Below are 144179 nucleotides of genomic sequence, written 5' to 3'. Positions count from 1 at the left end.
AGACTCCACAGAAATACAAAGGGTCCTAAGAGACTACTGTGAACAGCAGTACGCCAGTAAAGTGGACAACTTAGAAAAGGTAGAAAAGGTGGACAAATTCTTAGAAAGATACAAGCTCCTGAGACTGAAACAGGAAGAAACAGAAAATATGAACAAACCAGTTATCAGTACTGAAACTGAATCAGTAATTAAAATAAACAAGTCCAGGATCAGATGGCTTCACCAGTGAATTCTGCTAAACATTTAGGGAAGAGTTAACATCTGTTCTTCTCAAAGTCTTTCAAAAAATTGCAGAGGAAGGAACATTTCTGAAGTCATTTTATGAGGCCGCCATCACCCTTATACTCAAAGCAGACACATTTATCACACAAAAAAACAGAATTCCAGACTAATATCACTGATGAGCATAGATGCAAAATAGTCCTCAACAAAATACTTGCAAACTGAATCCAACAATATATATGAGAGATCATACACACTGATCAAGTGGGATTTTTCTCATGGATATAAGCATTTTTCAATATCCAGAAATCAATCAATGTAATATACCACATTAACAAATTGAAGAATAAAAACCATGGCGTATTTTTCAGAATCCCCTGAAGGAATTCACCCTCCTCCCCTCTTTACAATACACAAATAGTCATCCAGTTTCTGTCTGTCCCAGACCTTTTGAAGTAGAATATGGGGGAGAAAGTGGAAGATTGCAGAATAGGAACCATTGGCAGTAAAATTTGCCCCTGGTCCTTAGCAGTAACAACAGTTTGTGTTTCCTTATGGATAAAATGGAAAGAAAGACAGTCTAACTCTGTTAGTAGGTTTCAGTAGGTTAGTGCACATGAAGTACATTAGGTGGTGATTTCTAAAAGCAAAGGGAAAGAGTAAGAGCAAAGATCTTGTCATGGAAGGCTTTCAAATCATTGCCAGAAACTAGTAGTGAATATTACTCTTTTCCTTTCCATTTCTGTGTGGTGCTTGAATTATTTAAGAAGCAAATGTTTGTTTTAGTTTTTCTCTGGTTCAGTCCATTTATTCTCCTGAAATTGATTATGATGTTTTCAGAAGTTCTTGAATTCCAATATAACATAGTAAATTTTTTGCTTTTTTATATACTCTTCATATGAGTTTTGATGAATTTATGTCAAAGTTGAAATGCTCCACTAAAGATACTTTAAAAAAACTATGCGTGTTTACTGACCTTCAGTTATTCTTCATGCTTGATGTTCTAACATACGTATTGGAGAAGTAAATACTTTTCTTACTGTAATTTTTATATATGAAAAATAATTTCACTTTAATTGAAAGAGTATTCAACCATGATAAAAAGGAAGAAAGGGTCCTCTGCCTATTACCAAAAGAAGATGTGCTTTGTTTTGTTGCCATTTGTTGGATGAAAGGAATAACGAAAGGCCCCCAAATAGTTATTTTTCAGTTCAGTTCATTTCAGTGGCTCAGTCGTGTCCGACTCTTTGTGACCCTGTGGACTGCAGCACGCCAGGCTTTGCTGTCCATCACCAATTCCCGGAGCCTGTTCAAACTCATGTCCATCAGGTCCTCCAACCATCTCATCCTCTGTTGTCCCCTTCTCCTCCTGCCTTCAGTCTTTCCCAGCATCAGGGTCTTTCCATTGAGTCACTTCTTCGCATCAGGTGGCCAAAGTATTGGAGTTTCAGCTTCTGCATCAGCCCTTCCAATGAATATTCAGGACTGGTTTCCTTCAGGATGGATGGTTGGCTCTCCTTGTAGTCCAAGGGACTCTTAAAAGTCTTTTCCAACACCACAGATCAAAAGCATTAATTCTTTGGCGCTCAGTTTTCTTTATAGTCCAACTCTCACATCCATACATGACCACTGGAAAAACCATAGCTTTGCCTAGACAGACCTTTGTTGGCAAAGTAATGTCTCTGCTTTTTAATATGCTGCTGAGGTTGGTCATCGCTTTTCTTCCAATGAGCAAGCATCTTTTAATTTCATTGCTGCAGTCACAATCTGCTGTGATTTTAGAGCCAAAATAGTAAAGTCTCACTGTTTCCATTGTTTCCCCATCTATTTGCCATGAAGTGATGGGACCAGATGCCATGATCTTAGTTTTCTAAATGTTCAGTTTTAAGCCAACTTTTTCACTCTCCTCTTTCACTTTCATAAAGAGGCTTTGTAGTTCTTATTCGCTTTGTACCATAAGGGTGGTGTCATCTACATATCTGAGGTTACTGATATTTCTCCCACAGTCTTGATTGCAGCTTGGGCTTCTCCCAGCCCAGCGTTTCTCATGATGTACTCTGCATATAAGATAAATAAGCAAGGTGACAGTATACAGCCTTGACATACTCCTTTCCCGATCTGCAACCAGTCTGTTGTTCCATGTTGGGTTCTAACTGTTACTTCTTGACCTGCATACAGATTTCTCAGGAGGCAGTAAGGTGGTCTGGTATTCCCATCTCTTTAAGAATTTTCCACAGATTGTTGTGACCCACACAGTCAAAGGCTTTGGCGTAATCAGTGAAGCAGAAGTAGATGTTTTTCTGGAACTCTCTTGCTTTTTTGATGATCCAGTGGATGTTGGCAATTTGATCTCTGGTTCCTCTGCCTTTCTAAATCCAGCTTGAACATCTGGAAGTTCATGGTTCACGTACTGTTGAAGCCTGGCTTGGAGAATTTTGAGCATTACTTTTCTAGTGTATGAAATGAGTGCATTTGTGTGGTAGTTTGAGCATTCTTTGGCATTGCCTTTCTTTGGGATGGGAATGATAAGAAACCTTTTCCAGTCCTGTGGCCGCTGTTGAGTTTTCCAAATTTGCTGCCATATTGAGTGCAGCACTTTGACAGTATCATCTTTTAGGATATGAAATTGCTCAACTGGAATTCCTTCACCTCCACTAATTTTTATTTGTAGTGATGTTTCCTAAGGCCCATTTGACTTCACACACCAGGATGCCTGGTTCTAGGTGAGCAATCATGCCATCCTGGTTATCTGGGTCATGAAGATATATTATTGTATAGTTCTTCTGTGTATTCTTGCTACCTTGTCTTAATATCTTCTGCTTCTGTTAGGTCCATACCATTTCTGTCCTTTATCGAGCCCATCTTTGGATGAAATGTTCCTTGGTATCTCTAATTTTCTTGAAGAGATCTCTAGTCTTTCCCGTTCTATTGTTTTCCTGTATTTCTTTGCATTGATGGCTGAGGAAGGTTTTCTTATCTCTCCTTGCTGTTGTTTGGAACTCTGCATTCAGATGAGTATATCTTTCCTTTTCTCCTTTGCCTTTTGTGTCTTGTCTTTTCTCACTATTTGTAAGGCCTCCTCAGACAACCATTTTGTCTTTGCATTTTTTTCTCTTGGGGATGTTCTTGATCACTGCCTCCTGTACAAATAGTTTGTTAAAAGAAAAAATGGCTTGTTTAGTGTGAGTGTTAAAAGAAAAAATGGCTTGTTTAGCGTGAGGAATACAACTTTTAAGAGATTTCTACTTGATTACTACTTTGCTTAACCTTTGTTATGAAAATTTTCGAACATAAATGTGAGTAGATAAACTAATGCTCATGTATTCATCATTCATCTTTTTAAAGATTCATCAGCTTTTTGCCTTATTTTTCATGTATTCCTCCCACATTTTTTTCCCTATAATTTACATGTGTGTAAATGTGTGTGTATATATATATATAAAGTAGTTGGTTACACCGGGTCTTAGTTGCAGCACACAGGATCTTTGATCTTCATTGTGGGCATGTGGAATCGAATTACCCAACCAGGGATCAAACCTGAGCCTCCTGCATTCAGAGCACGGAGTCTTAGACACTGGACCACCAGGGAAGCCCCTCCCTGTCACGTTTTAAAGCAAATCCTGGACATACTTCTTTTTACCTATTAATACATAAAATATGTATCTCTGAAAGATGAGTCTCTTTTTTACAGAAAATAAGCCAGAAATACCATTATTGCACTTAACAAAATCATTAGTAATTTTTCAGTTTCACTTAATACCCGGTTCAACTGTTGAAACTGTTTCAGAAAGTTAGTAGCTAAAATAAGATTTGTGTGTTGCTAAAACAAAGTCTGTGGGTTGTTGTGTCTTTTCAGCCTCTTTTCATCAGTAAATTTTCTCAGTTAAAAAAAAAGCCATTTATTTTTAGAAGATACTGTTTGATTTGTTCTACGGCATTTCCTACATTCTGTGTTTTGCTGGTTATATCCTGGTGTCATTGAACACATTCCTCCATCCCTTATGTTCCTTGTAAGCTGTTAGAAGTATGATTAGATTCAGGCTTAATTTTTTTTTTGCAAAGACTTCTTCATAGGTGGTACTGTGTTCTTTCTATGACACCAGTAATGGTAGCACTTCACTATTCATGATGTTCATCCTAGGTCAGGTGATACCAGCCTAATCCAGATATTAAAAAGTTCTCCTTCAGTTTTGACCTAATGGTTTTATCATTCATTGATTAGTTCTTGATTCACTATTCAATTAGTAGTTATAAAATGATAGTTTCCTGATTCTTTTATTTCTGTAGTATCTGTTAACTGTAATAGTTCCTTGTCAGTTAACTCTCTTGTTTTCTTATTGCTTTGAAATATTGTTAATGCAGGAAAGACAAGATAAATGCTTAATTCTTTTTTTTTTTTGTCATTTAAAAAAATAAGTTGATACCCTCACAGGCTCTACAGATGACAAGTAAAGGTTGTTTTTTGGGTGGGTGGGGGAATGAGGGAGCTATCCTGGTAAGTCATCAAAAATGGATTTCTGTATTGTTTATTGTACTGTATTATACTTCATGGCAAATAGATGGGGGAACAATGGAAACATTGATGGACTTTGTTTCTTTGGGCTCCAGAGTCACTGAAGATGGTGACTGCAGCCATGAAATTAATAGACACCTGCTCCTTGGAAGAAAAACTATGACAAACCTAGACAGCATTATTAAAAAGCAGAGACATTACTTTGCCAGGAAAGGTCCATATAGTCAAAGCTGTAAAGCTATGGTTTTTCCAGTATTTATGTATGGATGTGTGAGTTGGACCATAAAGAAGGCTGAGCTCTGAAGAATTGATACTTTTGAATTGTGGTGTTGGAGAAAACTCTTTGAGAGTCCCTTGGACAGCAAGGAGATCAAACTAGTCAATCCTGTAAGAAATTAGCCCTGAATATTCATTGGAAGGACTGATGCTGAAGCTGAAGCTCCAATACTTTGGCCACCTGATGTGAAGAACTGACTCATTAGAAAAGACACTGATGCTGGGAAAGATTGAAGGCAGGCAGAGAAGGGGACGACAGAGGTTGAGATGGTTGGATGGCATCACTGACTCGACAGACGTGAGTTTGGGCAAGCGCTGGGAGTTGGTGATGGACAGGGAAGCCTGGCATGTTGCAGTCCATGGGGTTACAAAGAGTTGGACACGATTGGGCGACTGAAATGAACTGAGAAGAGCTGGCGTACGTCAGTTGTACCATCTTTGGTCAGTAAAATCCTCAGTTAGCCCTTGAGTCATTCTGTCATAACTTCAGTAGTCTTTGGTAATTTACTTGCTTTTTGATGCAACATGAAGCACCTTGATGCTGGGAATGATTTAAGGCAAAAGGAGAGGAGAATAGCAGAGAATGAGAGGATGAGATGGTTAGATAGCATTATCGACTCAATGGACATGAACTTGAGCTAAGTCTGGGAGATGGTGAAGAACAGGGAAGCTTGGCATGGAAGGAGTCAGACATGACTTTGTGGCTGAACATTGAAGCAGCATCATGTTGAAATCAACCATTTCTGCCTGGAGTCCTGATCCCTCTTAGTGGGAAATAGTATTTAGAGAACATAACACTTGATAATCTTTTTTTTTGACTCTGCTTGCGAGATGTTAGTTCTCTGACCACAGGTTGAACCCATGCCTTTGGCAGTGAAAGTGTGGAGTCCTAACCACTGGGCTCTCAGGGAATTCCTAGAACTTTTTAAAGTTACATCATCTTAGTTTGTAGATTTAGGAGAGTTCTCTGAAGTTTCTACCGAGTGTGGGAATCTGTGTCCTAAGCATTTTGCACATTCATGGTTGGACTCCTTTGGAGACCATTTAAAAAGGTTAGGTGATAAAGATTCTCTTGTTCAGTATGAGCTCTACTTGATGTTGCTCATAAGAAATCTAAAAAATTTTAAAATAAAACTGTATATAAAGCATATGCAGCAAAATCAGAATTTTAATATTAAAGGAAAACTGTAAAAAATGATTATCTGCCACAGATTTCTGACTTTATTCATAACAGATATAATTCACTTTGAGAATGTAATTGCCATGAATTTTTATGTATCAAAAAGCCTTGAAGTATATGAAACAAGAATTTAAATGGTTTAGAGGCTTATAATTTAGAGGTTTGTAGTTTAATTGAACCTGGTACAGAATGGGGAGACATTGCCTTCTTTTTACACTCTCATGGAACATTTACAGAAATCAATCATAATTTATACTTTGAAAAAGATTGCAAATTTTAAAACCTTAAAATTTAGAGGTTACATTCTTTGACCATAATGCATTAAAACTGAGATGAGTAGAGTGTCAATTAAAACAGTCCAACTGTTTGGAAATTTTAAAACTTTTAAACAACTCTTGGGTTAAATAAGTTATAACTAACTTCAGTTGTTTAGAGAGTATAATAATGGTGTTATATGTTAATTACACCTTAGTAACAAAAAGAATATAGCAGTGAGAACATGCCACATCACAGCTTGGGATATGAGCAGAGCTATACTGTAAAGACGGAGAAGGCAATGGCACCCCACTCCAGTACTCTTGCCTGGGAAATCCCATGGACAGAGGAGCCTCGTAGGCTACAGTCCACGGGGTCGCTAAAAGTCAGACACGACTGAGCGACTTCACCTTCCCTTTTCACTTTCATGCATTGGAGAAGGAAATGGCAACCCACTCCAGTGTTCTTGCCTGGAGAATCCCAGGGAGAGAGGAGCCTGGAGGGCTTCTGTCTATGGGGTCGCGCAGAGTTGGACACGACTGACATGACTTAGCAGCAGCAGCAGCATACTGTAAAGAAAATATTCAGAGCAATTCCTTGGCAATCCAGTAGTTAGGAGTTTGTGATCTCACTGCCAAGGGCCCACGTTCAGTCCCTGATTGGGGAACTAGGATCCTATAAGCCCCAAGATGGGGCCAAAAAAAAGAAAAAAAGGAGTGGGCAGTCCTGACTACTGGACTGCCAGGGAGGTCCCTGTAACCACTGTGCTTTGATGCCTCTTGGAAAAAATAGAGTAATATATCATGTTCCTGGATGGGAAAGCTCAGTGTTATTAAAATGGGACACAGTGTGCTGTAGTGGAAGGGGCATTACAGTTTTAAACAGGGGCATCTAAGCAAAAATCTGAAGTAAATGAGAAACCCATGCAGATCTCTGAGAGGAAGAACATTATGGGAGAGGGAAAGCGAACGAGGGCAGTCGCTCTGAGGCAGAGGAGTACTGTGCGTGTTTTATGAACATCAGACAGGCAGTTGGAGGTGAGAGAGCTAGGTGGTGAACAGTCAGAGAAGAGAGCAGGGAGAGAACTGTCTAGATCGTGTAGGGTCTTTTAAGCCCAGGTAATTCTTTGTTGTGGTGGCTGTTGTATACATTGTTGATGTTTTGCAGCATCCTTGACCTGTACCCACTAGGTGTCAGTTGAACTCCCTAGTTGTGATAACCAAAAATGCCTCCAGACACTGCCATATTTTCTAGATTTGGGAAGGGAAATTGCCCCTGATTGAAAACCACTCCTTTACTAAGTGGCTGTGCATCTGTCTGGGGGGAGGCTTGGAGGAAGATTTATGGTTGTGTTAGGGGCTTCCCAGGTGGTTCAGTAAAGAATCCACCTGCCAAGCAGGACACATGGATTTGATCCCTGGGTTGGGAAGATCCCGTGGATTAGGAAATGGCAACCCACTCGAGTATTCATGATGGGGAAATCCCATGGACAGAGGAGCCTGCTGGGGCTTTAGTCAGTGGGGTTGCAAAGAGTTGGATATGACTTAGCCACTAAACCACCACCATCACCACTTGTGGTAATGGTGCCGAGTCCTTCCTCAAGAGAACCAAATCTCCCCACAATTAAGAGGCAGTGGGGGACTTCCCTAGTTTTCCAGTGGTTAAGGATCCGTCTTACAATGCAAGGTTTACCAGTTCAACCCCTGGTCTGGGAAGATCCCACTTGTGTTGGAGCAATTAAGCCTGTGTGCCACAACGACTGAGCTTGCGCTTTGGAGTCTGTGAGCCACAGGTTCTGAGCCCATGTGCTGCAGCTAGTGAAACCCCATGCCCTAGAGCCCGCACTCCACGAGAGAGAGTGTGTGTGTTCAGTTGCGTCCAACTCTGTGAGACCCTGTGGACTGTAGCCTGCTGGGCTCCTCTGTCCATGGAATTTTTCCGGGCAAGAATACTGGAGGGATTTGCCATTTCCTAATCCAGAGGATATTCCCAACCCAGGGATTGAGCCTGCATCTCTTGTGTCTCTACGTTGGCAGGTGGATTCTTTAGCACTGTGCCATCCGGGAAGCCACAATAAGAGAAGCTGCCAGGTTGAGAAGGCACAGTGAAGAGTAGCTCCTGCTCTTCACAACTGGAGAAAGCTTGCCTGCAGCAACAGAGCCCCACTGTAGCCAAAAATCAATCAATAAGTCTTAATAAAAAAGAGCCAATGAGTCTGTTAACTAACTTGGTCTGGAAACTGGACACATGTCCTTAACTTCCACTCTGATGCCTTAAGTCAGTTTCTGGCCACCAGATTTAGATATTTTTCTGGTAGATAGATTACACTGCCAGTGTATTTCATTGCTAGAATCATTGTGACCAGTTAGCCACTGCCAGGCTCCTGCAGGCCAGGCACTCTGATTACTGGTGCCTCACTGCTGCCCTTCTCTTGGGGTTGAGTGCTGCCACGTGGCCTTCGCTGCCTGGGGCCCCATCTCAGTGGGCTGACTTCCATATCTGACTTCCAAAGGAGAGCCGCCATGCAGCTTCTCCAGGTGCTGAGCTCCTCTCACTGGTGTGGTGTCCTCTGGGCCTCCTCAGAGAATGTAGTTGGGTAATAGGTGTGTAGGTTGCAGAGGATAAATGCATGATGTTCCTGCCTTCCTGAGCCTTTGGATTTCCTCTCCTACATAATGCCAGTGGAACTTTGATATCTCAGTCTCTTTAAATGTTATTACATCTTCATTGTTAGTGTAGTTTTGATTTGTATTTCCCTAATGATTATCAGCTATTGTTGAGTATAAGTTTAAACCAACAACTAAGCCAGTAGAGCCACCTCCAGCTGCACAGCTAGCACATTACATTCTGAATCTGTAGCCATCTCACTCATTTTAATGAATTATATAATCTCCTTGGTCTAATACCTTTAGCATCTATTTTCACACAGTCCCAGGTTTTTGCCTTTATATGTTAGCAAAGTCTTGGCATTTTGGACATGTAATTTCTTCCCTGTTGGGTCATAGTGTGTATGTGTCTTACTGTAACCAACTTGTGGGTCAAGTGACAACAGGGTTGGTTGTGGTTGATCTTGAAGAGAATTAACATCTCGCAAGTCATTTGTGTCACATAAGGATGTCACAGATATTCAAGAAAAGGAAGGCTGTTCTTACATACAGGATGGTAAGTTATTTCTACTAGAGGTTTGAAATTTGTCTTTTTCATTCTGGTTCAATCACATGTTCCCATTCCAGGTTTAAGGATCCATTCTTTTCCTAGTCATTGCCCTTACTTTCACATTAGAATTGGTTTGACTGTGAACTTATGTGATAATTGTAGTTCAGCTGTTTGCACAGTTATATTTTGCATTTTATTTTTAGCAATACCAAGCTAGGAAAGTGAAAGTCACTCAGTTGTGTCTGACTCTTTGGGACCCCATGGACCATACAGTCCATGGAATTCTCCAGGCCAGAATTGTGGGGTGGGTAGCCTTTCCCTTCTCCAGGGAATCTTCCCAACCCAGATATCAGACCCATGTCTCTCAACTTGAACATGGATTATTTACCAGCTGAGCCATCAGGGAAGCCCTTCAACCTATGGTTATAAGAATTAAGACTTTTTTAAAAATAACATCATGAAAGTGCTCTGTTTCTCAGACTGATTTGCTTTGAGAGTTAATGGACCTGAACTTGTTATTCTGTAACTGCTGAAGAGCACTTGGAGAATCCATCTCATAAATCTGTTACATGAGATGGATCTAACTCATCATTACTGCCTTAACAGTTAACTACAACAACTCTAATGGCACTGTGTGCCAGGGATTACTAGCCTCCACAATCAAGCCAGTCTCCAGATCTCATCTTTGTGGATCTGTCTACGGTGAACACTGCCATTACCTGCCCTGTATTAGTCAGAGATCAGAAACCAAAAAGTAAGTTGAATAGGAAAAGTTTAGTGTAAAGAATTATTAACCAGTAGCAGAGAATTAACTCTTAAGGGCAAAAGAGAATATTAAAGTTTATAGACTAGCAGGTAACAGGAGCAGCCACTCAGTGCAGGACTGAGGCAAAGTAGCAGTGATGGAAAAATTTGAAGATGCCTTCAGGGCTGAGATTCAGATTTTGGAGAGGGTTGTGTGCTGCTAGATGCTAAAAAAGTTTTAGGTGCTGCAGATTTTTGCTGGCAGGGAGGAAGCCTTCCTCAGGTGCTGACAGAAGTTGCTAGAAAACCAATTTCTGAACCTGAGAAGAAGCCGCCTGGAGTATTGGCATAATTCTCTGGGAAACCTGCTCCCTGGACTACTGCTGAAATGTGCTCACTATGCTACCCTCTAGGGAGCTGACCAAATCTGATAGGCAACTGCCTGCGGGGGTGTGTGTGTGTCTGAGCAGGAAACCACCAGTGGAGTGGTGTGTGTGTCGCTGAGCCTGGCGGGGAGTTGGCACCTGGGGAGAGGGCCATCAACTGTCTCATGGACCACTGGCCTCCACTGGGGCAAGCAGAGCACAGTGCAATGAGAAGAGGACCCGTTCTTTCCAGAGTATTCTTTGGGTGCCATCTGTTGTCAAAAGTTAACACTGCCAGATGACAAAGGAGAAGTATTTATAGATAACAAAAACAAGGCAGAGAAAATCAGATTTGAAGTTGAAAGACAGTATGTATATAGTTGGTAACTCAGATATTTACATTTCTTGTGCTCTTCATTGCTTTGAAAGTGAAAGTGAAGTCACTCATTCGTGTCTGACTCTTTGGGACCCCATGGACTGTAGCCTGCCAGGCGCCTCCACCCATGGGATTTTCCAGGCAAGAATACTGGAGTGGGTTGCCATTTCCTTCTCCAAGGGATCTTCTCGACCCAGGGATCAAACCTGGGTCTCCCACAATGCAGGTAGACTCTTTACCATCTGAGCCACCAGGGAAGCCCTCATTTCTTTGGGTTTACCTTGATTTCCACGTGGTGTAATTTTTCTTCTTTCTGAAAAGTGAAAGTGAAAGTCACTAGTCGTGTCTGACTCTTTGTGACCACATGAACTATACAGTCCAAGAAATTCTCCAGGCCAGAATACTGGAGAATAATACTGGCCAGAATAAAGGTAGCCTTTGCCTTCTCCAGGGGATCTTGACAATCCAGAGATCGAATCCAGGTCTCCCGCATTGCAAGTGGATTCTGTAGCAGCTGAGCCACCGGGGAAACCCAAGAAGACTGTAGTGGGTAGCCTGTCCCTTTTCCAGAGGATCTTTTGGACCCAGCAATCAAACCAGAGTCTCCTGCATTGCCGGTGAATTCATTACCAGCTGAACTACCAGGAAAGCCTTCTTTGTGTAGGACACGCCATCTTTAATATTCTTGTTGTGCTGGTCTGGTGGAGATGAATTCTTTAGCTTTTGTATATCTGAAAAGCTCTGTTTTGCCTTAAAAAATAGTGGCAAAATATACATAAAATGTACCATCTTACATATTTTTAAGTGTACAGGTCAGCAGTGTTAAATACATTTAAAATGTTGTGCAACCGTTATCCATCTTCATAGCTCTTTTCATCTTGTAAAACTGAAACTATATCCATTAAACTGATTTTCTTCTCTCCTAACCCCAACCCTTGGCAACTATCATTCTATTTTCTGTCTCTATTTAGTTTACTTAGTATAATGTGTTAAGGTTTCATATGTGTTGTTACCATGTGTCAAAATTTCCTTTCTTCTAATGGGTGAGCAATACTCCATTGTATGTAAACACCATGTTTTGCTTATTTATCTGTCTGTGGTTACTTGGGTTACTCTCATGCTTTAGCCTTTGTAATGTTATTACGAACGTGGGTATACAAGTATCTCTTCAAGACCTTGTTTTCAGTTCTTTTGAGTATATACTCAGAAGTGGAATTGCTGGATCACTTGGTAATTCTATTTTTATTTTTTGAGGCACCAATATAGTGTTTTTCATAACAGTTATACCGTTTTTCAGTTCAGTTCAGTTCAGTCACTCAGTCGTGTCTGACTCTTTGCCACCCCATGAATCGCAGCACGCCAGGCCTCCCTGTCCATCACCAACTCCTGGAGTTCACTCAAACTCATGTCCATTGAGTCAGTGATGCCATCCAGCCATCTCATCCTCTGTTGTCCCCTTCTCCTTCTGCCCCCAATCCCTCCCAGCATCAGAGTTTTTTCCAATGAGTCAACTCTTTGCATGAGGTGGCCAAAGTATTAAGAGTTTCAGCTTTAGCATCAGTCCTTCCAGTGAACACCCAGGACTGATCTCCTTTAGAATGGACTGGTTGGATCTCCTTGCAGTCCAGGGGACTCTGAAGGGTCTTCTCCAACACCACAGTTCAAAAGCATCAGTTCTTCGGTGCTCAGCCTTCTTCACAGTCCAACTCTCACATCCATACATGACCACTGGAAAAACCATAGCCTTGACTAGACGGACCTTTGTTGGCAAAGTAATGTCTCTGCTTTTTAATATGCTGTCTAGGTTGGTCATAACTTCCCTTCCAAGGAGTAAGCGTCTTTTAGTTTCATGGCTGCAATCACCGTTTTTACATTCCCACAATTTCAATTTCTCCACATCTTTGACAACACCTGTCTTCTGTTTTTTTGATAAGAAAGAAAGTGAAGTTGCTCAGTTGTGTCCGACTCTTTGCGACCCCATGCTGCCAGGCTTCTCCATCCGTGGGATTTTCTAGGCAAGAATACTGGAGTGGTTTGCGATTTCCTTCCTAATGAGCTTGAGGTCATATCTCATTGTAGTTTTGATTAGCATTTTTCAAATAATAAGGGGCATTGAGTATCTTTTCTCATGCTTATTGGCCATCTATATATTTTCTTGGGAGAAATGTCTGTTCAAGTCCTTTGCCCCTGTTTTTTTAAATCTAGTTTTTGGTGACACCAAAAATGTGGGCATGTGGGATCTTAGTTCTCCAACCAGGAATTGAACCCACACCCCTTGCAGTTGAAGCATGGTGTCTTAACCACTGGACTGCTAGGGAAGTCCTGTTTTTGAATTGGGGTGGTTTTCTTATAGGTTTTAGGAATTTTCTATATATCCTCAGTATCCTTTATCAAATAGATTTGTAAATATAGTTGACCTTTGAACAGCATCGGGGTTAGGGGCACCAGCCCTCCATGCAGTGGAGCACCCACATGGAATTTATAGCTGGCCCTCTGTATCTGTGGTTTTTCCATATCTGTGTAGTACTGTAGTATGTACTGTTGAAAAAATGCAGGTATAAGTGGACCCATACAGATATTATCTTTATACATCATTTACCTAAAAACAGAAAGAATTTAAAAAGTTTCATTAATGTCTTAAATTATGTAGAAAGATGACTTGAGCTATAAACCAAAGTTACAGTAATTCTAACTTTTATAATTGCCCATATATTTACCTTTATTAAGATCTTTATTTTTTTATATGGCTGTGAATGACTATATTATTTTTTAAATTTATTTATTTATTTTTAATTGGAGGATAATTGCTTTACAATATTGTGTTGGTTTCTGCCATAAATCAACATGAATCAGCCATAGGTTATGTATGGCCCCTCCCTCTTGAACCTCCCTCCCACCCCATTGCCACCCCTCTAAGGTATCACACACAGCATTGGATTTGAGCTCCCTGCTTCACACAGTAACCTTCCGCTGACTGTCTAGCTTCACATATGGCAGTGTATACGTGTCAGTGCAACTCTCTTCATCTGCCCCACCCTCTCCTTTCCTGCTGTTTCCACAGTCTGTTCTCTATGTCTGCATCTCCATTGCTGCCCTGCAGATAGCTTCATCAGCACTGTCTTTCTAGACTCCATATGTATTCATTAATATATAATATTTGTCTTTCTCTTTCTGACTTACTTCACTCTGTATAGGTTCATCCATCTTGTTCGAACTGAGTCAAATGTGTTCCTTTTTATGGCTGAGTAATATTCCATTGTGTACATGTATCAGAACTTTTATTTTTTCAAATGAACGAGAGATTATTTAATTTTTGAAAATGACACACAAGAAGGACAGAAGCATGAATTCACTACAATTACTTTTATCATCTCTTCTATCATCAACATTACTGCTAAGTAAGCTCACTTTTCCAAAACAGTCCTAATTCCTATTCCATTGCATCCTGTTCTTCTTTATCCATTCATCTGATGATGGACATCTAGGTTGCTTCCATGTCCTAGCAATTTGAAATAATGCTGCGATGAACATTGAGGTACATGAGTTTTTTTCAGTTATGGTTTCCTCAAAGTATATGCCCAGTATGTGAATTACTTTCTGTTGCCCTTTCATTTCATTGTGCTGAACTTCCTGCAGTAGTATGAACTTTCTCAGGCTTTATTTATTTGATAATGTCTTAATTTCTCCTTGAAGGAGAGTTTTACCAAATATAATAATCTTGGTTATCTGCTTTTTCTTTTTTAACATTTTGAATATATCAGCATGCTGGTGTACAGTCTTTCTAATGAGTTAAGTTCAGTTCTTTTACTCAGTCGTGTCCCACTCTTTGTGTCCCCAGCAGACTGCAGCATGCCAGACCTCCCTGTCCATCACCAACCCCTGAAGTTTACTCAAACTCATGTCCATTGAGTCAGTGATGCCATCCAACCCTGCTTATATACTTACTGAGGACACCTTGTGTGTGATAAGTCAGTTGTGTCTTGCTGCTTTCAAGATTTTCTCTTTATCTTTGGCTGTTCAAAGTGTCTTTATGTGGATCTCTTTGAGCTTATCTTTACATGGTGTTTGTAGAGCTTCTTGGACATTTATGTTCATGTTTTTCATCAGATTTGGTCAAGTTTTCAGTTACTAATTTTTCAGATACTCTGTCTGCCTCATTTTGCTCTTTTCCTCCTCCTGGGACTCCCACAGTGCATATGTTGGTACACTGGTTTGTGTCCTATAGGTACCTTACTGTGTTTATTTTTCTATCAGTTTTCTGCTTTTCCTCAGACTTGATAATTTCCCTTGTTCTGTCTTCAAGCTTGATGATTCTTTCTTTTGTTTGCCTAAATCTGCCTTTGAATCCATTTAGTGAATTCATTTTAGATATTGAACTTTTTGTCTCTAGAATTTCTCTTTTGGTTTCTTTATGTATTTTCTCTTTATTGATATTTCTGTTTTGTCTATATAACATTTTATTGATTTTCTTCATATTTCCATATCAGTTTTTCTTGCTAAGTGTTGACCACTCATCATTCTGGTTTGTGAACCATTGACTCAGGTCATTTAAAAAATTCTGAAATCAGACAGTTGATAGAAATGATAATCACAGATAGTTAATAACTATATGGAAAGAGTCTTCAAAAATGAAAATGAAAACAACTGAATGTAAATAAAACAGTGAAATACAAACTTAAATGAAATAACATCTTTTTCCTACCAAATGGAGGATGATGAATAAAACTTTATGCCAAGTAGTGGAAGAGTTCTATAATACTATATTTGGAAAGAGTATCTGATCACAGAACTCTTTTTTTCACTTAGGGCCTCTTGCAGGTTTTCTATAACAAATATTGAGAGATGCAGCGTTACGGTATCAGTTAATAAAAAAGATACAGAGAGGAGATACAACACAATATGCTAGGGCCTGTAGGTATCCCAAGATGAAAAAGATTTATCTAGAAAGTGATACTGACACATATATGTTAACTGTGCCACAAGTAACTGTAAGTGAAATATAAATGTAGTGCTACAGTGGAATCAAGACTTCTAAATGGTTTATCAGAAAAGGCCTTATCAAAGAGCTTTATTTTAAATAAACATTGGAGAGAATTCCCTGGCAGTCTAGTGGTTAGGACTCTGGGCTTCCACTATTGGTGACTTGGATTCAGTCCCTGGTTGGGGAAGTAAGATCCTGAAAGCTGAGTGGCACCTCACGCGCCCCCCCCCCCACGCCCCCGCCCCCCCCCCACGCCCCCGCCCCCCCCCCCCCCCGCAAAAAAAGTAAGCATTGGAATTTCATCAGGTAGAACTCATTCCCAGTTGGAAGACAGTAGTATGAGAATAGTATGATGAGAACTTTAGTGAGGAATAATAAATAACCTTACTCCATAACCAGAGTAATTGTTTTCAGAACTTAGATCTCCTTTCTAATATCTCCTTCAGTGTTTTTGCTTAGGATAAAGTCCAGCGTCTAAACATGACTAATACTTAGGGTGACAAACTGAGACAGTTTTGAGAGGAAACAGAGCATGTTAATGATTACATGGGGATAGTAGGCATAAGCTGAGATGCTTTGGGCTAACTGGAATATGTGGTCACCCTTTCCATAAAGAATGTCCATTGTTTGGCCCATGATTTGCCATCAGCTTTGTCTTACAGTGCTGACTTGCTTTAGTCCCAGAATTCTTACCCACCTAGCCTTTCTGTTGTTTGAATTCTCTGTTTTTTCCTGCTAAGAACCTTTACATTTGCTGTTCTTTTCTTGAATCTTTTCTTCTGTCTTTTCATTTAATTCTTAGTTATCCTTCAGAAATTAAATTATGGAACAATTTCCATTTCTTTCTTGACCTCCTCTATAAGTTAGCTAATCATGGAAAGTTAAGATTTATTTAAAACTGAAGATGTGTTAGAAATAGAAACGATAGTTCTTACGATCAGTTGAAGGGGGTGGTAGGTTTAGAAGGTAGGTCATGTCCAACTCTTGCGACCTCATGGACTGTAGCTTGATAGGCTCCTCTGATCATGGAATTTCCCAGGCAAGAATACTGGAGTGGGTTACCATTTCCTTCTTCAGGTGATCTTCCTGTCTCAGGAATCAAACCTACCATCTCCTGTATTGCAGGCAGATTCTTTATGAATGAGTCACCAAGGAAGCCCAATTGAATGGCAGAAAATATTTTGAGAGTTCTTTGAATTCTGGGGTGTTGGGGCTCCTACTGAAATGAAAAAAAGGAATCAGTGGTGAAAAGAGTAAATTTTAGAGAAGAAGACAGTGAAGGACATTTGACAGTTTTCAGTCTCTACTTGATCACTGACAAATCCAGGTTCAACTTTCTGAAAATAGAGCTTTTGGTTTAGTTTTCACTGAATAAGTTTATCATATAAACTCTTAAATTGTTGCAGATATTAAAACCAGTTTGAGAAAAGTGTTTATGGTGTTAGGCATTTTAGCAGTTATGTCCAGACAATTTGCAAAGTTGTATGGTGGATTTTCCTCATAGCTCAGTTGGTAAAGAATCTGCATGCAGTGTAGGAGTCTGCCTGCAGTTGAGGAGGTCTGGGTTCGATCCCTGGGTTCAGAAGATCCCCTGAAGAAGGCAGTGGCTACCCACGCCTGCTTGGAGAATCCCATGGACAGAGGAGTCTGGTCGGCTACAGTCCATGGCGTTGCAAAGAGTAGGACATGACTGAGCAACTAACACACACGGTGGATAAAAGAGAAAATTAACATTTTAAAATAAAAATTATTGGTCCAGGGTTCAGTAAATTTCTGTGTTTTTTTTTTTGCCCACACCACACTGCGTGCAGATTTAGTTCCCCAGCCAGGGATGGAATCTGGTTCCCTTGCAGTGGAAATGCAGTGTCCTAACACTGGACTGCCAGGGAATTCCCTCTGTGATTTTTTAAATGTTCAAATTTTTTCCCACGGGTGGTTGTGGGTGGTATTTTCACAGTATATTGGGATTTTTAGCCCCCTCTAGGGTTAGGGCACTTTAGTGTTCTATTTGGTAAGTAAAAATATACTTTATTCCCAGTGCTTAATTTTTGGAATAAAGAGGGATAAGTCATTTTCCCAGTGCTTTCCTTTTATTTGAAACAGTGGATACGTTTTTACAAACAAATGTTGTAGTGAATCCTAAATTTTAAGATAAGGGAGGATATCTTTTATTAATGTCATCTTATTGCTCCCTGGTGGCTCAGACAGTAAAGAATCTGCCTGTGATACAGGAGATGGGTTCAGTCCCTGGGTCAGAATGATACCCTAGAGAAGGGAATGGCTACGCATTCCAGTATTCTTAGCTGTAGAATTCTATGGTCAGAGGAGCCTGGTAGGAGTTGGACACGACTCAGTGACTGACACTTTCACTGCATATTTATGATTTGCTAATCATATGCTAAATGCTTTTCGTTTAGTCATGCTAACAATTCTGGGAAGTATAGGTATCACTATATCTTTATTTTATGGGTAAAGAAATTTGAAAGTAAAAATCCCTTAAAGTTGTAGCATTTATTTTATAATTTAAATATGCAACAGTTACACGTTTTGAAAGGGGTAGAACCCATAAGACTATTTTGGTAACTGAAAATGAACTGGTATTTTTTTGTCTTAAGTTAATATCCGTATTCATTTGTTTATTTTTTTAATTTTAGGTTTTGTGGTATTGAGAAAATCCTTGCCTATACAGAATAGTTATTACAGATTCTTAAAACCAGCTTGGCTTTTAAGTCCAGTTAAATCTTTTATGAAACTTGAGGATTGAGCAATACATTATTCAAAGCTAAATTACAGTTTATATCTAATTCTTACTTGTAAATATACAGGTTAGACAGGAAGCCCCCAAACACATTTAGCAAAACCACCATATGATAGCCAAGCTAAGTCTTACTTGTACCTTTGTTGTCACCCCAGTGTTAGATTTTAGGCCAAGCAGGTGTTCTGCAGTTCTGATGTAGTCCACAATTGAGAGTGGTGTTAGTGTTAAGTGAGCTGTCACCAGCAGATTTGAATGAAAACAAAAGATCAAAAAGGCAAACAACCCAATCACAAAATGAGCAGATCTAAATTAGACATTTCTCCAAAGAATACATGCAGATAGCCAATAGACACATGAAAAGATGCTCAACATCACTATTATGGGTTTTTGAAAAATTTATTTAGTTTAGTTTTACTTGGAGGATAATTGCTTTACAACGTTGTGTTGGTTTCTGCCATATATCAGCATGAATCAGCCATAGGTATACGGGCGTTCCTTCCCTTTTGAACCTCCCTCCTGCTTCCCACCCCATCCCACCCCACTAGGTTGTCACAGAGCACCAAGTTGAGCTCCCTGCATCATACAGATCTGTTTCGAAGAGTTGACTCATTGGAAAAGACTCTGATGCTGGGCAGGATTGGGGGCGGGAGGAGAAGGGGGCGACAGAGGATGAGATGGCTGGATGGCGTCACTGACGTGATGGACGTGAGTCTGAGTGAACTCTGGGAGTTGGTGATGGACAGGGAGGCTTGGCGTGCTGTGATTCATGGGGTCACGAAGAGTCAGACACGACTGAGTGACTGAACTGAACTGAACTGAATATATATGTTTCAATGCTGTTCTCTCAGTTCATCCCGCCTTCTTCCCCTGCTGTGTCCACAAGTCTTTCTCTATGTCTGCTTCTCTATTATTGCCCTGCAGATAGGTTCCTTAGTACCATTTTTCTGTTGTTGTTTAGTAGGTAAGTTTTGTCTCACTTTTCTGTGACCCCATGGACTAGCCTACCAGGCTCCTTTGTCCATTGGAATTTCTAGGCAAGAATACTAGAGTGGGTTGCCATTTCCTTCTCTAGGGAACCATTTTTGTAGATTCCATATATATGTGTTAATACACAATACTTGTTTTTCTCTTTTTGACCTAATTCACTCGGTATGACAAACTCTTAAGTGCATCCACCTCACTAGAACTGACACAAATTTGTTCCTTTTTATGGCTGAGTAATATTCTATTGTATATCACATCACTGCATATTCAGTTTAGTTCAGTCGCTCAGTCGTGTCCAACTCTTTGCAACCCCATGAATCGCAGCACGCCAGGCCTCCCTGTCCATCACCAACTCCAAGAGTTCACTCAAACTCATGTCCATCGAGTCGGTGATGCCATCCAGCCATCTCATCCTCTGTCGTCCCCTTCTCCTCCTGCCCCCAGTCCCTCCCAGCATCAGAGTCTTTTCCAATGAAGTCAACTCTTCGCATGAGGTGGCCAAAGTTACTGGAGTTTCAGCCTCAGCATCATTCCTTCCAAAGAACACCCAGGACTGATCTCCTTTAGAATGGACTGGTTGGATCTCCTTGCAGTCCAAGGGACTCTCAAGAGTCTTCTCCAACACCACAGTTCAAAAGCATCCATTCTTTGGCGCTCAGCTTTCTTCACAGTCTTAACTCTCACGTCCATACTTGACTACTGGAAAAACCATAGCCTTGCCTAGACAGACCTTTGTTGGCAAAGTAATGTCTCTGTTTTTGAATATGCTGTCTAGGTTGGTCATAACTTTCCTTCCAAGGAGTAAGCGTTTTTTAATTTCATGGCTGCAATCACCGTCTGCAGTGATTTTGGAGCCCAAAAAAAGTACAAACAATAAATGCCAGAGAGGGGATGGAGAAAAGTGAATCCTTCTACACTGTTGGTGGGAATGTTCTCCATTTCACTATAGTAAATCAACTATTCTCCAAGGTAAAATAAAATTCTGTGAATATGAAAAACAAAAACAACAAAGTGAGTCAACAGTAGATTCTCCCTTAATTGATGCTCTACCGTAGTAAGAAGTTCAAATACATAGAGAGGCTACCATTAAAAGGAGATAACCATATAACACTGGAAATTGTACTTGAGGGGCTTCAGTGTGTTAAAAATATTGTTTATTTAATGTATTTGAATATATATTTTGAAAATTTGTTTAAAAAATACTGGCATATGCTGACGTACCATTTCCCTAGTTACTCTTGTTTCAGTTGTGCCTTTTGGTTTCAGTTGTGCCTTTTGGTTTTTAATACGCAAGACTTCATGGAAGTAGTTTTCTTAATGGTTTTTAGAACAGGTTAATACAGATGTAGTTCATATGCCATGCAATTCACCCACTTAAAACACGTAATTCAATAGTTGTATTTTCGCAGTTGTGCAGCCACATCAGTTTTAGATCATTTTCATCCCCAGAAAAAGAAAAAGGCAGTGTTGTCCAAAAAACGCATTTTCTTCAGACACTCAAACCCCTTTCAGTGTGGCCCAGTGCTTTCATTCTTTGGCTTGCAGAGTCACGTCTCCCATTTCCCTTTTATTCACATAGCTCATTGAGTGGAATGGGAGGTAGAGTGGCCTTTACTGTTTCTTTCCTTTTTCAGTGTTTACATAGTTGAATTCAGTTATGTTAAATGTGTTTAATGAATCATCTGCATGATAATTTTTAAATTTTCTTTTTGAAATTTTGAAATTTCACCAGGATGTGCCTTCCCGCCCCCCACTTTCTCTTTGGTATTTGGTATACCCATTCAATCTCAATTATTTATTTAGTTCAGGGAAGTTTATTTAGTTCAGGGAAATTTTATTCTATTATTTCACCTGTTTTATTGTTCTCTTCCTTGGATTTGCCTTTGAGATTTCTTTTATACCCAATTGCTTAATCTTTCTTGTTTGCATATAAAATATCTTCCAACTCTAACTCTTTGTTTTTGTTTTTTGGAAGTTGATTGAGAACTCTGTCAAAAGCTTGCCCAGCAAAATTTTTATTTTCTTATCTCATAATATTTTCACATGTCTGCTTTTCATGGCCATCTGGGTTTAGTTTTTTGTATAGCCTCTCACATATCTCAGATAGCACTTAAAAGTAGAAACTTCTTTTCTGTAAATTGTTTCCTTCTGGAGCGGTTATTTAATTCACCTTGAACCTTCTCTTTCGCATAGTTAATTTCTTTCAGAAACCTGGCATCCTTGGTTGTCTTTTTGTTCAATGAATCTTAGATATTATTGATTACTAGAGCTAGCTGTTGTGTTTCGTATGTAGTTATGTAGGTAGCTAGGTAGTTCTTTTTCCCTGAACTTTTCCCTTTGAATGGGGAGACTCACCTGTAGTTTAGTGGGTTTATCACGAAGCAGAGTTGCTTCTCTTCTTGCCTCATGGATGAATAGTAAGTAGGGAGGCGGTAGGTTGGAATGCTCACACTTGCCAAAATGAGGAGGCCTTTAGAGACTAGAAGTGAAAAATGCTAGTTGTGTCTCTGTCAGCTTCTGAGTGGAGTTGCCTCTGCTTTACATTTCCCCTCCTCGGTGTCTGTTTTAAGGGTCTGAAATTACTTTATACTTGGCTCTGTTTGTGTCTTGGGCCCTAACATACTCAAAAAGGAATCATTTCTGTAATTTGGCTAACTTTGATTTAAAGAGCAGCAGATTTCTGGCTTTCGCCTGAGAGTAAAAACCTATTGATATTGTTCTGTTCAGTTTTGATTAGAAGTTTAACATAGTTCTAATAATAAGTGTTGTTAGTAAGTTCTCAGTAAGTGTTGGCTGTGTTTTATTATTATTACAAATGTATATGGTCTTTTGTGTTATATGATAGAAAAGTGATTTGTAGCTTTTCCGAATCACTTTGTTGTATACCTGAAACGTTGTAGATCAACTATACTTCAGTTTTTAAAAAAACCTTAAAAAATAGCTTTTTTAATAGGGAGAGTATGTATATATCTGTTAATTTTTGGTTTGGAGGTTTTGGCCTGAGAACCCTTTTAACCATACTAAACTTTTGTTTTACTCTATTTGGTAGTGTTTTTGTTTATATTGTTATGAATTTGCATACTTTGGGTGAAGATTACAGCTCTTACGGCAGGAAGAGGGATACTAAAAAGTATGAATGAAGAATGATAATAATGTTACTTTTCTTTTTTTGCTTTTTCAGTTTGAACAGAAAACTGGTGCAGTTTTTGATGAAATTGTAGAGAACTGTAAGTACCATTCTAAAAAAAAAAAAAACCCAAAACAATGGTGTCTTAGATAGTAAATACAAGTCTAGAGAAGGCATTTATCTGTAACTGTGATTAGTTAGGGCTAATTAATGTGATGGTCCAATTTGATTTGGTTTAGATCTTATCACACCCTCTTAGTGTTTTAATTAAGTTAATCTGACTTGTAAGAATCTTACTCTTTTCTTTAAATATTCTTGTAGTTATTACTATTGAAATATAGCCATGGTTTGTGTATGTGTGGATCATATTGAACTTATCACTCAAGCTTTGTTTACAGGGTCTCTTAATTCTCTCTTCATATTTTTTCCATTGTTACATTATTTTCTTAAAAGAAACTTTGTTTCTTAGATTATAAAAGTAATACATTCAATTTTATAATACAAAAATGAATAAAGCAGAAAATAAAAACCTTTATCTTTACCATTCTCCAAAGAGAATCTGGTTTGAAAGTGTAATATATATCTTTCCAGACTTTTTTCTATGAATGTAAATATATATCTTTATGTGATGGGTGGGAAGAATGTACTGTTCTTGCATTTTTCATACAACTGCCTGGACATCTTCTGTTTATGGACCCATTTTATCCTTTTTAGTGTGTGCTCAGTATTTTATTGTCTCACTGTACTATAAGTTAACCAGATTCCTCTTTTACATATGTGATATTATTTTCAACTTTTTACTGTTAAACAGTGTTAAGTATGCATTTCTGTTGTCTACTTATTGAAGTGTTTTTGTAGAAAAAATTCCAAGAATAGAATTTTTTCTTCCAGTTTTATTGAGATATAATTGACATGTTTTGCCTTATGTACATCATTAAATGATTACCACAGTACATTTAGTGAATCTAAAAATAGAATTGATGAATCATCAAAGGATGTTCGTGCACTTGTTGATGATGGATAATTTTCATCATCTAAAATTCCTAAGGCAAGGGAAATGTGCTTTTCTTTTGTTTTCTGTTTACCTTCACTAAAGGGATCTGTTAGTACCTTCTTTCTCTTTTGAATTAGTTTGTTAATATTTTTTGAGTGATAACAGTTCTTTAGACTACATATTGAAAAGTAACTAGTGCTCCTGATCTTCAGTGGATTTAATTATTAAATGTCCTTTTTGTTGCATGCAAGTTTCAAAACTAGACTTTTGCTTGCTTGTCTCAAGAAAAAAGATTTAGAAGTATACTGGTGTATTTCACAGAAATCAGGAAGGAGGTAAAGAACACATTTCCTTCAGGGAACTCAATGAAACGTGATCATGGGCCCACTCTCTAGTACTGCCAAAAAGCAGTTATGCTCCAGTGACTTTTAGTCTTTTTCTGTATCCATTTTAGATTTTAAGTTGCTGGTAAAAAGATTATAATTAGTCCAGCTGGTTCATCTTTGAACCAGTCGTCTGTGGTCGGGGGAACAGGGTCAAAAAGTAAAACATGCTGTTAGAAGGTATTCCTCAGCCATTACTTCTCACTTTCAGCAAGTAATTTTTGATTTCCTGCTTCTGGATATGCCTTTGCTCAAGTCTGTATGCCAGAAATAGTAATTAATAGTAATAATAATTAATCAAATAGCTTTCTAATGATGCTTTTTTGATTGGATGGTTTTTTTGTGAAAGATGTTGCAGTGACAACAGTTTTAAAGCAGAAATCTCAAGGCAGTAATAAGCATGCTGCTATATGTGGGTCTTTACACAGAACATGTGGAATTTATGTTTCTGGTGCAGGTAATCTTTTTTGCTCCAGCCCTGCAAACATTTTTAGGCTAGGGGTTTGCAAGCAGGGGATTTTAAACCAAATTTTGAATGCAGTGGTGTGGTAAAGATTACCATTTACCTCCCTCTTTCTGGTAGTTTATAATTAAGGGGCTGTTGAAGGCAGAGAAGTAACTAGCTTGGAAGAGGAGGCTGCTCTGCCTCCACAAGGGAGCTCAGGAACACAGACCTCTACATACAGAGAGAAGGGCAGACTGCTATATAGATGGTATTCTGGAAGTTTCTGATTCCAAAGATGGTCATCTGAGGCCTACCATTTTGTCTTGATGTCCAGAAAAAAAGGAGACTGTTTCTCAGGCAGGTGCCTGAAAATGTCTTGTGTAATACCAGACCTAACTGTATGTTCATTGCCCAAGACTGCTAGGATGGGAACTTCAAATATTTGTTTTATAAATCAAGTTCAGCCCTTCTACGGTGCAACCTTTTGGCAAACTACAGTGTCTGCTAATGTAACCCCATCAGTGAGGACGTTGGGAAATTTGGTTTAAACATGAAAATAGTTAAATTGGCGTGCCAAATATATAGTGTTGTCAATGAAAGAGATTTAAAAGAAAAAAAAAGTCTTCAGTATTTTATGCCAATCAGAAGAGAAAGTAGAGTTGTCCACCTTCTAGTTTGTCATTTGTCTGGAGAATTGTGCTGTCGATTTTTTAAGGTAACATGTTGATAGTAGAAATGACTGATGTATAACTCATGTTCCTTTAACCATTGCTTCACATTATTGATGTGCAGTTTGAAAGAAGTTAAAAAATAATTTTTATTGATGTATAATTTATTTACAATGTCAATTTCTGCTATACAGCAAAGTGATTGCATTACACATTTTTTTAATATTCATTTCCATTTATAGGATATTGAATATAGTTCCCTGTGTTTATACAGTAGGACCTGGTTGTTGAGAGATTTAAAAAAAAATGCTTTTAGATAACTGCTTCTTTAAATCAAGGACTTTCATCAATTGAATGGCTCTAAGGTAACCACCAGGGAAGAATCCACTTGCCAGTGCAGTTTCAGTCCCTGGATTGGGAGGATCTCCTGGAGAAGGAAATGGCCACCCACTCTGATATTCTCACCTGGGAAATCCTGTGGACAAAGGAACCTGCTGGGCTACAGTCCGTGGGGTTGCAAAAGAGTCAGACACGACTTGGCGACTAAATGATAACAACAAAGATAACCACCTGGTCATTTACCAGTGGTTAATTTTCTTACTGATAGAAAAAGTTCATTGAATGTAACAGACTTGACAGCTTCAAGGGAAAAATAAGAGCATTGTTGAATTTTCATGTGCAGTCTTTGGATTAAAAAACTACTCATAATGTTTTGATCACTTGCAGTATACCAGTTTATTTGTGAAAAACTTTACATGTATTACTTTTTAAAAATCTTGATCATTATATAACTGGTAGATTAGATTCAACTATGTGTTGATATAACAGAAACACAATAGAAAAACTTATTTTCCATGTGAAAAAAGCCTAGATGAAAAAATGCTCTGGATATCAGGAATACAGGGTGTTCTGGTTTTCTTTATCACTTCCTTGGCATATGGCTTCCATTCTCTGATGTTCTGAGATACCTGCTGTATCTTCAGCTTGTGATGGGTTAGGGAGGAAGGCAAAAAGGCATACTTCTCAATGGAATCAGCCTCTTAAAGAACTTTCCTAGAAACTCTACACTGGTTTCCATTTCATTAGCCATCCTGATTTTGAAGAAAACTAGGATTGTCCTTTAGCTGCGCCTGTTGGTGCCAACAGTAAAATTGAGGATCTCTTAATGAAGGGAAAGGGAATTGTTACCAGGTATGTAATCTCTGCCATAACAACCCTCTAAATGAAGATATTACAGCTGTTTCTGTGTTACCAGGAGGAAACTAAGGCTTAGAGACATCATTTAAAGTGGTACAACCAGGATTTGAATGCAGGTTTATCTTAACTCCCAAGCTCCTCTAAGCTCCTCTTAAATCTCGTTACCTATTTCTGAACTGCCCCCTAGTTCACTGGAATCACAGGTTTTGAATAGTAATTATTTGGTAGAAATAAAAGAATATTTTGTAAAGTAATTTAGAGATATTTTAATGAGTGTTAACCATGACAGGTTTTGGGGGCTGTCTATCAGCAGCCAAGAATCCGCTTGCAATTCAGGAGACACAGGAGACGTGGGTTCAATCCCTGGGTTTGGAAGATTCCCCTGGAGGAGGGCATGGCAACCCACTCCAGTGGTATTGCATGGAGAATTGCCATGAACAAAGGATCCTGACAGGCTCCCGTTCATAGAGTTGCAGAGTCAGGCGCAACTGAGCACACACAGTGTCAACGTCAGTTTGTGTTCAAACCCTAACCCTAACCCTAACCCTGATTTTACCCACTCCAGTGTTATTGCATGGAGAATAGCCATGAACAAAGGATCCTGACAGGCTACCGTCCATAGAGTTGCAGAGTCAGGCGCAACTGAGCACACACAGTGTCAACGTCAGTTTGTGTTTGAATTATAAAATATCTGTCCTGTCAGTGCAGTTCAATTTTTAAAAGAACTAATAAGTTGAGCAGTGTTTTTTTTTTAAACCTCAGAGCTACTTAAAAATTTCTGTTTATATGGCCTATTGCTGAGTATTGTTTTTGTCCTTCCAGCATTTGAATGAATATCTTATTTATGAAAATGTTGAAATCAAAACCTAGAGTTGTCTTTAAAGATATAAGCATGGGTATAAAACTGAGATGACTTTAACTTAAAACACCTCACCATTCTTAATAATTTTCTATTTATTAAATAAAAACATAGATTCTTTTTGAATTAAGCATTGTATTAAGTTTTTAAACTAATTTTTGCTTTATTTCTATGTTGCTAAAAGGAATATGTATTTGAAAACAAGTTACAGTTTTATTTCAAGATTGATATCTTTAAAACTGAGTGGTGACAGGAAAACTTTGAGACTGAAAGGAAGACATGAGTTGTATATGAATTTTAGTTTATGTTGATAACTAGTAGAAAAGATTGGTAAAGTTGAAAGTATATGATAAATGTTTAAATATAAGATGATTCAAATACAGGGTTCTCATCCATTTTCCAATGAAAAGATCACAACAGTTAAGTTTTTAATATCTACAGTGCATGTTGTCTTAGACATATAGATGAAAATCAGATGTCTGTTGATCATGTTAATTCAACTACTTGTTAATTTAAATATATACATCTTTAAGCTTCATGTTAAGTAATATTAATTTAGAAAATACTCCTTTTCTCACAGTTATTTTGTGAAAGAATTTTAAGTACCTAACATGCATGTTTGAGAAATTTGACCTTGTTACCACTAGTGTCATTTCTTAAATCAGTTAATAGTTTTCTAGAGCCTACTGTCTAAATTATTTAAGATAAAACATAGTTTGAATTTGCATTCTTATTACTGACAATGTGCTGCTTAACAGATCACCATAAACTTAAGTGGTTTAAAACGACAATTTTATTATGCTTGTCGGTCTGTGGCTCAGATATTCCAAAACGATACACGTGAGATGTCTTGTTTTTGTTCCGCGATATCTTGGTTCTTGGCTAGGAAGATTTGAAAACTCAGTAGGGAGAATCTGGAAGTGTGTTGTGTATCACATTTATCCTTTCATCTGTTGATGGACATTTAATTTACTTCTGTGTCTTAGCTATTATAAATAGTGCTGCTGTGAACATTGGTGTGCATGTATCTTTTCAAATTAGTGTTTCATCTTTCTTGGATATGTGTCCAGGAATGGAATTGCTGGATCATATAGTAACTTTTTAGTTTTTTAAGAAAACTTCAGATTGTTTTCTGTAGTGACTCTCTCAGTTTACATTCTCACTAACAGTATAGGAAGCTTCCTTTTCCTCTACTCTCTCTCCAGCATTTATTATTTTTGAACTTGTTGATGATGGCCATTCTGACCAGTGTGAGGTGATACCTCAGTGTAGTTTTGATTTGCATTTTTCTAGTAATTAGCTATCGGAGAAGGCAATGGCACCCCACTCCAGTACTCTTGCCTGGAAAATCCCATGGATGGAGGAGCCTGGTAGGCTGCAGTCCATGGGGTTGCTAAGAGTCGGACACGACTGAGCGACTTCCCTTTCACTTTTCACTTTCATACATTGGAGAAGGAAATGGCAACCTACTCCAGTGTTCTTGCCTGGAGAATCCCAGGGACAGGGGAGCCTGGTGGGTTGTTGTCTATGGGGTCGCACAGAGGTGGACACGACTGAAGCGACTCAGCAGCAGTAGCAGCAGTAATTAGCTATGCAGAGCATCTTTTCATGTGCCTGTTGGCCATCTGTATGTCTTTAGAGAAATGTCTATTTAGGTCTTATGCCTATTTTTTGGAGTGAATTGTTTTTTTGATACTGAGTTGTATGATGTATTTGCTTATTTTGGAAATTAAGGCTTTGCCAGTCACATTGTTAGCAAATATTTTCTTCCATTCTGTAGGTAGGTTGTCTTTTTTTTTTTTTTAATGTTTTTCCTTTGCTGTGCCAAAGCTTTTAAGGTTGGTTAGGTTCCATTTATTTTTGCTTTTACTTCTTTTACCTTGAGAGACTGATGTAAGAAAATTTTATGTCTGAGAATGGTTTGCTTATGTTCTCCTCTAGGAATTTAAGGTTTCATGTCTTATCTTTAAGTTTTTAAGTCATTTTGAGTTTATTTTGATGTCTGGTGTTAGGGAGTGGTCTAACTTCAGTGATTTATATGACACTGTCCAATTTGCCCAACACCACTTACTAGAAAGACTGTCTTTTCTCCATTGTATATTCTTGCCTCCTTTGTTGAGGATTAATTGACTGTAGGAATGTGGGCATATTTCTGGCCTCTCTATTTTGTTCTGTTGATCCATACATCTGTTTTTGTGCCAATGCCTTCATGTTTTGATTACTGTAGGTTTGCAGTATTGTCTGAAGTCTGGGATGTTATTCCTCTACCTTTGTTCTTTTTCCTCTGAACTACTTTGGCAATTCTTGGTCTTTTGTGATTCTGTGTAAATTTTAGGATCATTTGTGGAAAATGTCATGGATAATATGATAGGGATTACATTAAATCAGTAGATTGTGGTGTATAGTATGACCATTTTAGCAATATTACTTCTTCAAATCTGATATCAGTATTTTATAGTTTTCAGCATATGTCTTTTACCTGCTTGGTTAGGTTTATTCCTGTTTTTTTAAAAAACAATTTTAAATGAGATTATTATTAAACTTTCTGTTTGTGACTTCATTGTTAGTGTAAAGAAATGCAACAGATTTCTATATATTGAACTGTGTCCTGTTATCTTGCTGAATTCATTTATTCTAATTGTGTGGAGTCTTTAGGGTTTTTTTATGTAGAATATTGTATCATCTGCATACAGTGACAATTTTACTTTTTCCCTTCCAATTTGGATATGTGTTCTTGTTCTTGTCTGATTGCTGTGGCTAAGATTTCCAGTACTGTGTTGAAGAGCAGTGATGAGGGTGGACATGCTTGTACTGTTCCAGAATTTAGCAGGAAGGCTTTTAGGCTTTCACTGTGGGGTGTTACACTGACTGTGGGTTTGTCAAAAATAGCTTTTATTATGTTGAAATATGTTCCCTTTGTACTTGTTTTGGTGAGTTTTTATCATGAATGGGTGTTGAATTTTATCATTTAGAGTTTCTGTTGCCTTATTGGTTTTCAGATTGGAAAATCTGTCCATTGATGTCAGTGTGGTTTTAAAATCTCCTACTGTTGTTATGTTCCCCTCAGTTTTTTTATTTCTGTTAGTACGATGTTTTATGTGTTTAGGTGCTCCTGTATTAATGATCCTTTTGTCATGAGATAGTGTCCTTCTTTGTCTGCCTTTATGACTTTTGTTTTAAAATCATTTTTTTTCCTGAATGTTGCTGTCTCTTGCTTGTCATTGCCATTTACATGAAATACGTTTTCCATTCCCTCACTTTCAATCTGTTCATCTCTGTTGCCCTAAAGTGGGTCTCTTGTAAGCAGTGTAATTGTACATTCTTGTTTTATTATCCAATCAGCCATCATGTGTCTTTTGATTGCAGCTTTTACTCCATTGACATTTATAATTGTTATTGATAAATATGTATTTATTGCCATTTTTCCTTGCCTGTCTTTATAGTTTTTAACCACATTTTCATTATTGATCAGTATATTGTTTGGTTTTTCTTATTTATGAATTTCATATTATTTTTGAATCATTCTATATGTTACCACTTTGTTTTTTCATTATACTTGGTATTTGTCTGTATTCATTGTTTAGCGCTCATTCATTCATCACTGATGTGTAATTCATTATTACCGCTCACCCTAATAATTTCTGTTTATTCATTTTTAAATGTGGTAAAAAACACACGATGCAGAATTTACCATCTTAATCATTTTTAAGTGTACAGTTTTGTAATATTAAATACATTCACATTTTTGTGCAGCAAATCTCTGGAACTATTTTGTCGTGCAAAACTGAAATTTCTATACCCATTGAACAAAAATACCCTCCCCTCTTAAGGTTTATATGTGTTGTAACATGTGTTAGGGTTTCCTTCCTTTTAAAGAATGAGTAATACTCTGTTATATGGCTAATACCACATTTTGTTTATCTGTTTACCTATTGATGGGCATTTGGGTTGCTTCTGCCTCTTGGTCTGTGTGAGTAATGCTGTAAATACCACCTTTTGATATGCTTGTTGGCCATTTGTCTTCTGGCAGAAATGTGTTTTTCAAGTCTTATGACTATTTTTGATTTTTTATTCTTACTGTTGATTTATGAGTTCTTTATGTATTCTGGGTATTATTCCTTATCAGATGTATGATTTGCAAATACTTTATTCCATTCCATGTGATGTCCTTTTACTCTGTTGATAGTTTCCTTGGATGTGCAGAAGTTTTAAAAACTGTTTGTCCCATTTGTTTATTTTTGCTTTTGTTGCCTGTGCTTTTAGTGTCATATACAAAAATTTATTGCCTAATCCAATGTAATGAAAGTTTTTCCCTGTTATTTCTTTAAGCAGTTTTATACTCTCAGGTCTTCTGTTTAAGATATATCACAATTTCAAACTCTACTTTACTGTTTATAGACTTCTTGAAATTTCTAGTTTTTCCATTGCGAATCTTTCCGCTGTGAACATCCTTGTATGTCTTTTGATTCATATAAGAAAGTATCATGTATGGAATTCATGTAAAATCTATTACAGTGAGTCTCTGTGAAAAAACAAATTTAGAATCTTTTGGTTTAGGACAGGAATTGGCTAACTGTTTCTCTAAAAGGCTAGATAGTAAATATTTTAGATATTATGCCATCTCTGTTGCAGCTTATTCAACTCTGTCTTTTCAGCATGAAAGCAACCATAGACAATACATGAAGAGGTTAGTGTTTGTTTCCAGTGAAACTTTATTGGCACTGAATTTTGAATTTAGCATTATTTTCATGTGTCTTTTTTGTTTAACTGTTTAAAAATGTGAAAATCATTCTTAGCTCGTGGGTTATATGGATAGGACGCAGGCGGCTTTTGGATTTAGCATGCGGATAGGATGTATATGCCCCTGCTCTAGAGTGCATATGGAAGGTGATTGCTCAGGCATTGGATGTGTACATTCTCAACTTACTAGAACTGCAAAATTTACTGTTTTCATTTGTTTATATTTCTACCATTGTTTAGAGTTTTGGTCACTATGCATCTGGACAACACTTATTACTACACTTAAATATTTTGTAATTATAGTAGGTATAACATGGAATTTATTTTTAAAATATTTATATTTAACTGCTTAATAATTTAGTTGAATATTTTTTCATGTTTTTGGCTCTTTCTGGTTCCTCTCCTGCAAAATCTGTTGCCCACTTGCTGTTGCATTGCTGACCTTTTCTTAACTGCACTGTAGGAGTTCTCTAAGTACCCTAAAGAAGAAACTTATCAGTTATAAATATTAAAAATAAACTTTCCCTCATGGCTTGACCTAATAAGTCTTTGCATAAGCTGACATTAATTTTAATATATTTGAATGATAATAAATAGAGTCTTTTATGACTTGATCTTAAAAAAATTTTTATTTAGGTAAACCTTTTCTAGGCTAACATCAGAAAGATATTTCTTGTTTTTTCCTAAAATGTTCATTGGTTTTACCTTTAACACATAGCTCTTTGAATTCTCATAGAGTTAACTCTTTTATGGTTTCGGTTAGGGAACTAATTTATTTCTTGCCATAATACTAACAAATTATCTCATTACCAACCATCAAATACTGTTTTCTTCACACAGTTACTTGAAAAGCTATTCTGTAGTGTATACCTATGGGCTTTCCCCCACACTGTCCAATGGAATTTTTGTTTATTTCTGTGCTGTGTTCTTTTAATTAATTTAGCTTTGCAATAAGTCTTGTTTGATAACCTGATAGTTCACATATCCTTGAAAATTTTTCTTCAGGAATGTCTCAGCTATTATTGTTACTGTTCATTTTAGAAATACTTTACCAAGTAGCTAATTGTAAGAGCAGAATTTTGATGGACTGTTTCTTGAGTCTGTCGATCAACAGATAATTGGCATGTTTATGATATTGACTGACTGTGAACTTTGTGTGTCTTTTTATTTATTTAATTCTTTATTGCCTTTCAATAAAATTTTATAATCTATAAAGATTATCTTGTAAGCTTTTTATTTTATATTTTAGCATTTAAGTCTTATTTAATTTGATATTTATTTTTGTATGCAGGATAAGATTGGGGTACAGTTTTTTCAGATGAGTAACTAATTGTGGTAACATATGTTAAATAACTTACCTTTTCATCTAAATAGTTGATACTCATCAGTGAACTCATTTGGCACTACTGAGATGTATTTAAGTCATATATATGTGGGAATCTTTTTCACATTCTGTTAACATTTACATAGTAATATTTATCGCTACATTATCTTCACTGATTTTATTAATAGTACATATTATTATAAGAAATATGTTAATACTGTGTATTTTTTGGATTTGAGGTATTGGTGTTTCTTTGCTCTGTCATGCCAGTGTCTTAGTTTTAATATCTGTTACTTTAAAGCTTTTCTTTTGGCTCTTCATCTACTAAATTTTAATATGATTTATTGAATATCCAAAAATAGTCTTTTGGAATTCTGATTGAAAATGTATATATTTATATGTTATTTTTTGGGAGAATCAGTATTTTACTATATTTTTCCGTTCAGAAACAAACTAGATTTTAATACAGATTTTGATTTATGCCGTTTACTTAATTTTTAGAGTTGCTTTCAAGTAATTGTATTGTGTTTTTCTTCTATCACTTATTTTTAAATATCTTAATTTTTGTTAAGTATAATGGTTCTCATATTTTGTCATTTAGGGATAATTATTGTTGGTTTCGGTCACATTTGCTAAGGCTTTATTACATTAAAAACTTCCATTTTACAAGGAATGGCCGAAGAATATTTATATATTAGTGGACTCAATTTGCTAATATTTCATTAAGAATTTTTTCTGACAGACTTTGTCTACAGCTGGAGTTATATCTTCATTAAATGTTTTATAGAATTCACAGGAAAACCACCTTGGCTTAGAAATTTCTTGGTGTGAGGTTTTTTTTTTTTAAGGCATACGTTTCCCATTTATTTTAAAATTTTGAGCATAATTGTTTTCCAAAATATTTTTGATGTCAGTTGTCGAACTTCTCGCCACAAAACCTCAGTTCCTGACCCTGAAATGCTACTCTTTTCTGTGAGAATGAATGTGCCTCCAAGGGACCTGGCACATCATGCACTTTTTACAGGAGTATGCACGTGCTAATAAATGAGTCCTTGTGAGATGGAATATGCATTTAGTATGCACTTTAATTTTCCTAGGTATATAGAATACTCTTTCAACTTTGTCTTTTAATACTAAAGGAAAGGAGAAATCCTATACATGAGTACTAAAAAATCTGATCTCCAGAAATCCAAACAGTATCAAACAACAGTTGTCCTTCAGAACCAAATATGTGACTGTTAGCTAGTGATTTTTTTTTCTTTCTCATTCTTTCTTTTGAAAGTGAAAGTTGCTCAGTTGTGTCTGACCTTTGTGACCTCATGGACCGTAGCCCGCCAGGCTCCCCTGTCTGTGGAATTTTCCAGGCAAGAATACTGGAGTGGGTTGCCATTTCCTACTCTGTGGTGTGAGGTTTTAAGTTATGAATTCAAAATTTTCAATAAATACAGGATTATTTATATATTTACTCTTGTGTCAGGTTTGTTATGGTTTCAAGTAGTTTGTTCAGTTCACTTAACTGGTCTTTTCCTTTTAGGTTATAATTATTTTAAAAGTGGGAAGGAGGGACTTCCTGGCAGTACAGTGATTAAAACTCTGCCTTTCATGCAGGCGGTGCAGGTTCAGCCACTGCTCAGGGTGCGAGGATGCTACATGCCTAGGGGCCCAAAAACCAAAGCATAAAACAGAAGCAATATTGTATGACAAATTCAAAAAGACATGAAAAAGTGGGTTCCCATCAATAAAATCTTCCTAAAAAATAAGTGAAAGGATGGATACTTTGCTGACAAAGGTCTGTCTAGTCAAAGCTATGGTTTTTCCAGTAGTCGTGTATGGATGGGAGAGTTGGACCATAAGGAAAGCTGAGTGCTGAAGAATTGACGCTTTTGAACTGTGGTGTTGGAAGAGACTGTTGAGAGTCCGTTGGACTGCAAGGAAATCAAATCCGTCAATCCTAAAAGAAATCTGTCATGAATATTCATTGGAAGGACTGATGCAGAAGTTGAAGCTCCACCACTTTGGTCACCTGATGTGGAAGAACTGACTGATTGGAAAAGACCCTGATGCTGGGAAAGATTGAAGGCAGGAGGAGAAGGGGACAACAGAGGATGAGATGGTTGGATGGCATCCCCAACTCAAGTTTGAGCAGGCTCCTGCAGTTGGTGATGGACAGGGAAGCCTGGCATGGTGAAGTCATGGGGTCGCAAAGAGTTGAACACAATTGGATGACTGAACTGAAGGATGGATAGTGGCAACTGTTTATGGTTTTAATTTACATTTCCCTGCTGACTAATGATTTCAGACATTTTTTCAGTGTGTGTATTAGCCTTTCTTAAAATGTTTCATTTGTAAAGTGTCCCAAGTCTTTGCCCATTTTTTGAATTGTTGGTTTGTCTTTTCTATTATATTGTTATTAGGGTTTTTTACATATTCTGGATACGAATCTTTTGTTTTATAGATGATTAGATAGAAATAGTTTCATTGAGTTAGACAAAACTGTGGTCCATGTGATTAGATTGACTAGTTTTCTGTGATAATGGTTTCAGTGTATCTGCCCTCTGATGCCCTCTTGCAACACCTACCGTCTTACTTGGGTTTCTCTTACCTTGGACTTGGGGTATCTCTTCAAGGCTGCTGCTGCTCCAGCAAAGCGCAGCCGCTGCTCCTTACCTTGGATTAGGGGTGTCTCCTCACCACTGCCCCTCCTGACCTTGAAAGTGGGGTAGCTCCTCTAGGCCTTCCTGTGCCCGCACAGCCACCGCTCCTTGGACATGCCCTGCCCTAACTAAGCCATGCCGTGTGGGTCCACCCAAGATGGGCAGGTCATGGTGGAGAGGTCTGACAGAATGTGGTCCACTGGAGAAGGGAATGGCAAAACACTTCAGTGTTCTTGCCTTGAGAACCCCATGAACAGTATGAAAAGGCAAAATGATAGGATACTGAAAGAGGAACTCCCCAGGTCATTAGGTGCCCAATATGCTACTGGAGATCAGTAGAGAAATAACTCCAGAAAGAATGAATGGATGGAGCCAAAGCAAAAACAATACCCAGTTGTGGATGTGACGGGTGATAGAAGCAAGGTCCGATGCTCTAAAGAGCAATATTGCATAGGAACCTGGAATGTCAGGTCCATGAATCAAGGCAAATTGGAAGTGGTCAAACAGGAGATGGTAAGAGTAAACATCGATATTCTAGGAATCAGTGAACTAAAATGGACTGGAATGGATAAGTTTAACTCAGATGACCATTATATCTACTACTGTGGGCAGGAATCCTTTAGAAGAAATGGAGTAGCCATCATGGTCAAAAAAAGATTCCAAAACCCAGTACTTGGATGCAGTCAAAAAATGACAGAATGATCTCTTTTTTTTTTTTTCAAGGCAAACCATTCAATATCACGGTAATCCAAGTCTATGCCCCAACCAGTAATGCTGAAGAAGCTGAAGTTGAATGGTTCTATGAAGACCTACAAGACCTTTTAGAACTAACACCCCCCAAAAATATCCTTTTCATTATAGGGGACTGGAATGCAAAAGTAGGCAGTCAAGAAACACCTGGAGTAACAGGCAAATTTGGCCTTGGAATATGGAATGAAGCAGGGCAAAGGCTAACAGATTTTGCCAAGAGAATGCACTGGTCATAGCAAACACCCTCTTCCAACAACACAAGAGAAGACTCTACACATGGACATCACCAGATGGTCAACACCGAAATCAGATTGATTATATTCTTTGCAGCCAAAGATGGAGAAGCTCTGTACAGTCAGCAAAAACAAGACTGGGAGCTGACTGTGGCTCAGATTATGAGCTCCTTATTGCCAAATTCAGACTTAAATTGAAGAAAATAGGGAAAACCACTAGACCATTCAGGTATGATCTAAATCAAATCCCTTATATGATTATACAGTGGAAGTGAGAAATAGATTAAAGGGACTAGATCTGATAGATAGACCAGATGACCATTATATCTACTACTGATGAACTATGGACTGAGGTTTGTGACATTGTACAGGAGACAGGGATCAAGACCATCCCTATGGAAAAGAAATGCAAAAAAGCAAAATGGCTGTCTGGGGATGCCTTACAAATAGCTGTGAAAAGAAGAGAAGTGAAAAGCAAAGGAGAAAAGAAAAGATATAAGCATCTGAATGTAGAATTCCAAAGAATAGCAAGAAGAGATAAGAAAGCCTTCCTCAGCAATCAGTACAAAGAAATAGAGGAAAACAACAGAATGGGAAAGACTAGAGAGCTCTTCAAGATAATTAGAGATACCAAGGGAACATTTCATTCAAAGATGGACTCGGTAAAGGACAGAAATGGTATGGACCTAACAGAAGCAGAAGGTATTAAGAAGAGGTGGCAAGAATACACAGAAGAACTGTACAAAGAAGATCTTCATGACCCAGATAATCACGATGATGTGATCACTCACCTAGAGCCAGACATCCTGGAATGTGAAGTCAAGTGGGCCTTAGAAAGCATCACTACAAACAAAGCTAGTGGAGGTGATGGAATTCCAGTTGAGCTATTTCAAATCCTAGGGATGATGCTGTGAAAGTGCTGCACTCAATATGCCAGCAAATTTGGAAAACTCAGCAGTGGCCACAGGACTGGAAAAGGTCAGTTTTCATTCAATCCCAAAGAAAGGCAGTGCCAAAGAAGGCTCAGACTACTGCACAGTTGCACTCATCTCACAGGCTAGTAAAGTAATGCTCAAAATTCTCCAAGCCAGGCTTCAGCAGTACGTGAACCATGAACTTCCAGATGTTCAAGCTGGTTTTAGAAAAGCCAGAGGAACCAGAGATCAAATTGCCAACATCCGCTGGATCATGGAAAAAGCAAGAGTTCCAGAAAAACATCTATTTCTGCTTTATTGACTATGCCAAAGCCTTTGACTGTGTGGATCACAAGAAACTGTGGAAAATTCTGAAAGAGATGGGAATACCAGACCACCTGACCTGCCTCTTGAAAAATCTATATTCAGGTCAGGAAGCAACAGTTCGAACTGGCTATGGAACAATAGACTGGTTCCAAATAGGAAAAGGAGTATGTCAAGGCTGTATATTGTCACCCTGCTTATTTAACTTCTATGCAGAGTACATCATGAGAAACGCTGGGCTGGAGGAAGCACAAGCTGGAATCAAGATTGCCGGAAGAAATATCAGTAACCTCAGATATGCAGATGACACCACCCTTATGGCAGAAAGTGAAGAGGAACTAAAAAGCCTCTTGATGAAAGTGAAAGAGGAGAGTGAAAAAGTTGGCTTAAAGCTCAGCATTCAGAAAACGAAGATCATGGCATCTGGTCCCATCACTTCATCGGAAGTAGATGGGGAAACAGTGGAAACAGTGTCAGACTATTTTTTTGGGCTCCAGAGTCACTGCAGATGGTGACTGCAGCCATGAAATTTAAAGACGCCTACTCCTTGGAAGGAAAGCTATGATCAACCTAGATAGCATATCCAAAAGCAGAGACGTTACTTTGCCGACTAAGGTCTATCTAGTCAAGATTATGGTTTTTCCTGTAGTCATGTATAGATGTGAGAGTTGGACTGTGAAGAAGGCTGAGCACCGAAGAATTGATGCTTTTGAACTGTGGTGTTGGAGAAGACTCTTGAGAGTCCCTTGGACTGCAAGGATATCCAACCAGCCCATTCTGTAGGAGATCAGCCCTGGGATTTCTTTGGAAGGAATGATGCTAAAGCTGAAACTTCAGTACTTTGGCCACCTCATGCGAAGAGTTGACTCATTGGAAAAGACTTTGATGCTGGGAGGGATTGGGGGCAGGAGGAGAAGGGGACGACAGAGGATGAGATGGCTGGATGGCATCACTGACTCGATGGACGTGAGTCTGAGTGAACTCCGGGAGTTGGTGATGGACAGGGAGGCCTGGTGTGCTGCGATTCATGGGGTCTCAAAGAGTCGGACATGACTGAGCGGCTGAACTGAACTGAACTGAAAAATCACTGCAGATGGTGATTGCAGCCATGAAACTAAATGACGTTTACTCCTTTGAAGGAAAGTTATGACCAACCTAGATAGCATATTCAAAAGCATAGATATTACTTTGCTAACAAAGGTCTGTCTAGTCAAGGCTATGGTGTTTCCAGTGGTCATGAATGGATGCAAGAGTTGGAATGTGAAGAAAGCTGAGCGCTGAAGAATTGATGCTTTTGAACTGTGATATTGGAGAAGACTCTTGAGAGTCCTTTGGACTGCAAGGAGATCCATCCAGTCCATTCTGGGTATCAGCCCTGGGTGTTCTTTGGAAGGAATGATGCTGAAGCTGAAACTCCAGCACTTTGGCCACCTCATGTGAAGAGTTGACTCTTTGGAAAAGACTCTGATGCTGGGAGGGATTGGGGACAGGTGGAGAAGGGGACGACAGAGGATGAGATGGCTGGATGGCATCACTGACTTGATGGATGTGAGTTTGAGTGAACTGTTGGAGTTGGTGATGGACAGGGAGGCCTGGCGTGCTGTGATTCAAGGGGTCGCAAAGCGTCGGACTCGACTGAGCAACTGAACTGAGATGGAAATAGATGTAGATATATCTGTCTCTATATGTTCAGGTATTCTGTGGCTGATGTTTTCATTATTTTTGGTGTCTTTTGAAAAGCACAAGTTTTAATTTTGAAGAAATTCCATGGAGTTCCATTTTTTGTTGTTCAGTCATTCAGTCGTGTTCGACTTTCTGGCCCCATGGACTGCAGCTCGCCAGGCTTCTCTGTCCTTCACCATCTCCCGGAGCTTGCTCAAACTGATGTCCATTGAGTTGGTGATACCATGCAGCCATCTTGCCGTCTGTAAGACCCTTCTCCTCCTGCCTTCAGTGTTTCCCAGCATCAGGGTCTTTTCCAATGAGTCTGCTCATTGCATAAGGTGGCTAAAGTATTGGAGCTTTAGCATCAGTCCTTCCAGTGAATATTCGGGGTTGATTTCCTTTAGGATTGACTGGTTTGATCTCCTTGCTGTCTAAGGGACTCTTCTCCAACACCACAGTTTGGAAAGCATCAATTGTTCAGCGCTCAGCTTTCTTTATGTTCCAACTCATACATCCATACATGACTACTGGAAAAATTATAGCTTTGACTATATGGACCTTTGTTGGCAAAGTAATGTCTCTGCTTTTTAATATGCTGTCTAGGTTGGTGATAGCTTTTCCTCCAAGGAGCAAGTGTCTTTTAATTTCATGGCTGCAGTTACCATCTGCAGTGATTTTGGAGACCAAGAAGATAATCTTTTTTCTGATTGATTTATTTTGATACATTTTTGAAGATTAAATGTTTTGTATGTTTGGTTTTATTTTGGACTCATACTGTTCCGAGGATCTATATGTCATTTCTTATGTCAGTACCACATTGTATTAATTACTTTAGTTTTATATTAGATCACATAATCTAAGCCATTTTTTTCAAAAGTTGTTTTTCCTATTCCAGATCTTTTGCATTTTCATGCAGTTTCATAGAAACACCTTGTTATTTTTCTATAAAAAAGCTTCCTGGGATTTTTATTGGGATTCTCATCTGTAGATGAGTTTGGGGAGAATTATCATCTAAAAGGATTTTCCCGTTGATGAATGTTTTGTATCTTTTAAAAAATTTATTTAGATCATCTTTCCTTTTAGCAGGATTTGGTAATTTTTAAGTATCAGTCTCATGCATATTTTGTTATCTCTATACATTTAAAATTTCTTGTGCTATTGTAAATGAAATTTTAAAAATTATATTTGCTGATGTACAATTTACATATAAGATGTACTCTATCATGAAATAATTTTTAACTTTTTACTTCAAAATAATTATGGGCTTATAAAACAAGTTAGTATAAGCCATCCATCTCTTCTTAAAATTTACTTTGTTTAACTCCTGTGTATTTACACAGACATTTTAGAATCAACATGTAAAGGTATATAGATAAACCATTGGCTATTTGATTAGAATTGTGTTAAATTTGTGGATTAATTTGGAGGAGAATTGACATGTTAAATATATCCATGAGCATGGCATATTTCTGAGTTTATTTAGTTCTCCTTTAAGTCTGTAAATAGTAAATTATTAAATTACTAAATAACCTTTTATAGTTTTAGTCTATAGATTTTACATGTATTTAATAAATTAGCATTCCTGTTTTTCTTTTGGTCTTAAATATTTTGCCTCAATTTTGTGTGTATGTGGATAAATTAAGGGACAGGTTTCCCCCATACTAGCCAGTTTTTCTCTTCCAAGTCCGTTAATAACAATCCATCCTTTCCTTACTAATTTGAAATTTAACATTCCTATTTTTTATTCTATTATAATGATTAAAAAAATTTTTTTTAATTTTCCAGTTGATCTTTATTATCTCTGTAGATGCCTTTTCTCGGGTTGAGGACCTTCTCTTCTCTGTATTTGCGAGATTTTTTTCATGAATGACTATTTTGTCAAATGGTTTCTTTTCATATGCTGAAATGATCATGTTTTTTTCTTTATTGTGTTAATGTGGTGAATTGATTTTTTAATCTTAAACCCACCTTGCATTCATATATAAATCATACTTTGTCATGATATATTCTTTGTTTTATATCTTTTAAAAACCAATTTGCTGATATTTTAAGTATTCTGATTTTTTAGCACCTATATTTATGAAGGATATTTGTACGTAGTTTTTTTTTTTTTTTTGGTCGCATCTTTCTCTGGCTTTGTTTCCAGGGTGATAATGGCCTCATAATATTAGTTAGAAAGTGTTCTTTTCTCTTACATTTGCTGAAAGAGTTCATGTAAGGTGGGTATTAACTTCTTCCTTAAGTATTTAATTTATCAGTGATGTCATCTAATCTTGATATTGTTCATATTTTCTGATTCTTCTGTGTAATTTACACCTTTCAGGGCATTTTCTCATAAGTCAGCAGTCTGGTAGAACTTTCTCTGAGTATTGAAATATCTATGTTGTACTACACCATTAAAATATAGTAGCCACTATCTGTGGCAGTAGAGTACTTGAAATGTGATTAAGTGCAGAACTGAAGTTCTAATTTTATTTAAGCATGTAGCTGGTGAGTTACTGTACTGAATATTATAGATCTAAGTTGTTAACTCATTTCCATAGAATTATTAATAATTTTCAAATGTATTGTCATATACTATGAATAATAGTTTCAGTTTATGTTCATTGTTTTAAAATTTTTTTCTACATAGTTGTTTGTAGGGAATTCCCTGGTGGTCCAATGGTTATTAGGACTCTGAGCTTCCACTACAGGGAACCTGGATTTGATCCCTGCTCGGGAATCTAATGTCCTGCAAGCTTTGTACTATGGTAAAAAACACAGACACAATTGGGAGATATAAGGTTGTTTATAATATTAGCTGATTTTTACTCTAATGAAACGTTTAGTGCTGTCTCTTTTACCCCTGAGGATTGGTAATTTGTGTCTTCTCTATCCTTTCCTCCTCTTTGTATTTTTTATTAAAATATTTTAAGTGTAAAAATACACAAATTAAAATTTACCATTTTTATAATTTTTAAATGTTCAGTTCAGTGTTATTCATTACATTTAGATTGCTGTCCAGCCAATGTATTAACTTTTCATCTTGCAAAACTGAAAGTCTGTACCTATTACACTCCCTATTTATCCTTTCAGCTGTGTCATCTACCTCTTTACTGTCTTGTCTCTATGAATTTTACTCTTCTGGGTACCTCATATAAGTGGAATTATACAGTATTTGTCTTTATGGGACTGGTTTATTTCATTTAAAATGATATCCTCAAGGTTCATCTGTGTTGAAGCAGATGTCAGAATTTCCTTCCTTTTTAAGACTGAGTAATATTCCACCATGGGCTTCCCTGGTGGCTCAGCGGTAAAGAATCTCCTGCCAATGCAAGAGACATGGTTTTGATCCTTGGGCTCCAAAGATCCCCTGGAGAAGGAAGTGGCAACCCACTCCGGTATTCTTGACTGGGAAATCCCATGAAGAGAGGATCCTGGCGGGCTACAGTACATGGGGTTGCAGAAGAGTCAGACAGAACTTAGAGACTGAAAGCAACAACAGCGACAATATTTCATCATATGGATATACCACATTTTATCAGTTCAGTCAGCAGTGGACACATACTTGAATTGCTTCCATCTTTAAGCCATTGCAAATAATGCTGACTTCCCTGGTGGCTCAGACAGTAAAGCGTCTGTCTGCAATGTGGGAGACCTGGGTTCCATCCCTGGGTCAGGAAGTTCCCTGGAGAAGGAAATGGCAACCCACTCCAGTACTCTTGCCTAGAAAACCCCGTGGACGGAGGAGCCTGGTGTTCATGGGGTCACAAAGAGTCGGACACGACTGAGCGACTTCACTTTCACTTTCTTTCTTAAGCCATTGTAAACAATGCTGCATGGTGTACAGGTATAAATATCTCTTACAGACCATGCTTTTTATTCATTTGATATCATGTGGTAATTTCATTTCCAACTCTTGAGAAACTGCCGTACTGTTTTATATAGCAGCTGTACCACTTTGCATTCACACCAACAGTGTGCAAGGGTTCCAGTTTCTTCACATCTTCACCTATGTGGTTATTTTTGCTTTTTGATAGTAGTTAGCCTACTGAATGTGAGTTGATATCTGATTTCAGTTTTGATATACATTTCCCAAATACTTAGTGATGTTGAAGATCTTTTTCATGTATTTGTTTGCCTTTTTAATTTCTCTCTGTTTATGGTTAGTTTGTCTAGAAGCTTATCATTTTTGTTCTTTTTGAAGATCTTGCTTTTGGTTTTTCTTCACTATTTATTGTCTGTTATATAGATTTTTCTTTTTATCTTCATTGCTCCTTCTGTTTAGTTGGCCAAATGTTCATTTGCTTTTAAGTAAAATTAAAAGACATTAATATTTTCACTTTTACCAAGAACTTTATTGAACAGTGTATTCACTAACCAAATAAAACTTTTTGGCCAACCAAATGAACTTTTTGGCAAGCCTAATCAATACTTGTGCTTAATTTGTTTTTTTTTCTTGCTTCTAAAGGTGGAAGTTTAAGTCATAGGTTTTAGATGCATAAGTCTGTAAGTTCCCCCTCTAAGGACTTCTTTAATTGCCCTTTTCAAGTTTTCTTGTGTGTTCATGAACTTTATTAAGTTCATGTGCATGCATGCATGCATGTTAAGTCAGTTCAGTCGTTTCTGACTCTTTGCGACCCTATGGACTGTACCCACCCTGGCTCTTCTGTCCATTGGCATTCTCCAGGCAAGAATACTGGCATGGGTTGCCATGCCCTTCTCCAGGAGCTCTTCCATACCCAGGGATCAAACCCGTGTCGCTTACATCTCCTGCATTGGCAGGTGGGTTCTTTACCACTAGCACCACCTGGGTAGCCCCTATTCAGTTTATAATATTTTCTAATTTTCCTTGTGATTTCTTTTTTGACCAGTCACTTTTTTTAAAAGAAGTTTTTTATTTCTAAATATTTGGGGTTTTTCCACATGTGCTTTTGTTACTGAGTGCATTTTAGTCAAAGTAAATATTCTGTATGAGTTCCATTCTTTGATAATTCTTCCGTACAATGTTTCCATCACTTATCATGTGATCTGTATTGGTGATTATCCCATGATTATTGGAAAAGAGTATGTGTTTGCCATTTATGGGTTAACATTTTATAAATGTCAGTTAGGTTCAGTTGGTTGACAGTGTCTTTTTGGGTCTTTTATATTTTTATTGATTTCCTGCTATTCAATTAATGGCAGAGAAGTGTTAAAACTATCCAGATATTACAATAAAGTTATCTATTTTTGCCCTTAAATTTTATTCATTTATTTGTTTTATTTGGATACATGGGATCTTCTTTGTTGCACTATGGCATGGGGGATCCTTAGTTGCTTCATGCAGAATATAGTTCTCAGACCAGAGATCCAACCTGGGCTCCCTGCATTTGAGAGCAGGGAGTCTTAACTACTAGATCACCAGTGAAGTCCCTATTTTTGGTTTTAATTCTGTTTGTTTCCAGTATTCCTTGTCTAGGTCTAGGTTTCCATCCGGTGTCTTTCTTTAGGAAGAACTTTCTTTAGCATTTCTTGTCATATAAGTCTGCTGATAATACATTCTTTCATATATAAAATAATAATAGTTTTTTTTATTTCCATCTCCTCCCGTTTACTATTTTCATCTGTATAGTCTAATGTGCAGTTAACTCATTCAGTTAAATTTTCATTTCAGATATATTTTTCAGTTTTAGAAGTTTGCTTTTTAAAAATATAGTTTCTACTTTTATTCTCATTAAGTTCATGCTTTGCATTGAATCTTTCTACTTTTTTTACAATAACTTTTTAAGTATTTTCTGCTAATCTAATCCCATCATTTATATTCTTTCTGGCCCCATTTCTGTTGGCTGAATTTTCTTCTGGTTATGATTCTCATGTCTTTTTCAAATGTGTTACAGTTTTTGATTGGATGCGGTATATTGTTAATGTTACATTAAGTGTTAGATTATATTTTATATTTCATATTATATTTCCTTTAAGGAGCATTGAGTTTTATTCTGACATGCAGTTTGCTTTGATTCAGCTTGATTTTTTTTGTTGTTGTTTTTTTTTGAGATTTGCTTTTAAAGCTTGTTAGGACAGCTCTAGGGTTGGCTTTTGTAGCTCACTCAGTAAAGAATCTGCCTGCAGTGCAGGAGACCAGGGTTCGATCCCTGGCTTGGGAAGATCCCCTGGGGAAGGAAATGACAACCCACTCTAGTATCCTTGCCTGGGAGATCTCATGGACAGAGCAGCCTGGTGGGCTGCAGTCCATGGGGTCGCAAGAGTCGGGCATGGCTAAGCGACTGACACTAATACCAGTCCTACTTTTAATGTGTGACTTTTTGAGGTCTCCCTTGATTCTCCTTGTTGTTTGACAAGGTTTCTTTGTTTTTTTAAAGATAGGCTTTAATTTTTAGAGCATATTTTTAGGTTCACAGCAAAATTGAGCAGAATGTACAGAGTTCTCATGTTACATTCTCTCACAGAACCATAACCTTTCCCACCTTCTCATGTGTGTCTTACTGTTCAGCCAAAGAATTTCTAGGGCTCTTTCAGTGTATATTTGTCTCTTCTTTTTGGTGGCGTGTCCTCCAAATACCATCTGCTTCAGTTTTCTCAGTCTCTTGTCTCCCCAGTGTACTGAGCCTGAGGTGCTCTGCTTGAGTTTTCCCTCTGTATACTGGACCCTGCTAAATGTCCCCAGGCAGAAGGTGGAGGCTGCTCACTCAGTAGTTCATTTTGTTGGAGATCACAGTCTTGTGTTTATTGTTGTCCATACTTTGGGTATATTTGTTTTACATATTTCGTCAAGTTTTTTATTCACAGCAGAAGGGTTATTCTGGTACCAGAACTCTGCTAGACGTGCAGGTAGTTTTGTGATAGTGTATTATACCTAGTGCCTAATTTGCAGTTGCTTTGTTCTGAATCATTTTGGCTGTAACTCAGAGATAGGTCTGTAGATAATTGCCCCGAGGGCTTTTCTAAGCCTATTTAGTGCCGTATGTTTTCCTAGCATGATGCAAATTATACTGTGTGAACTACACTCAGCAATATTCCTGTAGATAGGGGTCAGGAAGCCTTTTTTATAAAGGGCTCAATGGGAAATATTTAAGCTCTGTAGGATGTAGTCAAAAATAGGGTCTCCCATGTATTCTCTTCTTCCTCTTCCCTCCCCTCTCCCCTACTTCTTTCTTTTACTGTCTCAAAAATGTAACTATTCCTGGCTCAGGGGCCATCCTTTGATCAAGAGTTTACCAGCCCCTACTCTAGATAAAGTTGTTCAAGTGGGATTTTTTCTTTCTGTGTTTAAATCTCTATTGACTTTGTTGCAGGTAATATGAGATAGTAGAATTGATGTTTCTGAGTTTAATGAGTTCAAGAGAGTAACAGCATGAAATGGTTGTAAGTTTACTAATGCCTTTGAAGGCAGAAAAGTGAAAGTTATTCTAGTTCTACAGCTTTAAAGCTCTTAAAAATGGCTATTTTACCCTTGCATTTGTTTCCCAGTTAAATTGGGTGGGATAAAAAGTAAGGTTCAGGACTGTAACAGATCCTTGTTTATCTGTATAGAAAAGGATATCAGCTAAATTTGGTGTAGCAAGAAGGGAGAGAAGATGAAAATTAAAACATTGTGTTTTATATATAACAACTGTATCACAGGAATTTAGAATTAGAAGGAATAACGGGGAAGTTGTAGAACTGTAGATTGGGGCACAGTTGGAACTGGCTCCTCATACCTCTGTAGAATTGTGCTTCTGCAGCTATTAGTATGAATTACTTTCGCTTTTATTGTTTTGTTAAAATTTCATTGTTTTCTCCTTATAGAAGTAATATACTCTCTGAAATGTTATAAAAATATATAAATATTTTACTCAATTAAAATGTATGATATTCTGTTGTAGTGATATGCTTCAGTTTTAACAGACCCTGGACAGTTTTTAGGTACATGCTGAATATATCTATTTATAGACATCTCTAATCTTCTTGATCATTGCTTTCAGAGCACTGTAAATATCAATAACCATTCAAAAACAGTAGTCTGCTGTATTTGCTTTAGTTGTCCTACAGTAAAGAATAAATTGTTACTTGTTTTATAATGTGTGTTAAATCTTTTTTTAGCTCTAAAAATAGTATACAACTGGACTATTGAAATTGACAAAATCTGACCAATTTATATCAGAGGTGTTAGAAGTGTTCACATTTGTCAGTCACCTTTTAGGAAGTTATAAAGTCAAATTGTTCTGGATATTCCCATTTTTCCCCAGTGTGGGAACAAATAAAAGCAAAATTTAGTGAAAAGTTCTGTGAATCTCACTTGGGAGTCTCATCTCTCTTCATTGAATGTATAGAATCATCAATGGCATTCTTTAATAATTCCACAGTAACAATACATATTTAAATGAAAACAAGAAAAGAAAGCAATGATCTTGAGTCATGACTCCCTGAGGAAACTAATTCATTTTCATTAGTACTTAATATGGATTATTTTTGAACTATCAAAAATGGTTCATAAATGGTTCATCTCTTGCATGGTGGTAGATCATTCAGTAGTTCATCTTTGTTGGTTTAACATTCAGAGGGATGGTTTACCATTTAGGGTTTTGTGAAAGAAATTCAACCATCTGATGAGAGATTGGACTTGATGAAGATTGCTTTTAGCCTCTGGGTATAGTGTTTTATTATCTGAAGTTAGTTATGCCTGGTTCAAAAAACTAGAGCCTATTACCTCAAATGTGGTAGGGTATTAGCATCACCTAGAGCTGGGTTAGGAATCAGATCTTTGACTGCCACCCTTAACTTCCTGAGTCAGAATCTTGAGAAGTTAATATAGGAATCCGTTTCCAAGCTCACCCAGAGAGTCTGATATCCAGTAACTGTTGAGAAGCATTGCTTTAGTTCAGTTCAGTTCAGTTCAGTTGCTCAGTCGTGTCCAACTCTTTGCGACCCTGTGACTCACAGACGCCAGGCCTCCCTGTCCATCACCAACTCCCGGAGTTCACTCAGACTCAAGTCCATTGAGTCGGTGATGCCATCCAGCCATCTCATCCTTTGTCGTCCCCTTCTCCTCATGCCCGCAGTCCCTCCCAGCAACAGGGTCTTTTCCAGTGAGTCAACTCTTCGCATGAGGTGGCCAAAGTATTGGGGTTTCAGCCTCAGCATCAGTCCTTCCGATGAACACCCAGGACTGGTCTCCTTTAGAATGGACTGGTTGGATCTCCTTGCAGTCCAAGGGACTCTCAAGAGTCTTCTCCAACACCACAGTTCAAAAGCATCAATTTTTCAGCACTCAGCTTTCTTCCCAGTCCAACTCTCACATCCATACATGACCACTGGAAAAACCATAGTCTTGACTAGACGGACATTTGTTGGTAAATTAATGTCTCTGCTTTTCAACATGCTATCTAGGTTGGTCATAACTTTCCTTCCAAGGAGTAAGCGTCTTTTAATTTCATGGCTGCAGTCACCATCTGCAGTGATTTTGGAGCCCCGAAAAATAAAGTCTGACACTGTTTCCCCTGTTTCCCCATCTATTGCCTATGAAGTGATGGGACCAGACGCCATGGTCTTCGTTTTCTGAATGTTGAGCTTTAAGCCAACTTTTTCACTCTCCTCTTTCACTTTCATCAAGAGGCTTTTTAGTTCCTCTTCACTTTCTGCCATAAGGGTGGTGTCATCTGCATACCTGAGGTTATTGATATTTCTCCCGGCAGTCTTGATTCCAGCTTGTGCTTCTTCCAGCCCAGCGTTTCTCATGGTGTCCTCTGCATCTGAGTTAAATAAGCAAGGTGACAATATACAGCCTTGACGTACTCCTTTTCCTATTTGGAACCAGTCTATTTTCCATGTCCAGTTCTAACTGTTGCTTCCTGACCTGCATACAGGTTTCTCAAGAGGCAGGTCAGGTGGTCTGGTATTCCCATCTCTTTCAGGATTTTCCACAGTTTATTGTGATCCACACAGTCAAAGGCTTTGGCATAGTCAATAAAGTAGAAATAGATGTTTTTCTGGAACTCTCTTGCTTTTTCCATGATCCAGCGGATGTTGGCAATTTGATCTCTGGTTCCTCTGGCTTTTCTAAAACCAGCTTGAGCATCAGGAAGGTCACAGTTCACGTATTGCTGAAGCCTGGCTTGGAGAATTTTGACCATCACTTTACTAGCATGTGAGATGAGTGCAATTGTGCGGAAGTTTGAGCCTTCTTTGGCATTGCCTTTCTTTGGGATTGGAATGAAAACTGACCTTTTCCAGTCCTGTGGCCACTGCTGAGTTTTCCAAATTTGCTGGCATATTGAGTGCAGCACTTTCACAGCATCATCTTTCAGGATTTGAAAGAGCTCAACTGGAATTCCATCACCTCTACCAGCTTTGTTCGTAGTAATGCTTTCTAAGGCCCACTTGACTTCACGTTCCAGGATGTCTGGCTCTAGGTGAGTGATCACACCATCATGATTATCTGGGCCGTGAAAATCTTTTTTGTACAGTTCTTCTGTGTATTCTTGCCGCTGCTTCTTAATATCTTCTGCTTCTGTTAGGTCCAGACCATTTGTGTTCTTTATCGAGCCCCTCTTTGCATGAAATGTTCCCTTGGTATCTCTAATTTTCTTGAAGAGATCTCTAGTCTTTCCCATTCTGTTGTTTTCCTCTATTTCCTTGCATTGATCGCTGAGGAAGGCTTTCTTATCTCTCCTTGGTATTATTTGGAACTCTGCATTCAGATGGGTATATCTTTTCTTTTCACCTTTCCTTTTCGCTTCTCTTCTTTTCACAGCTATTTGTAAGGCCTCTTCAGACAGCCATTTTGCTTTTTTGGATTTCTTTTCCATGGGGATGGTCTTGATCCCTGTCTCCTGTACAGTGTCACGAGCCTCAGTCCATAGTTCATCAGGCACTCTATCAGATCTAGTCCTTTAAATCTATTTCTCACTTCCACTGTGTAATCATAAGGAATTTGATTTAGGTCATACCTGAATGGTCTAGTGGTTTTCCCTACTTCCTTCCATTTGAGTCTGAATTTGGCAATAAGGAGTTAATGATCTGAGCCCAGTCAGCTCCCAGTCTTGTTTTGCTGACTGTATAGAGCCTGTCCGTCTTTTGCTGCAAAGAATATAATCAGTGTGATCTCAGTGTTGACCATCTGGTGATGTCCATGTGTAGAGTCTTCTCTTGTATTATTGGAAGAGGGTGTTTGCTATGACCAGTGCATTCTCTTGGCAAAACTCTATTAGCCTTTGCCCTGCTTCATTCTGTTCTCCAAGGCCAAATTTGCCTGTTACTCCAGGTGTTTCTTGACTTCCTACTTTTGCATTGCAGTCCCCTATAATGAAAAGGACATCTTTTTTGGGTGTTAGTTTTGAAAGGTCTTGTAGGTCTTCATAGAACCGTTCAACTTCAGCTCCTTCAGCATTACTGGTTGGGGCATAGACTTGGATTACTGTGATATTGAATGGTTTGCCTTGGAAACGAACAGAGATCATTCTGTTGTTTTTGAGATTGCATCCAAGTACTGCATTCCGGGATCTTTTGTTGACCATGATGGCTACTCCATTTCTTCTAAGGGATTCCTGGCCATAGTAGTAGATATAATGGTCATCTGTGTTAAATTCACCCATTCCAGTCCATTTTAGTTTGCTGATTCCTAGAATGTCGACGTTCACTCTTGCCATCTCCTGTTCGACCACTTCCAATTTGCCTTGATTCATGGACCTAACATTCCAGGTTCCTATGCAGTATTGCTCTTTAGTTTAGTGATCCTCAAACATTAATGTGCATCAGAAGCAAAATTATGTAGGAGCGCTTGTTTTTGTTTTGTTGAAAACATTTTTAAAAATTTATTTTTAATTGGAAGGTGATTACTTTATAATATTGTGATAGTTTCTGCCATACATCAACATGAATCAGCCATGGTAGACATTTTTTAAAATTGAGATAAAATTGACATATAACATTGTATTAGTTTTAAATATATAACATAATGACTTGCTATATGTGTACATTGCAAAATGATTACCATAACAAGGCTACTTAACATACATTACCAGTGCTTTTTTTTTTTCTTTTTTAATTTCGATGCTGTCAGAAATCTGTTTTACGTTGAGATCTTCTTGTGTGTGTTACAGTATTTTATAGCGTTACTTATTATGGCAGAAAGTGAAGAGGAACTAAAAAGCCTCTTGATGAAAGTGAAAGAGGAGAGTGAAAAGTTGGCTTAAAGCTCAACATTCAGAAAACGAAGATCATGGCATCTGGTCCCATCACTTCATGGGAAATAGATGGGGAAAAGTGGAAACAGTGTCAGACTTTATTTTGGGGGGCTTCAAAATCACTGCAGATGGTGACTGCAGCCATGAAATTAAAAGACGCTTACTCCTTGGAAGGAAAGTTACGACCAGATAGCATATTAAAAAGCAGAGATATTACTTTACCAACAAATGTCCGTCTAGTCAAGGCTATGGTTTTTCCTGTGGTCATATATGGATGTGAGAGCTGGACTGTGAAGAAAGCTGAGTGCTGAAGAATTGATGCTTTTGAACTGTGGTGTTGGAGAAGACTCTTGAGAGTCCCTTGGACTGCAAGGAGATCCAACCAGTCCATCCTAAAGGAAATCAGACCTGAATATTCATTGGAAGGACTGATGCTGAGGCTGAAACTCCAATACTTCGGCCACCTCATGTGGAGAGTTGACTCATTGGAAAAGACCCTAATGCTGGGAGGGATTGGGGGCAGCAGGGGAAGGGGCCACAGAGGATGAGATGGCTGGATGGCATCACTGACTTGATGGACATGTGTTTGAGTAAACTCCGGAAATTGGTGATGGACAGGGAGGCCTGGCATGCTGTGATTCATGGGGTCACAAAGTCGGACACGGCTGAGTGACTGAACTGAACTGAACTGATTGTGACTCTGAGCTATGTTTTCTGTTGTAGTCTATTTAAGAAAAAATTACAGCCCTGACTCATTAATGAATTGACACTTTCAGTTTGAAAGAAGAATGATTTGTTGTATTCCAATTATTATCAATTTCCATGAAAAGTTTTCTGTTGGTTATTGGCCTACTAATAGCCAATATGCTTTTTCACCTTAGGATCATAAGGTGAGATTACAATCTTTTTGTTACTGTAAGTGTTCCAAATTCTGGGAGATGGTAAGGACAAGGAGGTCTGGTGTGCTGTAGTCCATGGGATCACCAGGAGACATAACTTAGCTACTGAACAGCAATAAATGTGCCCCAGTGAGAATGCGGGCCTGTCCTTAAGGGAGGAAGCTAGAATGACTGTTGAAGAGCATCTAGTAGTTTCAGAAGAAGACAACTTCATTTAGCTTTTGATGAATTGTGTGCTTACAAGAGTCAGAATTTCCTAAACTTGTTTATTCTAGTGGTACTTTTTATTGTGATTAATTTTAGTTGTACCATTTTTGACAATAATGAAATTTCCTCTGAAAAGTAAAATTGTTTCTGTGAGTATTTTTAATGCTTTAGGAAGATTTAACTCGGTCAAGTCAGTAAAAACGTGGAGGTACCTTTATTTTCTCATTCCATTCTAAAGAAACCAAAGTTGCGATCTGGAAGGTTGCATTAGAGCTGTAATTGGTTCAAGGAAGAACTCAATTTAGCAAACCCATTTCCAAAGTCTTACTGATCATCAGTGATAGGTCAATGTGCTTTTTGTATACATACCAAGTAAAAATAAATGTTTAAAGTGTGTATGTTTCATTTTTAATTCCTGACTTTATTGGACTTTTAACTGGTAAACTATATTCCTGATCTTATAGTTTAAAGGGGCTTTTATTACTTTGTTGTTGCTGTTCATTTGGTGAGTCATATCCAGCTGTTTGGAACCCATTGACTGCAGCATTGCCAGGCTTCCCTGTCCTTCACTGTCTCCTAGAGTCTGCTGATTGAGTTGGTGATGCTATGCAGTCATCTCCTCTTCTGTCATCCCCTTCTCCTCCTGTGCCTAATCTTTCTCAGCATCAGGGTCTTTTCCAATGAGTTGGCTCTTCACGTCAGTTGGCCACAGTATTGGAGCTTTAGCATCAGTCCTTCCAGTGAATATTCAGGATTGACTTCCTTTAGGATTGACTGGTTTGATCTCCTTGCTGTCCAAGGACTCTCAAGAGGCTTCTCCACACTGCAATTTGAATGCCTCAGTTCTTCAGTGCTGAGCCTTCTTTATGATTCAACTCTCACATCTGTTTATGACTACTGAAAAAACTATAACTTTGACTATATGGACTGTTGTTGGCAAAGTGATGTCTCTGCTTTTTAATATGCTGTCTCGGTTTCTCATAGCTTTACTTGCAAGGAGCAAGCATGTTTTAATTTTGTGGTTGTAGTCACCATCTGCAGTGATTTTGGAGCCCAAGAAAATAAAGTCTGTTGCTCCTTCCACGTTTTCCCCATCTTATTTGCCATGAAGTGATGGGACTGGATGCCATAATCTTAGTTTTTTGTATTTTGAATGTTAAGCCAGCTTTTTCACTCGCCTCTTTCATCCTCATCAAGAGGTTCTTTAGTTCCTCTTCACTTTCTGCTATTAGAATGGTATCATCTGCACATATGAGGTTGTTGATATTTCTCCCGGCAGTCTTGATTCCAGCTTGGGCTTCATCCAGCCGTACATTTTGCGTGCTGTACTCTGCATATAAGTTAAATAAGCAGGGTGACAATATACAACCTAGACGTACTCCTTTCCCCATTTTGAACCCATCTGTTGTTCCATGTCCAGTTCTTACTGTTGCTTCTTGACCTGTATACAGGTTTTGCAGGAGGCAGGCAAGGTGGTCTGGTATGTCCATCTCTTTAAGAATTTTTCACAGTTTGTTCTGATTCACACAGTCAGAGGCTTTAGCATAGTCAATTAAGCAGATTTTTTTTTGAAATTCCCTTTTTTTATGATCCAACGGATGTTGGCAGTTTGATCTCTGATTCCTCTGCATTTTCTCAGTCCAGTTTATACATTTGGAAGTTCTCAGTTCATGTACTTTTGAAGCCTAGCTTGAAGAATTTTGAGCATTATATTGCTAGCATGTTAAATGAATGCAATTGTACAGTAGATTGAACATTCTTTGGCATTGCTTTCTTTGGGATTGGGATGAAAAGAAACTTTTTCCAGTCCTGTGGCCACTGCTGAGTTTTCCAAATTTGCTGGCATATTGAATACAGCACTTTCACAGCATCATCTTCTAAGATTTGAAGTAGCTCAACTTGAATTCCATCACCTTCACTAGCTTTGTTCATAGTAATGCTTCCTAAGGCCCAGTTGACTTCACATTCCAGGATGTCTGGCTGTAGGTGAGTGATTATACCATCGTGGTTATCCAGGTTATTAAAACTTTTTTTGTATAGTTCTTCTGTGTATTCTTGCCACCTTTTCTTTTTTTTTAAGGTATTAAATTTATTTGTTTTTAGTTGAAGGATAATTGCTTTACAATATTGTGGTGGTTTCTCCCAGACATGCCGTGGTTTGAAGTCATATAGCAAATTCCCGTTGGCTATCTGTTTACATATGGTAGTGTATATGTTTCCATGTTACTCCCTCCATCCATCCCATCCTCTCATTCCTCTCCCTCCCCCTGTGTGCATGAATCTGTTCTCTATGTCTGTGTCTCCACTGCTACCCTTCAGATAGGTTCATCAGGACCGTCTTTCTAGATTCTGTACATATGCATTCATACACAATATTTGATTTTGTCTTTCTGACTGACTGCTCTTTGTTTAATAGGCTCTAGGTTCATCTACCTCATTAGAACTGACTCAGATGCATTTCTTTTTATGTTGCCACCTCTTCTTAATCTCTTCTGCTTCTCTTAGGTCCTTGCTGTTTCTGTGCCCACTTGGAGACGGTTTTGTCACCACCTCGTGTATAGTGTTTCATACCTTCGTCCGTAGTTCTTCAGGCAGTCTGTCTACTGGATCCAATCCCTTGAATCTATTTGTCTCCTCTATTGTATAATCATAAGATTGTATTTTGTTGTAAACAAAAATCATCTCCTAGAACTATTTCAGTGTCAAAGCAAAATGCTAATTTAAAAGTTTAAAAGGAACCAAGATTACCTTGCTTTTATGCTTGCTATTATTTATTTTTGCATTCTGTTGAGTTTGTGTTTTTTCTTTTGATCCTTTGTTTATTAAGAGAGAAAAACAGTGTCAAAATTATTGGAGAACCATAACTTCTCAGGTTGAAATTACAATTGACAGTATTTTATTTCTGAAAGTTATCATTTATTGAAATAAAAATATATGAAATTAATTGAGTAATATATTGGAAATGAGTAATAGCTCTTTCGTAATGTTCATTTATGTAGCTTCCTTTAATTGGTTCTTTAGTTGGTGGTTGTACCTTAAAGTAAAATGATTCTTGTGTATAGTATACAAATACCAATATGCCACTAAATCGAAAGCAAAAAGGAGGACAAGGCATAAAAGCTCATTTGACCTCATGAAATTTATTTTCATATTCAAACACAAATATTGTACTTAAGTGCTTTATATAACTTCATTCTTCTTTCTGAAAATCTTAACAGCCTACCTGCATTTAACCAGTATGCTCATTTTATTTTTTCACAAAGGAAATTTATGTACTGATCACATCCCTGTTGCACAGATTTTCCCTCTTACTAGTTTTTCCCTTTTTTGAAAAAATGTTTGTTTATTTAGCTGCACTGGGTCTTCCCAGGTGGCACTCGTGGTAAAGAACTTGCCTGCCAGTGCAGGAGATGTAAGAAACTTGAGTTTGATCCTTGGGTTGGGAAGATCCCCTGGAGGAGGGCGTGGCATCCCACTCCAGTAGTCATGCCTGGAGAATCCTGTGGGTAGCGGAGCCTAGTGGGCTATAGTCTGTAGGGTTGCAAAGAGTCGGACACGACTGAAGTGACTTAGCATGCACGGGTCTTGCTTGCGGCTCTCAGGATCTTCAGTCTCTGTTGCATCACACAGGATCTTTAGTTGCAGTATGCAAGGATCTAGTTCCCTGATCAGGGATCGAACCTAGGCCTCTTGCACTGAGAGCACGGAGTCTTAGCCACTGGACCACCAGGGAGGTCTCCTCCCTCTGTTTTTGTTTTTTTTTTTTCAATAATTTTTTCTTATTGGAATATAGTTGTTTTACAGTGTTAATTTCTGTTATACAGCGGAGTGAGTCAGTTATATATACACAGATAGCCACTCTTTTTTAGATTCTGTTCCCACTGTTATTCCCTCTTTATTGAATCATTCCTAGGAGTATGCTATAAGCTGTGATAGTCTTCATCTTAAAAAACAAAAACTCCCCCCTCCAAAAAACTACCCAAAACAAAGAAAGCAAAAATACAGAGTCAGAAGAACTTTTCAGTCTCGATTTTAGTCCAGTTTCTGCTCATTTTCTTTAATTTAGAGCAAAACTCCTCTGTAGAGTTGTTTGTACTTAAAGTTCTCTCCTCTGAGTCTCTTTATGGGATCACCCCACTCCAGCTTTTGTGTATGCATTTTCCACTGATAAAGCTCCTGTCAAGTAAGAAGTTTGTTTCAGCTTTGCCAATATTAATAATCAGTCTTCAGCCTTCATTTTTCTGTGTTAGCTCAGCAGCATTCATTAAGGTTGGCCACTTCTTTCTAATTGAAGTATTTTCTTCACTTTGCTTCTATAATATCACCCCCCTAATTTTCCTCCTGCCTCATTGGTTGTTCCATTTTACTCTCTTTCCCTGATTCCTTCCTTTCTACCAGATTTCTAAAAGTTGAATGAAGTATCTCAGGACTCTCAGCTCTCTTCCATCAGTAGTAAGTTCAATCACTAGGTTATCTTAACTAGTCGCATGAACTTGAAGTACCATCATTTCATCTATGACTCCCAAATTTATATATCATTTTTTGACAAGAGTTTCTTCTTTACCTCATTAATATGTCCAGTTGCCTTCTTGATATCTCCATTTGCAAGTTTCGTAAGGTTTTCAAAATTAACAGGTCCAAACCAAACTATTCATGCCACCCCTCTCAGTCTCTTCCTCCTTTAGTGTTTATGTCTCAAGACATGGCACCCTTTTCTGCTATTTTTGACTCCTTTCATATACAGCTTCTCGTATACCACGAAATGCCTCTACTTTCAAATTATATCTAAATCTGAGTACTGTTCCTCACATCCGCCATTCTATCCTGGTCTGAGCCACCAGTTTTTCCTTGGATTACTGCAGTAGCCTCCTACATGATATCCTTGCTTCCCTTCTTCACTCCCTGTAACATTTAACAGCTTTAAAGTAGTCTTGCTACTTTACATCCTGTTCCTTGTAAAACATAAATCATATTATTTCCTTTTTGGGATCTTTTTTATATAGTTTGGAAATTCCTAATATATCTGTCCTCCTGCATTTTCTCTTTTATAACTTTTAAGAACTCTTCCTTACACTTATTTACTTCCAGCCATATACCATTTTTTCCCTCAAACATACCGATCCAGTTCAGTGTCTAAAAATTAGGTAGGAATCTTTCGTGAGAAATTTGCTTTCAAGTGTTTCATTATTCACTTGTATCCCCAAATACAATTTAGTGTTGCATTTTTTCTGTAGATGTAGGCTCTGAGAAACAGAACCTGTTTCTTTTATTTGGGCCACAAGGATGAGTACAATTCTGTTCTGTTTAATTCTGTATGCTAATATAACTAACATAATTTAATCTCATATACTTTTATTCAGCCTGTAGATTTATTGTGTGATAACTATCAAAATTGCAATTCAAATTAGATAACTTAATAGCAAATGCCACCTCTGAAAATCTTGTGTGCATTCTCAAATGAAAATAAATTTTGTTTTTTCAATAGATAATAGATGTGCTTCAAAACTCAAGATAAAAAAGGATATGCTTTGAAAGTTAGTGTTTCTGTTTCATAGCCACCTGATTCTGGTGTCACAGAAAATCAGTGGAAGGTATATTTAACGTATACACAAACATACACATAAATTATAAAACATATAGCAGTGATAGCCTAATATATATATGTATATTCTTTCTCAGTTTAGGTATTTTTACTAATTGACTCTGAGAACTCTTATAAAGCTGCCTCATTCTTTTTACCAACTATATAATATTCTGTTATAGGTATGTACTATAGTTAATTGAGCCTCATTGTTGAACAGATAGACAATTTCCAGTCTTTGCTGTTTATTCATGTTCTTTTTCATAGATCTTTTGAGAAATGTCTATAGGATAAATTCTTAGAAATTGAATTACTGGATCAAAGGTATGTGTAAAGTCTCATAACTATTGCCTGGTTACTTTTTTTTTTTTTTTTTACTGATTGTGCCATCTTATACTTTGCCTAATAGGGATTATAATAGGGATTCCCTACTACAGGGATTGGCAAACTTTTTTTTCTCTTAAGGGCCACATAGTAAATATTTTAGGCCTTACAGCGCACATATGGTCTATGCCACACTCTTCTTTGTGTATTTTTTGGCCTTGGGCCATAGTTTGACAGCTTTGGCCAATAGCATAGCTGCCAGGCTATTATCAAAACCTTAACTGCATTATTAATTTGTATTTCGTTTATGAGCAAAGTTCAACCTTAGTGTTTCCTTTCCTGTGAAATGTTCATTTAGATCGTTTGCTTTCATAAATGTATTTGTTTTTGGCATCTTTCCTGAACTAAGATTCCGATGTTCATCCATTAGGGAAAGGATCTGTTGTGATGTAAAGTGCACTAAAATGTTTTTGACAGCTTTGTCTTTGATCTTTTGGTTTGCCTTATGTTTCCTTCTCGTTAGGAATTTTTTATAATTACATTTGGTCTTTTATTCTTTTACTCAGTCAGTCTTTTATTCTAGGTTTTGTGTCATTCTTAGAAAGGCTTTTCCCTAAAAATAATTCTTCCATTTTTTTTAATAGTGGTGTTTTATTTTTTTATGTCTCGAAGTTAAATACATCTGGACATTATTTTGGTGTGAGTTAGAGATCCAGTTCTTTTCAGGTGGTTCCCCTTTCCTCCCAATATCATATCCTGAATTTAAACATAAAGATTTTGGAAGTCTCTTGGCAATATTACTTTTTAGATGATTTCTTATATACTATAGTACTTAAAGTGTTGATCACAAGAATGCATATTCTTTCATTCATTAAACAGTTACTGAGTATATACCATGTGGTCAAGTAGTAAGGATAAACTTCTGTAGAGAAGGCTATAACCATGACCTTTGGTTGCCTTATGATCTGGTAAATTTATCTCACTATGTGTGTGTTTTAACACCCTGCTTCTTTATATTTTCTCCCTATTCTGTTACTGGGAAAATTTTCAAATAAAACAGTCTAAAGAATAAGAATAGTATAGTGAATATCTGTGATGTTGTACATACTTTCTCGTCCCTCCATGCTTTTCTCTGTGTGTTATACTATGTGAAAGTAAGTTGTGGAAATTCCTATGAGTTTACCATCTTTATTTAAAATCAATTAGTTACGTGAAAATGGTGATTTTCTAATTTTATTATTTTCTCTGTTTCTCTAGTTGTCTGAAGAGAGGGAATCATAGCTATCTTTTTCATCATCATATCCTTTAGAACCTAGCAGAGTAGTTACCATGAAGCGATTTCCTAATAAATAGGTGCTGAATGAATGAATGAGTACTTTTAGGCCAAGGGATATTTTTGAAGGATTTCAAGTGAAGATAGAATGTGGAATGGTTAATGGTTTCAAAGATAATTCTGATATCTTTATGAAGGGGGCAACTTGAAGAAAGCTTTCATTTGGACCCTATATTATATAGTTAGGACTTGATTAGAAGTAATCCAACTCAAATCAGTTTGAACAAAAAGAGAAATTTATCCTGGATCATGGAACTCAGGGAATGATTTGAAGATCCAGCCACATGAAATAAAAGCAAAGCTGTTGGTGCCACTAATATTTTCAGTTTTTGCTTCACTCTGTGTTTTCACCAGTTCTAGTTTGTTTGCTCATGGACCAATTAAATATGGTTTGAGGGCAGGATTTGTAAGAATATGGTTGCCTGCTAGATATCCTGTGGATTGAGTTATAGTGCACTGTCAATAGGAAGAGATGTGAAGTGTTGGAATGGTACCAAAGAAGGAGATGGATTTGAAAGAGATATTAATACAGTTAACAGAATTTGTCCCAAGAGAAAGGAAAATTGGAGTGGGTCTTTTTTTAATATCTTGATCAGTCTGCTGATTTGGTATTGCTATTAATTAAGTGACAGAAATAAAGTACAAGAAAGTATTCTTGGAATGGGAACATGATGAATTTGATTTTAGAGGTGTTAAGTTGAAGGTTCTTAGGGGTCCGATAGAAGCTAGTTGAATATAGACATCTGAAGTTTGGAGGAAAGTTCTAAGCTAAAACATTTGGGAAGTCATCAGCAAAAGTCAAGGCTATGATGGTGAATAAAATGGTCTGAGTATATAAAATTAGAAGAGAATTGGAATATTGAACACATAAAGTAGGAAGAGAAGAATGGAATAAATTAATAGAATAGTAAGTGAAGTGAGTGAAGTCTCTCAGTTGTGTCCAACTCTTTGCGACCCCGTGGACTGTAGCCTACCAGGCTCCTCTGTCCATGGGATTTTCCAGACAATAGTACTGGAGTGGATTGCCATTTCCTTCTCCATAGAATAGTAAGGAAAATAGAAAATAGTGCATGTCAAAGAAACCAAAGTATTTTATCTGGGAGGGATATGACACATAAAGATTGAAAAAATAATTGAGTTTGGCCATGCGGAAATCATTGATCTTAATGAGAGAGGTTCCAGTGTGAAATTGGGAACCAGACTGCAATAAGTTCAAAGGGTTAATGACTGGGAGATGAAGTAGAAACAAACCAATGTAAACTTTTCCCCTAGCAGTTTGTGAAAGAAAGGTGAATTAGGGCAGGAAAAAGAAATACAGGACTGAGTTTTCTTCTTTGTTTTATTTTGGAATGGGAGAGACTTGAGCATGTAGTTCAAACAGTAAACAATTTTTAATATTTATTCTGGCTTGGATAAATTTTATTTTTATGTTTTAATATTCACCACTATAAACAGTAACTGCTGTGTTTATTAAGGGTTAGTGTAGGGAAATTAGGACTCTGAGGTCAGAGAACTGGGTTCTAATCTCAGCTCCCCAGAATAGTCTCTATGATAACTATAATTATCACTTTCCTATTCCCTTCTGTGTGTCAGTCTCTGTGTTAGTAGGCCCTTTATACATACTATCATTATACCTCACCACAAATTAATCTGCAAGGTGAGTATTATACTGTTTTATAGATAAGGAAGCCTTAGAGTTTCTTCTCAGGATCACATAGATTTTCAGTAATTATGCTGATTCCAACACACAGATGTCTCGTTCTGAAGTTGGTACTCTTTCTTTCTATATTGCGTTGACTTTCTTACTAACTTAAAATAGTTTCTCAAGTTTTATGTCCCTGTTTCCTTATCTGTCAGATAGGGATATCTGTCACACCTATTGAATATTGCAGTATTATTATCTATATTTTGTTTGAAAAGAAAAAATATATATAATTTGTTAAATGCCAGACAGACCTTATAAATATGGTCATCTTTAGCACTATCATTTGTCTAAACAGTATTTTACTTTTTAAGGTGGTGGTATCATGGATACAGAAATGTCTGAAGATATAGACCACAACTTAACTCCTACCCTTGACAGCATGTCTTATGGAATGCCGAATCAAACAGGATCTGAAAATTCATTGCTGGATGAAGATGATTATTTTTTGAACTCTGGGGATCTTGCAGGAATTCCAGTCGTTGGTAGTGACAATGAGGATGAACAGGATTTTAGTTCAAAGGACAATCTTGTTTCTTCAATTCATACTGATGATAGCTTGGAAGTAGAGAGAAGAGTCACACAGCATGAATCAGACAATGAAAATGAAATACAGATTCAAAATAAATTAAAAAAAGACTTTCCTAAACAATTTGATCAGGTTTCTGTCTTTAAATCAATACGGAAAGATTTTAGTCTAGTAAGAGAAAACAGCAAAGAGACATTTTCTGGAAAGGAGAAAAATAGAGACCTAACTTATCATGAACGTGAAAAACGGTTGGATAAACCCCATAAAGAGTTGGATTCAAGGTTGAAAAGCAGTTTTTTTGATAAAGCAGGTAATAATTGTTGGAATAGAGCCATAAAACACAATAAATAACAACATACTGATAATAATACAGCTTTATTACTTCTGATACTAAGCAAAGTGTGAACAGTTAAATTCATTGTAAGCTTGTCATTTTTCTTTTATCCTTGTTCTTTGCAGAGTGACTGAATTTCTCCCAGTAACTATTGGTAATGGTATAAATGGTTGAAAAATAGCTCTAAACCTCATTTCTCCCTCCCCTGGTTGCAATATTTTGATGAGAAGGCAAGATACTCGAATCACCTGTTCATTTTCTTTGGTTGAACATTGGAACCTGAAGTTGGATTTAACTTCTTTGTGCTGTAAGCACTAATTCAAACTGCTGTCCCACCAATTAGTCCAATTTAGGGAGGGTTTTCCTTTTTGATATCATTTCTATTTTATGTTTTAAAAGTTTCTTAAGACTCCTCTTGAGCCTCTTTGCCCAGCATACCCTATACTTTAGCTTCAGTTCCATTCTTGAATATATACATTTTCTTATTTCTATGCCTTTCTTTTCTCTTGCTGTTCCATTTGCTTGCATGTCATTTTCTCTCTTGTATATGTGCCTGTAAAAGTGCTTCTTATCTGACAGTACCTAACTCATAAACCTCTTCTACCCTGTGGTCATCCCTAATCTCGCTGCATCAAGAATGTTTGTTTCCGCATCTATATTTCCATAGCATTTTGTTTATGCCTCCTTTGTTTATAGTAATTATCACACAGTATCATAGCTGTTTGTTTTGCCTTTACTTGTTAGTGTGAGAGTTTATTGAGGGCCGGACTGTATCTTACTCATTTTTGTGTTCTTGGGGCCTAACCTGGTGTAGTGAAAATAGTAAAATTTCAATAAATATTCAATAGGTGTGAAAGAAAGCAAGGTTGAATATACTAGTCCTTGTGTTACTATTTCTTCTGACAGTGCTAGGAAAACTATGATAGAACAAATCAGTATCATTATAAAGAACAATTAGTTTAAGTATCCATTATGTACAAGGGTATACTGTATTTTTCAGTATATATTATTTAATGTATTTTCAGTATGCCTAGAAGGAATAAATTATATGGGTACTTATCTTCAGGGAACATAATGTCTAATAGCAGAACGGACAAGTCAAGTAGTTGAAGTGTTAATGACCAGTTGAATAGCATAAAATTTAATTTGTAATTGAAGACAATGGTAGAAGAGTTTTTAATAAAGCAGTACAATAATATTTCTTTGAAATAACTGAAACTGTGTTTTAGGTATTCTTAGAAGAGAAATTATTTTTAACTTAGTGGACAAGGGAAGGTTTTCTAGAGGAGAGGTGATTTTTGAACTGAGCTGAATCTGGAAGACTGTGTAAAGATTAGGATAGTGGGGACTTGGAATGATATAAGCAGAGATGGGGAAGAACAAACTTAAGTAATTTTTAGAACATGGTGAATAAAGTAACCACTTTATTTAGGTTTGAGCAAGGAAATAGTGTGAGGTGAAGCTAAAAGCTAGATGGGGCCAGATTGTTTATTTTGAGTGAAACTACCTTGTGGATATTTTTTGGTGCCCTTTTCACTCTCATGAGCATCTTTGTTGGAAAGAGAGGTGATTATTAAGTAATAGCTTTTTAGGTCACTCTTTGTAAGATTTGTTATTCATATACATATGTTTGTTTTGTTTTGTTTTTTTTCTTTCAATAGCTAATCAAGTTGAAGAAACATTACATACCCATTTACCACAAACCCCAGAAACAAACTTTAGGGTAAGTTTTCAGTGTGTATGTAGATTGCTGTAACTGTGGCAAGTGTCAAAGTTTTCTTTATGTGATTTTCTAAACTGTAACTGTATGTATTAGGTAGAGCACTGGTTTTTTAACATTTCCTTTATTATTTGGATAAGGACATCTTTGGAGATGTGCTAAGAAGTCTTTGCTCTTAGATTCTTTATTTGTGTTTGATATTTGGACATAGATCACATTTACTTGTAAGCATAGGGACTCTTACGAACATCCATAGAGTTCTTCATTTCCAATGAGCTTTTCTTTGGGTGTTAAACCTGAAGAGGAATAATTTAAAAATCTGAATATTTATTAATCCTTTATATTGTGTTTTAGGATTCCAGCTATCCATTTGCCAATAAAGAATCCATTGGTTCGGAACTGGGAAATTCCTTTGCATCAAATATTAGAATTAAAGAAGAACCTTTGGATGATGAGTATGACAAAGCAATGGCACCACAGCAGGGACTACTAGACAGAATTAAAGATGAACCTGACAATGCTCAAGTAAACATTTCACCTTTTTTCCCCCTTTTTTTGGTTCCACACATGAATTATTCATTCAAGAAAGGAAGTTCTTGATTAAGAAGTGTTTTGTGGATGGGGTGAGAGGAGACTCTTAATGAAGGTTGAGGAAATTGAATTATCTTAAGAATAATACTAAGGAATCAACCAGAGTTACAGGAAACTTTTTCCAAGTAGTAATTAAGGCTTCTAATTCACTTTGTTCCTTAATAATGCTGTTCTGTGATTTTTAACAGTTTCAGTGAAGGATTAGGGAAAGTGAGTCTTCAAGGATTTGAGATTTATAATAGCAGACATGGCTGAAGTTTATGGAGGTTTATGAGTTTATGGTGTGATTGTTTATTTAAGGTAGTAATAAGCCTTTTACAGTTATTGCTAATGAAGTATGTAAAGATTTAAGTGTTTTTCAGGAAGGATTAATGGCCAGGTTATCTTTGGAAGAGTTAATTGATTGAGGAACCAGTTCTGTAGATCAGTGGGTTGAAGATAAAGGAGACTTTGATGGGTGATACAGGATTCCAATTTTGAGGTGTGTGAGTAAAAAGGGTAGGGATAGAGCTCTGTTATTTTAAGGTGGTTCTGGAGATGAAAGTTGGAGAGCTCCTGTAACTGTGAATCCTGAAGTCAGTGAAGTTATCCATGCAGTTAGTGACATAGCAGTGGTTGGAACAGAATAAAGACGGTGTAATCATTTAAGAATATAGAAAAGGACCAGGGGATGAATATGCAGTAGCAGCAATTGTTTGAGGATGTTCTGTATTTTATACAGGTGGTGTGAGTGCGGAAGCTGAGAAGTAAAGATTGCATGAATTAGCTGTTTTTTGAGATGACATTTGATCTGGAGAAAGCTTACCTTTCCCTTTCTTTTATATTAGGGTGGTTGAGAATGTGAGACTGTGTGGAAGAGATTTTTTTCACTCAGATGTCTCTAAGCAGGGTTTCTCAGCACTGTTGACAGTTTGAGCCAGATAGATCTTTGTAGTGAGGGGCAATACATCCTAGGCATTATAGGATATTTCGTAGCATCCTTGACCTCTACCTACTAGTTGCCAGTAGCACCATGTCCTCAGACATTGCCAAATGTCCCCTGGGGGACAAAATCCTCTGGTATTGAGAACCACTGTTTTAGAGTAGGAAAAGGAAGCGATATAAGTGATTTATGTGAGTCAGACTGATGCCTTAATTAAACAGGAATTCCATGGTGCCCAGTGGAAGGTAGCTGTATAGGGTAGTGATGATAAAGCTGTAGAGTTGGATGGGTATGAGTGTGGTAGCTACAAAGAAGGTGGTAGAAGTTAGATTGAAAGAATGATAATAGAAGCAGGCAAAATAGAGATATCTGAATTAGAGATAAAGAAATGTCCTGACACCTAGGCAAGATCCATATGGCAGTGTATATTTCAGAAGACTACAGTTATGTCTGTACAGAGCAGATCTCCATCCTTTACATGCCCCAATCTGGACACGAGAAATCCATAAGGAATCGCAGTGCTGTCAGGGTACCAGAGACATCAGTTTCTCCCTGTACATGACCCAGTGACACTCCTTGAGATGAAAGACAGTTATAGGAAAGACTACATACATTAAGGGAAGGGGGCATCAGGAAGGGTTATTTGTATTACTGTTTTGAAAACAATCAGATATTCCAGTGACTAGAGAACAGCAATAGGATGGAACTGTCAGGACTCAGAAATACCTACATTTTTATCAACTATTCAGAGTGTAATAATGTGTTATAAAATACCAAATAGGAAGTTTCGTCATGATTTTGGGGAAGAACTTCCGTAAGAGCTCACCACTTGATTGACTGGACTCGAGAACCAAGCAGGAATGTAAGTCCAAGGCATAAGGTCTAGAAGCGTTCTTTATGCTGATCCCAAAATAAGGAAGTTCCAACGCGTGAGTGGGTAAAGCTAGGTTTTCTCTGAGAAGTCCTCTCTGTTTTCAGCTACACCAATCCTTTGGGATCAGACCTTCATCATTCTTCTAGAAATTCCTCAGGGGACCTCATGTTAAACTATGGATACCGGATTCTTTATTTCCCTTTCCCTTCCTTACCCTTCTCTCCCTTTCTTTCCTACTTCGTCTCCCCACTCCTGTTTCCTCTCCCCTTCTCTTGCTTCCTTCTTCATTGTTCTGTTCTTTTAGGTATTTCTCCTCCGTGACCATTGGAAATCTCTATTCATTTTTCAGTACTACCTATTGCTTTATCACTTTTCATTTCCAAAAATAGGTTGGAAGAAGGAGTTCCAATGAATCATTCTGAAACAGTACTATTAACCTAATGCTCATAAAATACTGATAGATTTAACAGCTGTGGTCAGTCTTTACTTTTGACCATCAGTTACTTGTAATAACTTTTCTCTTGACTTAATAAGATCATAGCTTTAGCTTCTGACACCTTGTAGAAACCTCCCTTGGCTTTTCTCTTTGCTTAACGTGTAGCTTTGTTTCAACTTGCTTCCTTATTCTCCACTTTAGACAATTCATTTTAGTCTTAGTATTTTTACTTTCCCATATAACTCACAAAGATATGGAAATATGTTTATATATGTTTATCCACTTCTTCCCAATTGCTCTTGATTATTCTTCAGTTACAATTTTCTGGGTTTGCCAGTTGTCATACTCCTTCCTTTGTTACTGGCATAGCATCATTTGTCCTCCTGGTTGCATTTCTTCATTCAAATCCTATTGCATGTTACTATATTTTCTATATAATATTTACAATTACAGATACTTTTATATGTACTACATTGTTTCATCCTCCAGAATAAAAAGGCCAGAGTAGATGATATTAAGTCCATTTATAGATAAGAGAACTGAGGTTTGTAGAGGTTAATAAGTTATTCAAAGCCATATGGCCAGGAAGGAGCCAATCAGGGGCCTTCATCAAGGCCTTATTATTAGTCTACCAGACTTTGTTCTATAAATAAAAGTTGTTTCTCATTTTTTCTTTTCCCCTTTTCTATAGATTCTAAAAACTGGAATTCAGTAAATATTACTCTTAAATGATGATTTTTTTCTTTTTGCTCATAATAAAAGGAGAGCTAATCTGTAATCTCATTGAAATAAATGGATTAGAATGGGAAAGCAAATCAGTTAATTGTGATAATAGTGAGTCATAGTTGTGGAAAGTAGGATGCAATGATGTAGCTTGTTTTTTAGCTATGCCAAGTTAACGTGGTTATAGAATCTGGGTTTTTCATTTCTGAAACACTGTCTTGTAATACTGATATATACTTTATGGTAAACAAAGGGAAAGTAAAGATACTAGTAAAGGATTTTTTTGGTTTTGACATCTGTTTTTCTGCTTCTGAGAGCTTTTGGGTCATAAGATTTGCACTTCTCAAGTTATTAGTCTTTGATTTCTTATTAAATATTTGTGAAATCAGTCATTGTTGGGAGGATGCTAACATAAAGCATTGTGGGGGGTACAAGCAGAGTACTTAAGATATATATGTATTTTACTATGTTACGTAAGTAATATGTACTTGAGGCTTAAGGAATATATCAGAAGTTTTAAATAACTGTCATAGACTGAGAAAGAGAGCTGATTGGAGACCATTAAAGTATACCCATGAATAGTGATTTTTTTCTTTCTGGAATTTTCTGAGATTAGAAAAGATTTTTATTTGTAATATGCCTTAATATACTATATAATGTAGGAATGTTAGAATGAGTCAGTATTAGAAAATCTCTTAATGTATAACTTTATCAACAGGTCAAATAAGACTAGATAGATAGATAGATGCCAAAAAAATTTCAGTGTAATTCACTATACATTTCTTAAAATAGATACTCTCTTGATCAGGTAAGGAAATACCTACTTCTGATCAATAACAGTCATTGAATTTAAAAGTAAAATGATGGAAACCTTCTGTTAATAATTACAAAAATGAACACAAATTATAAATGTCAGCATTATTATTTAACTCTTGCTGGATTTTCGACCCAACGCATGTTAAAGAAATTAGGAGAAATAATGGAAAAGGGGAGACAAAATTATCATCATTTGCTGGTAAGGATCTTTATTAGAAAGTTAATAGAATTCATGAAAGTTTAGTTGAGTAGCTAGTTGAATTTTAGTTATGTAAAGCAGAGCAGTATTTCTATAAATCAGTTTCCCACCTAGATAATACAGTGAAAAGATACACTATTTCCTACAGCAAAGTGACTAAAAAGTGTTGTATCATACAAAACAACTTGAATGAAAGGATAGACTTTCTTTAGAAAATGAAAGAAATTAGTTATTCCCAAAGTAAAATATAGTTCTGATACAATTCTGATGAAATATCAATGGTTTCTTATGTCTTGAAGAATAAATAGGCACGCACACACACATTATATTATATGTATATTCTAGTAATTAGAGATATGGCAGACTATTAAATGATTAAGCATCTCACAGTTATTTTCATTAGGATAGTGTGAAATTGTAAGAGTAGTAGCCTGATAATGATGCAGAATAGATTGCCACAAAAGAGGTATTTTTAGAGGAATTTGATATATTAATTGTAAGTGAAAGGAATTCACCAGCTATTCAGAGAAAGAGAAAGAAAAATGTTCATTATATATCAAAATAAATAAATCCTGGATGGGTTAAAATAGGAGTTGGCAAATTATATTACCAGCAGCAGGCTAAATCCCACCTGTCCTCTTTGTTTCTGTTTTGTTTTTCTGTATACTCTTTTTGTAAATAAAGCTTTATTGGTTATTGCCACAGTCATTCATTTATATATTATCTATGGGTGCTCTTGCTCTACCAGGGCAGAGTTGAGTAGTTGTGATAGCATGGCTTGAAAAGTCAGAAATACTTCATATCTGGCCTTTTGCAGATAAAGTTTTGCTGACCTCTGGATTAAAGGACTCTATAAAAACAGTGAGAGCATTTTCTTAGCATTTTATCGTGGAAGTAGAACTTTGTAAGAAATAGAAGTGAAGTGAAGTGAAGTCGCTCAGTCGTGTCCGACTCTTTGCGACCCCATGGACTGTAGCCTACCGGGCTTCTTCGTCTGTGGGACTTTCCAGGCAAGAATACTGGAGTGGGTTGCTATTTCCTTCTTCCTTCCTGACCCAGGGATCGAACCCAGGTTTCCCGCATTGTAGGCAGACGCTTTACTGTCTGAGCCCCAGGAGAAGCCCTTTGTAAGAAACAGAAGGAATTGCTAAAGCTAAAACCATCGATTTTTTGGCATAAACATCGGAACTTCAGTATGTAAAATTTTAACTGAAAGAACATATTGAGGAAATATTGATAACAGATGCTATAGGAGGTTAATATTATTACCTTATAGTGCTTTTTTGTAAATGGATACTGGAAAAATTGGAAATTATAGCAAGAATGGGAAAAGACTAAGTGGGTTTTTTCACAAATTGCTAGAATAAATATAGTTAAATTTTTAAAAAGGAATCTGTCATTGTGCACCAAGAACCTTTACTATATACTTATCTACCTAGTAATTCCACTTTTAAGGTTATTTCCTTAGGTGATAATCCTAAATATGAATGTACTAGCATTCACAAAGATGTACATCATGGCATTAATGATTAAAGCAAATGTGTGGAAACAAATGGACCAGCACTCGGTTGTGGTTTTGTAATTTCAGTGCCATACAGGACTATCATCAAATTGGAGACTGAGACCAAGGGAAGAATTAGTAATGGTATCCTGTCTTTGCTTATTTAAAGTTTTGATATTTTATCATGGAGTTTTGCATTAAAAAAAATATGACTGAGAATTGGTGCCTTAATTTATACCTGAGGCAAGGGCCTCACGTCACTCCAGTCTCATCCTTCTGTAATCTGTTATGTCTATTGAATAATATATATCAGTATTTCTTGAATTTGAGTAATGTATAGACACCTGTTGCCACAAAAAAGGGAGTATGTTGGAGTTGCCTGAGAATTCCAAGAATACGACATCTTTTGGGGTTTTGCAAGTTTCAGTGTGGTAAATAGTGAATTAAAAAATCAAAAGTTAATCTATTACTTAGAGGTTTCACAATGCAATAATATAATTGTAAAAGCTAACAACAGTACTATAAACTTGTAGTATAACTCAGTTATATGTGATTATTCATGACTGAAAATAAGCTTAATTCAATAAAAAATTACTCAAAAACTCAAATTTAATTTTTTTTTAGAATTTTCATACTGCTTAGAGTACCTTTATATAGGTCTCATGGATTCTTGGAATCTGCCTTTAGAAACACTGATACTTAGCCACTAGAAGTTATTTTGGAGTAAAGTGTGGTAATATGCAAATATTCAATTGATTCAAGTGACCAAAAAAAATCACTTTATAAAAATGGTATATTCAATATAATTACAGCTGTATTAAGAAACACATACTGGAGGGGAAAAGACTGGAAAGAAATATACCAAAAGAATAACAGTGGTTGGTTGGTTGGTTGGGAGTAATGGAAATATTGTAAGAATTTTTTTCTGATTTCTGTTTGTCTAAATTTTGTATAGTAAGTGTGTATTACTTTTATAAGTATAAATACGTAAAATACTGTAGTAAATTGAGAATTAAACAGTAGTTTGTGAATATCTAGTAGTGCTGTAGGCTAATTAGATAGCTACTTTGATTTTTTACCTCTTAAACTCAGCATGTATAAACCTGTTATACCCTCATTGTAATTTCAGTTTGCTTGCTGCTATTTCTTACTAATGTAGTAAACATTTTCCAACCTTGTATAGCCTTAGTAAAATGTCTTGAATGTTTCGATTTCTTTAGACACAATGTATTCATTTTTTATTGACATATTTATTTATTTTTCTTTTTAAAAGGAGTATAGTCATGGCCAACAGCAAAAAACTCAAGAGGGGGAACTGAAAATTAGCGCTGTGTTTTCAGTCAGTGGCAGTCCTCTTGGTAAGAAACAACTGAATGAATGAGTCACGTTTGTTTATTCTGACCAGTGTGAGTGAGAGGAAGTGCCTACTTATATTAGTAAATTAGGCAGTTCTCTCTGTCTGTTTAGAATGGCTTTAATTGTGTATTGCATAATTAGTGTTGGATTTCAAAACTAGTTCTAGAAGAGAAAGAAAGGATGCCTACTTAAAATTCATGGTGAAAAGTAAAACTTTTTTTCAATTTTTTTTTTAAAGCTCCACAGTTGACTACTGGCTTTCAGCCTTCACTGGCATCATCTGGCATGAATAAAATGCTTCCTTCAGTTCCAGCCACAGCTGTTCGAGTTTCCTGTTCTGGTTGTAAAAAAATCCTCCAGAAGGGGCAAACTGCTTATCAGAGGAAAGGGTCTACTCAGCTGTTCTGCTCTACATTGTGCCTCACTGGATATACAGTTCCACCTGCCCGCCCACCGCCTCCTCCCACTAAGAAAACTTGCTCAAGTTGCTCAAAGTATAGCAGAATTCTAAATTATCTTCTGTTTCCTTTCTTTCAAGATGCTTTGTTCTGATTTGTGCGTTGTTTAATTTTCTACTTTTCTGTGTTTTTTGAGAAATATCACACATTGTTCACTACAAACTTGTTGCTGCTGCTTTCAGTCTTACAGGATGCGAGGTGCTCAGCTTTCTTTTAACTTTAATTAATGTGCATTTTATATAATAAGAGATTCTTTTGAAACATATTTTAGCATCCCTGTTGAGATGATTTATAAAACAAAACTGCATAACTTAGAGTAATATGTGACTGAAGTATTTTATAACTGTAGGCAATAGACACTTAAATCCAACAAATATTTAATGCTTGTGTGTATTTCTTATTCACATGGTTGGAATTCACTTAATACTTTTCATATTAACTTTAATTAGATTCCAGTATATTTATTTTTATCTTCTCAGTGTCTCTGAAGTATCTCAAAGGTTACATTTCAGTGTTTAATAACAAAAAATTATGACCTTAGGATCATTTGAGGAATATGAACTAATTTTGCAGGGTGGTCATTAGACACTGTTTAAATGAAGAAGATGAATAATGCTCTTGTTCTGAAACAATTTGGCTTCTGTTATTAAGCTACTCAAACTATGATTTATTTGTATCAGTACTTAGATCAATACAAGGATGTTGGCCTTTTCTGACTAGAAAGGGAAAAAGATGCTCCCTCTTCTAGTTCAGTTGGAAAAGGCATATAGAAAGAAACTTCTAAAATAAATTTGAGTATGGTTAGAGTTCCAGAAGTTATATTTGCATTCCTTTATGTTTCAAATTAAATTTAGTAAAAGTAGACTTTATTTATACTGTTTGAATTATGAAATATGCCTTAAAAAATGAATACTTACAGACCACATATCTAATTACTGTATTTTAGTAAATTCATCATCTTTCTAAGGTTAATCAACCTGAGAATTAGACTTTTTATGAGGCTTTTTTCAGTTTCCCATTTTGCCATGAAAAAATTTCATGTGACTTCCTCTTATGTTTCTTTATTTAGTTCTTGAGCAATCAGCACTTTCTAAAATTTCAATGATTTCTCCTTTCATAATAATAGTCATAGATATTTATTGCAATGATTTATCAGTGAATTTCAAAATGACCATTCATAGAAGTTTAAAATGTGTGCCCTCTTTTTGTGTTTTTTAATTCTTATCCATACATGTTGTTCTTCTTATCTAAATTCACTTTATCTCTTTGACCTCTGGTATTGACCTCCCATTATCTGGAGATGGTTATTTTTACCTGCATGTCATCCCTTAGCTTTATTTGATCTTATGTTGTTTAATTATTTTTAAGATTACATTTTCTTCTTTTGTAACGTTTGGTCTTACCCAAACATAAATTTCAGCCTGTCATTCTTTGACTTTAAACTGTTCTACCTCTTCCCTCACTTACTCTGTTACCGTGTTTAAAACCCTTTGCTCTTCCCTTTTCCCCTTTCTGGTCTTTTTTCAGGTACTCCTTGCCTGCTTATCACCTCAGGTTTTCTTTTTCATTTTCTGTCTTCATTTTCCCCTTTCTTTTACTACAGAGTACCTTTTTCACTCAATCTCAATCCAACCATTTTTATTAGTTTTGTTTTCCTTTGTTTTCTGTTTCATTTCGTTTTCTGAACTACTCTTTCATCTCCGTTTCATCACTTTTCCTTTCTCTTTTTTTCTCTCTTGATTACACAGTCATTACAGCAGTTTGGAATAATCTGGTTTATCTGATTATAAAATTATTGATATAAATTGTGCCTTAACTATAAGGAAATTAGAGTCAAAGAAGTTAAATGATTTACTCAGTGTCACATTTAAGCAGCTTGTTTTGGCACATTCATTTCCCCCCCTTATAGTCCATTTAGTCAAATAGGTTTAATTTGTAATTCAGTCCCTATAAGAAGGATTTTTACTTTAATTTGAATAGGTGGAGATAGAAAAGATTTCCTTTCTGATAAGCTTACTGCTGTTTTTATGTTGTTGTTCAGTCACTAAGGCATGTCCGACTCTGTGACCCCATAAACTGCAGCCTGCCAGGCTTCCCTGTCCTTCACCACTCCCAGAGTTTGCTCAGATTCATGTCCTTTGAGTTGAAGATGCTGTCTAACCATCTCATTTTTTGCTGCCCACTTCTCCTTTTGCCTTCAGTCTTTCCCAGCATCAGGGTCTTTTCCAGTGAGTGCTTCACATTAGGTGGCCAGTAGACTGGTAGAAATAATAGCAGCAGCACTTAGGTTGAAAGAAGCTACATCACTGGAGTAACAATTTTATTTTTTAGTCTTTTATTAACCAAATCTCTTAGCATCTTGAATTTAACCTAAAGTCTGAATATATTTTGGCTAATCATTTAATCTTTAGATTTCATTAGTAATAAGGATGTAACAATTTCACATCCTACACTTTCTGATTTTTTTGACATTTACTTCATGTTTTAATTATATAGAGAAACAAACATTAGTAGAGTAAGGTGAAATTTTAATCCAACAAATAGGCAGATATGAAAAACATTTTTCACATTCTCCCACATATCCTGTCTTCATTTTTGCCTGTCTTTGCTTTTGTCATCAAATCCAACATTTAAAAGAGATAATTTGGATAAGGATACTTGTGTTAATTAATACCCATAGATCAGTTTTCTAGATATAATGGCACGCAAAGAAGTAACTGTTTCAGGATTGTCTGTAGCATTTCTGAATTTTTGCTATCTGAAATGATGTTGCTAATTCTCATTCTGACATAAGATGTAATCTGTAACAATAAAATGTAATGCAGCTGGATGTTAAACATACTGAGAGCTGGGAGAAATAGCTGCTTTTATGCTTCTATTGCCTTGATCCGTGCTGTTCCCCAACACTTACCTCCTTAGCCTTCTAGAAAACACCTATTTAAGGTTCAGATAAAATATCATAATTTTCATGTCACATCTTGTCTAATATTTCAGTCGTACATTTTATGTATATAAATATATTTGTCAAAATTATTATGCTATTTTAAGAATACTTCTGTTACAGTGTTAAATATATCATTTATGTGCTTGTCTCAGTATACAAGCTCCTTGAGTGCTTGTACCATTACTTGGCCTAGGGTTGGGCTAGTCCCTGACTCAATATAACTGCTCATTAAATACCCTTATAAATGAAATATAATAAATTAAAATGTAATTAAAAGTAGCTATAAAAGGTTAGAAAATGCAGATAATAGAGTGGTGTTAAGCTCTAAGTATTGAAGATGAGGTGTGGTGTTACGAATTACAGTATTGTGATGAATCCCACTGTGTTTACTGCTTTCCTTTATTGAAGCAGGGATATTTGTAATCTTTTCTAAAAAGTACTATATTAGTATAATCTGTTCAAAATGTAAGAATGAATATAACAGTTTATTTATTATTATGTGAGTGTATACTCATGGGACAGAGACATTGTTTAAAGAACTACTGGTTTTGAAAATGGTTTACACTTAATCTCATAAACTTCTATGCAGTAAGACTGATTTGGGAGTGGGATAAAGGGTGGAATGGTAGGGAGTCTTAATTATCACAGTTTTAATCTTCATTGTCTTTTACTAATGCTTACAGGTTAAATTACTTAGATACGAAAATGTTCAATATAATCTTGATAGAATATGCTCTGTGTAGTTTGAAATGTATTCTTAATTTTGAAAGATAGTGACTTCAAATTTTTCAAATGTAGTGTTATTTGAAGAGTATTTTGAACATACAGGAGACCTGAATAAAGAAAATGAGAATCTCCTATAATTCTTCCTCTTAGAGATAGTAAATGATAACTGTTTATCTTAAAACATAGTATACTGATCCTCACAACAGTTCTATGAACTAAGCCATGTATTCGTTTCATTTTATACAACAGAGCTTGAGGATCAAAGAGATTTATCAGTTTATTCAAGAAAACCCAGGTTTCAGGTTTAAACTTCAGTGCCCTTTCCCTATACTTTTAATTGCCCTTGTTTCACTTGATATTTCTAGTTGACAAAAAGGAAAAAAATGAATTATGTTGTGGCTTATTTTATCTTTGTTGTCATTTTTAGAGACATTTTAAATCCAAAGGATGTGATCAGTGCCCAGTTTGAAAATACCACCACTAGTAAAGATTTTTGTAGTCAGTCGTGTTTGTCAACATATGAACTGAAAAGAAAGCCTGTTGTTACCATAAATACAAATAGCATTTCAACTAAATGCAGCATGTGTCAGAAGAATGCTGTTGTAAGTTATCTTTTTTACTTTACTGGGGGAAAGAGTCTGGTATTTGTGCTTGAACGACAGCTTTTGGTGATCTTTGCCTGTTGTTTCTAAGTTGTTACTTTATAATTTCTAGATTCGACATGAAGTTAATTACCAGAATGTGGTACACAAACTTTGCAGTGATGCCTGCTTCTCTAAGTTTCGCTCTGCTAACAATCTCACCATGAACTGTTGTGAAAACTGTGGGGGTTACTGCTACAGTGGCTCTGGACAGTGCCACCTGCTTCAGATAGAGGGCCAGTCTAAGAAGTTCTGTAGTTCAGCATGCGTCACCGCATATAAGCAGGTATGTGACCACACCTCAGAAGAATCTATTTTGGTAGAAATTACTTATGAAAACGTGACAAAAGTATTAAGTTCTTATTATTAGCTTAGTTAGTATTTTTGCATCTAAACAGTATTTGTGAAATGCTTGTATGTTAAACACTCTTGTTACGGAGCTTTGTAAGTACTAGTTGTACCCCAGTGTCCATGGGGGATTGCTTCCAGGAACCCTGAGGAAACCAGAATCTGAGAATGCGTAAGTCCCTTGTATAAATTGGCATAGTAATTGTATATAATCTATATACATTCTCCTGCATACTTTAAATCATCTCCAGATTATTTATAATATCTAATACATTGTAAATGCCATGTAAATAGTTGCTGACATGAAGCAGTTCCTTTTGCTTTTTTGAAACTTTCTGGAATTTTTTTCATTAAATGTTTTTGAACAGTATTTTGAAAATGCAGAAAAGCATGAAGAAGAAAATAAAATGCATCTCCCAGAAATCCCCAGTCTCATCATTTTGGTTTATGCATTCTAATCTTTGCATCTGCTAATCCCAAACTCCCAATCCATCCCTCTCCTGCCCTCCTCCTGTCTTGGCAACCATCAGTTTATTTTCTGTGTCCCTCCCTCATTCTGTTTCTGTTTCATAGATAGGTTTGTTTGTGTCCGATTTTAAATTCCACATATAAATGATATCATATGGTATTTGTCTTTTTCTTTCTGGCTTGCTTCACCTCGTATGATAATCTCTAGTTGCATCCGTGTGACTGCAAATGGCATTATTTTGTTCTGCTTTATGGCTGAGTAGTACTCCGTTGTGCACAGGCATGTAGGTTGTTTCCATGTCTTGACTATTGTGGATAGTGCTGCTGTGGACAGTAGGGATGCATGTATCTTTTTGAATTATCCTTTTGTTTGGATATATGGACAGGGGTGGGATTGTTGTATCACATGGTAATTCTGTTTGTGCTTTTCTGAGGAACCTCCGTACAGTTTTCCACAGCGCTGCACCAAGTTATATTCTCACCGGCTGTGTGGAAGTGTTCCCTTTTTTTTTACACTCTCCCCAGCATTTGTTATTTACAGACTTTTTAATGATGGCAGTTCTGACTGGTGTGAGGTATAGTTCTGATTTGTATTCCTCTGACAATTAGCAGTGTTGGCAGTTTTATTTACACTGTTTATATTTTGTTGATAAGTTTTGATTTAAAATTCTACTTTAAAATTGATAAGAAAGATAGTAAGAACTTTTTACATTTTCAGTTTTATAATACTTTCCTGTCTCACTGCATTTACTGATCATTCTTTTTCATAGAATAGTGAATTTTTATATAGTTTATGAAAACTGGTGAATTTAATAATGTTGATGGAGAAATTTCTTTTAAATTGTCCTTCAAACTTTTCAGTGATCTTGAAATTTTAAACATCCTAGTGTTTCCATTTATTTCTTGTTAATGTGCAAGCATGTGTAAAGGACTTAGTGTTAGTTTCTATTTAATCCTTCCTTAGAAACACTTTGTTTTTGTTCTCACATGGGAAAAAAAATCCAGCATCTTTGTTTGCTTTATCTTTGTCCAAAAGATGGTTTTCCTGATACTGTGTCAAGTTCTAAAAGTTACTTCTATTCAGTCTACTGGAAGATGGTAGTATGGTCCACAAGAGGAGAAATACTTTGAAATGCCTTAAGTTTATTACTTTCAATTTAGCTGATACCTATTAAACTTTTCACTTATTAGTGTGTACTTTAGAGAAAGGATGTGGATTTACAAGTAAATAGATTTTGATTTGATTTCCAGACTTTCTGTTCAAATAGAATTTTATATTGGGGAAAGTAGTTAAACTCCCTGACTGCGTTTTCTTTTCTATAAATGAATATGTACTACCAGTGTCACTGGGATGTTTTCAGGATTATGTGAAGTAAGAATGAGAAAGCACCTAGTATACAGCCTGAAATGTTGAAGATGGTCATTTCTGCTACTTTCCTTTTCTTCTATATACTTGTTAAATTTATTTAACAAGCATTAGATGTGGTTCCTGTTTTGAGGTGCTATATGTTCCTTGGGGAGATATACGTATAACTGTGTGTAGATGCTATGTAAGTATTAAGGGATTCCGAAGGGCACAGCAGAAGCAAGGTCAGTTCTGCTTGGTAGTTTCAGAGATAACTCTTGACCTAATTCTTACAAATGAAGTTTGTATTTGTAGCCCTGATGGAGGAAGAAAGGAGAAATGGGGTTGGAGATGCTGAAGACATTCCAGAATGCAAGAATGTGCTCACCTGAACATGTATTTATTTTAATAGCGAGTCTTACATAGGAATCTTGAAATCTTTTAATTGGTGCTAGATGTATTGTAGAAGTTATCCTGAATGTATGACATGTTAATAGTAGCTAGCATTATTTACTACTGATTCACAGAGTGGGAACTTAAGATAACAGATTCTTTCATTGTCTATATTGGACACTTGAGATAAGTTTCCTCTCACTTTATTGCTGAGAGTGTGCTTTGCTGTTATTATCATTATTTATTTTTTGGCTGTGCCATGTGGCATGTGGGATCTTAGCTCCCTGACCAGGGATCAAACCCATGGCCCCTGCAGTGGAAATGTGGAGTCTTAACCATTGAACTGCCAGAGAATTCCCTGTGCTTTGTTATTGTTAGTGGTAGTATATTTGAAAATGAATTTTTCTGGTAAGTTTATTGATTTCCTTGGATTCATATGTCATTGCTATATGCAGTACCTTTGGTGGGGAAGTTCTTCCAATGTTTTGAAGAGAGTAAGAGCATGAATTCTCTGTTGTGTAATTTTTAAAATAGTGGGGGGGATTTGTTTGGTTGGAGTTTTGTATGGTATATTCTTATAGCTAATTTACTTTATATGTAATATTGAATAGTTTGTACTTAACCCCTTATGCTTATCTTGAAGTGAAAGAAAGTGTTAGTCACTCAGTGTGTCTGACTGTGACCCCATGGACCTGTAACCCACCAGGCTCCTCTGTCCACGGGATTCTCCTGGCAAGAATACTGGAGTGGGTTGCCATTTCCTTCTCCAGGGGATCTTCCCAAATCAGGAATCAAACCCAGGTCTCTCACATTCCAGGCAGATTCTTTACAGTCTGAGAGGGAAGTCTAAAATAATGATTTTAAAACTGTAGTTGCAATGGATCCCAAAATTAGTTGCTAAAAAGCATTGTTTTTTAATGAAGTTGAGTAGAAAGGAAAAATATCAAGCTTATCGTGATATATATTATTTTATGAAACTTTTCAGTTTTATGTACTGCTTATTTAATACACAAATACAAAACATCAGAAGTGTGTGTTACTGAGTGATTTTCTAAAATTTATTTCTTACTGAGGATTGTAATCATAAAAGTTTGGAAGTCACTAATTTAAAATATTTCAACAGTGTTAAGTATAAACATTTCAAAGAATTATGCTTTCACTTGTAATTTGGTAAAAATGAATGTTATTTTATTCTCTTAATAGAAATCAGCCAAAATTACACCATGTGCGCTTTGCAAATCATTGAGATCCTCAGCAGAAATGATTGAAAATACCAATAGCTTGGGAAAGACAGAGCTTTTCTGTTCTGTTAATTGCTTATCTGCTTACAGAGTTAAAATGGTTACTTCTGCAGGTAATATTGGTTTCATAAACTTTATAAATATAATAGCTGGAAAAAATTATGATTATTGCTTTGTTTTTATAGTACAGACTTCTGTCCATATTTAATTGGTTTTAATGCAAATTAAAATATTTTACATCTGTGTTGTAAAATATCACCTATTATCTTGATTGCATACTTGCTTGCCTATTTGTACATCTTCCTTACCAGAAGAATTCAGGGCTTTTTAAGTGTACTTATTCACACCTGATTTATTTCAAGATTTGTTATTTTTTGGTTTTAGGGTGTAGACTGTGACAACTTTAAATTATCCGAAATATTTTTAACATTGTTAGTTTTTGTCTACATGTGAGGTAACTAAGTTTAATTTTAGTTCCTGCAACATGACTTGGCCCTTGAATTTTCATGTATTGTATGATACTTATTTACTTTCTCATACATTTGTATACATTTGTATGTATTACTCATTAGCTTTTATTTTGATTTGCTAAGGTGTACAAGTTCAGTGTAACAGTTGTAAAACCTCAGCAATCCCTCAGTATCACCTAGCCATGTCAGATGGAAGTATACGCAACTTCTGCAGCTACAGTTGTGTGGTAGCTTTCCAGGTATGGCTTCAGGACTCTTCCTTTTCTCCAGCCAGTTAGTAGCCTACAATAGTGAAGTAAACTTATTAGGTGTTTGCTAACTGCCTGGATTGCCTACATTTCTGTCTCAGTTTTAGTAAATAAACTAGGGTTCTTTGGTCCACTCTCTATTTGGACGCATGTTACTTAATTGCTTCCTGTGAAATTAAATGACACTGTTATTACCTAGATTATCTATTGGGAGGATATTATCTTTAACGATTATGATTAGTTAAATTATTTTATTTTTTGGATGTAAATAAATAACACTCCCCCCATTCAGTTATAAGCTACTGAAAGGCAGGGATTTTTGCCTGTTCACAAAATATATATTAGGTGCCTAGAACCGTGCTTGATATAGGTAGGTACTCAGTGACCTCTTACTTGAAAAAGTAAGTAGATTGATCTTTTTATTTGTTTCTTCTTTCAGAATTTGTTCAACAAACCAGCAGGAATGAATTCTTCAGTAGTGCCCTTGTCTCAGGGCCAAGTAATTGTAAGCATCCCTACAGGTTCAACAGTGTCAGCAGGAGGGGGTAACACCTCTGCTGTTTCTCCCACTTCCATCAGCAGCTCTGCTGCAGCTGGTCTCCAGCGTCTTGCTGCCCAATCCCAACATGTGGGGTTTGCACGAAGTGTTGTAAAACTCAAGTGTCAGCACTGTAACCGTCTTTTTGCTACAAAACCAGAACTTCTTGACTATAAGGTAAAGTATAGGAACATGATAGAGAGTTTGGGTATAAAATGATCTATTTGTAAACTTACTTTCTGGCTTTTCACCTTTCAAAATTACACTATTTGCTTGAAAGTAAGAGAGAGAAAGATTTCCCCAAGATAAAAGCCAAATGTTTAATTAGTACTTAATCTTATTTCTTTGCAGGGTAAAATGTTTCAGTTCTGTGGCAAAAACTGTTCTGATGAATATAAGAAAATAAATAATGTAATGGCAATGTGTGAATATTGTAAAATTGAGAAAATTGTAAAGGAGACTGTGCGATTCTCAGGTGCTGACAAGTCATTCTGTAGTGAAGGTAAAGATAGAAGATTATCTTCCCTACCGAGCATGTTGGTTGTTTCAAAAGTAGTTGATAATTTAAGCTGTCACTGTGTTAACTTTTATCTATTTCATCGTTTGTGTGTAACACCAAAACCTTTTGTTTTGTTTATACTTGTTCACTCTTTTCTGGTATAATCCTTCATATTGTAAAGATGTTAAAATGAAGGAAAAGATCCCCAAAGTATATAGCAAAAGATGATGGTGATGGGAAAAACGTTTGATGTTATTAGATTGATGAGGATCTTTTAGTTCTTATATTTATTTCTGAAGGGAACTTCTTAAATTTTTGTAGCATCCTAAGATGATACTTTTTTTTAAACATCCATTATATTTCTGAATATGCAAATCAGTGTGTCTTCCTTATTTAGATGACTGTAAGTTTAGAATGTTTTGTTTTACTCTAAAACCATGCAGAATTAACCTCCTAGTCTAGTGACTTTCAAACCTCTTGACCACATGCAGAAAACATACATTTTACATTGTGACCCAGTGTATGATCACATACCCAAAGAAAACAAGTTTTATGAAACAAAACTGACTTTTATTATATATGATGGACTGTAATATTTGCTCTGCTGTCTTATTTTTTATAAAAAAAGAAAATGGTAGCATCAATCCTCTAAATTGATTTCTTGATCTACTAATTGGTGAGAACCCAACTGTGCAAACTTTATCATAGGGCATTTAAATTAAAAATGTAAATACTTATTATTCTCTCTAATGTTAATTTTACCTTCTCTGATTTTTTTAGGTTGCAAATTGCTTTATAAACATGACTTGGCAAAACGCTGGGGAAATCACTGTAAAATGTGCAGTTATTGTTTACAGACATCTCCCAAATTGGTACAGAATAATTTAGGGGGGAAAGTAGAAGAGTTTTGTTGTGAAGAATGCATGTCCAAATATACAGTTTTGCTCTGTCAGGTAAATATGATTCACGTTCCTGGGTTTTTCAAGTTAGGGCACATTTTTCCCTTCTTTTTTTCTTTCAAATAGTATAAAGGGCAATTAATGATTTTCAGTGTTAAGTGTAATGTAGGATTTAAAAAGACTTTAATGTCACTGAAGTTACATTTCGTTTGTTTTTTAATTTCCTTGTAGAAGACATATGTCTTAAAACATTAAAATATTTAAAATTATAATTATTCACTTATTCTTTAAAATAGTCTTCTGACGTGTTTAAGGAAGATGAGACTATTTCCATATCGCTTTTTTAAAATTGCTATTTTTGGCATCTCTGTAATGTGATTTTTTAATGTAAAAGATTGTTGACAGATAAATAATTTCCAATTTCAGAATCATTAACCTTCATTAAAAAAAAAGATAAATTATAGTATTAAAGTATTAGGTGTGCAATATAGTGATTAACAATTTGGAAATGTTATACTTCACTTGTAAAATATTGACTATATTCCCTGTGTTGTACCATATCTTTATAGCTTATTTTCTGCATAGTAGTTTGTACTTCTTAGTCCCGTACTGTATATTGCCCCTCCCTCCAGGATAGTTAACCTTCCTTTTAGTGATCTAAATTCTAAGCAGATTTCCTCACTCGTTACCTGGGACCTTTTATTTCATCAGACCATAGATAATTTGTTTCTTACTTCTTTACTGTCTTCTGTTTCTTTTTTCAGATGGCAAAATGTGATGGTTGTAAGCGACAGGGTAAGCTCAGTGAGTCCTTGAAATGGCGGGGAGAAATGAAACATTTCTGTAACCTGCTTTGTATTTTGATGTTCTGTAATCAGCAAAGTATGTGTGACCCACCTTCACAGAACAATGCAGGTAAATTTAAACTTTAGTCTTAGGTCAGTGCCAGGGACTAACTACTGTTCCACAGATTGAGAATTTTAAACCGTTGTAAATAATTTCATGAATTGTAGATTTCATTCTGTTCAAATCACATTAACATTTAGATCCCTTTTTGTTTAACACCTTAGATTAATGCCCTAAATTCTTTCAGTTTTCTCTGAGCATATTTAGTCAAATAAACTCTGTTACAACTTTATGGGAAAGAATGGCAGATAACGTTTTATAATTGAAGATACAGATCTTGACTTGTTTAGAAAAGCATTTAAGATTATAACAAAGAACATAGAATCTAAACCACATAGCCTTTTTTATATACCACGTGCATAGTTATGCAAGAGAAAGTACATGGAATACTTTTAAGGTTCAGTAATTTTAAAATAGAAAAAAATACAGTTAATCTTGAAGTGACTCTTTAATCCATTTTACTGTAACCTAAAAGCATTGTTTAACCATCTTAAGATGTTGGTTTCTATGTATGTTCATATAAATTACATGAGGTTTTCTTATTTTTGTTTATTTTAATCAGCAAGTATTTCCATGGTGCCAGCTGCTTCAGCAGGGCCCCCGTCTCTAAGAAAAGATTCAACTCCAGTTATAGCTAATGTAGTATCATTAGCAAGTGCTCCTGCTGCTCAGCCCACAGTGAATTCTAACAGTGTCTTACAAGGTATGACTTGATTTGACAGCAGTCATTTAGCCTTTTTGAGGTTGACGACAGTGGTCCTCTACCTTTTTTCTATCTGTAATAATTTTCATGTGTTTGTCACATTCATATTAGGAACGGTGGTTCTCTCTGTGCTACTGTGGCATTAAACAGTGTTTTTGTAACAGTTTCCAAATCTTTTTTTCTTGTATAATACTTTAGAGTCTACCCTTCCTCTGAATAAAATAAAATACATATTTTTATTATAAAACTTTGTGTTTATTTTGTAAAAATCAGCTTTTAATGCTAGTGTTTAAATAATAAGATCCTAAATTTTATATTTTTATTCATATCAGGTGCAGTTCCAACAGTAACAGCAAAAATCATTGGGGATGTAAGTTTTATTATTTTTATTGTTATTGCCACTGTCTTTTCCATCTTACGCAGAATGAATATGTCTAAGCTGGTTTGCCCTCATTTATTTTTTATTTATTATATAAAATAAATTTCATGAGTTCATTTACTCTTGTTTAGGAACAGGATTTCCTGGGTATTTAACTAGGTCTTTTATGCACTTCAGTTTTTTGAAATGCTTTATGTAGTTACTGAAAATTTTTGTTTTAATTATATAGAATTACATTTTATAGCATTCAGACATACAAGGATTTGGGGCATTTTGTAATGTAGTCAGACTGTAGATGAAGTATTTGTAGAAAGTAGTTTGTTTCCCATTCAGTGCAGATTATGCCATAAATAAGCATTCTTTTATTTTTTAAAGCTAAATATTTTTGTCTCTTATAAGGACAAAATCAATAATGAGAAAAACGTAGGACTAGAACAGTGGCGTTTCTAAAGTGTTTCCTAGTCTCTGGGACAATTTTCATATCATCTTTTCTCAAGTTACTTCCAGGATCATGAATGATGTTATTATTTCTAGTTACCTTGAAACTGGTTCTTCTAAGATTTAACTCAGTCAAGAAAAAACAGTTCTGATTTTAAGCTCAACCATCATTGTTACTGATCAACAGTATTTCATAAATACAAATGAAATTTGTATTTGTATTTGTATTTTCTTGGTTAACAGAACTGGTAATTAGATACATTCAGAGTCAATATGTAGTTATTAGGGTATTTCTTTATTGCTGTTAATATTTCAGGAGTTTTGTATTTCTTACATATTTAATTGAATATTTATATTCTGTGTCTTCCATGTGATTCCAGTATAGCATTTCTTTTGAAATTGTAATGCTTTGAATTATAACATTATATAGTGAAGTGTTAGTCGCTCAGTTGTGTCTGACTCTGTGCAACCCCGTGGACTAGGGCTCACCAGGCTCTTCTGTCCATAGGATTCTCCAGGCAAGAATACTGGAGTGGGTTGCCATTTCCTTCTCCGATAATATTATACAATATTTCTCATAATTAGTAAGCTTTTCATTTCTGATGTATTTTTTTACTAGGCAAGTACACAAACAGATGTCCTGAAACTGCCACCTTCCCAGCCTCCAAGACTTTTGAAAAATAAAGCTTTATTATGCAAACCCATCACACAGACCAAGGCCACCTCTTGCAAACCACATACACAAAACAAAGAATGCCAGACAGGTATGTTCCTTGTGTTTTCTTTGTTTAATTTTTGCTAAAGGAAAGGAATGTGGTATGTGCTTACATTAATTAAGTGGCTTTTATTTCATATGTGATGTATTTCATTGCTCATATACATTGCACAGTTGAATCCTTACAGTATCCCCGTGGGTTAGGTGTTTTCATTAACTTAATTACTTATGGCAAAGAAAAGGTAGTTGATAATACCATGCCATGAATGCTTCATTTGATTTCCTTATTCATGACAGTGATATATTATGGGAAATATATCCAAATTCCATAGCTTTTGGAATTATATATACAGGGTCTTAGTTAAGAGGAACTATTATTTTCCAGACCACCCTTAGGTTTGGACTTTTCTGCACTCTGTTTCAAATAAAGTGAGTTCTTTTGGGAAGAGCTTTAGGGCTTTCTTTTCTTATAAACTGCCTCTTCCCTCTTTGAGCTACTGCTTTTCTGGATTGTGGACACAGTGTGAGCTTCTGATCTTCTTAGCTTCCCTCTGCTAGTATGGAATCTCTGCCCTACAAGTGAGCTGGGATGAAGGTAGTTCGGACCCCGGCTTTGATAGCCCTGCTATTCCTGTAGTTGTTGATGTTCAGTTCCTCAATCATGTCTGACCCTTTGCAGCCCCATGGACTGTAGCACACCAGGCTTCCCTGTCCTTCACTATCTCCTGGAGTTTGCTCAAACTCATGTCCATTGAGTCGGTGATGACATCCAACTATCTTGTCCTGGGTTGTCCCCTTCTCCTCCTGCCTTCAATCTTTCCCAGCATCAGAGTCTTTTCCAATGAGTCAGTTCTTCACATCAGGTGGCCGAAGTATTGGAGCTTCAGCATCAGTCCTTCCAGTGAATATTCAGGATTGATTTCCTTCAGGATTGACTGGGTGGATCTCTTTGCATTCTGAGGGACTCTCAAGAGTTTTCTCCAACACCGCAGTTCAAAAGCATCAGTTCTTCAGCACTAAGCCGCCTTTTTGGTCCATTTCTCACGTCCGTTTGTGACTACTGGAAAAACCATAGCTTTGACTCTGTGGAAATTTGTCGGCAAAGTAATGTCACCGCATTTGAATATGCTGTCTAGGTTTGTCATAGCTTTTCTCCCAAGGAGCAAGCATCTTTTAATTTTATGGCTGCAGTCACCGTCCACAGTGATTGTGGAGCCCAGGAAAATAAAATCTGTCACTGTTTCCATTGTTTCTGCATCTGTTTGCCATGAAGTGATGGGACCGGATGCCAGGATCTTAGTTTTTTGAATGTTGAGTTTTAATTCCTGTAGTAGGTTTTCTCCTTATGGGTGGTAGTGATACTCACTGGGAAATTAACTTTTCTGTCCTGGAGTTTGAGGGAATAAGAAATAATTGTGGCCTGCCCTTCCTGGTGAGATACAGTAACCTTGAATTGGGAGCTGAAGGAAGAGGAGCCCATTCTTGTTGGTGACATCCATTCCAGAGTGGAGTTTCTGTCACATTGAGCCGGGTGAGGCAGGGATGTGGAGCAGGTGGTAGATCAAATGTCATAGACTCCTACTGTTCTTACTGTATTTAGTAGATTTTCTTAAACATTTCTCCATTTGATGTGTACCCTTTGGACAATTTCGAAAGAATTTAAATGATTATTTTTTAGATTTTCACCAGCTTTGCTTGTTTCCCTAAGGAATGGATTTCTGAAGCTCCTCATGCTGCCATCTGAAAATTGCAGAATTTTTAAAATAGAAAGGAATCTTAGATTCTTAGATTTGGACGGTTATCCTCTAGCCCAGTACTTCTCAAACATGAATATGCATATGAATTACTTGGGAATGTTGCTATGTAGATTATGATTTAGTGGAGCTGAGATTCCGCATCTTTTTCCTGAGTAATGTCAGTGCTGCTGGTTCATGAACCATGTTGTATAGCAAGGCTATAGATAAGATAGTCCTGTATTTTTATTGTGTGGCTTTTAAAAAACTTATTTGTAATATTTTTTTGCAGTAGGTCCTTGTTGGATATTTATTTTAAATATAGCAGTGTGTACACGTCAATCCCAAAATAGTGACCTAGTTTAGCAGCATGTAGCTTGGTTACTGCGTGATAAATAGAAGGGGAAAAGGTGGAAGTAGTGACAGATCTTCCTTTTCTTGGGCTCCAAAATCACTGCGGATGGTGACTGCAGCCATGAAATCAGAAGATGATTGCTTCTTGGCAGGAAAGAGATGATAAGCCTAGACAGTGTGGTGAAAAGCAGAGACATTACTCTGCCAACAAAGGTCCATATAATCAAGGCTCTGGTCTTCCCTGTGGTCACATATGGTTGTGAGAGCTGGACCATAAAGAAGGCAGAACACCAAAGAGTTGTTGCCTTCGAACTGTGGTGCAGGAGAAGACTCCTGAAAGTCCCTTGGAGAGCAAGGAGATCAAACCAGTCAATCTTAAAGGAGATCAACCCTGAATATTCACTGGAAGGAGTGATGCTAAAGCTGAAGCTTCAGTATTTTGGTCATCTGATGCGAACAGATGACTCATTTGAAAAGTCCCCAGTGGTGGGAAAGATCGAGGGCAGAAGGAGAAGAGGGCATCAGAGGATGAGATGGAAGGAGAGGAGGGCATCAGAGGATGAGTTGGCTGGACGGCATCCCCGATGCAGTTGGCATGAACTTGGGCAAACTCCAGGAGATGGTGAGGGACAAGGAGGCTTGGTGTGCTACAATCCATGGGGTTGCAAAGAGTCGGACGCAACTGGGTGACTGAACAACAGCAGCGTGGTTATCAGACATCTCTAATCATAACATTTTTTTTATGTCCACTGTACCATGGTAAAATTGATCCCATAGTATTCCCCACTTCTAACCCTAGCCAAATTGTCAACTTTTCAGTTCCCCTTTTCTCTTATAGTAATGATTTTACAGTTATCTAGCATGTTTCTGGCCTACAGAAAAGACTGTAGATGGTTGTTAAGTAATTGAATGACTCCTACTACCTCCACCCTTCCCATTTTTTCCTTAGTCATGTATAAGTTAGTTTCCAGGTTTTGTTTAATTTTTTAATATCTTAGACCTTCTGCTGTGAATGAAGTGAAAGTGAAGTTGCTCAGTCGTGTCCGACTCTTTGCAACCCCATGGACTGTAGCATATCAGGCTTCTCCATCCATGGGGTTTTCCAGGCAAGAATACTGGAGTGGGTTGCCATTTCCTTCTCCAGGGGATCTTCCCGACCCAGGGATTGAACCCAGGTCTTCCGCATTGTAGGCAGACGCTTTACCCTCTGAGCCACCAGGGAAGCCTGCTGTGAATACTTAAGTCTTTTTCTACAGCTGTCATAACAACCCTAGTTCAGGCCCTTATTGTCTTAGCTCTATATATTGTAATTGCTTTGTATACTTTATATTCCATGCAAAGATGGCAGCAAAATTAATCTTTTAAAATGCAATTTTTATACCATTACTTTGTGCTAAACAATTTGTAGTACTTCCCACTATTTACTAGAAATGATTTTAAATGTATTAAAGCCTTATAAAAAGGGCCCTTCTATATATTCTGTCTCCTCTTTAACATACACTACTATTCATGTTAAGTTTTCTATACCTCCCTTCTAAGATCACTGTTCCATTTATTCATCGAGATTATAGCCACCATTCATCTTATTCTTGTGTCATTGATAATTATTGTGTTGCCCACTTTTTGTTAGTGCTTTTATACTCAAGCCTTTCTTCACAATTTCTCCTTTCTACGAACTCCTAGTATCATGGGTCTGTGGGTACATGCTCAGTCACTTCAGTCGTGTCTGACTCTTTGCACGCTATGGACTGTAGCCCACCAGGCTCCTCTGTCCATGGGATTCTCCGGGCAAGAGTACTGGAGTGGGTTGCCCTGATCCTCCTCCTGGGGATCTTCCCTACCCAGAGATCGAACCTGCGTCTCCTGCATTGCAGGCAGATTCTTTACCCGCTGAGTCACCTGGGAAGCACCCTAGTATCATAGATACTTCTTTTGAAGTACAAAAAAATTTTTTTTATTAAAATGTTGTTTCTAACCCTCTTTGTTTTTGTGTGGGTTTTTGCTTTTGTTTTTGTGTTTATTTGAAGACACTCCAGCTCAGCCCCAAATGATTGTGGTGCCAGTTCCAGTACCGGTGTTCGTACCTATGCCTCTTCATCTGTACACTCAGTATGCGCCAGTCCCATTTGGAATTCCAGTTCCAGTGAGTAACCATTTAGAGGTTAGGGCTAATTTAGCGCACAGTTTTCTCAATTGAGATTCAGCAGCTCCATAGAAACTTTTCACCTGTTGGTAAAATATACCTGTCTCATGTTGGCTATCATCATATTACTTTAATTACTTGAACATGGAGTATATAAAGGACAGCTTCTGATTGTACCCTGCCTTCTCAGATAAGATTATGATGTTTTTAAAAATATTTTAAACACAATAAGACCACTAACATAGAAAGATTGGAAATGGTGTGTGTTAGAATCTTAGATTCTAGCATGGCTGAAAAGAGGAGTACTGTGATTTCCAGGATTCTGACTTTTTATGAAAGAAAAATGTATTCATTTTTTATCAGAAAATACATGTTTTCTTGGTACTGAATTCTTACAAGAAACACTTATGTGAAAATGTTTAACAAGAAATATAATCAAAAATAAAAATGAATTGCTTAATTATTCTTTTAAAGGATTCAGAGATACTTTTTTTGAGTGTCCGAAAAGCACTTACTGAATTTTTATTTAAGAGACTGTAGTCTTATAAAAACAAATTAGCAAGGCTGTTTTAATTGTTGGCCATAAAATATCTTGGATTTATTATTTTTGTATTTAAATGATCTCACAAATAATAGTTTTCATTATAGACTTATTTCCCAAGAAACTCTTCAGTCTGTCCTTGGTCTTTCAGATGCCTGTCCCTGTGCTTATTCCATCCATAATGGGTAACGAAGATAAAGTCACCGAGAGTATTGAGGACATTAAGGAAAAGCTTCCCTCACATCCTTTTGAAGCTGATCTCCTTGAAATGGCAGAAATGATTGCAGAAGATGAAGAGAAGGAGAAGACTCTATCTCAGGGAGGTTGGTATGATTTTAAAGGAAAAAAAAAGAAAAGCACATCTGCAGATTTTCTGGTCAATGAAAGTGAAAGAGTAATTTTAAGTGTTAGCCAGTCAGGAAGTTTCTAAAAGCTTTTGCTGTTGTTCAGCCACTAAGTCTAAAAGCTTGTGTTTAAATACCAAGCCTGTGGGCTTGTTAAACTTGTTAACTCTGAAACTCTATGCAGTTTAGGAAAAAAACTAAGTTTTGATATAATTTCTGGTTCTTAATGTTTCCAGAAAAATAACATACAAATCCCTGTTTCCTGATCATATTCTGGTTTTATACTTGTTGTCAAAGCCTGTGTGCTCAGTTGTTCAGTCGTGTCTGACTCTTTGCAACCCCATGGACTATATAGCCCACCAGGCTCCTCTGTCCATGGGATTTCCCATGCAAGAATACTAGAGTGGGTTGCCGTTTGCATTTCCTTCTCCAGGGGATCTTCCCAACCCAGGGACTGAACCCGGGTCTCTTGCATTGAAGGCAGTCTCCTACATTGCAGGCAGATTCTTTTGGTGACTGAGCCACCAGGGCAGTCCCTGGTCCACAGATAAAAATTCCTGTTGTGTAATAGTCAGCTTGTTGGTAGAAGGTAAATAGAATGTTAGGATGGAAAACCGTTTAGTTCAAAATAGCCTATAGATAAATCCCATTTTATGAGTGTATAATAATGATAATAACCGTAGTTAAGATTTATGTCCTTGCTGTACCCTAGGCATTGTCCTAAATGCATTTGTATACATCACCTCATTTAATCTTCACAACTACTCCATGAGGAAGGTATTGTTTACTTTAGATTCTTCTTTTGGAAAATAGGCTAGCCATGGTTATACAATCAGGAAATAATGAAACCAGAAGTTAAATCCAGGTCCGTCTCACTCCAAAGAAAGGATTTTGACTAGAACTCTGTAGTATGACAGAATGGTTTCCAGCCTTAATTAGCACCTTCTTGATTTATGGGATTTATGGATGAAAGAAGAGATACAATCATAAGAAAAGATAGAAGAAACAGTGTTTAAGGTAGTTGAAATGTACAGGTGAATATTTGTAAAAGCAAAAAAAAGCAGAGACATTACTTTGCCAACAAAGGTCCGTCTCGTCAAGGCTATGGTTTTTCAGTAAGTCATGTAGGGATGTGAGAGTTGGACTGTAAAGAAAGCTGAGTGCCGAAGAACTGATGCTTTTGAACTGTGGTGTTGGAGAAGACTCTTGAGAGTCCCTTGGACTGCAAGGAGATCCAACCAGTCCATCCTAAAGGAGATCAGTCCTGAGTGTTCGTTGGAAAGACTGATGCTGGAGGCGGAAACTCCAATACTTTGGCCGTCTGACTCATTTGAAAAGACCCTGATGCTGGGAAAGATTGAAAGTGGGAGGAGAAGGGGACAGAGGATGAGATGGTTGCATGGTATCACCAACTCAATGGAGATGAGTTTGAGTAAACTCTGGGAGTTGGTGATGGACAGGGAGGCCTGGCGTGCTCTGGTCCATGGAGTCGCGAAGAGTCAGATTTGACTGAGTGAATGAACTGAACTTTCACATATCATTGACGAGCCAACAAATTACTCTTTTCTGACAACTTTTTTCCCGTGATGGCTTTTAGAAAGCTAGCCACTGGGTTCTGATTTTGTATAGTACATTCTAGAGATTTTCTGAACAGTTTAGCATTTGAAAAAACTACTGTCAACTTTTCGGTTGTGTTGCCACTATATATTTTAAAATCATATATGAGATGGAGAAAAAGCTTTTTGTCATTATTCCAAAGTTTCTGGTCTCATTTTGCTCTTTGGTGTATAATCTGATAGTTGTGACCCATTTATATATGGATGTTAATGTCTTAGAATATTGCTCCTGTACTTGATCTTCTAATATCTGATACTTATTTTGGAAGTTCAGGCAATTTCTAATGATAAACCTCATTTTAACTTGGCTTCTCCATTCACATTAATAGTCAGCATTTATCAGATATTTCCTCTGTACAAATATTGTGAGTTTGCCTTAACTTGCAATGGAGTCAAACAGAAAAATTTTAAAACTAAGCTTTAAGCCAGTTTTAATCATCATAGCGTAAGTAAAATCAAATGGTCTAGAAATATAACAGGGGGAAAAATTAATTCCAACTGAAAGGATCTGGCTCATTTATCTTTGATTTCAGGGAAGAGAGACAGTTTTCCTTAGTTTTTAAAATAATCTGATTTTTTAATACTCTGAACCTTTAAACTTTTTATATTTATTTTTTAATATATGTATTTTATTAACATTTATATGACTTACAGTGTTTCAGGTACATAGCAAGGTGATTCAGTTATACATATACAGATATAATATTTTTGAAATTATTATCCATTATAGGTTATTACAAGATGTTGATTATAGTTTACTGTTCTATACAGTAAATGTTTTCTTGTTGCATATCTATATTTTTAGTTACAAATCTAGCATTCTATTTATTCATTCTAAGTCAAACAAGTGGAATTAAAATGTCATAAATTTTTTAGTTAGGTGAAAATTCCTAAGTTTTCTAAAATATATATATTGTACATATTATTTATATATAAGTATACAAAAGTTTTTCTACTACACTTGAGAAAGAACGTCGGAAAAAAACATAAACTAAATGAAATGGGAGCACTGAATATGAAATACAAAAGGTGAAACAAACTAGATAAAAGTAAAAGAGACATCACTGTGCCAACAGAGGTCCATATAGTCAGAGCTATGGTTTTTCCAGTAGTCATGTGTAGATGTGAGAGCTGGACAATAAAAAAGGCTGAGCACTGAAGAATTGATGCCTTTGTACTGTGGTCCTGGTAAAGACCCTTGAGAGTCCATTGGACTGCATGGAGATCAAACCAGTCAATCCTGAAATAAACAACTCTGAATATTCATTGGAAGGACTTGATGCTGAAGTGCCAGTGCTATGGCCACCTGATGTGAAGAGCTGACTCACTGGAAAAGACCCTGATCCTGGGAAAGATTGAAGGCAGGGGAAGGGGGCAACAGAGGATGAGATGGTTGGATGGCATCATTGACTCAATGGATGTGAGTTTGATCAAGCGCCAGGAGATGGTGAAGGCCAGGGAAGCATGGCATGCTGTAGTTCATGGGGTCACAAAAGTTGGACACGACTGAGGAACTGAACATCAACAACAAAAGTTACAGTCTAGTTCTTTTTAAACATGGCTACTCATTAGAAATATATCTGGAGCCCTGGAGGGAAAAAAGCAATACCTGTACATTTGTATTTTTCAAAAAATTCCAAGATAGTGGACTTCCTTGGTGGTCCAGTGGCCAAGACTCTGTGCTTCTGATGCAGGGGGCCTGGGTTCAATCCATGGTCAGGGAATTAGATCCCACATGCCACAAGTCAAGAGTTCCCATGCCACAACTAAAGATTTTCTTGATGCAAGAGAAGATTGAAGATCTACATGCTGCAATTAAAACCTGCTGCAGCCAATAAATAAATATTTAAAAAATCCAAAATGATTCTGATAAGCATCTGGATTTTCGAAAGTGTTTACAGGTTTTTCTATTAAATGGTAGTTATGATGATACAGAGTTCTGTTATTTTTCTGTTGACCAATCATGATACAATGGTATTGAGTAATAGTTACATAATCACAATAGTGAAAGATGTTTATCAGTTTTCACAATCAATATCCAGACCAAAAATAGAACATAATTACAATTGCAAACCATAATGGGAACATGATTGACCTAACAGTATAAAATAATTACATGCAGTTTGGGGTGTCGATCAGAGTGATGTAGTAAGTGGAAATGCAAACACACACATATTTTCAGCCAGCCAGCCAGTCTCTTTTTTAGTTAGTGCATTTGATCCTGTTACCATTTTCTTTATTTTGGGTTTATTTTCTGTAGATGTTTGCCTTCTCTTGTGTTCCTGTCTGGAGAAGTTCCTTTAGCATTTGTTGTAAAGCTGGTTTGATGGTGCTGAATTCTCTTTAACTTTTGCTTGTCTGGAAAGCTTTTGATTTCTCCATCAAATCTGAAAGGAAAGTCTTACTGGATAGAGTTCCCTTGGTTGTAGGTTCTTCCCTTTTATCGCTTTAAATATACCATGCCATTTCCTTCTGGCTTGTAGAGTTTTTGTTGAGAAATCAGCTGATAGCCTGATGGGAGTTCCCTTGTTTGTTATTTGTTGTTTTTCCCTTGCTGTTTTTAATGTTAATCTTTAATTTTTGTCAGTTTGAGTACTGTGTATCTCGATGTATTCCTCCTTGGGTTTATCCTGTCTGGAACTGTCTGTGCTTCTTGAACTTGGATAACTATTTCTTTACCCTGTTAAGGAAGTTTTCATCTATTATTTCTTAATATTTTCTCAGATCCTGTCCCTGTCTCTTCTCCTTCTGGTACCCCTCTAATGCAAATGTTGGTGTGTTTAATGTTGTCACAGAGATCTCTTTGGCTGTCCTCATTTCTTTTCATTCTTTTTTCTATATTCTCTTTTATAGCAGTGATTTCCACCATTCTGTCCTCTGGGTCATTACCTGTTCTTCTGCCTCTGCTATTGATTCCTTCTAGCGTATTATTCATCTCTGTTTGTTTGTTCTTTAGTTCTTCTAGGTCTTTGGTAAACACTTCTTGCATCTTCTCCATTGTTTTCTGAATATCCTGGATTATCTTCACTATCATTATTCTGAATTCTTTTTCTGGAAGGTTGCCTAGCTCCATTTCACTTAGTTGTTTTTTGGGGTTTTATCTTGTCCCTTTATCTGGGACACAGCTTTCTGCTTTTTCATCTTGTTAAACTTTCTATAATGTGGTTTTTGTTTTAGCTGCTGTCGGGCTGTAGTTCTTGCTTCTTTTGTCTGCCCTCTGATGGAGGAGGCTAAGAGGCTTGTGTAAACTTCCTGATGTAAGGGACTGGTGGTGGGAAAAACTGGGTTTTGCTCTGGTGGGCAGGGCCTCGGTCAGTAAAGCTTTAATCCGATTATCTGCTGATGGGTGGGGTTGTGCTTCCTCTTTGGTAGTTGTTTGGCCTGGGAAGAATTGATGCTTTTGAACTGTGGTGTTGGAGAAGACTCTTGAGAGTCCCTTGGACTGCAAGGAGATCAAACCAGTCCATTCTGAAGGCAATCAGCCCTGGGATTTCTTTGGAAGGAATGATGCTAAAGCTGAAACTCCAGTACTTTGGCCACCTCATGCGAAGAGTTGACTCATTGGAAAAGACTCTGATGCTGGGAGGGATTAGGGGCAGGAGGAGAAGGGGACGACCGAGGATGGGATGGCTGGATGGCATCACTGACTCAAGGGACGTGAGTCTGAATGACCTCCGGGAGTTGGTGATGGACAGGGAGGCCTGGCGTGCTGCAGTTCATGGGGTCGCAAAGAGTCGGACACGACTGAGCGACTGAACTGAACTAACTGATGCAACCCTGGGGTCCACAGGCTCGATGGTAAGGTTAATGGTGGCCTCTAAAGGGGCTTATGCCGAAGGAGACCTTCCTGGACTGCTGCAGCCAGTGCCCTGTACCTTTGGGGAGCCCCTGCTGACCCATCCCTCCACAGGAGACCCTCCAACACTAGCAGGTAGTTTTTGGTTCAGGCTCCTGTGAGGTCACTGCTCCTTCCCTCTAGGTCTTGGCGTGTGCAAGATTTTGCTTGTGCAAAATCCTCCAAGACTGGAGTACTGTTTCCCCCAGTCCTGGAAAGTCCTTTCATCAAATCTCGCTTTCCTTCAAGGCCAGATTCCCTGGAGATTCCCAGACCTTTTGTCAGAGCTCCAGGCTGGGAAGCCTGATGTGGGGTTCAGAACCTTCACAGCAGTGGGAGAACTTCTTTTGGTACTGTTACTCTGCAATTTGTGGGTCATCCACCTGCTGGGTATGGGATCTGATTTTATTGTGATTGTGCCACTCCTTCTCACTGCAGCTTCTTTGTCTTTGGATGTGGCTTATCTTTTTTTGGTGCATCCCTGTGTCCTGTCGATTATTCAGTAGGTAGTTGCAATTTTGGTGCTGTCATAGGAGGAGATGAGCATGCTTCCTTCACCATCTTGAACTGAAAGCCCTAAACTGTTTACTTTTAAAGTAGTTTATAGGGACTTACTCTGCTGGTGTCCAGGGGTTAAGACTCTGTTTCCACTGAAGAGAACACAGGTTTGGTTCTTGGTTGGGGAACTGAGATCCTGTATGCTGTGTGGTACAACCAAAAAAGGTAGTAATAATAAGGTGGTTTATAGTTGATAGAACTTTGTTCTGTTTAGTTTCATGTGCTGATTGCTAATGTATTTATATTCCGTTTTCCATTTCATGGTAAGTCTTTTTTTTCAGGGGGGAAGCAATGTAAAGCAGATTTTTCAGCCTATGAGTAAATAAACATTGTGTGTGTTTGTTATTAAAAAAGGAAATTTCATAGTCAGAACACTTGATGACATAAATCAGAGCAAGATCCTCTATGACCCACCTCCTAGAGTAACGGAAACAAAAGTAAACAAGTGGGACCTGATTAAACTTAAAAGCTTTTGCACAGCAAAGGAAACTATAAGCAAGGTGAAAAGACAACCCTCAGAATGGGAGAAAATAATAGCAAGTGAAACAACTTGCAAAGGATTAATTTCCAAAATATACAAGCGGCTCATACAACTCAATGCCAGAAAAACAACCCAATCAAAAAGTGGGAAAAAGACTTAAAAAGACATTTCTCCAGAGAAGACGTACAGATGGCTAACAAACACATGAAAAGATGCTCAACATTGCTCATTATTGGAGAAATGCAAATCAGAACTACAATGAGATATCATCTCACACTAGTCACAATGGGCATTATCAAAAAGTCTACAAACATAAATGCTGGAGACGGTGTGGAGAAAAGGGAAGACTCTTGCACTGTTGGTGGGAATGTTAATTGATACAGCCAGCATGAGACCGTATGGAGATTCCTTAAAAAACTAGGAATAAAACCACCATATGACTGAGCAATCCCACTCCTAGGCATATACCCTGAGGAAACCAAAATTGAAAAAGACAAAAATGTATCCCATTGTTCATTGCAGCACTATTTACAATAGCTAGAACATGGAAGCAACCTAAATGTCCATCGACAGATGACTGGATAAAGAAGTTGAGGTACATATACACAATGGAATATTAGTCATAGAAAGGTATGCATTTGAGTCAGTTCTGATGAGGTGGATGAACCTAGAACCTATTATACAGAGTGAAGTGAGTCAGAACGAGAAGGCTAAGTATTGTATTCTAACGCATTTATACGGAATCTGGAAGAATGGTACTGAAGAATTTGTTTACAGGGCCGCAGTGGAGAAACAGACATAGAAAACAGACTTACTGACATGGGGAGAGGGGAGGAGAAGGTGAGATGTATGGAAAGAGTAACATGGAAACTTACATTACCATATGTAAAATAGCCAATGGGAATTTGCTATATGTCTCAGGAAACTCAAACGGGTTCAATCTAGAGGGGTGGGATGGGGCAGGAGATGGGAGGGAGTTTCAAAAAGGAGGGGAAATATGTTTACCTACGGTTGATTCATGTTGAGGTTTGACAGAAAACAAAAAATTCTGTAAAGCAATTATCCTTAAATAAAAAAAATGTTTTAATATATTTTAAAAAGTAAAAGCAAAAAAAAGAAATTTCAGATAACATAGAATCCAAAATAAACATCTCTTGTCTTGACTTTTTTCATACTGCTATTTGGAAATATAACCACTGTTACCCAGTTGTAATTTAACTGTATTTTTCGCTAATGCTTAATTTTTATTAATGAATCATTCATTCTGCATATGCAGGGTATTTTGCAGTCATTTCATTTGAGATGCACTTTGTTCACATATACATATAAATTGACATTATGTGCTTTTCTTTTTCTTTAGAATCCCAAACTTCTGAACAGGAACTCTTTTTAGACACCAAGATATTTGAAAAAGGTTTGTAAGTGTAAATATATTATGAAACTTAGAAATATTGTATCTCTGTTAGTGATGCAAACCCATAAAGTATTAGCAACCTTGGATTTAATATTTATAATTTAAGCCATTTGTTGGGGGCATCAGAGAACTGTGAATTTGTGCTAATTTATAAAGAAACTGATAAAAGCTACCTCAGATACTGGTTTTAGGGATTAACTGAACTAGTGTACTAAAGTGTACACCAAGAATATAAATCCATTTCTGTGATTCTGGTGAAAAAGTTGCTTCATTCTTGAGGGTAACTACGGAATTGTCCAGCAGCTATACCTGACTTTTTGTTATTTAGGATTTCAGGGAGATGTGTGAGCATGTCAGGAGTCTTATTTCATTTTGAGGGCTTGTTTGTTTTTTATTATTTCAGACCAAGGAAGTACTTACAGTGGTGATCTTGAATCAGAGGCAGTATCTACTCCACATAGCTGGGAGGAAGAATTAAATCATTATGCCTTAAAGTCAAATACTGTGCAAGAGGCTGATTTAGAAGTGAAGCAGTTCTCAAAAGGGGAAACTGAACAAGATCTGGAAGCAGATTTCCCCTCAGGTTTGTTCACTGTAACCTGACTGTTGAAAGTCTTTTTTTAGAAGATTGGTACAACTCTGAATCGACATTTTGAAGCAGTTATAATGTGTGATTACTCTTTAAAGGCACAAATGGTCCCTGACTTTGAAGGTATTGATTCATACCATATTCTTCTTTACAAAAGTTTCGTTTGTTTTTGTTGTTATTTTTAACTTTCCCACAGTAATCATATAGGAGATTTTCTCGATTGTTAATAAAGCTTTTATTCATGCTATATCTCCTCTGTTTCCTTAAGTATACAAGTAAAATCTGTATTTTATCAAAACAATATAAATGATTACCTCCTCTATAATTATAATATATAACATATAATTATATAATTATATAATATTTATAATATAAATATTTCCTCCTCTAGTCTGAGACTTTATTTAACTAAAGTTATTTATCTCACATTATGCTTTCTCCTGGTTATCACAGAATCCTTTGACCCACTGAACAAAGGACAGGGAATCCAGGTACGTTCCCGAACAAGAAGACGACACAGAGATGGCTTCCCCCAGCCCAGACGAAGAGTAAGCAGTAGCTTAATTTTTTTAGCATTTTGTTTTATTTATTATTTCCCAATCTTGAATTTTAATGTTTTTGCTTTTTGAAGTAAAAAACCATATCTTTTTATTTTACATTTCTTTAAGAGGGACTTTTTCCACAATTGAAGGATTTTTCTGTTTTGTTTTTTATAATTCTTGTTAATAGACTTTCCTCTTTTTTTAAAAGTCTCTAAATTTAGCTTTTAAATATAATGATGAGTTTTGCTGTTTTATTTAGTACAGTTATAATAGTGAAGTACACAAAGACTTTTTCATGGTGACTGGAGTTTCTCATACTAAAATTTAAACAATAATAGCCTTAAGAAAAAAACTCCATTGAGTTGTAATTACATTTAAAAATTCATAAATTTTAAGTGTACAATTTGATGAGCTTCGGTAAATGTATACAGTACGTAACTACCTCCACAATCACAATACTTTCCTTGTGCAAAAAATTTGCCTTGTTACCATTTCCAGTCAGTCTTCATCTCCAGCTCCTGACATTCACTGGCTTCTCTGCTTTGTGGATTGCTGTAAAATGGTACTGCTTTACTTTTTCTAAGATTTCATATAAATGCAGTCACATAATTTGTATTCTTCTGTATCTGGGTTCTTTCAGTTAGCATAATGTTTTTGAGAGTTATCCATATTGTTTCATGTATCACTAGCTCATTCCTTTTTATTTCTGAGTATTTCATTTTATGGATAAACTATTGTTTATATAATTGTTTAATAGCTAGTGGAAATTTGGGTTATTTCTGGTTTGGGTGTTTTTAAATAAAGCTGCTGTGAACATTCTAATATAAACATCTTTGTGAAGAATATATGTTTTCATTTGGGGAAAAATGTCCAGGGATGGAATTGTGAGGTCTGATGTGTATTTTTAACTTTGTAAGAAAGCTGACAAAGTGTGTTCAAAAGTGGATGTACCATCTTGAATTCCCACCAGCAGTCTGGGAATTCTATCTGCTCCATGACTTTACTAACAATTATCAATTGTTATTGATAATAACAATTATCAGTTGTTATCAGTTATTAATTATAATCAGTTATCACCTGGTATTATCAATTTTTAATTTTAGTTATTCTAGTAAATTTGTAGTGATATTAATTTATGGCTTTAATTTATAGTTTCCTCATGACTAGTGTGTGGGCATCTTTTCAAATGTATATTGCTGTTTGTGTATCTTTGATAAAGTGTGTGTTCAAAACTATTGAGCATTGGGGGGTGTTAGGTGTCTTATGGAGTTGTGTTTTGTTTTTTTTTATGGATATAATTTTTGTATCAAATACGAGTTGCTCCTATTCTGTGACTTTTTCTTTGCTTAATAGTGAAAAACAACTTTTCCCCCCATTTCCATGATTCATTTTATTTTCTTCCAGTTTTACTGAAATATATTCGGCATCCAGCACTGTAAAAGTTTAAGGTATATAGCATAATGATTTGACTGACTTACATTTCATGAAATGAATACAAGAATAAGATGGTAAACACACATCATCTCATATAGATAAACAATTACAGACATTTTTTTAAAAAGTTTTTTTATTAGAATTATTAGGGTTTACTCCTAACAACTTTCGTTTATAATATAGAGAAGTGTTCATTATATGTATCATGTTGCACATTATATCCCTAGTACTTCCTTACCTAAAATTGGAAATTTGTGCCTTTTGACTGCCTTCATCCAATTCCACCTCCCTCTCCCTTGTGCCTATGGTAACCACAAATCTGATCTCTTTTTCTAAGAATTTGTTTGGTTTTGAAATATAATAGACCCATAACATTATGTCCTTGGAGTGTGACGTAGTGATTGGACATTTGTACATATTTCAAAATGTTCACTAGGGTAAGTCTAGTTACAGTATGTCAACATACAGAGATATTACATAAATATTGTGTGACTGTATTCCCCACGCTGTACGTGTCCTAACATGACCGTGACTCATTTGCTTTGTGACTGAAGTTTGTACGTCTTAATCTCCCTCACCTGTGTCTCTCATTTCTCCAGCACCCTCCCCTCTGACAACCCCATGTTTATTCCCTGTATGTTTGATTCTGTTTCTGTTTTGTTGATTTTGTTCATTTGTCCTGTTTTTTAGATTGCAGATGTAAGTGAAATCATTTAGTATTTACATTCTGTCCAATTTGTTTCTCTTACCTTAATATTCTCTAGGTCCGTTTGTGCTGTCACAGAGGGCAAGATTTCATTCGTTTTTTGTGATTGATTAATAATTCCTTTGCATGCAACTGTGTGTGTGTGTTGTGTATACACACCACATCTTCTTTATCCATTCATGTAGGACACTTGGCTGTTCCCATATTTTGGCTGTTGTTGGTAATGTTGCAGTGGACATAGGGGTGCATATATATCTTTTTGAACTTGTGTTTTTGTTTTCTTTGGGTAGAAAATACCCAGAAGTGGAATTTCTGGATCATATGATAGTCTTATTAATATTTTTAATTTTTGAGAAAGCTCCATGCCACTTTCCCCAATGGTGGAACCAATTTACATTTGCACCAAGAGTGCACAAGGGTTCCTCTTTTTACACATCTTCATCAACACTTGTTCTTTATTGTCCCTTTCATGATAGTCATTCTGAAAGGTGTGAAGTGATATGTCGTGTTGGTTTTGACTTGTATTTTCCTGATAATTAGTGATGTGGAGGATCTTTCCAAATGTCGGTTGGCAGTCTGTTTGGAAAAGAGTCTGTCCAGCTCCCCTGACCATTTTTTAACTGCATTTTTTTCTTTTTATGAGTTCTCTAAGTTCTTTTTATATTTTGTATATTAACTCCTTTCTAGATACGTACTTGGCAAGTATCCTCTCCTGTTCAGTAGGGTGCCTTTTCATTTTGTTTAGAGTTTCCTTTGGTATGCAAAATCTTTTTATTTGATGAGTCTCCACTTGTTTATTTATTTTTGTTTTGTTTTACTTTGCTTTTGCTTGAGGAGACAGGTCTAGAAAAATATTACTAAAACCAATGCTAGAGTTTCCTGCCTGTGTTTTCTTCTACGAGTTTCATGGTTTCAGGTCTTAAATTTACATCTCTAATCCATTTTGAGTTTAATTTTGTATATGGTGTGAGAAAGTAGTTCAGTTTCATTTTTTTCCATGTAGCTCTCCAGTTTTCCTAATATCATTTACTGAAGGATCAGTCTTTTCTCCATTATATATTCTTGCCTCTTTTGTCATAGATTAATTGACCATATAATTGACCGTTTGTTTTAGTTCTGTGGATCATGCCATTGGTATTTTGAATTGTTTGCATTGAATCTGTCATTTTCTGTGGGTAGTATCATTATTTTTGCAATATTCTAATTCATGAGGATGATATATTTTTCCATTTACTTGTTTAATCTTCAGTTTCCTTTATCATCTTACGGTTTTCTGAGACAGGTCTTTTGCCTTCTTTATTAGATTTATTCCTAGGTATTTTCTTCTTTTTGATGCAGTTGTCAGTGGGATTGTTTTTAAAATTTCCCTGATGGTTTGTTGTTTGTGTCTAGAAATGCATTAGATTTTGTATCAGACAACCTTATTGAGTTCATTGGTGACTTCCTGTAGCGTTTTAGTGGTGTGTTTAGGATTTTCTGTGTATAGTATTGTGTTATCTGCAAGCACTGACAGTTTTTCTTCTTCCTTTCCAATTTGGATTATTCTGTTTAGATTATCTTAATTTCTCCCAACAGTATTTTTATGTTTCATTGTACAAGTCTTACACTTTGTTAAATTATACCTAGTAAATATTTTAATATATTTTTGATCCTGTTGTGGGTAGCATTGTTTTTAAGTTTCCTTGTCTACTGTTCTTCATTGACATATAGAAATAGAGATGGATTTGTATATTGACTTTATATGTGGTGACTTTGCTCAACTAAAATCTGTGGGATTTTTTACCTACACAGTTGTATTATCTGTGAATTAAGAAAGTTTAAATTTTTTCCTTTACAATCTCAGGGTATTTTCTTCTTCTTCTTTTTTTTAAAAATTATTATTTGTTATTTTACTTTTTTTTTTTTTTGGCCATGCCATGTGGCATGTTGGATCATAGTTCCCCAAACAGGGATTGAGTCTGTGCCACCTGCAGTGGAAGCAAGAGTCTTAACCATTGGACCACCAGGAAGCCCCTCTTTCTTTTTTTGATTTATTGCAATAACTGGGATCAGTGTTTAATATGAGGGTACGCTTTCATGCCTCTTCCCAATTTTAACAAAGAGTTCAGCCCTTGCAATGTTAAATACAGTGTTACCTGTATATTTCTTGTTGTTGTTCAGTTGCTCAGTCATGTCTGACTCTTTTCAACCCTATGGACTGCAGCACACCAGGCTTCCCTGTCCTTCACCATTAGAGTTTGCTCAAACTCATGTCCATTGAGTTGGTGATGCCATCCAACCATCTCATCCTCTGTCATCCGCTTCTCCTGCTGCCTTCAGTCTTTCCCAGCGTCAGTTTTTTCGAATGAGTCAGCTCTTCATATCAGGTGACCAGAGTACTGGAGCTTCAGCATCAGTCCTTCCAGTGAATATTCAGGGTTGATTTCCTTTAGGATTGATTGGTTTACTCTCCTTGCTATTTAAAGAACTCTCAAGAGTCTTACCCAGCACCACAGTTCGAAGGCATCAGTTCTTCAGCACTCAGCCTTTTTTATTGCCCAGCTCTCACATTCATACATGACTACTAAAAAAATCACAGCTCTGACGAGATGGACCTTTGTAGGCAAAGTAATGTTTCTGCATTTTAATATGCTGTCTAGGTGGTCATAGCTTTTCTCCCAAGGAGCAAACGTCTTTTAATTTCATGGCTTCAGTCACCGTCCACAGTAATTTTGGTGCCCAAGAACATAAAGTCTGTCACTGTTTCCTTTGTTTCCCCGTCTATTTACCATGAAGTGATGGGACCAGATATCATGATCTTAGTTTTTGAATGTTGAGTTTTAAGCCAGCTTTTTCACTCTCCTCTTTCACCTTTATCAAGAGGCTCTTTAACCCCTCTTTGCCTTCTGCCATAAGGGTGATGTCATCTGCGTATCTGAAATTATTGATATTTCTCCCCACAAGCTTGATTGTAGCTTGCGCTTCATCCAGACCAGCATTCTGCATATAAGTTGAATAAGCTGGGTGACAGTATACAGCTTTGACATGCTCCTTTCCCAGTTTGGAACCAGTCCACTGTTCTGTGTCTGGTTCACTGTTGCTTCTTGACCTCCATACAGGTTTCTTGTAGATGGCAGTCTCTCATAGATGACCTCTATCAAGGTTAGAAAGTTCTCTTCTGATTAACTCAGCTTTTGTGATCCTGTTTTGAACTTAGTCAGGTGATCTCTTGAGATGATCGTCTGATTTTTCTTTTGTAAGTCTTCTAATGGTGAAAAACATTGATTTTTTTCAGTGATAAACTTAACCTTGCATTTATGGGATGAACAGTACTCTCTTTTTGATGTTTTTATATTTATATATATTGCTGAATTGAGTTTGCTAGTATAAGTTTTTAAGTATGTCAGTTTAAAAGATCTATTGATGTGTCAGTCAATCAGTCAGTTCAGTCGCTCAGTCGTGTCTGACTCTTTGCGACCCCATGAATCACAGCACACCAGGCCTCCCTGTCCAGCACCAACTCCTGGAGTTCACCCAAACTCATGTGCATCGAGTCAGTGATGCCATCCAGCCATCTCATCCTCTGTCGTCCCGTTCTCCTTTTGTCCCCAATCCCTCCCAGCATCAGGGTCTTTTCCAATGAGTCAACTCTTCGCATGAGGAAGTATTGGAGTTTCAGCCTCAGCATCATTCCTGCCAGTGAACACCCAGGACTGATCTCCTTTAGAATGGACTGGTTGGATCTCCTTGCAGTCCAAGGGACTCCAACACCACAGTTCAAAAGCATCAATTCTTCGGCGCTCAGCTTTCTTCACAGTCCAACTCTCACATCCATACATGACCACTGGAAAAACCATAGCCTTGACTAGATGGACCTTTGTTGGCAAAGTAGTGTCTCTGCTTTTGAATATGCTATCTAGGTTGGTCATAACTTTTCTTCCAAGGAGTAAGCGTCTTTTAATTCCATGGTTGCAGTCACCATCTGCAGTGATTTTGAAGCCCCCCAAAATAAAGTCTGACACTGTTTTCACCGTTTCCCCATCTACTTCCCCTGAAGTGATGGGACCAGATGCCATGATCTTCGTTTTATGAATGTTGAACGTTAAGCCAACTTTTTCACTCTCCACTTTCACTTTCATCAAGAGGCTTCTTAGTTCCTCTTCACTTTCTGCCATAAGGGTGGTGTCATCTTCATATCTGAGGTTACTGATATTTCTCCTGGCAATTTTAATTCCAGCCTGTGCTTCCTCCAGCCCAGCATTTCTCATGATGTACTCTGCATAGAAGTTAAATACGCAGGGGGTGACAATATACAGCCTTGACATACTCCTTTTCCTGTTTGGAACCAGTCTGTTGTTCCATGTCCAGTTCTAACTGTTGCTTCCTGACCTGCATACAGGTTTCTCAAGAGGCAGGTCAGGTGGTCTGGTATTGATGTGTAGTTTTTTTGTAATGACTTTATCTGCCCTTGGGCAAGATAATAGTGATGTAAAGTGACTTACTGTTCCTCTTCTGTTTTCTGAAATACAATTTATATAGTTGCTTTAATTCTTGAGTAGACTTCAGCAGTGAAGTCATCTGGATTTGGAATTTTTTTGTGGGAATGTTTTAAAATACAATTTGAATTCCTCTGGCTGTTTACATTATCTGTCTTCTAGAGCAAGCTTTGTTAGGTTGTATTTTTCAAGAAATTTGTTCAGTTTTTCTAAGCTGTCTAGTTTATTGTCATCAGGATGTTCACAGTTTTCTTTTGTTACCTTTTGTCTGTGGAATCAGGTGTTGATAATTTGTATCTTCTCTCATCTCTATAATCATTCTGGCTAGAGATTTACCAATTTTTTTAACCTTTTAAAATTACCACCTTTTTTGTCTTACTAATCTTTTCCTCTATTTTTTAATTGATTTTTGCTCTTATTTTTATTACTAATTTGGGTTTTAATGTAGTCTTTATTCTAGTTTCTTAACATAGGAGCTAGCTTATTGATTTCAGACTTTCTTCTCATATAAGCATTTTAATAAATATAAATATCCTTATAAGCACTGCTTAGCATTATTACATAAATTTTGATATGTTTTGTTTTCATTTTTACTTGAATTCAAAATATTCTCTAATTGCATTTTTGATTTCTTAACATGTGTTGGTTAATTCTGACTTTAATGGATTTTGCTAACATTATTTTTTTATTGTTTTAATTGCTGAATTCCAGTGTAGTTAGAGAGTTGATTGAGGGTTGTTTCATAGCCATCTGTTCATCTATTCCATTAAATAGACCTGAGTGTAATAACTGTTACTCATACCTCATACCGTATTTTGTAATTCTAGTATCTGGAAGATAGTAAATAAATACTCGAATATTATTGATTATTACAGTATTATTTTCTACACTTCAGTTTTCTCTCTTTTTTTTTCTCCTGTGGATAGGAGTAGGTAACTTCTAAAACTCTAGGTATAGGAACTCTGAATCTCAGGGATGTAATACTGAGTTCCATTTTCTGTAAATTTATGCCCATTCTATCTTTGCAAACCATGATTCTTAAAGATCCAAAACTAAATTTATATTCTGTAAATTTTTGGAAATTCTTACAGGGACGGAAGAAGTCTATAGTATCTGTGGAGCCCAGGAGTCTTATTCAAGGAGCCTTTCAAGGGTGCTCAGTGTCTGGGATGACATTGAAATACATGTATGGGGTAAACGCCTGGAAGAACTGGGTTCAGTGGAAAAATGCCAAGGAAGAGCAGGGGGATCTGAAATGTGGCGGTAAATACATGGCATGAATTTGTGTCTTGATTTAGGGGTGGGAGGAATATGGATTAATAAATTCATAAACCTACTCAAAGGGGAGAAATACTAAGTCAAAAATCCCATAAGGCTTTGATTTTGGCTTTGCTTAATTTTTTTCCATCTTTATTTAAACTTCTCATTTACTTTTCTTTTCATGTCAGGAGTTGAACATGCCTCATCTAGCCCGTGTTCTGAGCCGTTAGGAAGTACTCAAGACCATGCACTCTCTCAAGAATCTTCAGAGCCAGGCTGTAAAGGTAAAATGCTTCTCTCCTTATGATCTGAATTGCTTGTAATATCATCGTTAATTTTAAATTTATAAATGGAAATTTAAAATTCTTTAAAATTTGAAGTTTATGTTTAAAAAGCAAAAGTAATCTCCACTCTCAGTTTTCAAGAACTTGTTATTAAGGGAAGGTTATTATCTTCAGACATGAGTTTCTTATACAGATATAAGAAATTTTGTGTCTTTTTCTAACACTGTGGCAGTGACTCAAATCTCTCTCTTTTTTGAGTCCTATATCTGTAGACTAACCCATGTGGAAACCAGTGGAACACTTCATTATTGTTGTTGTTAAGAAAAGTACCTGGGAAAGCGTTGCTGTTTCTGTAGTTTCTCCCATCAAGGAGCTATATATGATTGACCGTGTTTGCAGGTTTCACTTCTGGTGCCAAGAAATTTGGAACCCAATGAACAGTTCAAACAAAGCAACACTGTGTTAGTTTAGAACCCTAATCGTTAGATTTCTTCTTTCCAGGATTTTGTTTTATGTTCTAAGTTTTGTTTTCAGTTTGTGTTCTGCTTTTTAATTTTGTTTATATATCATTTGTTTATCACAGATTATTTTATGAAGTTTTTGTGGAATGAGATAGGGCAGGAATGCATGGGTGTGTAACTAAATTCTTCACCTCTTTCCAGCTGTACCTTCTCTCTGATACCTGGGTGATTGCATGTATTCTTCGCTTCACCTCAGTTTACCCTCATTGGAGCAGTTAGTTGCTGCTGCGGTCTGTGACTGACTTACTGAGTTCCCACAGATCAAGTGTAATCTCTCTGCTTCAGAGTGATAAAAAAATGCTCACGTCATGGGGGTTTACTAGGCCTTTCACTTTGCACTTTGAGCCACAACAGTTTTGAGAAAGGAGGGGTAGTGAGAATGGAGAAGTAATATTGTATTAGACTGCCAGGCCTAAATGCAGTAGCCACACAGGATGCCTACTCATTTCTACTACTGATTCTTCCAGAAAAATACTTACTATATTTATCTGTCCTGTATCAAGCATGGTGGTACATATTGAGGTAAAAAGGTCAAACATGGTCCTTGCCCTCATGAATGACCTGTTTAAATTTGCAAAACCAACTCAGGGAAGCTCAAGTGTACCATTGGAAACATGTAGTCTTTTTTACATGTGGAAAAGCAGGAACTGGAAAGGGTGTTTTAACTCATCCCACAGTGTGGACCAGTCTGTTCCCGTAAGATCTCTAAAAATCAAATTAGATAACTCTCATGCCTAAAACTAATTCAGGTCATATGTGCGTGTGCTCCTTTGCTCTATGTCCAACTCTTTGTGACACTGTGGACCGTAGGCCACCAGTTTCCTCTGTCCGTAGAATTTCCCTGGCAAGAATACTGGAGTGAGTTGCCATTTCCTCCTCTAGAGATCTTCCTGACCCAGGGAATAAACCCACATCTCCTCTGTCTGTTGAATTGGTGGGAGGATCCTTTACCCCTGAGACACCTGGGAAGCAATTCAATTCTTAGTTGTCTTCAAAATCTTTATATATAAATATATGAGGCTTACCATGATCTGCCCTCTTTACTTTTCTCCTATATTCCTGAGTCTCCAAACCCTTTCAGTTTTGTGGCTGAGCACATACTGTATTTTCCAGCATTTTCAAAAGCATGAAGTTGTTAATATGTAATCTGAAATGTACGTTATTCAAATAAATATGACTTAAAGTTAAATGGCATTCCTTTTACAGATATCTTCCGAGACTTTAATATATTAAAACATACTGTGAATTCTTCACAGGCAGATATAATATACTGCTGTTTTCCAAATTTATCAGATCTTAGAAACTCAGTTTTATTGAGCTTTCACATGATTAGTATTTTGTGGAATATACTTTGGGAAATCTTTTTATATCCTCAAGTTGAAATTCTTAATCTACATGTTTAATTCTTCTCCACCTTTAACATCCTGGGAAATCTAACATGACTTTTCACTATTAGATGGCCTTTATTTGTTTTCATAGAATTTTACTTAAATAAGACATTTTATTTAAATGTTATATCATATGTGCTAAATTATCTTTATTTCTTTAACTAAAAAAGCCTTGAGATGAGTATCTATCTTTAATCCATGTATTCACTAGTGTATACCACAATACCTGGGGCAGTGTAGTCAGTGTTTATTTAGTGAATTGAGTAATGTTATTATTTTTCTTATAAGTTAGTATTTCAGATGTTTTCTACCTTTCCACAGTCCGCTCTATCAAGCTGAAGGAAGATATTCTGTCCTGCACTTTTGCTGAGTTGAGTTTAGGCTTATGCCAGTTTATTCAAGAAGTGCGGAGACCAAATGGTGAAAAATATGACCCAGACAGTATCTTATACTTGTGCCTTGGAATTCAGCAGGTATGAAATCAGTTGTTATGTAAACTATTGCATTTTTAATAATTCTGGTAGAACTTATAAATTAAGCTGAGAAAGTATTGTAAATATTGTCTGTTTGGTATTGCTCCTATACTCTCTTCTTAATGAACCACTGACCCTGATTTAAAAGTCTTAGTCACGTAAACCTTTTATAAATTTAATTAAGACTGTTAGAGTAACAGAAATTGAAGTTGGTTCATTTTATTGCTAAATGGAAAAAAATAGGCCTAATAGCAATTCACAAAAGTGAGATAGGTGACTCTCTGTATATATGTATGTATTTATATGAATTTTGTAGTCTCATTTAAACTTTAAATTCACATTAGAATAGATATGTCAATATTTATCTATCACATTAGCAAAAGTCAAAAAATTATAATACTAATCGTTGATACGAGTTCTGTGAGATGGAGGTTCACCTTCATAGTTCATGATAAATAGTACATAGTTTGTAAAAAGCAGTTTTGAGCGTATGTTTCAAGAATACTTTTGAATGTTCATATTATTTCACCAATAATTCATTTTTTGGGAGTCTCTCAAAAGTCTGAAGTTCAGACATCATTGCCCAAAACTGGAAATCACTTCAGGGTCCACCAAAGTAAAGTATAGTATATTTATAAAGTTATATATTATGCCCCCAATAAAAATGGTTTACAAAGTGACTTCTAGTAACATAAAAATCTTAATACTAAAGCATTAATGAGCAAAGTAAGAGTGTATGTGTATCACTATATCTTAACATAGTGGTTTATCAGCCATTCACATAAATAACATAGTAAAATGAAATATATGAAAAGTATTTACAGTGGTTATTATTTTGGAATGATGGAACTCTGAATGTAATTGATTATTTTTTCTCTATTTGCCAAATTTTATTCCCTTTGTATTTCAGGGGGTATTATTAGTCATTTATTTGTTGCTAAAGTTTCCTTTTTTAATTATACAAGTAGTATGGGCTCAGTTAACTGTTAAAACAGTAAGCGAAGGCATAATAAGAAAAATTAATCTGTCCATCCCCACTCCCTGAAGTAATCAGTGTTTGCAGTGTGATATGTGACCTATATCTTCTCTTGTGGTAATGTTTATTGTAGTGTTGTTGACTTATCTCATTATCTTCTGTGCCATATATGTTTATACATGTGTGTAGATGTTTAACAGTTTTTATTTTGCTTAGTTTTTTTCAAAATGGGGCCTATACTATACCCACTTTTTGTAGCTTACTATTCTCAGTCTGTGTATCCCTTGGATGAATATAAATCAGATTCCTTGCTTTAAAAAAGAAAGTCACATAATATTGCAGAATATGAACATAACATTTATTTAGCCTTTCCTCTTTTATATATTCAGGAGTTTCTCCCTCCTCTTCTCTTACTCTTGCAAACCGTGCTTCAGTAAAATTTTTTTTTGTATACCTAATGATCTGGTGCTTTTATTTCTAGGTGAAAGCATATATTTTTCTAATTATAAGATATTTTCAGATTACTTTCCAGGATAATTATGGTAGCTTATGGTTTTACCAGCAGTGTGATGCCTGTTTCTTGAATCGTCTTTACCAGTCCTCTTTCTAATGTTTATTATTCTGATGGAATTTTTGAAAATGTTAACTTGTGGATCCAGCATGTGTTTTTTCCAATTTTTGTGAAGTAAGATGTCTTTTTATGTTGGTCATTTGGATTTTTCCTCCCGATCTGTGGAGTCTCTTTTATATTAGGGATATTGATTCTAATATGAGATTAAATTTTCCTAGTGTATTTTTGTCTTTTGGTCTTTCTGTATGTTACACTATTCAAAAAGTTTTCATGTTTATATAGTCCAGTATGGATATATTTCCCTTTGTAGTTCCTATATTTTCCATGTTGCTTAGAGTGGTCTTTGTATTTCAATATTTAAATTCTTATCAATTTCTAAAATATTTGGAGTTTTTTAGATCGACATTGTTAATATATCTGAAATTCATTTTTATGTATGAAATAAGTATGTTGCTGATGAATAACGTATCTGAATTGTAGCTCGTTATGCAAGCAGCGTTGGTTGGTCATGGAATCAAAATGGCACCTGTTAATAAGTTTCCCTTATATTTTGATCCAATTTCTAGATGGTAAAATATATTTTTAAAAGTCACATATAAGAGGATTTTTATGGGTTCTTTCAGCAAAATTTGAGAACCTTCTGTGTGTGTCAACATGCGTTTTGCTTAGGTAAAAGTTGCAAACGTTCTGACCACACTTCCTTTCTTTGGAGTTTATAATATGAAGAATCTAAAGAACATTTCCTAATTTTATTAATACATATATCAAGAAATAAGATGTTTTTTGGTATTTATTAATAATCTAATGATTATGAATATAATCAAAACATATGTGCTCATTGCTAGGAATTTCAATAAAAAACATTTGAGTACTTTACATGTAGACACTGCTGTATATATTCTATTTGTGAGGTGAATCATAAACCTGTTAAAAGTTTTTTCCTAGTTTATTTCTCTTGTTATTTGTTTATATTAATAAATGACTTTCTGTAACAATACTATAGGTTAGCAAATTCTCAGATGACTTACAGAAAGTAAGTAATTACAAACTTGTTAGCAATTTTGGCAAGAAATAAACTTTTGTTAACCTATAACTTATTCCTTTTAGGGAATTTTAAAAGTTTACTTATGTTTACATCTCAAATTTGTTCCCTTTTTTATTTTTTCCTCATTATAAACATATGGTTATGCTATAAAAGTTGGCATTATAAACATACGGTTATGCTTAAAAGTTGGCTTAAAACTCATCATTCAGAAAACTAAGATCATGGCATCTGGTCCCATCACTTCATGGCAGATAGATGGGGAAAGAATGAGTGATAGACCTTGGAGCCTGCCACCATGAATTTAGAAGACACTTGCTCCGTGGAAGAAAAGCTATGACAAACCTAGACAACATATTAAAAGCAGCATATTACTTTGCCAACAAAGGTCCATCTAGTCAAAGCTATGGTTTTTCCAGTAGTCGTGTATGGAGGTAAGAGTTGGACTATAAAGAAACCTGAGCTCTGAAGAACTGATGCTTTTGAACTGTGGTTTTGGAGAAGACTGTTGAAAGTCCCTTGGACTGCAAGGAGATCCCACCAGTCCACCCTAAAGGAAATCAGTCCTGAATATTCATTGGAAGGACTGCAGCTGAAGCTGAAACTCCAATACTTTGGCCACCTGATGCAAAGAACTGACTTATTGGAAAAGAACCTGTTGCTGGAGGAGAAGGGGACAACAGAGGATGAGATGGTTGGATGGCATCACCAACTCGATGGACATGAGTTTGAGTAAGCTCCGGAAGTTGGTAATAAACTGGGAAGCCTGGTGTGCTGCAGTCCATGGGGTCGCAAAGAGTCAGAGATGACTGAGCAACTGAACTGAACTGAACTGAACTGATGCTAATTGTAGAGTTTTGAAAATACATAAAAATGTATAGTTAAATAACAGCTTTAATATCAATACCTTGACCACCACTGTTAATGTTCTGTAGGAGGGATAATTGGCAAAAGAAACAGTCAAGTAACAGAAGAAAATCAAAAGATTTCTAATAGATAAAATGTATCAGAAATATTTAATAATCATTTACTTTGTATGTTATATTTTAATATAAGCCCATTTCATATATTAACTTACATAATTGTTAGTACACCTTTATGATGTATAAAACTAATATCATTTTCTGCTGAAGAATCTGAGGCACAGTGAGTTAAATAACTTGCCTAAGGTCTTAAAGGTAGTAAGTGGCAGGGCCAAGTTGTGAAGTGAACGCAGGCAGCTCAGCTTTAGGGTCCATGTTATGATTACTGTGTTGGGCTGCCTCTCTAATATAAAATAGTGGTCAGCTGTAATCAGGGAAATTTTTCACCTATCAGATGGATTAAAAAACTTGAAAGATTGAGAAGTTTGATAATGCTAAGTATTAGTGAAGACACATGTGCACTGTTGGAGGCCTTTTCAGAGGGCAAGTTGACAGTGGCTGTTAAAACTTGAAGTGCATATAGATTCTTCAGTCTAGCAAATCTATTGATCAGTATCTTTCCCACAAAGAAATTACTCCAATTACCTAGGAAAACACATAATGGTGTTTTCATTGTAACGTTTTTAACAGCAAAAAACTAGAAACCACCTTAGTGTTCATGAAATGATTCAATCAAATATAGTACATCCATACTATTAAATATCAAACAGTAGTTTTAAAGGAATGAATTGGTTCTATAACTTCTATATGTGTTGACATGGAAAATTCTTGGAGACATACATTTTGAAAAGTAACTTACAAAATTGTATATGGAATATAATATTGATAGTATGGTAAAATATGTATAATATAAAATTTACCATTTTAAAGTATATAATTCATTACATTCAGGATGTTGTGGAACCATCATCACTATCTTGTTCTAAAATTTTATTTCTCTAAAGGGAAACCCCTTACCCATTATGCTTTCCCTTCTTACCTCCTCTATCTAGTCCTTGGCAACCATAAATGTGCTTTCTGTCCCTATGGGTTTGCCTATTCTAGATGTTTCATATAAGTGGAAAGTTACAGTTTGTGGACTTTCATGCCTTGCTTCTTTCACTTAACACATTTTCAAAGGTAATCCATTTTGTAATATGAATCAGTACTTTGATCCCGTTTATGGTTGAATTATTCTGTTGTTGGGAAAGTGCTGATAGACATTTGAGTCCTGTCCACCTTTTGGCTGCTCTAAATAGTGAGTGCTGCTATGAACATTCAAGTATAAGTTTTTGTTTGAACACCTGTTTTAATGTCTTTGGGGTACTATATGCCTAGGAGTGGAATTCTAGAGTCAAATGGTAACTGTTTAGCTTGTTGAGGAACCACCAAACCACTTTCCAAGATGACTGCACCATTTTACATCGCCAGCAGCAATTTCTGAGTGTTACATTATCTCCATATACTTGTCAACCCTTGTTAATATCCTTAAGAAGAAATAGCCATCTGATGGGTGTGAGGTGGTATCCTATTGTGATTTTGTTTTGCTTTTCCCTAATGACTAATGACACTGAGCATTTTTTCATGTATGAGGCCATTTGTATAGTCTCTTCAGGGGAAATGTCCAAATCTTTTGCCTGTTTTAAAACTGAGTAGTTTGCTTGTTACTGAGTTGTAGAATCTCTTTTTATAGTCTGGATAGTAAACTTGAATTAGATTTGTGAGTCAAATATTTTTTCTGGGTTTTCTTTTCAGTTTCATATACTTTCTTGTACTTTCATTTTTAATTTTGATGAAGTTCTGTTTATTTTTTCTGTTGTTGCTTGTTCTTTTGGTGATACATCTAAAGAATCCATTGGAAGTTCAAGTTCATTAAGATTTGCTTGTGTTTTCTTCTAAAAGTTTTATGGTCTTAGCGCTTATGTTTAAGTCAGTGGATCGGTGTTTAGATCACCGATCCATTTTGAATGATTATTCTATCAGGTGAGGTATATCAGGTGGTAAAGAATCTGCCTGCAGTGCAGGAGACCTGGGTTCAATCCCCGAGTCAGGAAGATCCCCTGGAGAAGAAAATGGCAATCCATTCCAGTATTCTTGCCTGGGAAATTCCATGACAAAGGAGCCTGGCAGGCTACAGTCCATGGGGTCACAAAAAGTCAGACACAACTAAGGGACTAACACAGGGATATATTGAATTAGGGCTAACTGGATATGTGGATATGCAGTTCTCCTGGCATCATTTGTTGAAGAGTCTGCTCGCTCTTCATTGATTGGTCTTGACATCCTTTCCAGAAATCATTTGACTAAATGTGTATGTGTTTATTTTGCACTTTCAGTTTTTAATACTTCTTGGTCATATGAGTATTCTTGTGGCAATACACACTGTTTTGATTGCTGTAGCTTTGTAGCAAATTGGGAAGTGTGATTCCTCAAGATTCTTTTGACTGTTTGAGATTCCTTACAATTTCATAACAGTTTTAGGATTGACTTTTCCATTTCTTCAAAAAAGAAAATCTGAGCCTTTGGAATTTGGATAGGATTGCATCGAATCTGTAGTTTACTTTGGGAAGTATTGGTGTTGTAATAATACTGTCTCTAGATCCATAAATACAAGATGTTTTTCTTAGGTCTTCTTTAATTTCAGAAGTTTTATATAGTTATAAGTGTGTAAATGTGTATCTCCTTGGTTAAATTTATTATTCTCAAGTATTTTATTTCTGATAAGGTTGTAAATGGAATTTTCTAAATATTCTCTTTGGATCATTGATTGCAACTGATTTTATGTTGCTTGTATTCTGCAGCTTTATTGAGTTCATTTATTAGCTCTAATTATATTTTTGGGGTGGAGAAGGCAATGGCACCCCACTCCAGTACTGTTGCCTGGAAAATCCATGGACGGAGGAGCCTGGTAGGCTGCAGTCCATGGGGTCATTAAGAGTTGGACACGACTGAGTGACTTCACTTTCACTTTTCTCTTTCATGCGTTGGAGAAGGAAATAGCGACCCACTCCAGTGTTCTTGCCTGGAGAATCCCAGGGACAGAGGAGCCTAGTGGGCTGCCGTCTGTGGGGTCGCACAGAGTCAGACACGACTGAAGCGACTTAGCAGCAGCAGCAGCATATTTTTGGGGACTCTAGAATTTTCTATATATAGGTTCATGTCACTGCAAATAGATACAGTTTTCCTTCTTCTTTTTGTATTTCAGTGCTTTTTATTTCTTTTTCTTGCCTGGTTACTCTGGCTAGGATTTCCTATCCAGTGTTGAATAGAACTGGCCTTTTTATCTTGTTCCTAATCTAAAGGAGAAGTGATTTTTTAAAATATTTCTCTTTATTTTATTGATATATTTATTTGGCTGCTAGTTGCAGCATGTAGGATCTAAATAATTCCCTGACCAGAGATTAAACCCAGGCCCCACGCATTAGGACCATGGAGTCTTAGCCACTGGACCACCAGGGAAGCCCTGTGATTTTTTTTTTTAACCATGTATTTTATATGTACTTATATTTGAGTTACTGTATAAAAACTCAACTCTGTGTATTCATAAAGGAAATTTTTTTAAAGATTGAAATAACCCCCTGACTGTTGATAGTAGTTGCTTTTGAGTAATGAGTCTGAATGTACTTTTCTTCTACCTTTTCTATATTTTAAACTCTTTTCATAATGAGGATATATTTTTAACTTGTAAAAATAACTTTATTAAAATAAAAAAGGAAATGCATACTTTTCAACAGCAAAACTGTAATCTGGCAATATGATCATAAATTGCCTTTAAAGAGACCTATAAAAGTGTACATTTAAATGGTATATAATCTTTATTAGCCAGAATAAACTTCAGTGGAAATGAAAATTTACAGCAAGTCATATAGATCAAGAAAGCAGGAAACCAACATAGTCATAGATAAATGTTTAAAATACTAGATCTTTAAGACACCAAGATTTTTAGCTTATAATTATGCTACTTTGTGTTCTTCTCACATTCTACTGATTTTATTTCTCTGAGTGATTTCATCTGACCTCACCTGCACCCTCAAAATATTTAACAGTAATTTACTCAAGCTATTGCTTGTTTCCTCTCTGAAATGATTCTTGATGGTTATAATTAGCATACTTTTATATCCTATAATTAGTCTTGAACTTTGTGAAGGCTGGCTTGTGGGGCAGAGAGTTGAGAGCTGTGGTTAGAAGCCTCCAAATAAATAGTTTTACAATTTCAGTACCCTCGGGTCACCTGACACTAGCTAACTGTATTATTGTCAGGAAGTGATCTTATAACTAGATTAAAAAGCAAACAAACTTCTAAGAGTACATCTCAGACGCTGAGAATTAAGAAATGATTTGAGAAATATGAATTAAGACCAGTTTTTAGTATATCAGTTTTATTAAGTGACTGAAAGGTACTGATTTATTATTATTATTTTAAATAATTGTTTTTAATAGGAAATACAAAACTTTACCTTACAAACTTAGTGGTCAAGATAATGTTAATTCATGTGAAAAGGATCTTTAGCCTGAATTCTGCTGTTTTGACTGTATCCTTAAAATATTTCACAGTATTGGTAGGATAGAAACTAAGGGTAAACTATATTCCTAAACATATATTTTTAAAATTTTATGTTTTCTTTGTATCAACATATATGTTTCCATTTTTTTCTCTTGTAGTACCTGTTTGAAAATGGTAGAATAGATAACATTTTTACTGAGCCCTATTCCAGATTTATGATTGAACTTACCAAACTCTTGAAAATATGGGAACCTACAATACTTCCTAATGGTAGGATGATTATATTTTGATTATTTTCATGATATGCCTTCTTAAATTGCTTAATTTTTATGGTTGTCTTTTGTAAATTGTTCATTTTATATTTGTCTTGACTTATATTTGGACTTTTGAGGAGAAAATCTTTGGTTTATTATCAGTTACTTAATAAAACTATATTTTGCATATAGTACATGAATAGATAATGACTACTAGATATAAAAAAACAACTAAAGGTTACATTTACTTTTTAGAAACCATTTTTGATATGGTCGTATTGGTAAAGTTGTACCCTGTACCAGTAGCTGCCACAGATGCTACTTTTAGACTCTGTTAGCAGTGGATCTTTTTCAGTAGTTTGAAAGAAGTACCCTGAACTAGTTGTTAAGAGAGTTAAGTCTTCATCCTTGAATTGTCTATGACCCTGTGTCTTTGGACAAGCCCCTGATTCACTCCTGCTCTCGTGCTCCTTGCCTGTGGATGGAGAGGTAGAATGTAATGCCCAGAAATGTGGTCCCCTTCTCTTGGGCTACAAAGAACCTTTGAAGCATTAAAAGAAATGCAGTGGCATGATGCATTTAGGTTTCAAAGGAGGAGCTAAGAAGCTATATTTGGAAGTAACAAATAATGTATTCGTGGGCAGTCTCCCAAGAATAGAATGAGAGGTGGTAACAAAGAAGATTGGGGAGAGAACATTAGGAAAGACCTGAGTTTAACGGATATCATGAGAAAGCTGTGTTTAAAAATAGACTAGTTTTAATTCTTCTGACCTCTGCTTTTCAGGAAAAATACAGAAAAACTATTGTGAAGTAATTTCTCTTAATATAAGTTTTAAATAGGAGCTTCCTTCTAATGTTCTTAGCCAAATAAAACTGAAGCAGTTAACAGTATTGATGTATTGATCATTAACAGTTAATGATCTCAAACCAGAGTCTGCTAACTGCACCTCATGGCTGGATCTAGCCTTTTGCCTGTTTCTATATAGTTTATGAGCTAAAAATATTTTTTTACATATCTAAATAGTTGGGGGAAATAAAATTATATTTTGTGACATGGGAAAATTGCATGAGATTCAGATTTGTTTCTATAAATAAAATTTACAAATAGCCATACCTATTTGTTTCTGTATTGTGTATACTTCCTTACCTTTCACAAAAACAAAGTTGTTCAGAGCCCTTATGGCCCACAATGGTTAATATACGTATCATCTGGCTCTTAACAGGAAAAATTGACCATGCCCTGGTCTAAAATAACAATAGATTAAAACTGTTTTAGGGGAGTGCTCACAGTGTCTGTTTCACTGGAATCATCTGGCCTTTTCTTTGCAGTGCTTTTTCTATTTTTATGTATGAGAAAGAGGGGCAAAGAGAGGAACAATCAGTGTTTTCCTTAGTATCCTCCTGTCTGAGAATTAAAGAAATTACGTAGTCCCTTTTAGCAGGAGCTTAGTGCTGTTTCTTTTTCCCTGTTCTGTTCAGGTTACATGTTCTCTCGCATTGAAGAAGAGCACTTGTGGGAGTGCAAACAGCTGGGCGCTTACTCACCAATTGTCCTCTTGAACACCCTCCTTTTCTTCAATACCAAATACTTTCAACTAAAGAATGTTACTGAGCACTTGAAGCTTTCCTTTGCCCATGTGATGAGACGGACGAGGACTCTGAAGTACAGTACCAAGATGACCTATCTGAGGTTCTTCCCACCTTCACAAAAACAAGAGTCAGAACCAGGTGTGGTGGAGTTTTTAAGATTCCTTTCTTTTTTAATTGAAATATAGTTGATGTACAGTGTTATGTTAGTTTCAGGTGTGTAATGTAATGACTTGATATTTAAATACATTATGAAATGATCACTATAATTCTAGTAACCATCTGTCACCATACAAAGTTTTTACAGTATTATTGGCTATATTCTGTATGCTGCATATTACCTCCTCATGACTTATTTTATAACTGAAATCTCGTATCTCTTAATCCTTTTCACCTAATTACCCGCACCCTTCTTGCCTTTGGCATCCACCAATTTCCTCAACATTCAGAAAATGAAGATCATGGCACCTGGTCCCATCACTTCATGGGAAATAGATGGGGAAACAGTGGAAACAGTGTCAGACTTTATCTTTATGGGCTCCAAAATCACTGCAGATCATGACTGCAGCCATGAAATTAAAAGACGCTTACTCCTTGGAAAAAAGTTATGACCAACCTAGATAGCATATTCAAAAGCAGAGACATTACTTTGCCAACAAAGGGTCCATCTAGTCAAGGCTATGGTTTTTCCAGTGGTCATGTATGGATGTGAGAGTTGGACTGTGAAGAAAGCTTGAGCGCCGAAGAATTGATGCTTTTGAAGTGTGGTGTTGGAGAAGACTCTTGAGAGTCGCTTGGACTGCAAGGAGATCCAACCAGTTCATTCTGAAGGAGATCAGCCCTGGGTATTCTTTGGAAGGAATGATGCTAAAGCTGAAACTCCAGTACTTTGGCTACCTCATGCGAAGAGTTGACTCATTAGCAAAGACCCTGATGCTGGGAGGGATTAGGGGCAGGAGGAGAAGGGGACGACAGAGGATAAGATGGCTGGATGGCATCACGGACTCGATGGATGTGAGTCTGAGTGAACTCCGGGAGTTGGTGATGGACAGGAAGGCCTGGCGTGCTGCGGTTCATGGGGTCGCGAAGAGTCAGACACAACTGAGCAACTGAACTGAACTGAACTTGTTCTCTGTAGCTGGAGTCTATTTCTGTTTTGTCTGTTAGTTTATTTTTTTAGATTATACATGCAGATAAAATCATATGCTATTTGTCTTTTTCTCACTGACTTTTTTCACTTAGCATAGCACACTCTGTGTTTTCACAAATGGCAAGATTATATTCTTTTTTATAGCTGAGTGAATTAATCCTTCTCTTGATGGACACTTCTATATTTTGGCTATTGTCAGTAATCCTGTATTGGATATAGGGGTGCATTTATATCTTTTTGAATTAGCGTGTTTTGTTTGCTTTGGGTAAAAAATACCCAGAAGCAGAATTGCTGGATCAAATGGTAGTTCAGTTGTCAGTTTTTGAGGGCGCTGCATACTGTTTTCCACAGTGGCCCCACCAGCAGTGCACAGGGGTTCCCTTGTCCCTGTCGTGATGGTCATTCTGATAGATTTGAGATGATACCTGGCTGTGGGTTTTGACTTGCATTTTCCTGATGACTAGTGATGTGGAGCATCTTTCCATGTGTCTGTTGGCAGCTTGTATGTCCCTTTTGGAAAAATGTCTATTTAGATCCTCTGCCCATTTTTTAATTGTAATTTTTCTATTGAGTTTTCTGAGTTGTATGATTTGTGTGTATACTTTGCAAATACCCTCACCCATTCAGCAAGTTGCCTTTTCATTTTGTTGAGTTTCCTTTGCTATACAAAATCTTTTAAGTTTGATTTGGCCCCAGTTGTTTATTTTTGCTTTGTTGTCTTCACCTGATGAGATAGATCCAAAAAAATATTATTAACACCAATGTCAGAGTTTTCTGCCTGTGTTTTCCTCTAGGAGTCTTATGGTTTCAGGTCTTACATGTAAGTCTTTAATCCATTTTGAGTTTAATTTTCTACATGGTGTGAAAAAGTGGTTCATTTCCATTCTTTTCCATGTAGCTGTCCAGTTTCCCAGTCCATTTGTTTTAGAGTCTGTCTTCCCCATGGTGTATTCTTGCTTTCTTTGTCATACATTGATCGTAAAAGGATTGGTTTGTGTCTGGTCTGTCTGTTCTGTCCCACTGATTTGTGTCTCTGTCTTCACACCACTACCATACTGTTATGATCACTGTGGCTTTGGGTATACAGTTGAACCTTAAGCCAGCCAGTTGAAAATCTGCATATAACTGTACAGTCAGCCCTCCTCATTTACCATTTCATGTCTGCAGATTCAAAAGCCATGTATTATATAGTACTATATATTTATTGAAAAAAATCCATGTGTGAGTAGATCCATGTAGTTCAAACTTGTGTTTTTAAGAATCAGCAGTAGTTTGAAGTCAGGAAGTGTGAACCTTCAGCTTTGTTCTTACTCAAGATAACTTTGGCTATTTGTGGTATTTTGTGAGTTGATATAAATTTTAGCGGTATCTTTGTGAAAAATGCAAATGGTATTTTGTTCAGTTCAGTTCAGTCGCTCAGTTGTGTCCGACTCTTTGTGACCCCATGAATCGCAACACGCCAGGCCTCCTTGTCCATCACCAACTCCCGGGCTTCACTCAAACTCATGTCCATTGAGTTGGTGATGCCATTCAGCCATCTCATCCTCTTTCGTCCCCTTCTCCTCCTGCCCCCAATGCCTCCCAGCATCAGAGTCCTTTCCAATGAGTCAACTCTTTGCATGAGGTGGCCAAAGTATTGGAGTTTCAGCTTTAGCATCAGTCCTTCCAAAGAACACCCAGGACTGATGATCTTTTGAATGGACTGGTTGGATCTCCTTGCATTCCAAGGGACTCTGAAGAGTTCTCCAACACCACAGTTCAAAAGCATCAGTTCTTCGGCGCTCAGCTTTCTTCACAGTCCAACTCTCACATCCATACGTGACCACTGGAAAAACCATAGCCTTGACTAGACGGACGTTTGTTGGCAAAGTAATGTCTCTGCTTTTGAATATGCTATCTAGGTTGGTCACAACTTTCCTTCCAAGGAGTAAGCGTCTTTTAATTTCATAGCTGCAGTCACCATCTGCAGTGATTTTGGAGCCCCCCAAAATAAAGTCTGACACTGTTTTCACTGTTTCCCCAACTATTTGCCATGAAGTGATGGGACCGGGTGCCATGATCTTCGTTTTCTGAGTGTTGAATGTTAAGCCGACTTTTTCACTCTCCTCTTTCACTTTCATCAAGAGGCTTTTTAGATCCTCTTCGCTTTCTGTCATAAGGGTGGTGTCATGTGCGTATCTGAGGTTATTGATACTTTTCCCGGCAATGTTGATTTCAGCTTGTGCTTCTTCTAGCCCAGGGTTTCTCATGATGTACTTACTCTGCATATAAGTTAAATAAGCAGGGTGACAATATACACCCTTGACGTACTCCTTTTCCTATTTGGAACCAGTCTGTTGTTCCATGTCCAGTTCTAACTGTTGCTTCCTGACCTGCATACAGGTTTCTCAAGAGGCAGGTCAGGTGGTCTGGTATTCCCATCTCTTTTAGAATTTTCCACAGTTTCTGGTGATCCACACAGTCAGAGGCTTTGGCATAGTCAATAAAGCAGAAATAGATGTTTTTCTGGAACTCTTCCTTTTTCGATGATGGAGCAGATGTTGGCAGTTTCATCTCTGGTTCCTCTGCCTTTTCTAAAACCAGTATTTTGTTAGGGATTGCATTGAATCTGTCAGTTATTTTGGAATAGACATTTTAACACTATTCTTTCAGTCTATGAGCATGGTGTATCTTCCAATTTATTTGTATCTTTTTATAGTTTTTAGAGTATAGATCTCTCACCTCTTTGGTTAAATTTCTTCCTAAGTATTTTATTATTTTTGATGCAGTTGTAAATGGGATTGTTTTCTTAATTTCTGTTTCCGATAGATTGTTATGAGTGTATGGAAATCTGAAATATTTCTGCATGTTTAGTATCCTGTAAAATGTATTTACCAGAATCGATTTATTCTTATAATTTTTGGTAGTGTCTTTAGAATATTCTATATATAGTATCATGTCATCTGCAGGTAGTGATGGTTTTACTTCTTCTTTTCCAGTTTGAATTTTTAAAAGTATTTTCTTGTAACCTATGACATGTCTTTTAGTATTATTTTTAAAAATATTTATTTATTTTATTTATTTGGCTCCTCCAGGTCTTAGTTGTGGCACCTGGCATCTTCGATCATCGTTGTGGCATGCAGGATCTTTAATTGTTGCAAATGTGGCATCTAATTCCCTGACCAAGGATTGAACCTGGGCCCCCTGCATTGGGAGCATGGAATCTTAGCCACTGGACCGCCAGCAAAGCTCTTGATTTTTAAAATTTCCTTTTCTTGTTTGATTGCTTAGGACTTTGTAGATTGCCTCAGTCTTTGTGGGATTGCCATGGCTAGAATTTCATCCAATACTATGTTGAATAAAACTGTCAGGAGTCAGCATCTTGTCTTTTCTCCAACTTAGAGAAAATTTATTCAGCTTTTCACCATTGGGTATAATGTTAGTTGTGAGTTTATCATATATGACATTTATTATGTGGGTATCTTCCCTCTGTAGCTGCTTTGTTGAGTTTTTATCAGAAATGGATTTTTTTTTTTCAAAACCTTTTTCTGCATCTACTGAGATTATCTTATGCTTTTTATCCTTCATTTTCTTAATGTGGTGTATTATGTTGATTTGTGAATCTTGAATCATTCTTGTATCCCTGGGATAAATCCCATTTGTTCATGGCATATGATCCTCTTAATGTATGGTTCAATTCAGTTTGCCAATACCTGTTTGAGGATCAGTGATATTGGGGTGTCTTTGTCTGGTTTTGGTATCAGGGTTCTGCTGGCCATGTAGAATGAGTTTGGAAGAATGCCTTCCTCTCCTGTTTTGGAATAGTTTGAGAAGGATAGGTATTATTAACTCTTACCTAAATGTTTGGTAAAACTCATCTGTGAAGCCATCTGGCTCCAGCTTTTGTTTTTTGAGAGTTTTATGATTACTGATTCAGTTTTATTATTGGTGATTGGTCTGTTCATGTTTTCTATTTCTTGTCTGATTTAGTCAGATAGTATGTTTCTAAGAATTTATCCATTTTTTCCCCTAGATTGTCTAATTTGTTGGCCTAGAACTGTTCACGGTAATCTCTTGCAATCCATTGTATTTCTGTGGTGTCAATTGTAACTTCTGTTTCAATTTTCATTTTATTTATTTGAGCCTCTTTTTTGTTTTTGATGAATCTCGTTAGTCATTTCTGTTCATCTTTTCAAAGAGCAGGTTCTCTTCTATTTTTTTGTTTCTATTTTATGTATTTTTACTTTTGATCTTCATTATTACTTCCTTTACTAACTGCAGTTTTCGGCTGTTCTACTTCCTTTAGGTATAAAGTTAGATTATTTGAGTTTTTTTGTTTCCTAAGGTAGACCTATATCACTATAAACGTCCCTCTTAGGACTGTTTTTGCTGCAGCTGATAGATTTTTGTCTCAAAGTATGTGTTTTTTTTAAATTTCCTTGTTGATTTCTTCAATGATCCATTGATTGTTTAATAGCATGTTGTTTGACTCCACATATTTGTTTTTTCCAGTGTTTTCCTTATAATTGCTGTCTAGTGAGATAGCATTGTGGTTGGGAAAGATGCTTAGTATGATTTCAACTTTAGGGTGACAGAGGATGAGGTGGTTGGATGGCATCACTGACTCAGTGGACATGAGTTTGAGCAAACTCCAGGAGATAGTGAAGGACAGGGAATCTTGGTTCGCTGCAGTCCATAAGGTCATAGAGTCAGACATGACTTGGCAACTGAATAACAACAAACTTATTGAGATTTGTTTTGTGGTCTGACGTGATGTATCCTGGAGAATGTTCCATGTGTACTTGAATATTATTTTGTTTGGGAATGTAACATACTGTTTATTAAGTTCATCTGGTCTGATGTGTCCTTTAAGGCTAATGTTTCCTTATTGATGTGTCCATTGATACAATGGGATGTTAGAGTCCCCCTACTGTTATGGTATTGCTGTCACTGCCTCCCTTTGTGTCTGTTAATACTGGCTTATATAGTGTATTTAGGTGCTCCTGTGTAGGATCATACATACGTACATACAAGTGTTTTGTGTTATTGTTGGAATATTCCCTTTATCGTTATGCAGTGTCCTTCTTCCATCTTTGTTTTAAAGTCTTTTTAGTCTGAGTATTGCTACCCCAGCTTTCTGTTTCCGGTTACGTGGAATATCTTTTTCTTTTCCCTTGCCTTCAGCCTGTGTGTGTCTTTAGGTCTGGAGTGAGTCTCTGATATGCAGCACATATATGGATCTTACTTTGGTATCCATTCAGGCACCCTGTGTCTTCAGATGGCAGCGTTTAGTTGATCTACATGTAAAGTAGTTGTTGCTATGTACAGGACAGGGAAGCCTGGCATGCTGCAGTCCACGGGGTCACAGAGTCCAACACTACTTAATGACTGAACGACTAAAATGTATTTATTACCATTTTAAAAATTGTTTTATGATTGTTTGTATCGTTCATGTCCGTTTCTTTTCTTCTTGCTCTCTTCCCTTGCAGTTTGATTACTTTTTAGTTTTGTTTGTATTCTTTTTTCTTTTTCATGTGTGTATCTGTTGTTCGGCTTTGGTTATCATGAGGGTCTTATATAACAACTTAATGTATATAGCAGTCTATTTTAAGTTGATGGTTGCTTAAGTTTGTGTGTATTCTAAAAGCACTACATTTTTACTCTCACCATCCTACTCCATCTTTTATGTTTTTGACAAATTTTATTTTTTTAATGTTGTATTTTAATAATCATAGATTTGATCATACTACTTTTGTAATCTTCATACTAGCTACATAGATGGTTGAGTCACTACCTTTAGTATGTGCTTGCCTTTATATTGAGTTGTTTTCTTCCATAATTTTTATATTTCAAGTAATGACCTTTTTATGTTCAAAGAAGTCCCTTGAACATTTGTTGTAGGGTCAGTTTTGTAATGATAAACTCCTTTAACTTCTTCTTGTTTGGGAAACTTTATTTCACCTTTAGTTCTGAATGATAATCTTGACACAGTATTCTCTGTATGTAACTAGTTATTTCTCTCTTTTGCTCAGTCATGTCTGACTCTTTGTAACTCCATGGACTGCAGCGCACCAGGCTTCCCTATCCTTCACCATCTCCCAGAGCTTGCTTGAACACATGTCTATTGAGTCGGTGATGCCATCCAGCCATCTCCTCCTCTGTCACCCCTTTCTTCTCCTGCTGCTTTAAATAGTCTCTATCTTTAACTTTTGACATTTTAGTTATGATGTGCCTCAGTGTAGGTTTCTTTGCGTTCATCTTGTTTGGGACTCTCCATTTCCTGGAATTGGATGACTTTACTTTTTCAAGTTAGTGAAGTTTTCAGCCAGTTTTTTCTTCAAATAGGTTTTCTGTTTCTTTTCTTCCTTCTTTGGGAATCCTTATAATGCATATGTTAGTTTGCTTGATGTTGTCCCCAGAAGTCTTTCAAATGGTCTTTTTTTAAAAGTTTTTGCCTATTTCATTTGGAACAATTCCTTTGTCTCTTCCATTTTCCTAGCTCTCTGTGTTTCTATGTACTAGATAGATTAGCCACATCTGCCAGCCTTTAAAGGATGACTTTATGTAAAAGGGCTGCATGCACCCCTCTCTGGTTAGGCCATGATGGCTGTAGGTTTCCTAGTATGCAGGACTGGGCCCTGAGATAGCTGGCTATAATGGTGAGTTGTGACTGTTGGGGGCAGTATGCTTTGTAGGGCCATCTCCTAGGGTGGAGCTGCTTTGGAGGGGCTCTAGTGCTGGCCAGAGCCACTTGCTAGGTGTAGTAGGGTAGCTTTGGAGCAGCGCCAGCCTGGATGGGTCTACAGGTGAGCCTGGGATGAGATGGGGAGAGTCAAACTGGTCCCACCAGCCCTGGACCAAGTAGGCGTAGAAGGTGAGCAAAGATCCTGGTGTTCCTCAGTGGCTACAGAACCAGAGAAAATTATGAAAGTCCCTGGCTCTGCTGCACACACCCTAAGATCAGTCAGTGTGATTCTCCTTCACATATGGCCCAGGTCCTCTTCAAACTGCTACCTCTGGGACTTGGGGCAAGAGAGTTTTTGCATGTGCCCTTTAAATTTTAGTTTCCTACAGACCTCTGGATGTAAGTCCCACTGGTTTTCAAATCCAGGTGTTATGGGGGTTTGTCGGTTTATCTTTCTGGTGCTGGTCCACCCCGGGCTGAGGAGCTCGATGTGGAGTTTAGACACTTTTGCTCCTCAGGAGGACCTCTGCAGCAGTGATGTCCTCTCTGCCTGTGGGTCCTGGCCAGATACCATCTCTGCCTCTCTTACCCATCTTAATGGTGATTTTCTTTTTATCTTTAGTTGTGGAAAATCTTTTGTGCTGGTCTTCAGATCTTTCTCAAGGATAGTTGCTCTGTGTATGGTTGTAGTTTTGGTGTGTTCATGGAAAGAGATGAGCCCAGGATCTTCCTACTCTTGCATCTTGTCCCCTCCTTGTAAGATTTCTATTTGAAATCTTTTTAGTATTCAGATAGACACTTATCAGAGTTCAGTTCAGTTCAGTTCAGTCGCTCAGTCGTGTCCGACTCTTTGCGACCCCATGAATCGCAGCACGCCAGGCCTCCCTGTCCATCACCATCTCCTGGAGTTCACTCAGACTCACGTCCATCAAGTCCGTGTTGCCATCCAGCCATCTCATCCTCGGCCGTCCCCTTCTCCTCCTGCCCCTAATCCCTCCCAGCATCAGAGTCTTTTCCAATGAGTCAACTCTTCTCATGAGGTGGCCAAAGTACTGGAGTTTCAGCTTTAGCATCTTTCCTTCCAAAGAAATCCCAGAGCAGTCTCCTTCAGAATGGACTGGTTGGATCTCCTTGCAGTCCAAGGGACTCTCAAGGGTCTTCTCCAACACCACAGTTCAAAAACATCGATTCTTCGGTGCTCAGCCTTCTTCACAGTCCAACTCACATCCATACATGACCACTGGAAAAACCATAGCCTTAACTAGGCGGACCTTAGTCGGCAAAGTAATGTCTCTGCTTTTGAATATGCTGTCTAGGTTGGTCATAACTTTCCTTCCAAGGAGTAAGTGTCTTTTAATTTCATGGCTGCAATCACCATCTGCAGTGATTTTGGAGCCCCCCAAAATAAAGTCTGACACCGTTTCTACTGTTTCCCCATCTACTTCCCATGAAGTGATGGGACCGGATGCCATGATCTTCGTTTTCTGAATGTTGAGCTTTAAGCCAACTTTTTCACTCTCCTCTTTCACTTTCATCAAGAGGCTTTTTAGCTCCTCTTCACTTTCTGCCAAAAGGGTGGTGTCATCTGCATATCTGAGGGTTATTGATATTTCACCCGACAATCTTGTTTCCAGCTTGTGTTTCTTCCAGTCCAGCGTTTCTCATGATGTACTCTGCATATAAGTTAAATAAGCAGGGTGACAATATACAACCTTGACGTCCTCCTTTTCCTGTTTGGAACCAGTCTGTTGTTCCATGTCCAGTTCTAACTGTTGCTTCCTGACCTGCATACAGATTTCTCAAGAGGCAGGTTAGGTGGTCTGGTATTCCCATCTCTTTCAGAATTTTCCACAGTTTATTGTGATCCACACAGTCAAAGGCTTTGACATAGTCAATAAAGCAGAAATAGATGTTTTTCTGGAACTCTCTTGGTTTTTCCATGATCCAGCAGATGTTTGCAATTTGATCTCTGGTTCCTCTGCCTTTTCTAAAACCAGCTTGAACATCAGGGAGTTCACGGTTCACGTATTGCTGAAGCCTGGCTTGGAGAATTTTGAGCATTACTTTTCTAGCATGTAAGATGAGTGCAATTGTGCGGCAATTTTAGCATTCTTTGGCATTGCCTTTCTTTGGGATTGGAGTGAAAACTGACCTTTTCCAGTCCTGTGGCCACTGCTGAGTTTTCCAAATTTGCTGGCATTTTGAGTGTAGCACTTTCACAGCATCATCTTTCAGGATTTGAAACAGCTCCACTGGAATTCCATCACCTCCACTAGCTTTGTTTGTAGTGATGCTTTCTAAGGCCCACTTGACTTCACATTCCAAGATGTCTGGCTCTAGATTAGTGATCACATTATCATGATTATCTGGGTCGTGAAGATCTTTTTTGTACAGTTCTTCCGTGTATTCTTGCCATATCTTCTTAATATCTTCTGCTTCTGTTAGGTCCAGACCATTTCTGTCCTTTATCGAGCCCATCTTTGCATGAAATGTTCCCTAGGTATCTCTAATTTTCTTGAAGAGATTTCTAGTCTTTCCCATTCTGTTGTTTTCCTCTCTTTCTTTGCATTGATCGCTGAAGAAGGCTTTCTTACCTCTTCTTGCTATTCTTTGGAACTCTGCATTCAGATGCTTATATCTTTCCTTTTCTCCTTTGCTTTTCGCCTTTCTTCTTTTCACAGCTCTTTGTAAAGCCTCCCCAGACAGCCACTTTGCTTTTTTGCATTTCTTTTCCATGAGTCTGGTCTTGATCCCTGTCTCCTGTACAATGTCACAAATCTCATTCCATAGTTCATCAGGCACTCTATCTATCAGATCTAGGCCCTTAAATCTATTTCTCACTTCCACTGTATAATCATATAAGGGATTTGATGTAGGTCATGCCTGAATGGTCTAGTGGTTTTCCCTACTTTCTTCAATTTAAGTCTGAATTTGGTAATAAGGAGTTCATGATCTGAGCCACAGAGAGCTCCTGGTCTTGTTTTTGTTGACTGTATAGAGCTTCTCCATCTTTGGCTGCATAGAATATAATCAATCTGATTTTGGTGTTGACCATCTCTTGAGTAATTGCAAATTCTAGACATGGAAGAGTACAGCTTTAGTTTAATATTTAAATGCTTTACTCTATTGTTAGGGTCATATTAAAGGCTTGACTCAAAATTAGAAGAATCAGTTGCTTCAGTATGCTTTTATTGGTGGGGGGCAGTGGTTGCCACTCTGCGTGGCTTGTGGGATCTTAGTTCCCTGACCAGGGTTCACACTTGTGCCCCCTGCAGTGCAGAGTATTAATCACTTAGAAGTCGTCTTTTATTGTCCTCTTTTATTTAAATTAGAAATTCTAATATAATTGGTTAGGGATGTAACCCAGATAATCTTCATTTTAAAACTTTGTAAGGAATTGAAATATACAGCCAAGATTGGGGGTCATTGATTTAGAGGCAACAGATGGGTCAATTACTGGTTAAAAGGAACTTGCATAACTTTTAAATCTAGTGTTTCTAAGAGTTTGGGTTTTTTTTTTACCAGAGTACTCTGTTTTAGTTAACTCATTATTGGCCACAGGATTTCTGTAGAGACTAACCCCTGTGGCTGGTGGCTTTTATTCTGACCAGCCAGAAGCTAACTCTGCTGTTTCACCAACACTTCGTGGGTATTGCGTTCAGCAGTCACACTTGACACACCTGTGAAGTCTTCTCATCTTCTTAAAATGTTGTCTTTAGTCCACTCTTCTGTAGAAGCAAAGGTTCTTTCTCCAGCACCATGAGCTTCCCTGTATGTATCAGAATCAATTACTACGGCCTTCTGTCTTATTTTTGTCCTAATATTTGCATTGTTTGAATCAGAGGTATATTTTGAAAAACTATCATCTTCCAAGACACTAGTATACATGTCACTTGGAAAATCAGAGAAAGTACCTGTATAAAATTCACCAAAAAATTATTCTTTACTCAAAAATTTTCTGTGTCAGTTTTGAAAATTTTATGTTAGTATACACAAGGCTGGTACAAAAACTAGTGGAGCAAAATGTGAATGATAACAATCATAAGTTACATATTGATCAGTTTTAAACTCTTAACAGCTTCACCTGGTGATGTTAATTGTATCACTGTCTAAAAATGTGTTGATACGTCTCTAGTCAATAATGTGTTAACCTTGTAAAATTCTGAGGGAACTTAAACCTGTCCTAGAGTATACTGCCTTCATACACAGTAGAAAAATATCAGCAGTGACTGTTTTATTAGAAGGTTTATGATCTTGCATTCTAAAAAGTCTGTTAATAATTTGTTTTTAATGTTTAAAAATTAATGTTATTATGGAAGTAGAAATTATATTTATTGATTATGAACAGAATTGCAAGTTCTGAAATTCCCAAAACCAAGCTGTTATTTCCTTGAGATAAGAGTGAAGTATACATTTTGAATGTAAGAATTTTAAATTACTGAAACTAGAATCTGTAAAGAGTATTGTGATGTTCATCTTTGTGTTTAATTTTTTCTCAGTTGCTCATTTACTTTAGAAAATACTAAGATTATCTTGCTTTTTCCATCAGGCATTCATACCCTCTTTCTTATATTTTGTTTATTTATAGCCCACTTTATGCTCTTAATTGATATTATTTCAGCGACTTCCCTGGTGGTCCAGTACCTAAGAATCCATGCTCCCAATGTGGGGGTTGCAGGTGTGATCCCTGCTTGGGGAACTAGATCTCACATGCCATGACTAAAGAGTTCACGTGCCACAGCTACAGATTCCACACGTTGCAACTAAGACCTGGTTCTGCCAAATAAATAAAAATAGATAACTTTAAGAATTTATATTAATTCAGGGAGGTAGAGACAATGGGACAACATTTCCCTGTTTTCTGATTAGGTGCTTGACCAGATTGGTAATAAATTTAGCTTCTTTTATGAATGAGCAGCTAGCACATTTTCTATTTAGAAAACTGGATGACTTATGCCTAATTCAGAACTAATACGGGAAGCTGGGGAAATTTTTGGATCGCTTGTTAAAAGTAGATATAAGAAAAGCAGAAGAAAACCTTTTTCCTTAGGGTTTCCAGATCCATCTAATAATATTCTCTTGAAGTTTGAAAGGAGAAAGTGGGAAGGAAACAGCCTGCTTTCCATGTCTTTACCCTGGCTTCTTTCTGATAACCCTTGGCCTCTGCACAACTCTGTTGGTGAAAAAGGGATTGATTGTTCTTTCCTTATAAAATGATCAGCTTTACTGAGAATTCTTTTTCTAATAAAAGATTTCATTTCTCATAATACTGTAACAAACGAAAGAGACTTACATGCCCAGTGGACACTGGTGTCCACAGAGCTATTTTCAGAGAAAGAGGTGCCAACTTCTGTTTTGATCTCTACTATAGGAGAAGAACATGCAGAGCCCTTTTTTCTCTTTATTTTGCTACGGATTAAGAACCCTATGCCGAATAAAATCGCCTAACAAAGTCAGGCTCAGGATTGAGACATACTCTCAAGCATCATGCTTTTTGTCATGCTGCCCCAACTTGGGTAAGAATAGAAACATAAATGCTACAGGACAGGGACTTTGCTTGATTAGCCCAGCACTAGTCTAGTGCTTCCGTAGATCCTCGATGGATGTTTGTTGAACGTGTCAATAAGTGAAAGGAAGGGAAAGGGAGCCACATAGTGGGTGTCTTAAGACTTGAAGAAAGACTTTTCTAATTCTTTGATTATAATTTTCTGTCTCAAGATAAACTAACTGTTGGCAAGAGGAAACGAAATGAAGATGATGATGTTCCAGTGGGTGTGGAGATGGCAGAGAATACTGATAACCCCCTCAGATGCCCAGTCCGACTTTATGAGTTTTACCTGTCCAAATGGTAAGTGATTGTCCTCTGAACTTGATACAGCACACTTCAAAAAGTAATTATTATATTTTAGATTTCAGATGCTCAAATCCCAGAAATGTAGCTGGTCTGTGACTTAAAATTTACTTACAGTTTCATTTTTTCCCCACTTTCATATCTGCCTGGATTTTGAACCAAGAAAAAAATTGCTTTATCTTAAGCATTTTTTCCCCAAAAAAATCTCTTAAAAAGCAAGAATCACTGTCATTGTTTGATCTTTACGACTGTTGCTTAACTTTATGTGACATCTAAACTGCTGTGAATTTGTTATTTACATAGAAAACTAGGGGAAAGACTGTACTACTAAGTCTATAAATGAGAAAACAGTTTTTAAAGAATTGACATTTTTTGAGTGGTCTTTTTCTTACAGAAACTTTATGATTTTAAAAAGTTCCAAGATCCACACTAAAGCAGTTTTTTTTTCCCAAAGAAATACAGTGACTGGGTTTGCTTTTTAGTAGAGTTGCATGGAGTATTTTGGGGATTCATTACAAGGTATTGGGTACTGAGGTTGAGTCTCAGCCATAGTGTCACTTGTGAGTTGAATTTCTTTTTGCTCCTGTTAAGTTTTAAGTACTAACACTTGTGACGGATTTACATTTTGTCATCTATTAACATTATACTTACTTCAAATCCAGTGTGATTCTTGGGTGTGGGGGAAAAAATATGCAGTTACAGGTTGCTCCTGGAGCATAAATGTCTGTAAACTTGCTCATCTCCGTGGGCACATTGTTTGCAATGTTAGTCATAGTATGAAAGATTGCGGGCCATTATACTCAAAGAGTAATTATATATGTGCTGTACTCTCTGATCCCAATTTTCTTTCTCTCTCTTTTCTTTCCTGTGGATAGTTCTGAAAGTGTGAAGCAGAGGAATGATGTGTTTTACCTTCAGCCTGAGCGCTCCTGTGTTCCAAATAGCCCCATGTGGTACTCCACATTTCCCATAGACCCTGGGACCCTGGACACCATGTTAACACGTATTCTCATGGTGAGGGAGGTACACGAAGAACTTGCCAAAGCCAAATCGGAAGACTCTGATGTTGAATTATCAGATTAAAGTGGAAGTGGGGTTCCTATTTTCATACATGTTGGTATGCACCAAACTGTGAATGCATCCAGCTTTGGAAAACGATAAGTCCCAGGTCCTCTTGACTTGATTATGAGATCATGGAAAACAGACAACTCGTGAACCACAGTGTGGATGTACAAATGAAAATTGAAGGAAAGAATATGAACTGAGAAACCTTGTTCTTTGGCAGTGATATAGTTCTTAGACATCTTCAGAATGACTAACCAATTTCTCTGAGTGGTGCATAATCTTATTTTGTTTGGGAATAACAAATTGTGGAATATTTTTAAGGAAAACTTGTATAAAATTCTACCATAGTAACCTTAGACCTTAGAGAGGTAGCTTTGGAGTGAAACCTTGGCTGCAGTAGGCTACTTGGGCAAGCCCTCTGTAAAAGTCAGGGGAGAAATCAGTACAGAGCTAAGAGTGGCATCAGATGAGGACTGTGGGACCCAGACTTGAAGACCCAATAAAAATACTCTGCTTTTTTTTTCTTTTTTAAGGTAGAGAGTGAAGTGGTCTTGATTTTGATTTTCACTGCCAAGCCAATTCTGTGAAGGATAGAAGCCTCTGGTGCTTTTGCCATAGGGTCCCTCACGTCCAGGGAAAAGGCCTTCCCTGCTGTTCATACAGTCATGTGTCCCCTTCACTTTCTGGGTCTAGCCTTCTCAGCTGTGGGTCTGGATGTGGGTAAATTAAGTTAAAGGGGCTGAAACTCTGCAAAATAATTATGCACACAGAAAACCTGTGGCACTTGTTAGACCCCAAGTGTCTTGAAATGTTTGTAGAAAACCCACTAAAATGCCCGCTTCTCTGGGTGTCAGCCTCTATTGCTGCTGTCTCACAGCCTGAGCTGTGGTACACAGAAGTGGGGGTTCTTTTGTTTTTATTTTATCCTCAAATGGCAGCTTTCCTCCCGTTGTTTTATCTTCCCATTTCCCAAATAATTTGTCTTTTGCACCAGTTTCTGGAGGCCCTTGTCATTTCAAAAAGAAGAGTCTCTCCTTCTCTGGCAAACCTGTGGGTGATTCCACAGAGACACAGTGTTACTTAGCTATCAGAATTATGGTAGAAGAAGAACTAGTATTTTCCTATATAAAGCATTGGAAGATGACCTTGTTACCCTAAGAAACTTAAAAATAGGATTCTGGGGTTAGGATACAAAGACACTGACGGTCTTGCATATATCCACAAGGTCTTCTTACAGCATTATTCCAGACTCTAGCTGTTTCAGTAGTTTGGTGAGGATCAAGTCATAGGAGTGTTTGGCAAATGGATCCATTTCCTCCTTCTCCATTCTGTTTCTTCCCCACAAAATTTTGAATCAAAGCTTCTATAATATTGGCCAATCACAGAATTTCTTTAGCTGAGGTTAATTTGATCCTTTAATAGAAATGAGAGAAGTCTAAAAAGCCTCTTAGAAATTTTAACCTTGAAAGACTTTACCATATGTCCCATTTTTTAGATGGGAGTGGCAGGTGGTTTTTTTTGTTTTTTAATAAATAAATTTAAATACAATAAAAATTTTAAAGTAGGCCTTTTGACATTGTGTACTTATGGTTCTGTCCCTCTGCCTGTAACAAATCTTGTTTTTGTTACCAAGAACTATGTGAAAGAAGTAAACCTGCCCCGGTTCTGTATGATTAATTCCATCTGTGTTTGTCATTGCTGACTGGAAAACTTACTTCCAGACCTTATTTGATATGGAGGAAAAACAATTGGATTGTCTGATAAGTCTGCCAATAAACTATCCAGAAACATCAGGTGTAATAGTCCCCACTAAGAAATTTTATGGTTTATATAAACACTAATGTTTCCCCTTCTGTAGAAATGCAAATTTATGGCATAGTAGATAAACTATTATAAAACACTAGAGAGAGAGGAAAAAATTCTGTATCTGTTAATTGAGAACAGCCAATATCCGGGTAAACAACTGTATCAAGATGTCAATTGCATGTTAGTCCACAGAGTTGTCCAGATCCTGGAATAATTTGTAAAAGAAAATATTGATTCATTATTGGTCATTCCTCATAAGCATAGCTGTTGATGTGTGTGTCCAGTTATTTGCTTTTTAAAATTTTATTAAAGTTATGTAAAATTGTGTTTTTTTCCCCCAGGGGAGGAAAAAATATCAAACAAGAGAAACATTAAACTATCTGTTCTTCTTTGTTTTTTAAACACTTTCGGGTTTTCACCTTGCAGAAACCACAGAAATATTCCCTTAGAATAAAATAGTATATTTGTATTTGATGGGTGAATTATTCATTTTCTTTATGTCTTGAAAGAACTTTAAATATTTTTTTCTGTTTGACCCTATTGGTATGATCCCACAGATGGTATATTACAAAGAAAGAGATCAGTTTTCAGAAAATAAATTATTTGGTTTCTACTCAGTCCAGAAAACATTGTTTCATTGCAAAATCTTTCAGTTGTTTTTTTTCCCCCATCAAAGACTTGTTCTGGTTTTTAATTTATTACTATTTTCAAAGCCCTGAAAGCTAGAAGCATCAAGTATTAGGCTGGTGCAAAAGTAACTGCGGTTTTGCATTATTGAACTTTGCTATTTGATATTAATGAGTACATTTCTTAAATGTGGTTATATTATACATTATTTTAATGTACATTTCTTTAATTTTTTGCTAATGACATTACTTGCTGTTTATTTTATATTTATTTTAGACTAGGGAAATGATGATGTTAGATAAAAAGCAAGTTCTAGTAATTTTCTTATTTGAGTTCAAAATAGGTTGTAAAGCAGTAGAGACAACTTGCAACGTCAACAATGCACTTGGCCCAGGAACTGGTGATTCAAGAAGTTTTGCGAAGGAAACAAGACCCTTGACAATGAGGAGTGCAGTGTTTGGCTGTGGGAAGTTCACAACAGCAAATTGAGAGGATCATCGAAGCTGATCCTCTTACAGCTACACAAGAAGTTGCAGAAGAACTCAGTGTGGACCACTCGATGGTCATTTGGCATTTGAAGCAAATTGGAAAAGTGAAAAAGCTTGGTAAGTGGGTACCTCACTTATCTTGTGGCTGACTGCAAATCAAAAAAATCATCATTTTGAAGTGTCATCTTAATTCTACACAACTACAACAAACCATTTCTTGATCAGATTATGACATGTGATGAAACGTGGATCTATACCAGGCAACAACCAGCTCAGTGGTTGGATTGAAAAGAAGCCGGAAAGCACTTCCCAAAGCTAAACTTGAACCAAAAAATGGTCATGGTCAGTGGTGGTCTGCTGCCCATCTGATTCACTGTAGCTTTCTGAATCCCATCAAAACCATTACATCTGAGATACATGCTCAACAGTTCAATGAGATGCACCAAAAACTGCAATGCCTGCGGCCAGCACTGGTCACCGGCAAGGACCCAATTCTGCATAACAGCCTCTGACTGCACATCACACAACCAGCACTTCAAAAGCTGAACGAATTGGGTATGAAGCCTCATCCGTCACCGTGACCTGGCCTCTCACCAACCATCACTTCTTCAAGCAGCTCAACAACCTTTTATAGAGAAAATGATTCCACAGCCAGCAGGGGGCAGAAAATGCTTTCCAAGAGTTCTTCGAATCCTGAAGCACAGATTCTTAAATGTGATGGGAATAAAACTTGTTTCTCATTGGCAAAAATGTGTTGATTGCAGTAATTCCTATTTTGATTAATAAAGATGTGCTTGATCCTACTCATAATATTTAAAATTCATAGTTTCGGACTGTGAATTTATATAGTTATATATAACCGCAGTTATATTTGCATCAACCTGATCTGTATTTCATTTTAGGCAGACTTTTTTTTAGATTTACGCAGCTTACCTAGTTCAGCTTGAATCATTTTGAAATCATGTGATTAGAATAAAGAATATATTCTTAAGTATGAATACATAGTTAATTTGGGAATGTAAGACTAAGTGGCATTTTCCTTAGACTCTAGTTATCTTGGTATTGTGCAAATATACCTTCAGATTCCACATAGATTGTTTTTACCTACCTGCCTTGTGGCATTCCTATTTTTTTAACAAAGTTTTCTGAAAAGTTTTAAGTTGAAATTATGTAAATGAGTCCCAGTTTTTCTATTAAATTCAAATTTTAATTTTCTATGCAATAGAAAAAGTCCTTGTGATTCTGAGTTGAAATAAGCAACAGTACCCCCAATTCCTCCTGTCTATCATTGTCATACTTTATTTCATCATTGAAAAATAATTGTGAGCATTTGTTACAGAGAGGGAAGATCAGAAGCTCTGGAGCCTAGTCTTTCTACTTTACTGTTTGTGTAGCCTTAAGTTAGTTACCTAACCTCTCTGTGCCTCAGTTTTCTCTTAAACTGGGAATAATACCAACTTCTGTAAGTTGTGCTTGGAACATGCTAGGTTTTCAATGTCAACTCCTTTTTACTATAACACCTGCAAATTCTAGGCATATAGTAAGATTGTAAATAAATGCTAATTCCCCCACTACAGCCTGAATTTTCACTAAATTCAGTGCTTCAGATTCTGTAAAACATAATACCCAGCATCATCAATTCAATATATTAGAATGAACTATTTAGAATAACTAAAGACTGTATACACTAAATCTCATATTCTTCACTCATGTGCTTGCTTACATGCATATAAATTGTAATCAACATTACAGAAATCCTTTGATACTCTTCACTACATCGAAAAAGGTAAATAATACATGGTATATCAATGGATACAAGACGAGCCTGTGATAGTTTACCTTTTTTTAAATTGAAATTCTGCATCTGTTGTGAGATTTCATTTATTTGACAGTAGTTATGCACCACCGTAGAGGAGGAAGGCTGCTGTGCAGCCTGCATCTTCACACTTCTTCACTTCGGAACCGGCATCCCCTACATTTTGGGTAGGCAGTAGCTTCCTGGTAAGTGACTATTTTCCAGCCTATCTTGCAACTGGATGTAAACAAGTGACTAGGTTTTGACCAATGGGATGGAAACAGAAGTACGTAACAACCAGGCCACATCCTTAAAAGGGAAGAGTTTGCCCTCCTTTCTAATTTTCCTCTCCCCATGCAGCAGAATGTGAATGTAGTCAGTCAGTGGTGATAGCAAACCAGTTTTTTCCTTTGGGAACGTGCGATACAGCGAGAGGACAGTAACCGTATGAGATAACCACTTAACCCCCTGAATTGCCTACTAGCTCAGACCTTCACATAAAAAAAAGAAACCTTCCATCTTAGTGAAGCCATCATTATTTGGTTTCTGCTAAAGTAGCATTGGACTGTGAAGAAGACTTAGCACCGAAGAATTGATGCTTTTGAACTGCGGTGTTGGAGAAGACTTGAGAGTCCCTTGGACTGCAAGGAGATCCAACCAGTCCATTCTGAAGGAGGTCAGCCCTGCAATTTCTTTGGAAGGAATGATGCTAAAGCTGAAATCCAATACTTTGGCCACCTCATGCAAAGAGTTGACTCATTGGAAAAGACTTTGATGCTGGGAGGGATTGGGTGCAGGAGGAGAAGGGGACGACAGAGGATGAGATGGCTGGATGGCATCACTGACTCAATGGATGTGAATCTGAGTGGACTCTGGGAGTTGGTGATGGACCGGGAGGCCTGGCGTGCTGCAATTCATGGGGTCACAAAGAGTCAGACGCGACTGAGTGAGTGAACTGAACTGAACTGAAAGTAGCCAAACCAGTATCCTAACAGACCTGCTGTGCCCAATATCATGCTACTGCTTAATACAGAACTGGAAGTTCTGATCCAGAGTACAAAGAGCTTTTCAATATTGGCAAGTGAGAAAACCCATTATATTTAAGTCCGTATTTTCAGATGTAGAAACATTTGTGCAAAAAGCCAAGAGAGGGAATTCTCTGGCAGTCCAGTGGTTAGGACTGCTTGCTTTCACTGCTGTGGGCCTGGGTTCAATTCCTGGTCAGGAAACTAAAATCGCAAAAGCCATGCTGTGATGCCGAAAAATAAAATAACCAAGAGAAAAAACACCATTAAAAATAAGGCTGCTGCTGCTGTGCTCAGTCATGTCCAACTCTGCAGCGCCATGGACTGTAGCCTGCCAGGCTCCTCTGACCATGGAACTTTCCAAAGAAGAATACTGGAGCAGGTTGCCATTTCCTACACCAGGGGATTTTCGACCCAGGGATCAAACCCAGATCTCTTGTGTCTCCTGCATTGGATTCTTTACCACTGTACCACCTTTAAAGCCCAAAGTTTAAGGTTGCTAACCATAAAATAAGTTTATAAAAAAGCATTTTTTCCACAAGAGCAGTACCCAGTTAGATAATGTAATTGAAAAGATACTAATTTTTTAAAAAGATAACTATTCACAGTAGCAATGCAAACTGTACAGGATTTAGTTACTAATCATACCTATAAAGGATGACGAACATGACAGGCTGAGAGAAGATACTTGTGTAAGACCACCAAAGGATTTATTCCTAGAATATAGGAAAACTGCTAAATTGTAAAGAAAGAAAAACGAAGATATTTCATAGATCAGTCGCTCAGTTGTGTCCAACTCTTTGTGACCAAGCACGCCAGGCTTGCCTGTCCATTACCAACTTCTGGGGTTTACTCAAACTCAATGTCGGTTGAGTCGGTGATGCCATCCAACCATCTCATCCTCTGTCATCCCCTTCTCCTCCTGCCTTCAATCTTTCCCAGCATCAGGGTCTTTTCAAATGAATCAGTTCTTCACATCAGGTGGCCAAAGTATTGGAGTTTCATCATCAGTCCTTGCAATGAATACGCAGGACTGATTCTCTTTAGGATGGACTGGTTGGATCTCGTTGCAGTCCCAGGGTCTCTCAAGAGTCCTCCAACAAAACAGTTATAAAGCATCAATTCTTCGGTGCTCAGCTTTCTTATATAGTCCAGCTCTCACATCCATACATGACAATCCATAGCTTTGACTAAATGGACCTTTGTCAGCAAAGTAATATCTCTTCTTTTTAATATGTTGTCCAGGCTGGTCATAACTTTTCTTCCAAGGAGTAAGCGTCTTTTAATTTTATGGAGGCATTCACCATCTGCAATGATTTTGGAGCCCCCCAGAATAAAGTCTCTCACTGTTCCCACTGTTTCCCTGTCTATTTACCATGAAGTAATGGGACTGGATGCTGCAATCTTAGTTTTCTGAATGTTGAGTTTTAAGACCAGCTTTTTCGCTCTCCTCTTTGACTTTCATCAAGGGGCTTTTTGATTCTTCTTCGCTTTCTGCCATAAGGGTGGTGTCATCTGCACATCTGAGGTTATTGATATTTCTCCTGGCAGTCTTGATTCCAGCTTGGGCTACATCCAGTCCAGCGCTTCTCATGATGTACTCTGCATATAAGTTAAATAAGCAGAGTGACAATATACAGCCTTGATGTACTCCTTTCCTGATTTGGAACCAGTCATTTGTTCCATGTCCAGTTCTAACTGTTGCTTCTTGACCTGCATACAGATTTCTCAGGAGGCAGTTCAGGTGGTCTGGTATTCCCATCTCTTGAAGAACTTTCACAGTTTGTTGTGATCCACACAGTCAAAGGCTTTGGCACAGTCAATAAAGCAGAAGTCGATGTTTTTCTGGAACTCTCTTGGTTTTTCAATGAACTGACAGATTTTGGCAATTTGATCTCTGGTTCCTCTGTCTTTTCTAAATCCAGCTTGAACATCTGGAAGTTCACAGTTCACGTACTGTTGAAGCCTGGCTTGGAAAGTTCTAAGCATTACTTTACTAGTGTGTGAGGTGAGTGCAATTGTGCGATAGTTTGGGCATTCTTTGGCACTGCCTTTCTTTGGGATTGGAATGAAAACTGACCTTTTCCTGTGGCCACTCCTGAGTTTTCCAAATTTGCTGCCATATTGAATGTAGCACTTTCACAGCATTATCTTTTAGGATTTGAAATAGCTCAACTGGGATTCCATCACCTCCACTAGCTTTGTAGTGATGCTTCCTAAGGTCCACTTGACTTCACATTCCAGGATGTCTGGCTCTGGGTGAGTGATCACACCATTGTGGTGTGATCTGGGCCATGTTATCATGGATCATGTTATCTGGGTTTGGTTATCTGGGTCATGAAGCTCTTTTTTGTACAGTTCTTCTGTGTATTTTTGCCCCTTCTTAGTATCTTCTGCTTCTGTTAGGTCCCTACCATTTCTGTCCTTAATTGAGCCCATCTTTGCATAAATGTTCCCTTAGTATCTAATTTTCTTGAAGAGATCTCTTGTCTTTCCCATTCTGTTGTTTTCCTCTCTTTCTTTGCCTTGATCACTGATGAAGGCT

The 144179-nt window shown here is 36.9% G+C and overlaps 1 protein-coding gene across 1 annotated transcript; it reads left to right on the top strand.

Moving 5' to 3' along the window:
* Nucleotides 1–62598: 62598 nt before the first annotated feature.
* ZMYM4 (zinc finger MYM-type containing 4) lies at nucleotides 62599–135917 on the top strand. The gene is made up of 28 exons (XM_052638293.1): nucleotides 62599–63115; nucleotides 64801–64862; nucleotides 65214–65384; nucleotides 72195–72279; nucleotides 72516–72771; nucleotides 76833–77007; nucleotides 77120–77332; nucleotides 80804–80954; nucleotides 81435–81550; nucleotides 81999–82274; nucleotides 82449–82599; nucleotides 83377–83549; nucleotides 84260–84410; nucleotides 84964–85104; nucleotides 85437–85474; nucleotides 86541–86685; nucleotides 90751–90866; nucleotides 91559–91730; nucleotides 99602–99655; nucleotides 100059–100238; nucleotides 100698–100792; nucleotides 108493–108664; nucleotides 108850–108945; nucleotides 111176–111327; nucleotides 119481–119592; nucleotides 121056–121304; nucleotides 134696–134825; nucleotides 135704–135917. The coding sequence occupies exons 1-28, from the start codon at nucleotides 62602–62604 to the stop codon at nucleotides 135909–135911; spliced, it is 4554 nt and encodes a 1517-aa protein (XP_052494253.1). The 5' UTR covers nucleotides 62599–62601; the 3' UTR covers nucleotides 135912–135917.
* Nucleotides 135918–144179: the final 8262 nt, after the last annotated feature.

This window comes from Budorcas taxicolor, chromosome 3 (assembly GCF_023091745.1).
Source record: "Budorcas taxicolor isolate Tak-1 chromosome 3, Takin1.1, whole genome shotgun sequence".
NCBI classification, from domain to species: domain Eukaryota; kingdom Metazoa; phylum Chordata; class Mammalia; order Artiodactyla; family Bovidae; genus Budorcas; species Budorcas taxicolor.
Note: the sequence above shows the minus strand (reverse complement) of the source record. Positions and strands in the feature narration are given on the sequence as shown.

Excerpts from the sequence above, each read along its gene's own strand:
- ZMYM4 (XM_052638293.1), top strand. The coding sequence starts at position 62,602 with ATGGATACAGAAATGTCTGAAGATATAGACCACAACTTAACTCCTACC. Across the intron at positions 100,239-100,697 it reads GGAAGCAGATTTCCCCTCAG|AATCCTTTGACCCACTGAAC; the intron begins GTTTGTTCACTG and ends TGGTTATCACAG. Across the intron at positions 134,826-135,703 it reads GAGTTTTACCTGTCCAAATG|TTCTGAAAGTGTGAAGCAGA; the intron begins GTAAGTGATTGT and ends TCCTGTGGATAG.